The sequence below is a fragment of the Lissotriton vulgaris genome, chromosome 1_1 (genome assembly GCF_964263255.1).
Source record: "Lissotriton vulgaris chromosome 1_1, aLisVul1.2, whole genome shotgun sequence".
Classification (NCBI taxonomy): domain Eukaryota; kingdom Metazoa; phylum Chordata; class Amphibia; order Caudata; family Salamandridae; genus Lissotriton; species Lissotriton vulgaris.
Window position 1 is genome coordinate 46,493,829 of NC_141685.1, and position 144,179 is coordinate 46,638,007.

Sequence of the window (144,179 nt, forward strand, 5' to 3'; positions counted from 1 at the left end):
TGCATGGCTAGAGAGCACAGTGCATGGCTAGAGAGCATAGCTAGAGTGCAGAGTGCATGGCTAGAGTGCAGAGTGCATGGCTTGAGTGCACTATGCACGGCTAGAGAGCATGGCTAGAGTGCACAGTGCATGGCTAGAGAGCATGGCTAGAGTGCACAGTGCATGGCTAGAGTGCACAGTGCATGGCTAGAGAGCATGGCTAGAGTGCAGAGTGCATGGCTAGAGTGCACAGTGCATGGCTTGAGTGAACTATGCACGGCTAGAGAGCATGGCTAGAGTGCACTGTGCACGGCTAGAGAGCATGGCTAAAGTGCACAGTGCATGGCTTGAGTGCACTATGCATGGCTAGAGAGCATGGCTAGAGTGCACAGTGCACGGCTAAAGAGCATGGCTAGAGTGCACAGTGCACGGCTAGAGAGCATGGCTAGAGTGCACAGTGCACGGCTAGAGAGCATGGCTAGAGTGCACAGTGCATGGCTAGAGTGCACAGTGCATGGCTAGAGTGCACAATGCATGGCTAGAGTGCACAGAGCATGGCGAGAGAGCATGGCTAGAGTGCAGAGTGCATGGCTAGAGTGCACAGTGCATGGCTTGAGTGCACTATGCAAGGCTAGAGAGCATGGCTAGAGTGCACAGTGCACGGCTAGAGAGCATGGCTAGAGTGCACCGTGCATGGCTAGAGTGGACAGTGCATGGCTAGAGTGCACAGTGCATGGCTAGAGCGCACTGTGCACGGCTAGAGAGCACAGTGCATGGCTAGAGAGCAGAGTGCATGGCTAGAGTGCACAGTGCATGGCTTGAGTACAAAGTGCATGGCTAGAGAGCACAGTGCATGGCTAGAGAGCATAGCTAGAGTGCAGAGTGTATGGCTAGAGTGCACAGTGCATGGCTTGAGTGCACTATGCACGGCTAGAGAGCATGGCTAGAGTGCACAGTGCACGGCTAGAGAGCATGGCTAGAGTGCACAGTGCATGGCTAGAGAGCATGGCTAGAGTGCAGAGTGCATGGCTAGAGTGCACAGTGCATGGCTTGAGTGCACTATGCACGGCTAGAGAGCATGGCTAGAGTACACGGCTAGAGAGCATGGCTAGAGTGCACAGTGCATGGCTTGAGTGCACTATGCATGGATAGAGAGCATGGCTAGAGTGCACAGTGCACGGCTAGAGAGCATGGCTAGAGTGCACAGTGCATGGCTAGAGTGCACAGTGCATGGCGAGAGTACACAATGCATGGCTAGAGTGCACAGAGCATGGCTAGAGAGCATGGCTAGAGTGCAGAGTGCATGGCTAGAGTGCACAGTGCATGGCTTGAGAGCACTATGCACGGCTAAAGAGCATGGCTAGAGTGCACAGTGCATGGCTAGAGTGCAAAGTGCATGGCTAGAGTGCACAGTGCATGGCTTGAGTGCACAGTGCATGGCTTGAGTGCAAAGTGCATGGCTAGAGTGCAGAGTGCATGGCTAGAGTGCACAGTCCATGCCTAGAGAGCACAGTGCATGGCTAGAGAGCACAGTGCATGGCTAGAGTGCACAGTGCAGCATGGCTAGAGTGCACAGTGCATGGCTAGAGTGCACAGTGCATGGCTAGAGAGCGCAGTGCACGGCTAGAGTGCGCAGTGCACGGCTAGAGTGCGCAGTGCATGGCTTGAGTGCGCAGTGCATGGCTAGAGTGCACAGTGCATGGCTGGAGTGCACATTGCAGCATGGCTAGAGTGCACAGTGCATGGCTAGAGAGCACAGTGCATGGCTAGAGTGCACAGTGCAGCATGGCTAGAGTGCACAGTGCATGGCTAGAGTGCACAGTGCATGGCTAGAGAGCGCAGTGCACGGCTAGAGTGCGCAGTGCACGGCTAGAGTGCGCAGTGCATGGCTAGAGTGCGCAGTGCATGGCTAGAGTGCACAGTGCATGGCTAGAGTGCACAGTGCATGGCTTGAGTACAAAATGCATGGCTAGAGAGCACAGTGCATGGCTAGAGAGCATGGCTAGAGTGCACAGTGCATGGCTAGAGAGCGCAGTGCACGGCTAGAGTGCGCAGTGCACGGCTAGAGTGCGCAGTTCATGGCTAGAGTGCACAGTGCATGGCTAGAGTGCACAGTGCATGGCTTGAGTACAAAGTGCATGGCTAGAGAGCACAGTGCATGGCTAGAGAGCATGGCTAGAGTGCACAGTGCACGGCTAGAGTGCGCAGTGCATGGCTAGAGTGCACAGTGCATGGCTAGAGTGCACAGTGCATGGCTTGAGTACAAAGTGCATGGCTAGAGAGCACAGTGCATGGCTAGAGAGCATGGCTAGAGAGCACAGTGCATGGCTAGAGAGCATGGCTAGAGTGCATTGTCATGGCTAGAGTGCACAGTGCATGGCTAGAGTGCACAGTGCATGGCTTGAGTACAAAGTGCATGGCTAGAGAGCACAGTGCATGGCTAGAGTGCACAGTGCATGGCTAGAGTGCAAAGTGCATGGCTAGAGTACAAAGTGCATGGCTAGAGTACAAAGTGCATGGCTAGAGAGCACAGTGCATGGCTAGAGAGCACAGTGCATGGCTAGAGTGCGCAGTGCACGGCTAGAGTGCGCAGTGCATGGCTAGAGTGCACAGTGCACGGCTAGAGTGCGCAGTGCACGGCTAGAGTGCACAGTGCATGGCTAGAGTGCAAAGTGCACGTCTAGAGTGCGCAGTGCACGGCTAGAGTGCACAGTGCATGGCTAGAGTGCACAGTGCATGGCTTGAGTACAAAGTGCATGGCTAGAGAGCACAGTGCATGGCTAGAGAGCATAGCTAGAGTGCAGAGTGCATGGCTAGATTGCACAGTGCATGGCTTGAGTGCACTATGCACGGCTAGAGAGCATGGCTAGAGTACACGGCTAGAGAGCATGGCTAGAGTGCACAGTGCATGGCTTGAGTGCGCTATGCATAGATAGAGAGCATGGCTAGAGTGCACAGTGCACGGGTAGAGAGCATGGCTAGAGTGCACAGTGCACGGCTAGAGAGCATGGCTAGAGTGCACAGTGCATGGCTAGAGTGCACAGTGCATGGCTAGAGTGCACAATGCATGGCTAGAGTGCACAGAGCATGGCTAGAGAGCATGGCTAGAGTGCACAGTGCATGGCTTGAGTGCACTATGCACGGCTAGAGAGCATGGCTAGAGTGCACAGTGCATGGCTAGAGTGCAAAGTGCATGGCTAGAGTGCACAGTGCATGGCTTGAGTGCACAGTGCATGGCTTGAGTGCAAAGTGCATGGCTAGAGTGCAGAGTGCATGGCTAGAGTGCACAGTCCATGGCTAGAGTGCACAGTGCATGGCTTGAGTGCAAAGTGCATGGCTGGAGTGCAAAGTGCATGGCTAGAGTGCACAGTGTTAGACGGACCGGGAGGGTCGGCCGAGATTACGGGGAGAGGTCTCCAGGGAGAGCCGTCTCCAACGACTGTACAGACAAGTAACTTCCCCCCCACAGACGGACACCACACAAGACTGAAGGTTAACGAGACTTTATATGCAATTCTTAGGTTACGATGGTGTGATACAAGGAGGTCTGGACTCAGGGGTCCCCTCGAGTTTAGTCTTTGGTTGAGGAAAGGGGTAGCGGGACAGTCTTTAGTTACCAATGAGTACAAAATAGCTCTCAATCCTCGAGCTCGGCGTTCTAGATGATCGGGCCGTGGAGGAGCCAAGCAGGTCCCGAGATGGACGGGTGAAAGATGACGGTCCGCGGCGGAGCCTGCAGGTCCCGGTGAAGATGACGGTTACAACGGTCCGCGGCCACGCCAGCAGATCCGGACGACGATGAAGGATGAAGGTTACGACGGCTGTGGCAGCGCCAACAGGCAGGACGATGGTGCACAGGACAGAGCTACGGCAGCGCCAGTAGTCCGTCCAGGATGAGTTCCTCTTTACGTCTCTCGACTCCAAGATACAACTGCCTTCCTGCTCTGGAGCTGTTAGACGGACCGGGAGGGTCGGCCGAGATTACGGGGAGAGGTCTCCAGGGAGAGCCGTCTCCAACGACTGTACAGACGAATAACTTCCCCCCCACAGACGGACACCACACAAGACTGAAGGTTAACGAGACTTTATATGCAATTCTTAGGTTACGATGATATGGTACAAGGAGGTCTGGACTCAGGGGTCCCCTCGAGCTTAGTCTTTGATTGAGGAAAGGGGTAGCGGGACAGTCTTTAGTTACCAACGAGTTCAAAATAGCTCTCAATCCTCGAGCTCGGCGTTCTTGATGATCGGGCCGTGGAGGAGCCAAGCAGGTCCCGAGATGGTCGGATAAAAGATGACGGTCCGCGGCGGAGCCTGCAGGTCCCGGTGAAGATGACGGTTACAACGGTCCGCGGCCACGCCAGCAGATCCGGACGACGATGAAGGATGAAGGTTACGACGGCTGTGGCAGCGCCAACAGGCAGGACGATGGTGCACAGGACAGAGCTACGGCAGCGCCAGTAGTCCGTCCAGGATGAGTTCCTCTTTACGTCTCTCGACTCCAAGATACAACTGCCTTCCTGCTCTGGAGCTGCCCCAGTTATAGGGCTGGCGTGCTTTGATGTCCGGACCCTCGCACTTGGAGGTCGGGGGGTCCGGGATGAGGGATTCCAGACACCCAGCAGGGGGGTGGAGCCAGCGCCCGGGGAGGCGATGGGCGAGCGGTACTTGGCGGGGGAGAGCCATCGACACCTCTTTCTCCCATTGACTTGCCAAGTAGCCCGCTCACCTCCTGGGTGGATGGTGGTGCCGGGATGTCTGAGGCCGGGCCAGGCCCAGGGTCGGGGTCGATCGGGGGCCAGGCGGCCTCGTGGTGAAGTGTCCAAGATGGCGGCTCAGGTTGGCCGCGTGGGCCGGCAGTGGATCGGGCCCACGAGGTTAGCTTGCTTCGCAGGCAGGGGCCCTGAGAGGGCGGCAGGTGTACAATGATGATGCGTGGTACTGTCGTGACGGCCCTCGGGCCTGGTTGGGCTGGGGGAGAGCGGCCCTTCATGTGGCCTGTCCAACATGCGTCCCCCCCAGCTGAAGGCGGGGAGAGTTACCCATCCTCTTGGGGACTCTCGTCGTCGAGGCGGAAAAACCGGGACAGGCCGTCTGCGTTGGCGTGGTCTGGCCCTGGCCGGTGTTCGACTGTGAAGTCCATACCTTGCAAGGAGATGGACCAGCGCAGCAACTTTGGGTTTTCCCCCCGCATATGCATCAGCCACTGCAGGGGTCGGTGGTCGGTCTGCACCCGGAAGTGGGTGCCAAAAAGGTAGGGCCGGAGCTTCTTGAGGGCCCATACCACTGCGAATGCTTCTCTCTCTATGGTGCTCCAGCGTTGCTCCCGGGGTAGGAGCCTCCGGCTGATGAAGGCCACTGGTTGATCAAGGCCTTCGGTGTTCACTTGGGACAGGACCGCCCCAATGCCCTGGTCGGAGGCGTCCGTCTGGACGAGGAACTCCCGGCTGTAGTCTGGGGCCTGGAGCACAGGAGCGGAACACATGGCGGCCTTCAATTGCTCGAATGCCGTTTGACACTCTGGGGTCCAGTTCACTTTCTTTGGTTGATTCTTTGACGTGAGTTCCGTGAGAGGCCCCACTATGGTTCCATAGTCTTTTACAAACCTTCGGTAATAGCCCGTGAGGCCCAGGAAGGCTCGTACCTCGGTTTGGGTGATAGGGGGCTGCCAGTCCTGGATGGCAGCAATTTTTAGCTGTAGAGGGGCCACTAGGCCGCTTCCCACCTGGTGTCCGAGGTAGGTCACAGACCCTTGTCCAATTTGACACTTGCTGGCCTTGATCGTGAGGCCAGCTCGTTGGAGGGCTTGCAGCACTGCTCGGAGGTGGTGGAGGTGTTCGGTCCAGTGGTGGCTGTACACAGCGATGTCGTCTAGGTAGGCGGCGCTGAACCCTTCGAGCCCCGCCAGGACCTTATTGACGAGCCGTTGGAAAGTCGCTGGTGCATTTTTCATGCCGAAAGGCATGACCGTAAAATGATAGTGGCCATCGGGGGTGGAGAAGGCAGAACGTTCCTGTGCTCGGGGTGTGAGGCCGATCTGCCAATAACCTGCTGTCAGGTCGAAGATGCTGAGGTAGCGGGCAGCTCCCATTCGGTCGACCAGTTCATCCGCCCGGGGGATGGGATGTGCGTCTGTCCGGGTGACTTCATTCAGGCCCCGGTAGTCGACACAGAACCAGAGTTCTGGGGTGGTTCCGGGGGCGGCTGCTTTGGGGACCAGCACGACCGGGCTGGCCCATGGACTGTCTGAGGGCTCGATGACCCCGAGCGTGAGCATCTTGGCCACTTCCGCCTGGATGCAGGCCCGTACCCGATCAGGTACGCGGTAGGCCCGGTGGCGGATAGGAAGGCTATCTCCGGTGTCCACATCGTGCACACACCAGGAAGTGACACCTGGGGTGAGGGAGAACAGGCTGGCGAACTGTGACAGGAGGGCTTGGCACTCTTGGCGTTGTTCTCTGGTGAGGGTCTCCGAGAGGCGGACCCCATCTACGGAGCCGTCTTGCTCCTGGGTCCGCAGGAGGTCAGGGAGAGGCTCGGAGTCGTCTTCAACCCCATTGTCTGTGGCCATCAGTAGGCTGAGTTCGGTTCGTGCAAAGTGAGGTTTCAGCCTGTTGGTGTGGAGGACCCGGAGTGGGTTCCGGGAGGACTCCATATCGATCAGATAGGTGGCAGGACCCTTGCGCTCGATCACCTTGAAGGGCCCCGTCCATTTGTCTTGGAGAGCGCATGGTTCTGTGGGGGACATTACCCATACTTGTTGCCCCGGCTCGAATTCAATGGATGAGGCGTTCTGGTCATACCATTTTTTCATATCCTCTTGACTGGCCTCTAGGTTGGCTTTTGCTAGGTCTCTGAACCGCTGGGACTGGTTGCGGAGGGTGAGGAGGTACCGGAAGACGTCTGGGGGGTTCTTGGCCGGAGGCATCTCCCAGCCTTCTTTGATCAGGCTGAGCGGCCCCCGCACTGGGTGCCCATATAGCAGTTCAAATGGGCTGAAGCCTAATGATTTTTGTGGGACCTCCCGGTAGGCGAAGAGGAGGCACGGCAGCAGTACATCCCACTGGCGACGGAGGGGTTCTTCCAATCCCCCGATCATCCCTTTTAGTGTGCGGTTGAACCGCTCAACCAGTCCGTTCCCTTGGGGGTGATAGGGGGTCGTGAATCGGTAGGTGACCCCACACTGTTGCCAGAGGGATTTCATGTATTTAGAAATAAAGTTCGTGCCTCTGTCGCTGACGACCTCTCGGGGGAACCCCACACGGGAGAAGATCCCCATCAGGGCCCGGCCGACCACTGGGGCTGTCACGGTCCGGAGAGGTATAGCCTCAGGGTAGCGGGTGGCGTGGTCCACTAGCACCAGAATAAAGCGATGGCCTTGTTTTGTACGCGGGTCCAGGGGTCCCACAATGTCTATTCCGACCCTCTCAAATGGGGTCGTGACTACTGGAAAAGGTTGCAAGGGGGCCTTTAGTTTGCGGCCGCTCTTCCCACTGGCTTGGCACGTGGGGCAAGATCGGCAATGTTGGTGCACATCGTTTCTCATTTTGGGCCAGAAGAAGTGGGTCACTAGGCGACTGTAGGTTTTGTCTTGCCCCAGGTGCCCTGCCAGGGGGACATCGTGGGCCAGCTTTAACAGGAAGTCTCTAAAACGGAGGGGCACCACTAGTACTCTGTTGGCCCCCAGCTCGGCGATTCTTTGCTCGCTGTACAGCAGATCATTGTCCCAGTAGACCCAATGAGTTCCGGAAGTATCCCCTGCGCTTTGGGCGAGCGCTTGTTGGCGGAGTCCCTCTAGGGAGGGACAGGTCTTCTGTTCCTGGCGAAATTGTTCTTGTGTGGGCCCCCCTTCTTGGGCCCACTGGTCAAGGCTAGCGAGGTCGGAAGGTTGAGCAGGTTCGAGGGGGGTGTCATGGTCGGTGGTCTCGGCTGGGGCGACCGAAGGCGGTGGCGCCGGCCATTCTGGTTCTTCTGGGTGAGGGTTGGCACGGGCGGCCATGGACCGGGTGGTGACGCACGCCCAGTCCGGGACGCCTAGCATCCCCAAGTGTTCTTTTCGCTCCACGGCTGCCCACGGGGAGCTCTCCAGGTCATTTCCGAGTAGGCAGTCCACGGGGGAGTCGTCTCGGACCGTCACCTTCAACATGCCGGCGACCCCTCCCCACTCAAAGGGGACGCAGGCCATCCGACACAGACTTTCCGAGTTGTCGGCTGATCGCACAGGGCAGAGGATGTTCGGTAGATATTGTTCTGGGGTCACCAGGTGACAGCGGACGGCTGTCACGCTGGCCCCGGTGTCCCGAAGGGCTTCGGCCCGTCGTCCATTGATGCTCACCCATTGGCTGTACTTCTGGGTGTTAGCGGGTAGGGGGACCCGCGGGACCATGTCTCTTCCCCCTAAGCACGCGAGAGTCATGGCGGCTGGCTCCCACTCTTGATACTCTTGCTGGTCTGTTTCTTGTTCCTCGGGGATCTGTTCTTCCCCTAGTGCTGCGGCGGCCACTTGGCGGGGTTTTGGACTCTGATACTGCGGGCAGCTTGGGTCATTTGCATAGTGGCCGACTCGCTGGCATCGGTGACATGTGACATTGGCTCTGTACCCCGGTCGCGCCGGGGTGCTGCCCCGGTTGGCCGGGGGGGTGGTGCTGGTAGCGGGGGCGGCCGGAGTGTTGTCTCTTCCTCGTCCTTGGCCCCCTCCTCCTCCTCTCGGTCGGTGGTGTCCATTGTTGTTCCTGTTTTGCTCGTAGGACCCATTCCGGCCCACTCTGGTTATCTCCCACCGGTCAGCTTCGGCTGCGAGCTGCCGGGGATCGGTCAACTTGCTGTCGAGGAGGTGTTGGCGTAGTTCAATGAAGCAATTGTTGGACAGATGCTCCCATACCATCAGATTGAACAGCTGCTCGTATGTCGTGACGTTGTTTCCTTTGATCCAGCCTTCGAAAGCTCGGCTAAAGTACGTTACATAGTCCACCCAAGTTGTACCCGGGATGCGTGTGCAGTCTCGGAACCTCTGACGGTACATCTCGGGCGTGAGACCATAGCGGGTGAGGAGGGCCGCTTTCATATGGTCGTAGGAGGTCATCTGGTGGTCTGGGAGCTGTAACAGGGTATCGCGGCCTTCATTGAGGAATCTGCCCCATAGGCCGGCACCCCAGTCATTTCTATCGATCCGGTGCGCAGTCATAGCGATTTCATAGGCCTTAAACCATTGTTGGATGTCGTCCTCTCGGAAATATTCTCGGACCACATCCTTGGGGATGTGTACTTTTTTCTCCGTGGTCCCTGGGGTGTGTGGTCTCTCGGGCACCCCTAACTCTTTATTCTGTTTGCGCAGGTTGATCTCGGCTATGTTCCGTTCGTGCTCGTACGCCAGTTTCTTTTCCTCGAGCTCCCTTTGTCTCTGTTTCTCTTCTCTTTCTTCTCGGAGACGTAGGTGCTCTAAGTTGATTTTTTGTTCGGCCAACTTGAGTTCTATTTCCATCTTGAGTCGGGCCATTTCTAGCTCGTGTAATCGGATTTTTTCTCTTTCTTGGATCTCGTCTTGCGAGAGACCGGTTCTTTGCCCTTCAGGGGCCGTGTTGGTTTTTTTCGCGGTGCTTTGCTCAGGGGCTTCGGTATCCCCGGTCTCTGCCCAAGATTCTAGGGCATGCTTAAAATCGTCCTTGGTGCTTAGTCCGGTGGTAGCGATACCTAGTTCGATGCAGAACTGCTTTAGTTCACGGTGGCTGTACTCCTCTAGTTTTTCCATTTGGAACTTCTCGGTTGATCCGCTTTCTTTAGTTGTCATTGTGGTTCGTTGTGGGGTGAGCTACTCTCTGTACGTTATGCGGTGATTCGAATCGCGCCGCTGGCCACCAATGTTAGACGGACCGGGAGGGTCGGCCGAGATTACGGGGAGAGGTCTCCAGGGAGAGCCGTCTCCAACGACTGTACAGACGAATAACTTCCCCCCCACAGACGGACACCACACAAGACTGAAGGTTAACGAGACTTTATATGCAATTCTTAGGTTACGATGATATGGTACAAGGAGGTCTGGACTCAGGGGTCCCCTCGAGCTTAGTCTTTGATTGAGGAAAGGGGTAGCGGGACAGTCTTTAGTTACCAACGAGTTCAAAATAGCTCTCAATCCTCGAGCTCGGCGTTCTTGATGATCGGGCCGTGGAGGAGCCAAGCAGGTCCCGAGATGGTCGGATGAAAGATGACGGTCCGCGGCGGAGCCTGCAGGTCCCGGTGAAGATGACGGTTACAACGGTCCGCGGCCACGCCAGCAGATCCGGACGACGATGAAGGATGAAGGTTACGACGGCTGTGGCAGCGCCAACAGGCAGGACGATGGTGCACAGGACAGAGCTACGGCAGCGCCAGTAGTCCGTCCAGGATGAGTTCCTCTTTACGTCTCTCGACTCCAAGATACAACTGCCTTCCTGCTCTGGAGCTGCCCCAGTTATAGGGCTGGCGTGCTTTGATGTCCGGACCCTCGCACTTGGAGGTCGGGGGGTCCGGGATGAGGGATTCCAGACACCCAGCAGGGGGGTGGAGCCAGCGCCCGGGGAGGCGATGGGCGAGCGGTACTTGGCGGGGGAGAGCCATCGACACCTCTTTCTCCCATTGACTTGCCAAGTAGCCCGCTCACCTCCTGGGTGGATGGTGGTGCCGGGATGTCTGAGGCCGGGCCAGGCCCAGGGTCGGGGTCGATCGGGGGCCAGGCGGCCTCGTGGTGAAGTGTCCAAGATGGCGGCTCAGGTTGGCCGCGTGGGCCGGCAGTGGATCGGGCCCACGAGGTTAGCTTGCTTCGCAGGCAGGGGCCCTGAGAGGGCGGCAGGTGTACAATGATGATGCGTGGTACTGTCGTGACGGCCCTCGGGCCTGGTTGGGCTGGGGGAGAGCGGCCCTTCATGTGGCCTGTCCAACAGGAGCTGCCCCAGTTATAGGGCTGGCGTGCTTTGATGTCCGGACCCTCGCACTTGGAGGTCGGGAGGTCCGGGATGAGGGAGTCCAGACACCCAGCAGGGGGGTGGAGCCAGCGCCCGGGGAGGCGATGGGCGAGCGGCACTTGGCGGGGGAGAGCCATCGGCACCTCTTTCTCCCATTGACTTGCCAAGTAGCCCGCTCACCTCCTGGGTGGAGGGTGGTGCCGGAATGTCTGAGGCCGGCTAGGCCCAGGGTTGAGGTCGATCGGGGGCCAGGCGGCCTCGTGGTGAAGTGTCCAAGATGGCGGCCCAGGCTGGGCGCGGGGGCCGGCAGTGGATCGGGCCCACGAGGTTAACATGCTCGAGGGCAGGGGTCCCTGAGGGGACGGAGGACGTGCAATGGTGGTGTGTGGTACTTGCGTGCCCGTGCTCGGGCCTGGTTGGGCCGGGGGAGAGCGGCCCTTCATGTGGCCTGTCCAACATGCGTCCCCCCCAGCTGAAGGCGGGGAGAGTTACCCATCCTCTTGGGGACTCTCTTCGTCGAGGCGGAAAAACCGGGACAGGCCATCCGCGTTGGCGTGATCGGGCCCAGGCCGGTGTTCTACTGTGAAGTCCATACCTTGCAAGGAGATGGACCAGCGTAACAACTTTGGGTTTTCCCCCCGCATATGCATCAGCCACTGCAGGGGTCGGTGGTCGGTCTGTACCCGAAAGTGGGTGCCAAAAAGGTAGGGCCGGAGCTTCTTGAGGGCCCATACCACAGCGAATGCTTCCCTCTCTATGGTGCTCCAGCGTTGCTCCCGGGGTAGGAGTCTCCGGCTGATGAAGGCCACCGGTTGATCAAGGCCTTCGGTGTTCACTTGGGACAGGACCGCCCCAATGCCCTGGTCGGAGGCGTCCGTCTGGATGACGAACTCCCGGCTGTAGTCTGGGGCCTGGAGCACAGGAGCGGAACACATGGCGGCCTTCAATTGTTCGAATGCCGTTTGACACTCTGGGGTCCAGTTCACTTTCTTGGGCTGATTTTTTGACGTGAGTTCTGTGAGAGGCCCCACTATGGTACCATAGTCTTTCACGAACCTTCGGTAATAGCCCGTGAGGCCCAGGAAGGCTCGTACCTCGGTTTGGGTGATAGGGGGCTGCCAGTCCTGGATGGCGGCAATTTTCAGCTGTAGAGGGGCCACTAGGCCGCTTCCCACCTGGTGTCCGAGGTAGGTCACAGACCCCTGTCCAATTTGACACTTGCTGGCCTTGATCCTGAGGCCAGCTCGCTGAAGGGCTTGTAGCACTGCTCGGAGGTGGTGGAGGTGTTCGGTCCAATGGTGGCTGTATACAGCGATGTCGTCTAGGTAGGCGGCGCTGAACCCTTCGAGCCCCGCCAGGACCTGATTGACGAGCCGTTGGAAAGTCGCTGGGGCATTCTTCATGCCGAAGGGCATGACCGTAAAATGGTAGTGGCCATCGGGGGTGGAGAAGGCAGAACGTTCTTGTGCTCGGGGTGTGAGGCCGATCTGCCAATAACCTGCTGTCAGGTCGAAGATGCTGAGGTAGCGGGCAGCTCCCATTCGGTCGACCAGTTCATCTGCCCGGGGGATGGGATGTGCGTCTGTTCTGGTGACTTCATTCAGGCCCCGGTAGTCGACGCAGAACCGGAGTTCCGGTGTGGTTCCGGGGGCGGCTGCTTTGGGGACCAGTACGACCGGGCTGGCCCATGGACTGTCTGAGGGCTCGATGACCCCGAGCGTGAGCATCTTGGCCACTTCCGCCTGGATGCAGGCCCGTACCCGATCAGGTACGCGGTAGGCCCGGTGGCGGATAGGAGGGCTGTCTCCGGTGTCCACATCGTGCACACACCAGGAAGTGACACCTGGGGTGAGGGAGAACAGGCTGGCGAACTGTGACAGGAGGGCTTGGCACTCTTGGCGTTGTTCTCTGGTGAGGGTCTCCGAGAGTCGGACCCCATCTACGGAGCCGTCTTGCTCCTGGGTCCGCAGGAGGTCAGGGAGAGGCTCGGAGTCGTCTTCAACCCCATTGTCTGTGGCCATCAGTAGGCTGAGTTCGGTTCGTGCAAAGTGGGGTTTCAGCCTGTTGGTGTGGAGGACTCGGAGTGGGTTCCGGGAGGACTCCATATCGATCAGATAGGTGGCAGGACCCTTGCGCTCGATTACCTTGAAGGGCCCCGTCCATTTGTCTTGGAGAGCGCATGGCTCTGTGGGGGACATTACCCATACCTGTTGCCCAGGTTCGAATTCAATGGATGATGCATTCTGGTCATACCATTTTTTCATATCCTCTTGACTGGCCTCCAGGTTGGCTTTTGCTAGGTCTCTGAACCGCCGGGACTGGTTGCGGAGGGTGAGGAGGTACCGGAAGACATCTGGAGGGTTCTTGGCCGGAGGCATCTCCCAGCCTTCTTTGATCAGGCTGAGCGGCCCCCGCACTGGGTGCCCGTATAGCAGTTCAAATGGGCTGAAGCCTAGGGATTTTTGTGGGACCTCTCGGTAGGCGAAGAGGAGGCACGGCAGCAGCACATCCCACTGGCGACGGAGGGGCTCTTCCAATCCCCCGATCATCCCTTTTAGCGTGCGGTTGAACCGCTCAACCAGTCCGTTCCCTTGGGGGTGATAGGGGGTCGTGAATCGGTAGGTGACCCCACACTGTTGCCAGAGGGATTTCATGTATTTAGATATAAAGTTTGTGCCTCTGTCGCTGACGACTTCTCGAGGGAACCCCACACGGGAGAAGATCCCCATCAGGGCCCGGCAGACCACTGGGGCTGTCACGGTCCGGAGAGGAACAGCCTCAGGGTAGCGGGTGGCGTGGTCCACTAGCACCAGAATAAAGCGATGGCCTTGTCTTGTACGCGGGTCCAGGGGTCCCACAATGTCTATTCCGACCCTCTCAAATGGGGTCGTGACTACTGGAAAAGGTTGCAAGGGGGCCTTTAGTTTGCGGCCGCTCTTCCCACTGGCTTGGCACGTGGGGCAAGATCGGCAATGCTGGTGCACATCGTTTCTCATTTTGGGCCAGAAGAAGTGGGTCACTAGGCGACTGTAGGTTTTATCTTGTCCCAGGTGCCCTGCCAGGGGGACATCGTGGGCCAGGTTTAACAGGAAGTCTCTAAAACGGAGGGGCACCACTAGTACTCTGTTGGCCCCCAGCTCGGCGATTCTTTGCTCGCTGTACAGCAGATCATTGTCCCAGTAGACCCAATGAGTTCCGGAAGTATCCCCTGCGCTTTGGGCGAGCGCTTGTTGGCGGAGTCCCTCTAGGGAGGGACAGGTCTTCTGTTCCTGGCGAAATTGTTCTTGTGTGGGCCCCCCCTCTTGGGCCCACTGGTCAAGGTTAGCGAGGTCGGAAGGTTGAGCAGGTTTGAGGGGGGTGTCATGGTCGGTGGTCTCGGCTGGGGCGACCGGAGGCGGTGGCGCCGGCCATTCTGGTTCTTCCGGGTGATGGTTGGTACGGGCGGCCATGGACCGGGTGGTGACGCACGCCCAGTCCGGGACGCCTAACATCCCCAAGTGTTCTTTTCGCTCCACGGCTGCCCACGGGGAGCTCTCCAGGTCATTTCCGAGGAGGCAGTCCACGGAGGAGTCGTCTCGGACCGTCACCTTCAACATGCCGGAGACCCCTCCCCACTCAAAGGGGACGCAGGCCATCCGACACAGACTTTCCGAGTTGTCGGCTGATCGCACAGGGCAGAGAATGTTCGGTAGATATTGTTCTGGGGTCACCAGGTGACAGCGGACGGCTGTCACACTGGCCCCGGTGTCACGAAGGGCTTCGGCCCGGCGTCCATTGATGCTCACCCATTGGCTGTACTTCTGGGTGTTAGCGGGTAGGGGGACCCGCGGGACCATGTCTCTTCCCCCTAAGCACGCGAGAGTCATGGCGGCTGGCTCCCACTCTTGATACTCTTGCTCGCCTGTTTCTTGTTCCTCGGAGATCTGTTCTTCCCCTAGTGCCGCGGCGGCCACTTGGCGGGGTTTTGGACTCTGATACTGCGGGCAGCTTGGGTCATTTGCATAGTGGCCGACTCGTTGGCATCGGTGACACGTGACATTTGCTCTGTATCCCGGTCGCGCCGGGGTGCTGCCCCGGTTGGCCGGGGGGGTGGTGCTGGTAGCGGGGGCGGCCGGAGTGTTGTCTCTTCCTCGTCCTTGGCCCCCTCCTCCTCTGGGTCGGTAGTGACCATTGTTGTTCCTGTTCTGCTCGTAGGACCCATTCCGGCCCACTCTGGTGATCTCCCACCGGTCAGCTTCGGCTGCGAGCTGCCGGGGATCGGTTAACTTGCTGTCGAGGAGGTGTTGGCGTAGTTCAATGAAGCAATTGTTGGACAGATGCTCCCATACTGTTGGACAGGCCACATGAAGGGCCACTCTCCCCCAGCCCAACCAGGCCCGAGTGCCGTCACGAAAGTACCACGCATCATCATTGTACGCCTGCCGCCCTCTCAGGGCCCCTGCCTGCGAAGCAAGCTAACCTCGTGGGCCCGATCTACTGCCGGCCCACGCGGCCAACCTGAGCCGCCATCTTGGACACTTCACCACGAGGCCGCCTGGCCCCCGATCGACCCCGACCCTGGGCCTGGCCCGGCCTCAGACATCCCGGCACCACCATCCACCCAGGAGGTGAGCGGGCTACTTGGCAAGTCAATGGGAGAAAGAGGTGTCGATGGCTCTCCCCCGCCAAGTGCCGCTCGCCCATCGCCTCCCCGGGCGCTGGCTCCACCCCCCTGCTGGGTGTCTGGACTCCCTCATCCCGGACCCCCCGACCTCCAAGTGCGAGGGTCCGGACATCAAAGCACGCCAGCCCTATAACTGGGGCAGCTCCAGAGCAGGAAGGCAGTTGTATCTTGGAGTCGAGAGACGTAAAGAGGAACTCATCCTGGACGGACTACTGGCGCTGCCGTAGCTCTGTCCTGTGCACCATCGTCCTGCCTGTTGGCGCCGCCACAGCCGTCGTAACCTTCATCCTTCATCGTCGTCCGGATCTGCTGGCGTGGCCGCGGACCGTTGTAACCGTCATCTTCACCGGGACCTGCAGGCTCCGCCGCGGACCGTCATCTTTCATCCGACCATCTCGGGACCTGCTTGGCTCCTCCACGGCCCGATCATCAAGAACGCCGAGCTCGAGGATTGAGAGCTATTTTGAACTCATTGGTAACTAAAGACTGTCCCGCTACCCCTTTCCTCAACCAAAGACTAAGCTCGAGGGGACCCCTGAGTCCAGACCTCCTTGTATCATATCATCGTAACCTAAGAATTGCATATAAAGTCTCGTTAACCTTCAGTCTTGTGTGGTGTCCGTCTGTGGGGGGGAAGTTATTCGTCTGTACAGTCGTTGGAGACGGCTCTCCCTGGAGACCTCTCCCCGTAATCTCGGCCGACCCTCCCGGTCCGTCTAACATTGGTGGCCAGCGGCGCGATTCGAATCACCGCATAACGTACAGAGAATAGCTCACCCCACAACGAACCACAATGACAACTAAAGAAAGCGGATCAACCGAGAAGTTCCAAATGGAAAAACTAGAGGAGTACAGCCACCGTGAACTAAAGCAGTTCTGCATCGAACTAGGTATCGCTACCACCGGACTAAGCACCAAGGACGATTTTAAGCATGCCCTAGAATCTTGGGCAGAGACCGGGGATACCGAAGCCCCTGAGCAAAGCACCGCGAAAAAAACCAACACGGCCCCTGAAGGGCAAAGAACCGGTCTCTCGCAAGACGAGATCCAAGAAAGAGAAAAAACCCGACTACACGAGCTAGAAATGGCCCGACTCAAGATGGAAATAGAACTCAAGTTGGCCGAACAAAAAATCAACTTAGAGCACCTACGTCTCCGAGAAGAAAGAGAGGAGAAACAGAGACAAAGGGAGCTCGAGGAAAAGAAACTGGCGTACGAGCACGAACGGAACATAGCCGAGATCAACCTGCGCAAACAGAATAAAGAGTTAGGGGTGCCCGAGAGACCACACACCCCAGGGACCACGGAGAAAAAAGTACACATCCCCAAGGATGTGGTCCGAGAATATTTCCGAGAGGACGACATCCAACAATGGTTTAAGGCCTATGAAATCGCTATGACTGCGCACCGGATCGATAGAAACGACTGGGGTGCCGGCCTATGGGGCAGATTCCTCAATGAAGGCCGCGATACCCTGTTACAGCTCCCAGACCACCAGATGACCTCCTACGACCATATGAAAGCGGCCCTCCTCACCCGCTATGGTCTCACGCCCGAGATGTACCGTCAGAGGTTCCGAGACTGCACACGCATCCCGGGTACAACTTGGGTGGACTATGTAACGTACTTTAGCCGAGCTTTCGAAGGCTGGATCAAAGGAAACAACGTCACGACATACGAGCAGCTGTTCAATCTGATGGTATGGGAGCATCTGTCCAACAATTGCTTCATTGAACTACGCCAACACCTCCTCGACAGCAAGTTGACCGATCCCCGGCAGCTCGCAGCCGAAGCTGACCGGTGGGAGATAACCAGAGTGGGCCGGAATGGGTCCTACGAGCGGAACAGGAACAACAATGGTCACCACCGACCGAGAGGAGGAGGAGGGGGCCAAGGACGAGGAAGAGACAACACTCCGGCCGCCCCCGCTACCAGCACCACCCCCCCGGCCAACCGGGGCAGCACCCCGGCGCGACCGGGGTACAGAGCCAATGTCACATGTCACCGATGCCAACGAGTCGGCCACTATGCGAATGACCCAAGCTGCCCGCAGTATCAGAGTCCAAAACCACGCCAAGTGGCCGCCGCGGCACTAGGGGAAGAACAGATCCCCGAGGAACAAGAAACGGACCAGCAAGAGTATCAAGAGTGGGAGCCAGCCGCCATGACTCTCGCGTGCTTAGGGGGAAGAGACATGGTCCCGCGGGTCCCCCTACCCGCTAACACCCAGAAGTACAGCCAATGGGTGAGCATCAATGGACGACGGGCCGAAGCCCTTCGGGACACCGGGGCCAGTGTGACAGCCGTCCGCTGTCACCTGGTGACCCCAGAACAATATCTACCGAACATCCTCTGCCCTGTGCGATCAGCCGACAACTCGGAAAGTCTGTGTCGGATGGCCTGCGTCCCCTTTGAGTGGGGAGGGGTCTCCGGCATGTTGAAGGTGACGGTCCGAGACGACTCCCCCGTGGACTGCCTACTCGGAAATGACCTGGAGAGCTCCCCGTGGGCAGCCGTGGAGCGAAAAGAACACTTGGGGATGTTAGGCGTCCCGGACTGGGCGTGCGTCACCACCCGGTCCATGGCCGCCCGTGCCAACCCTCACCCAGAAGAACCAGAATGGCCGGCGCCGCCGCCTCCGGTCGCCCCAGCCGAGACCACTGACCATGACACCCCCCTCGAACCTGCTCAACCTTCCGACCTCGCTAACCTTGACCAGTGGGCCCAAGAGGGGGGGCCCACACTGTAGGAGAGTAGGGTCTGCAATCCTATGATCACCCAGATTTTTTTGCTTTTGTTTCACTGGTTTACGACTTTCTCTGGCTGTGGGCCTGCCAATCAGACCCACAGCCTGGCTGTTCTCTTTCTAAATTACTTCATGTACCCTAGGTGCATCTACCAATTGGTACTGGGCCACCTTATCAGACCCTGTAACTCAGGGCATAGGTGTACCCAGGGCTACCAGGGGCTGCAGCATGTATTATGCCACCCCTGGCTGGCCTCCTAAATTTGACACAACTGGCTGCATGACAGCTGGGGCAAAGTCGCGTAATCACCCTTTGCTGTAGGTGTAGTATACCTATACCTAACCCTAAAATGGACACACAGATTCCTATCAGTCACTCCTATGGCAGGCCTTGACAATCCTGAAGGCAGAGTGCTTGGAATCGTGTGAGATGGTGCTCTGGCATGAGCTGAGCCTGTCTGCAGCTTGCGGAATCAAGTCCTAATAGCTGTTCCATGATATCGCATACCATATACTCTTAAGTGCATTATAATCCTCGCGGTTAAATGCTATCTTTGGTATTGCTTTATCAAAACATGTCGAGTAAGGTGTCATACGAATTGGAATACTAACCCCTCGCCAATTCTGGCGACGGGGTTAGCATTCCACCCTTCTAGAGGGACACGACATGTATGTAACTGTGAACCCCGGTTAAAGTTAACTGAAGCCTCAGCTCCACAAAATGGATGCTGCCACCACAGACACGAGTCTGACCCCCTGCAGCTGGGAGTCCTTCCAGCGAGGGGAGCCTGGACAAAGGGTTTCCTGTCAGGGGCGGTGCTAGCACCGTCCCAGACATGGTTTTGTGTATCCTGGGTAGGCAGGGCTTTTCAGGAAGGTGACTGCTGAGTGGCACCCCGGTGCTCACTACGCATAGGCCAGTCAGAACCAGTTCCAGGGGCACACCAGCCCCTGGCCTGGGGAAGTCCGGCAGGGGAGAGGGGTGTAACCACCCCCCTCCTGGTCCCACCCATAGGCAGGACCTAGTCACCGGGTCAGCCCCCTTTTTTAGTATAAAGATGGGAGCGGGCCCCCTGTTAAAATTAGATCATCTTTGGAATCAAGATACCACTTTCTTCGAAAGGACTTCACGATTTCTTCTTCAAGATTCTCCCTTGTGGCTAAGGAGTAGTCACCCTGCATCCGCAGGCACCATCCTAAAGAACACTGCGGTCTGCTGCAAGTCCTTCATCACGAATCCGACGACCCAGCTCGACGAGACCCGGCTTCCCTGGCACCTCTGACCTCTACTCACCTCTACAGCCAAGCTGAGAACCGTGAGTGCGACGAGACCTCAAGGGACCGACGATCGCCAAGACTGCACGACATCTTTACTGCAAGCCCACCGTGTCCTCCACTGGTGAGTGCTTTGGGGTCCGAGAAGCCCCAACCCTGCGCAGCTCCAGCACCCAAGATCAGCCTCCCTGCATCTCCACGATCGGCGTGGGGCCCTTCTGCTGTTTGCTGTGCACCGCGTTGTTTGGCTACTAGCCGGCTGGCTTGTGGCCTTCTGAACGACGCCCGACGACAACTCTTCTGCTGGTCTGGTTGCTCCAGGCTGGCCCTTGCTTCCTTCTTCAAGAGAGGCACCCCGGACCCTCCTGGTCCACTCCAGACGCCATTTTAGGTCCACCGCGTGGGCTTGAATTTGCCAAGGCTTTGTTGCCCAATCCTGGGTCCAGCGACGCCGACAGCTTCCATCTTCGTGGGACAGCTCGATCCTCCATCCTGGTCGCCGACAACGCCTCCTGGTCCGCGAGATCTTCGAGCTACAGCGTCACCCACTCACCTTGTCGAGGTGGCTACCATCCGGTGCCCTCCTGGTGCCCACTGACTACTGGCTAGTAGTCTCGAACTTGGTCCCCTCTGCTTTCAGGTGTCATCTATCTTCAAGATCCAGGCTTGGATCCGACTGAACTTTCTTCACTGGTCACCGGCCAGCATCTTTTCTTCCGGCTCCTGGTCCGTCTACGAGGATTCCCGACGTCTTTTCAGACCTATGCAGCTGCAGCCCCTGGGCTAGGTAACTTCGGCATTTCGGTGCCCCAGCATAGCCTCACTATCCAAGGGTCAGAATCTACTTTCGTTTTCTCCCTACCAGGTCGGGTTCGCCCGAGAACACTAACTTTCTAATTCCTAGCTACCATAGACTTTTGTCCCGCATCTCGCGTGAGAGTGCACACACTGCACCCGAGTCCCCTAGGCCTCCTAGAAGTAATCTAACGATTCCCTAGTCAAGTCCTAGCGATTCCAAAAGCTATTAGTACTGTACTTACCTGCTAGGAATTTCGCATTCCACTTTCAGAGTATATGGTTTTCCGTGCCCCTCGGGCATTTGTATATACTGTGCTAACTTAAGTATTTTTGTAAGAGTTTTGGTTTGTGCTTAGTACCCTGTCCTCATAAAGAGTACAGGGCTGTTGTGATCTTTAAATAAATAACTGTTTATTTTCATAACACTTGTGTGGTGTCCTTTCACTGGGTATTCAAGGGGTATATGTGTGGTAAACAGCTGGCTTAACACGCCCTCTCGAGTCTTTAGCCTTAGACTGCTCGTATCCATGCTACTAGGATAGCTGGTCTATAAGGTTGACTTACAACCAATCATCAATAAGGGTTGCTGGACTGATACATAGTGTTCACTAGAATAGTGAGCACTGCATATCAGGCCACCTTCTCACATTGGTGAGCAGCGGTTGGGATTTGAGCTTGCTGTTGTTTTACCACACGTATCCTAAGAATATCTTGTTGAAAGATCACATAAGTACTGTTAGGTACACATAACTAAAGCTTAGAATACTCTGAGTTCTACTGAACCAGCTGTTGTAGCTCCTCAAGGCTTAGCACACCTTGGCTGCAACTCTTAGCAAGGGATCAGTAGGTAAACACATAGTGTAGGTAGGTGCATCACTTACACCACACTAGAAACAGTATGTCGGACAAAGGAGGAAACACTGAGGTTCCCCTTGTGTCAGTTGACCCTCCACAGGTCATCTCTTCAAGATATACTGCGCTTAGCTTCCATGAGTTACGACAAGTGTGTACCTCTAGGAAGATTAAGCAGGGGTCTAACCCCACAACTGCCTTTCTGATTGGTCTCTTAGAGACTCATGATGCAAGGAGGGCTGGTAACCCAGACCCTTCTAATTCAGATGGCAACATGCCCTCCTTACAGGGTCCCTTTGATGCCCAGGACCATCCTCTTCAGGAAGCAGATGATGCTGATGATGAGGATGATGATTTGGTATCAGGGGATGAGGCAGAAAAGGAACAGGTAGAAGTCAACAGACTAACCAGGTCCAACTTAAGCAGACATGAGATGGGCACTAGGGGACCCTTGGGGCCACTCTCAGGTCAGCTTAACATTGGGAATGGACGAGATAGATCTCTATCAAGAGGCTCTATCAGATCCCTTCATACCAATGGCTCTCAACGTTCCTCTCAAAGGGGAATGACATCTCCCCAGAGGAGAATGTATGAAGCTAAGGAAAAGGCAGCCAATCTGAGGATTGAAAGGGAAGAACTTGCCCTGGCCAAAGAAAGGCTTGCCTTTGCTAGAGAGCAACAATTGAGTGGGGCAGTCCCCACTGGTGGCAGCATTGTACCTAGCAATAGGGAAAGGAGTTTTGATACAAAACACCTTGGTAAGATAGTGCCCCCCTTTAAACAAGGGGATGACATCCACAAATGGATTACTGCTTTGGAGAGGGCCTGCACTGTGCAAGGTGTTCCCCCAAGTCAGTGGGCAGCTATCTTGTGGCTCTCCTTTGAGGGTAAAGGAAGAGACAAGCTCCTCACCACAAGGGTAGAGGATGCTAATGATTACCAAGTCTTGAAAAATGCACTGGTTGATGGGTTTGGCCTAACCACTGAGCAGTACAGGGTGCTGTTCAGGGATACCCAGAAAACTCAGTCTCAAGATTGGGCTGACTTTGTAGATTGTGCCACTAAGGCTTTTGAGGGCTGGTTGCTGGGCAGTAAGGTTACTGATTATAAAGGATTGTACAATTTGATGATGAGAGAGCAAATTTTAAACAATTGTCAGAACCAGTTGTTGCATCAGCATCTTGTTGACTCAGATCTGACCTCTCCCCAAGAATTGGGAAAGAAGGCAGACAGATGGGTTAGAACAAGAGTTAAACAGAACCAGGGCCAGAATCAAGGTGGTCAGAAGAAAGCAGACCAGAAGGGTAAAGATTCTAAGGGGGAACAAAATGACCAGAAGTCTTCGACAGGTCCCCAACAACCCAAAGAGGGTGGGGGTCAGGCTCCCCAAAAGAAGAAAGAAGGCCAATCTAAAAGGTGGTGCCAATACTGCAAAAGTAAAACTCACTGGTTTAGTGAGTGCACCAAGAAAGGAGGAGGGCAGACTCCTGCCACTGCAGCCCCTAAGGCACCTGTGCCCCCTAGTACAGCCAGCAGTGGTAGTGCACCTCCCAAGGGTTTAGTAGGGTTAACCCTGGGTTCTGAGGGGTGTGACAACTTAGTTGGTACACTCACTCAGGCTGTCCTTGTTTGTACAGGGGATGTGGATATGTCCCCTGACATAAGTCCCAATACTTTGGGCAAATACAGACAGACACCTTTTATTAATGGAAAAATGGCTCAGGCCTATAGGGACACTTGTGCCAGTGTCACAATGGTGACACCTAGCTTTGTGGACCCTGGACAGATCATGCCAGGTACAGAATTCCTGGTGACCAATGCAAGCAATGTCACTACCAATCATAGTATGGCAATTGTAGCTTTCTCCTGGGGAGGGGTAACTGGCCAAAAGAAGGTTGTAGTTAGTTCAGACCTCCCAGTGGATTGTTTGTTGGGCAATGATTTGGAGTCATCACAATGGTCAGAAGTGGAGCAGAGGACTCATCTGGAAATGTTAGGTTTGCCAGCACATGTGTTTGCTGTGACTAGGTCACAGGCCAGAAGATGCCCCACTGAACAGGTGCTGGATCCTGGAACAATGGACCAGACACCTCCCAAGAAAAAGAGCAGTAGGGTTAAGGCTGTGCCTTCCCCCTTGCCCCAGGTTGTGGATCAAGTCTCAGAGGAGGCTGACCTGCAGGAATTGAGGGAAACTGAGCCTAGAGAGTTTGAACTTGATCAAGTTGAATTCTTGGGTTCAGGGGGACCCTCAAGGGAAGACCTGGGGAAGGACCAGTTAGACTGCCCTTCTCTTGAACCCCTCAGACAGCAGGCTGCTGCTGAGGCTGCTGGGAACGCCACAGGTACCCACAAGGTATACTGGGAAGATGGACTCCTGTACACTGAGTCAAGAGACCCCAAGCCTGGCATGACCAGGAGGCTGGTTGTACCCTTGTCTCAGAGAGGTTTCCTCCTTACCTTGGCCCATGAGATTCCCTTAGCAGGTCACTTAGGCCAGACAAAGACTTGGGACAGACTTGTCTCACACTTTCACTGGCCTCACATGAATGAGGATACCAAGGAGTTTTGTCGCTCCTGTGTCACTTGCCAAGCCAGTGGTAAGTCAGGTGGCACAACAAAGGCCCCCCTCATACCAATGCCTGTGGTGGGGGTGCCCTTTGAAAGAGTGGGGATTGACATTGTTGGTCCAATGGAACCCCAGACAGCATCAGGGCACAAGTTTATACTGGTGGTAGTGGATCATGCCACCAGGTATCCTGAAGCTATTCCACTTAGGACCACCACAGCCCCTGTGGTGGCAAGGGCCCTAGTTGGAGTATTCTCCAGAGTGGGCTTCCCTAAGGAGGTTGTCTCTGACAGAGGTGCAAACTTCATGTCAAGCTATTTAACTGCTATGTGGAAGGAGTGTGGTGTCAATTACAAATTCACTACACCCTATCACCCACAATGCAATGGGCTTGTTGAAAGGTTCAACAGGACCCTAAAAGGGATGATTCATGGACTACCTGAAACACTCAGGCGTAGATGGGATGTCCTGATGCCCTGCCTTCTGTTTGCTTACAGAGAGGTCCCACAAAAGGGGGTTGGCTACAGCCCTTTTGAACTTTTGTATGGGCATCCTGTGAGAGGCCCCTTGTGTTTGGTGAAGGAAGGATGGGAGAGACCTCTCAAAAAGCCTGCAACCAACATAATGGACTATGTACTTGGTCTCCGCTCCAGGATGGCTGAGTATATGGAGAAGGCATCAGAAAACCTTAAGGCCAGTCAAGAACTTCAAAAAGCTTGGCATGACCAAAAGGCTGTCCTGACTGTTTATCAGCCTGGACAGAAGGTGTGGGTGTTGGAGCCAGTGGCCCCAGCAGCACTCAAAGACAAATGGTCTGGGCCCCACACAATTCTTGAGCAAAAGGGAGAGGTCACCTACCTGGTGGACCTTGGAACTCCCAGGAGTCCCCACAGGGTACTCCATGTCAACAGGCTCAAAGCATATGTCGACAGGAAGGACATGAGCTTGCTCATGGCCATAGATGAGGGACAGGAGGAAGAGAGTGACCCTCTCCCAGACCTGCTCACTCAGAATCCTGATGATGGGTCAGTAGATGGTGTTGTCTTTTGTGGCAGCCTCTCTGAACATCAGCAGAAAGACTGTAAACAGGTTCTTCAGTCTTTCAGACATATGTTCTCTCTGACACCCAGTCAGACCAATTGGTGCACCCATGAGGTTGACACTGGTGACAGCCTGCCAGTCAAGAGTAAAATCTACAGGCAGCCTGATCATGTTAGAGACTGCATAAAAACTGAAGTGCAGAAGATGTTGGAATTGGGAGTCATTGAACCCTCAGATAGCCCTTGGGCTAGTCCAGTAGTTCTAGTGCCAAAGCCTCACACCCAAGATGGTAAGAGAGAGATGAGGTTCTGCGTAGACTACAGGGGTCTCAATGCAGTCACTAAGACTGATGCCCATCCAATACCAAGGGCAGATGAACTTATAGATAGATTGGCTTCTGCCAACTACTTAAGTACATTTGACTTAACAGCTGGGTATTGGCAAATCAGGTTAGCTGAGGATGCCAAGCCCAAAACAGCATTTTCAACCCCTGGTGGGCATTATCAATTTGTGGTAATGCCCTTTGGTCTGAAAAATGCACCTGCCACCTTCCAAAGGTTGGTGAATCAAGTCCTTACTGGGCTGGATGACTTCTGTGCAGCATATCTAGATGATATTGCTGTCTTTAGCTCCACCTGGGAGGATCACCTGGTCCACCTGAGGAAAGTGTTAGAGGCTCTGCAAGCAGCAGGCCTCACTATCAAGGCCACCAAGTGCCAGATAGGGCAGACACAGGTTGTATACCTGGGCCACCTTGTAGGTGGAGGCCAGGTTCAGCCACTGGAGAGCAAAATACAGTCAATCAGGGACTGGGCTCCTCCAACCACCCAGACTCAGGTTCGAGCTTTCTTGGGCCTGACTGGATACTACAGAAAGTTTGTCAGGAACTATGGTTCCATTGTGACACCATTAAATGAACTGACAAGTAAGAAAATGCCAAAAAAGGTTCAGTGGACAGCAGGCTGTCAAAAAGCATTCGATGACCTAAAGCAGGCCATGTGCACAGCACCTATCCTTAAGAGTCCAGACTACTCCAAACCATTCATTGTCCAAACAGATGCTTCTGAGTTGGGTGTGGGAGCTGTTCTTTCTCAACTGAATTTTGATGGTCAGGATCAGCCCATTGCTTTTATAAGCAGAAGGCTGACCCCCAGAGAGAAGAATTGGTCAGCTATTGAGAGGGAGGCCTTTGCTGTGGTTTGGGCCCTGAAGAAGCTGAGGCCATACTTGTTTGGCACTCACTTCAAGATTCAGACCGACCATAAGCCCCTCTTGTGGCTAAATCAGATGAAGGGTGAAAACCCCAAACTGCTTAGGTGGTCCATTTCCCTACAGGGGATGGACTTTACAGTGGAACATAGACCTGGTACTGATCATGGCAATGCCGATGGGCTCTCCAGATATTTCCACTTAGAACAAGAAGACTCACCTGGTCAAGGTTAGCTTATTGTCCCAAAGTTTGGGGGGGGGTCATGTAGGAGAGTAGGGTCTGCAATCCTATGATCACCCAGATTTTTTTGCTTTTGTTTCACTGGTTTACGACTTTCTCTGGCTGTGGGCCTGCCAATCAGACCCACAGCCTGGCTGTTCTCTTTCTAAATTACTTCATGTACCCTAGGTGCATCTACCAATTGGTACTGGGCCACCTTATCAGACCCTGTAACTCAGGGCATAGGTGTACCCAGGGCTACCAGGGGCTGCAGCATGTATTATGCCACCCCTGGCTGGCCTCCTAAATTTGACACAACTGGCTGCATGACAGCTGGGGCAAAGTCGCGTAATCACCCTTTGCTGTAGGTGTAGTATACCTATACCTAACCCTAAAATGGACACACAGATTCCTATCAGTCACTCCTATGGCAGGCCTTGACAATCCTGAAGGCAGAGTGCTTGGAATCGTGTGAGATGGTGCTCTGGCATGAGCTGAGCCTGTCTGCAGCTTGCGGAATCAAGTCCTAATAGCTGTTCCATGATATCGCATACCATATACACTTAAGTGCATTATAATCCTCGCGGTTAAATGCTATCTTTGGTATTGCTTTATCAAAACATGTCGAGTAAGGTGTCATACGAATTGGAATACTAACCCCTCGCCAATTCTGGCGACGGGGTTAGCATTCCACCCTTCTAGAGGGACACGACATGTATGTAACTGTGAACCCCGGTTAAAGTTAACTGAAGCCTCAGCTCCACAAAATGGATGCTGCCACCACAGACACGAGTCTGACCCCCTGCAGCTGGGAGTCCTTCCAGCGAGGGGAGCCTGGACAAAGGGTTTCCTGTCAGGGGCGGTGCTAGCACCGTCCCAGACATGGTTTTGTGTATCCTGGGTAGGCAGGGCTTTTCAGGAAGGTGACTGCTGAGTGGCACCCCGGTGCTCACTACGCATAGGCCAGTCAGAACCAGTTCCAGGGGCACACCAGCCCCTGGCCTGGGGAAGTCCGGCAGGGGAGAGGGGTGTAACCACCCCCCTCCTGGTCCCACCCATAGGCAGGACCTAGTCACCGGGTCAGCCCCCTTTTTTAGTATAAAGATGGGAGCGGGCCCCCTGTTAAAATTAGATCATCTTTGGAATCAAGATACCACTTTCTTCGAAAGGACTTCACGATTTCTTCTTCAAGATTCTCCCTTGTGGCTAAGGAGTAGTCACCCTGCATCCGCAGGCACCATCCTAAAGAACACTGCGGTCTGCTGCAAGTCCTTCATCACGAATCCGACGACCCAGCTCGACGAGACCCGGCTTCCCTGGCACCTCTGACCTCTACTCACCTCTACAGCCAAGCTGAGAACCGTGAGTGCGACGAGACCTCAAGGGACCGACGATCGCCAAGACTGCACGACATCTTTACTGCAAGCCCACCGTGTCCTCCACTGGTGAGTGCTTTGGGGTCCGAGAAGCCCCAACCCTGCGCAGCTCCAGCACCCAAGATCAGCCTCCCTGCATCTCCACGATCGGCGTGGGGCCCTTCTGCTGTTTGCTGTGCACCGCGTTGTTTGGCTACTAGCCGGCTGGCTTGTGGCCTTCTGAACGACGCCCGACGACAACTCTTCTGCTGGTCTGGTTGCTCCAGGCTGGCCCTTGCTTCCTTCTTCAAGAGAGGCACCCCGGACCCTCCTGGTCCACTCCAGACGCCATTTTAGGTCCACCGCGTGGGCTTGAATTTGCCAAGGCTTTGTTGCCCAATCCTGGGTCCAGCGACGCCGACAGCTTCCATCTTCGTGGGACAGCTCGATCCTCCATCCTGGTCGCCGACAACGCCTCCTGGTCCGCGAGATCTTCGAGCTACAGCGTCACCCACTCACCTTGTCGAGGTGGCTACCATCCGGTGCCCTCCTGGTGCCCACTGACTACTGGCTAGTAGTCTCGAACTTGGTCCCCTCTGCTTTCAGGTGTCATCTATCTTCAAGATCCAGGCTTGGATCCGACTGAACTTTCTTCACTGGTCACCGGCCAGCATCTTTTCTTCCGGCTCCTGGTCCGTCTACGAGGATTCCCGACGTCTTTTCAGACCTATGCAGCTGCAGCCCCTGGGCTAGGTAACTTCGGCATTTCGGTGCCCCAGCATAGCCTCACTATCCAAGGGTCAGAATCTACTTTCGTTTTCTCCCTACCAGGTCGGGTTCGCCCGAGAACACTAACTTTCTAATTCCTAGCTACCATAGACTTTTGTCCCGCATCTCGCGTGAGAGTGCACACACTGCACCCGAGTCCCCTAGGCCTCCTAGAAGTAATCTAACGATTCCCTAGTCAAGTCCTAGCGATTCCAAAAGCTATTAGTACTGTACTTACCTGCTAGGAATTTCGCATTCCACTTTCAGAGTATATGGTTTTCCGTGCCCCTCGGGCATTTGTATATACTGTGCTAACTTAAGTATTTTTGTAAGAGTTTTGGTTTGTGCTTAGTACCCTGTCCTCATAAAGAGTACAGGGCTGTTGTGATCTTTAAATAAATAACTGTTTATTTTCATAACACTTGTGTGGTGTCCTTTCACTGGGTATTCAAGGGGTATATGTGTGGTAAACAGCTGGCTTAACACGCCCTCTCGAGTCTTTAGCCTTAGACTGCTCGTATCCATGCTACTAGGATAGCTGGTCTATAAGGTTGACTTACAACCAATCATCAATAAGGGTTGCTGGACTGATACATAGTGTTCACTAGAATAGTGAGCACTGCATATCAGGCCACCTTCTCACACACACAAGAACAATTTCGCCAGGAACAGAAGACCTGTCCCTCCCTAGAGGGACTCCGCCAACAAGCGCTCGCCCAAAGCGCAGGGGATACTTCCGGAACTCATTGGGTCTACTGGGACAATGATCTGCTGTACAGCGATGTTAGACGGACCGGGAGGGTCGGCCGAGATTACGGGGAGAGGTCTCCAGGGAGAGCCGTCTCCAACGACTGTACAGACGAATAACTTCCCCCCCACAGACGGACACCACACAAGACTGAAGGTTAACGAGACTTTATAGGCAATTCTTAGGTTACTATGATATGATACAAGGAGGTCTGGACTCAGGGGTCCCCTCGAGCTTAGTCTTTGGTTGAGGAAAGGGGTAGCGGGACAGTCTTTAGTTACCAATGAGTTCAAAATAGCTCTCAATCCTCGAGCTCGGCGTTCTTGATGATCGGGCCGTGGAGGAGCCAAGCAGGTCCCGAGATGGTCGGATGAAAGATGACGGTCCGCGGCGGAGCCTGCAGGTCCCGGTGAAGATGACGGTTACAACGGTCCGCGGCCACGCCAGCAGATCCGGACGACGATGAAGGATGAAGGTTACGACGGCTGTGGCAGCGCCAACAGGCAGGACGATGGTGCACAGGACAGAGCTACGGCAGCGCCAGTAGTCCGTCCAGGATGAGTTCCTCTTTACGTCTCTCGACTCCAAGATACAACTGTCTTCCTGCTCTGGAGCTGCCCCAGTTATAGGGCTGGCGTGCTTTGATGTCCGGACCCTCGCACTTGGAGGTCGGGAGGTCCGGGATGAGGGAGTCCAGACACCCAGCAGGGGGGTGGAGCCAGCGCCCGGGGAGGCGATGGGCGAGCGGCACTTGGCGGGGGAGAGCCATCGACACCTCTTTCTCCCATTGACTTGCCAAGTAGCCCGCTCACCTCCTGGGTGGATGGTGGTGCCGGGATGTCTGAGGCCGGGCCAGGCCCAGGGTCGGGATCGATCGGGGGCCGGGCGGCCTCGTGGTGAAGTGTCCAAGATGGCGGCTCAGGTTGGCCGCGTGGGCCGGCAGTGGATCGGGCCCACGAGGTTAGCTTGCTTCGCAGGCAGGGGCCCTGAGAGGGCGGCAGGCGGACAATGATGATGCGTGGTACTTTCGTGACGGCACTCGGGCCTGGTTGGGCTGGGGGAGAGCGGCCCTTCAGGTGGCCTGTCCAACATGCGTCCCCCCCAGCTGAAGGCGGGGAGAGTTACCCATCTTCTTGGGGACTCTCTTCGTCGAGGCGGAAAAACCGGGACAGGCCGTCTGCGTTGGCGTGGTCTGGCCCCGGCCGGTGTTCGACTGTGAAGTCCATACCTTGCAAGGAGATGGACCAGCGTAGCAACTTTGGGTTTTCCCCCCGCATATGCATCAGCCATTGCAGGGGTCGGTGGTCGGTCTGCACCCGGAAGTGGGTGCCAAAAAGGTAGGGCCGGAGCTTCTTGAGGGCCCATACCACTGCGAACGCCTCTCTCTCTATGGTGCTCCAGCGTTGCTCCCGGGGTAGGAGCCTCCGGCTGATGAAGGCCACTGGTTGATCAAGGCCTTCGGTGTTCACTTGGGACAGGACCGCCCCAATGCCCTGGTCGGAGGCGTCCGTCTGGACGATGAACTCCCGGCTGTAGTCTGGGGCCTGGAGCACAGGAGCGGAACACATGGCGGCCTTCAATTGTTCGAATGCCGTTTGACACTCTGGGGTCCAGTTCACTTTCTTGGGTTGTTGGACAGGCCACATGACGGGCCGCTCTCCCCCGGCTCGACCAGGCCCGAGCCAGTCACGCAAGCACCACACACCACCATTGCACGTCCTACGTCCCCTCAGGGACACCTGCCCTCGAGCATGATAACCTCGTGGGTCCGATCCACTGCCGACCCATGCGCCCAGCCGGGGCCGCCATCTTGGACACTTCGCCACGAGGCAGCCTGGCCCCCGATCGACCTCAACCCTGGGCCTAGCCCGGCCTCAGACATTCCGGCACCACCCTCCACCCAGGAGGTGAGCGAGCTACTTGGCCAGTCAATGGGAGGAAGAGGTGTCGATGGTTCTCCCCCGGCCAGTGCCGCTCGCCCATCGCCTCCCCGGGCGCTGGCTCCACCCCCCTGCTGGGTGTCTGGACTCCCTCATCCCGGACCTCCCGACCTCCAAGTGCGAGGGTCCGGACATCAAAGCACGCCAGCCCTATAACTGGGGCAGCTCCAGAGCAGGAAGGCAGTTGTATCTTGGAGTCGAGAGACGAAAGAAGAACTCATCCTGGACGGACTACTGGCGCTGCCGTAGCTCTGTCCTGTGCACCATCATCCTGCCTGTTGGCGCTGCCACAGCCGTCGTAACCTTCATCCTTCATCGTCGTCCGGATCTGCTGGCGAGGCCGCGGACCGTTGTAACCGTCATCTGCATCGGGACCTGCTTGGCTTCTCCACGGCCCGTCGACCATCCTTCATCCATCTCGGGACCTGCTTGGCTCCTCCACGGCCCGATCAGCAAACCCGCCGAGCTCGAGGATTGAGAGCTATTGAACTCATTGGTAACTAAGACTGTCCCGCTACCCTTTTCCTCAACCAGAGATCAGAACCGAGGGGACCCCTGAGTCCAGACCTCCTTGTATCATATTGACGTAACCTAAGAATTGCATATAAAGTCTCGTTAACCTTCAATCTTGTGTGGTGTCCGTCTGTGGGGGGGAAGTTACTTATCTGTACAGTCGTTGGAGACGGCTCTCCCTGGAGACCTCTCCCCGTAACCTCGGCCGACCCTCCCGGTCCGTCTAACATTGGTGGCCAGCGGCGCGATCCGAATCACCGCATAACGTACAGAGAGTAGCTCACCCCACAACGAACAACAATGTCGACTAAAGAGAGCGGAGCAACTGAGAAGTTCCAAATGGAAAAACTAGAGGAATACAGCCATCGTGAACTAAAGCAGTTCTGCATCGAACTAGGTATCGCTACCACCGGACTAAGCACCAAGGACGATTTTAAGCATGCCCTAGAATCTTGGGCAGAAACCGGGGATGTCGAAACCCCTGAGCAAAGCACCGCGAAAAAGACCAACACGGCCCCTGAAGAGCAAAGAACGGGTCTCTCGCAAGACGAGATCCAAGAAAGAGAAAAAGCCCGACTACACGAACTCGAAATGGCCCGACTCAAGATGGACGTAGAACTCAAATTGGCCGAGCAAAAAATAAACTTAGAGCACCTTCGCCTCCGAGAAGAAAGAGAAGAGAAACAGAGGCAAAGGGAGCTCGAGGAAAAAAGACTAACGTACGAGCACGAGCGGAACCTAGCCGAGATCAACCTGCGCAAACAGAATAAAGAATTAGGGGTGCCCGACAGACCGTCCACCCCAGGGACCACGGACAAAAAAGTGCACATCCCCAAGGATGTGGTCCGAGAATATTTTCGAGAAGACGACATCCAGCAATGGTTTAAGGCATATGAAATCGCGATGACTGCGCACCGGATCGATAGAGCCGACTGGGGAGCCGGCCTATGGGGCAAATTCCTCAATGAGGGCCGCGATACTCTGTTACAGCTCCCAGACCACCAGATGACCTCCTACGACCATATGAAAGCGGCCCTCCTCACTCGCTATGGCCTCACGCCCGAGATGTACCGTCAGAGGTTCCGAGACTGCACACGCATTCCAGGTACAACTTGGGTGGACTATGTAACGTACTTTAGCCGAGCCTTCGAAGGCTGGATCAGAGGGAACAACGTCACGACCTACGAGCAGTTGTTCAATCTGATGGTATGGGAGCATCTGTCCAACAATTGCTTCATTGAACTACGCCAACACCTCCTCGACAGCAAGCTAACCGATCCCCGGCAGCTCGCAGCTGAAGCTGACCGGTGGGAGATCACCCGAGTGGGCCGGAATGGGTCCTACGAGCAGAACAGGAACAACAATGGTCACTACCGACCCAGAGGAGGAGGAGGGGGCCAAGGACGAGGAAGAGACAATACTCCGGCCGCCCCCGCTACCAGCACCACCCCCCCGGCCAACCGGGGCAGCACCCCGGCGCGACCGGGATACAGAGCCAATGTTACATGTCACCGATGCCAACGAGTCGGCCACTATGCAAACGACCCAAGCTGCCCGCAGTATCAGAGTCCAAGACCCCGCCAGGTGGCCGCCGCGGCACTAGGGGAAGAACAGATCTCCGAGGAACAAGAAACAGGCGAGCAAGAGTATCAAGAGTGGGAGCCAGCCGCCATGACTCTCGCGTGCTTAGGGGGAAGAGACATGGTCCCGCGGGTCCCCCTACCCGCTAACACCCAGAAGTACAGCCAATGGGTGAGCATCAATGGACAGCGGGCCGAAGCCCTTCGAGACACCGGGGCTAGTGTGACAGCCGTCCGGTGCCACCTGGTGACCCCAGAACAATATCTACCGAACATTCTCTGCCCTGTGCGATCAGCCGACAACTCGGAGAGTCTGTGTCGGATGGCCTGCGTCCCCTTTGAGTGGGGAGGGGTCTCCGGCATGTTGAAAGTAACGGTCCGAGACGACGCCCCCGTGGACTGCCTCCTCGGAAATGACCTGGAAAGCTCCCCGTGGGCAGCCGTGGAGCGAAAAGAACACTTGGGGATGTTGGGCGTCCCAGACTGGGCGTGTGTCACCACCCGGTCCATGGCCGCCCGTGCCAACCATCACCCGGAAGAACCAGAATGGCCGGCGCCTCCGCCTCCGGTCGCCCCCGCCGAGACCCCCGACCAGGACATCCCCCTCGAACCTGCTCAACCTTCCGACCTTGCTAATCTTGACCAGTGGGCTCAAGAAGGGGGACCCACACAAGAACAATTTCGTCAGGAGCAGAAGACCTGTCCCTCCCTTGAGGGACTCCGACAACAAGCGCTCGCCCAAAGCGCAGGGGATACCTCCGGAACTCATTGGGTCTACTGGGACAATGACCTATTGTACAGCGAGCAACGAATCGCCGAGCTGGGGGCCAACCGAGTACTAGTGGTGCCCCTCCGCTTCAGAGACTTCCTGCTAAATCTGGCCCACGATGTCCCCCTGGCAGGGCACCTGGGACAAGATAAAACCTACAGCCGCCTAGTGACCCACTTCTTCTGGCCAAAAATGAGAAACGATGTGCACCAGCATTGCCGATCTTGCCCCACGTGCCAAGCTAGTGGGAAGAGCGGCCGCAAGTTAAAGGCCCCCCTGCAACCCTTTCCCGTAGTCACGACCCCATTTGAGAGGGTCGGAATAGACATTGTGGGACCCCTAGACCCGCGTACAAGACAAGGCCATCGTTTCATCCTAGTACTAGTGGACCACGCCACCCGCTACCCTGAGGCTATTCCTCTCCGGACCGTGACAGCCCCAGTGGTCGGCAGGGCCCTGATGGGGATCTTCTCCCGTGTGGGGTTCCCCCGAGAAGTCGTCAGTGACAGAGGCACGAACTTTATTTCCAAATATATGAAGTCCCTCTGGCAACAGTGTGGGGTCACCTACCGCTTCACGACCCCCTATCACCCCCAAGGAAACGGACTTGTTGAGCGGTTCAATCGCACACTAAAAGGGATGATCGGGGGATTGGAAGAACCCCTCCGTCGCCAGTGGGACGTGCTGCTGCCGTGCCTCCTCTTCGCCTACCGGGAGGTCCCACAGAAGTCCCTAGGCTTCAGCCCATTCGAGCTGCTCTATGGGCACCCAGTACGGGGACCACTCAGCCTGATCAAAGAAGGCTGGGAGATGCCTCCGGCCAAGAGTCCTCCAGATGTCTTCCGGTACCTCCTCACCCTCCGCAACCAGTCTCAGCGGTTCAGAGACCTAGCAAAAGCCAACCTAGAGGCCAGTCAAGAGGACATGAAGAAATGGTATGACCAGAACGCCTCATCTATTGAATTCGAGCCGGGGCAACAGGTCTGGGTAATGTCCCCCACAGAACCGTGCGCTCTCCAAGACAAATGGACAGGACCCTTCAAGGTAATCGAGCGCAAGGGTCCTGCCACCTATCTGATCGATATGGAGTCCGCCCGGAATCCGCTCCGAGTCCTCCACACCAACAGACTGAAACCCCACTTTGCACGAACAGAACTCAGCCTCTTGATGGCCACAGACAACGGGGTTGAGGACGACTCCGAGCCTCTCCCTGACCTCTTGCGGACCCAGGAGCAAGACGGCTCCGTGGATGGGGTCCGACTCTCGGAGACCCTCACCCAGGAACAACGCCAAGAGTGCCAAGCCCTCCTATCACGATTTGCCAGCCTGTTCTCCCTCACCCCAGGTGTCACTTCCTGGTGTGTGCACGATGTGGACACCGGAGACAGCCCTCCTATCCGCCACCGGGCCTACCGCGTACCTGATCGGGTACGGGCCTGCATCCAGGCGGAAGTAGCCAAGATGCTCACGCTCGGGGTCATCGAGCCCTCCGACAGTCCATGGGCCAGCCCGGTCGTACTGGTCCCCAAAGCAGCCGCCCCCGGAACCACACCCGAACTCCGGTTCTGTGTCGACTACCGGGGCCTGAATGAAGTCACCAGAACGGACGCACACCCCATCCCCCGGGCAGATGAACTGGTCGACCGAATGGGCGCTGCCCGCTACCTCAGCATCTTCGACCTAACGGCGGGCTATTGGCAGATCGGCCTCACACCCCGAGCACAAGAACGTTCTGCCTTCTCCACCCCCGATGGCCACTATCATTTCACGGTCATGCCCTTCGGCATGAAAAATGCCCCAGCGACTTTCCAACGGCTCGTCAATCAGGTCCTGGCGGGGCTCGAAGAGTTCAGCGCCGCCTACCTGGACGACATCGCTGTGTACAGCCACCATTGGACCGAGCACCTCCACCACCTCCAAGCAGTGTTGCAAGCCCTTCAGCGAGCTGGCCTCACGATCAAGGCCAGCAAATGTCAAATTGGACAAGGGTCGGTGACCTACCTCGGACACCAGGTGGGAAGCGGTCTAGTGGCCCCTCTACAACTGAAAATTGCCGCCATCCAGAACTGGCAACCCCCTATCACTCAAACTGAAATACGAGCCTTCCTGGGCCTCACGGGCTACTACCGAAGGTTCGTGAAAGACTATGGTACCATCGTGGGGCCTCTCACCGAACTCACGTCAAAAAATCAGCCCAAGAAGGTGAACTGGACCCCAGAGTGTCAAGCGGCATTCGAACAGCTAAAGGCCGCCATGTGTTCCGCTCCTGTGCTCCAGGCCCCAGACTACAGCCGAGAGTTCGTCGTCCAGACGGACGCCTCCGACCAGGGCATTGGGGCGGTCCTGTCCCAGGTGAACACCGAAGGCCTTGATCAACCGGTGGCCTTCATCAGCCGGAGACTCCTGCCACGGGAACAACGCTGGAGCACCATAGAGAGGGAAGCCTTCGCTGTGGTATGGGCCCTCAAGAAGCTCCGACCCTACCCTTTTGGCACCCACTTTCGGGTGCAGACTGACCACCGACCCCTGCAGTGGTTGATGCATATGCGGGGGGAAAACCCAAAGCTGCTACGCTGGTCCATCTCCTTGCAAGGTATGGACTTTACCGTTGAACACCGGCCTGGGTCCGACCACGCCAACGCGGATGGCCTGTCCCGGTTTTTCCGCCTCGACGAAGAGAGTCCCCAAGAGGATGGGTAACTCTCCCCGCCTTCAGCTGGGGGGGACGCATGTTGGACAGGCCACATGACGGGCCGCTCTCCCCCGGCTCGACCAGGCCCGAGCCAGTCACGCAAGCACCACACACCACCATTGCACGTCCTACGTCCCCTCAGGGACACCTGCCCTCGAGCATGATAACCTCGTGGGTCCGATCCACTGCCGACCCATGCGCCCAGCCGGGGCCGCCATCTTGGACACTTCGCCACGAGGCAGCCTGGCCCCCGATCGACCTCAACCCTGGGCCTAGCCCGGCCTCAGACATTCCGGCACCACCCTCCACCCAGGAGGTGAGCGAGCTACTTGGCCAGTCAATGGGAGGAAGAGGTGTCGATGGTTCTCCCCCGGCCAGTGCCGCTCGCCCATCGCCTCCCCGGGCGCTGGCTCCACCCCCCTGCTGGGTGTCTGGACTCCCTCATCCCGGACCTCCCGACCTCCAAGTGCGAGGGTCCGGACATCAAAGCACGCCAGCCCTATAACTGGGGCAGCTCCAGAGCAGGAAGGCAGTTGTATCTTGGAGTCGAGAGACGAAAGAAGAACTCATCCTGGACGGACTACTGGCGCTGCCGTAGCTCTGTCCTGTGCACCATCATCCTGCCTGTTGGCGCTGCCACAGCCGTCGTAACCTTCATCCTTCATCGTCGTCCGGATCTGCTGGCGAGGCCGCGGACCGTTGTAACCGTCATCTGCATCGGGACCTGCTTGGCTTCTCCACGGCCCGTCGACCATCCTTCATCCATCTCGGGACCTGCTTGGCTCCTCCACGGCCCGATCAGCAAACCCGCCGAGCTCGAGGATTGAGAGCTATTGAACTCATTGGTAACTAAGACTGTCCCGCTACCCTTTTCCTCAACCAGAGATCAGAACCGAGGGGACCCCTGAGTCCAGACCTCCTTGTATCATATTGACGTAACCTAAGAATTGCATATAAAGTCTCGTTAACCTTCAATCTTGTGTGGTGTCCGTCTGTGGGGGGGAAGTTACTTATCTGTACAGTCGTTGGAGACGGCTCTCCCTGGAGACCTCTCCCCGTAACCTCGGCCGACCCTCCCGGTCCGTCTAACATGGGTTGATTCTTTGACGTGAGTTCTGTGAGAGGCCCCACTATGGTTCCGTAGTCTTTTACGAACCTTCGGTAATAGCCCGTGAGGCCCAGGAAGGCTCGTACCTCGGTTTGGGTGATAGGGGGCTGCCAGTCCTGGATGGCGGCAATTTTCAGCTGTAGAGGGGCCACTAGGCCGCTTCCCACCTGGTGTCCGAGGTAGGTCACAGACCCTTGTCCAATTTGACACTTGCTGGCCTTGATCGTGAGGCCAGCTCGTTGAAGGGCTTGCAGCACTGCTCGGAGGTGGTGGAGGTGTTCGGCCCAGTGGTGGCTGTACACAGCGATGTCGTCTAGGTAGGCGGCGCTGAACCCTTCGAGCCCCGCCAGGACCTTATTGACGAGCCGTTGGAAAGTTGCTGGTGCATTCTTCATGCCGAAAGGCATGACCGTAAAATGGTAGTGGCCATCGGGGGTGGAGAAGGCAGACCGTTCCTGCGCTCGGGGTGTGAGGCCGATCTGCCAATAACCTGCTGTCAGGTCGAAGATGCTGAGGTAGCGGGCAGCTCCCATTCGGTCGACCAGTTCATCTGCCCGGGGGATGGGATGTGCGTCTGTCCGGGTGACTTCATTCAGGCCCCGGTAGTCGACACAGAACCGGAGTTCTGGGGTGGTTCCGGGGGCGGCTGCTTTGGGGACCAGCACGACCGGGCTGGCCCATGGACTGTCTGAGGGCTCGATGACCCCGAGTGTGAGCATCTTGGCCACTTCCGCCTGGATGCAGGCCCGTACCCGATCAGGCACGCGGTAGGCCCGGTGGCGGATAGGAAGGCTATCTCCGGTGTCTACATCGTGCACACACCAGGAAGTGACACCTGGGGTGAGGGAGAACAGGCTGGCGAACTGTGACAGGAGGGCTTGGCACTCTTGGCGTTGTTCTCTGGTGAGGGTCTCCGAGAGGCGGACCCCATCTACAGAGCCGTCTTGCTCCTGGGTCCGCAGGAGGTCAGGGAGAGGCTCGGAGTCGTCTTCAACCCCATTGTCTGTGGCCATCAACAGGCTGAGTTCGGTGCGTGCAAAGTGAGGTTTCAGCCTGTTGGTGTGGAGGACTCGGAGTGGGTTCCGGGAGGACTCCATATCGATCAGATAGGTGGCAGGACCCTTGCGCTCGATTACCTTGAAGGGCCCCGTCCATTTGTCTTGGAGAGCGCATGGTTCTGTGGGGGACATTACCCATACCTGTTGCCCCGGCTCGAATTCAATGGATGAGGCGTTCTGGTCATACCATTTTGTCATATCCTCTTGACTGGCCTCTAGGTTGGCTTTTGCTAGGTCTCTGAACCGCTGGGACTGGTTGCGGAGGGTGAGGAGGTACCGGAAGACGTCTGGAGGGTTCTTGGCCGGAGGCATCTCCCAGCCTTCTTTGATCAGGCTGAGCGGCCCCCGCACTGGGTGCCCGTATAGCAGTTCAAATGGGCTGAAGCCTAATGATTTTTGTGGGACCTCCCGGTAGGCGAAGAGGAGGCACGGCAGCAGTACATCCCACTGGCGACGGAGGGGTTCTTCCAATCCCCCGATCATCCCTTTTAGTGTGCGGTTGAACCGCTCAACCAGTCCGTTCCCTTGGGGGTGATAGGGGGTCGTGAATCGGTAGGTGACCCCACACTGTTGCCAGAGGGATTTCATGTATTTAGAAATAAAGTTCGTGCCTCTGTCGCTGACGACCTCTCGGGGGAACCCCACACGGGAGAAGATCCCCATCAGGGCCCGGCCGACCACTGGGGCTGTCACGGTCCGGAGAGGTATAGCCTCAGGGTAGCGGGTGGCGTGGTCCACTAGCACCAGAATAAAACGATGGCCTTGTTTTGTACGCGGGTCCAGGGGTCCCACAATGTCTATTCCGACCCTCTCAAATGGGGTCGTGACTACTGGAAAAGGTTGCAAGGGGGCCTTTAGTTTGCGGCCGCTCTTCCCACTGGCTTGGCACGTGGGGCAAGATCGGCAATGCTGGTGCACATCGTTTCTCATTTTGGGCCAGAAGAAGTGGGTCACTAAGCGACTGTAGGTTTTGTCTTGTCCCAGGTGCCCTGCCAGGGGGACATCGTGGGCCAGGTTTAACAGGAAGTCTCTAAAACGGAGGGGCACCACTAGTACTCTGTTGGCCCCCAGCTCGGCGATTCTTTGCTCGCTGTACAGCAGATCATTGTCCCAGTAGACCCAATGAGTTCCGGAAGTATCCCCTGCGCTTTGGGCGAGCGCTTGTTGGCGGAGTCCCTCTAGGGAGGGACAGGTCTTCTGTTCCTGGCGAAATTGTTCTTGTGTGGGCCCCCCTTCTTGGGCCCACTGGTCAAGGCTAGCGAGGTCGGAAGGTTGAGCAGGTTCGAGGGGGGTGTCATGGTCGGTGGTCTCGGCTGGGGCGACCGAAGGCGGTGGCGCCGGCCATTCTGGTTCTTCTGGGTGAGGGTTGGCACGGGCGGCCATGGACCGGGTGGTGACGCACGCCCAGTCCGGGACGCCTAGCATCCCCAAGTGTTCTTTTCGCTCCACGGCTGCCCACGGGGAGCTCTCCAGGTCATTTCCGAGTAGGCAGTCCACGGGGGAGTCGTCTCGGACCGTCACCTTCAACATGCCGGAGACCCCTCCCCACTCAAAGGGGACGCAGGCCATCCGACACAGACTTTCCGAGTTGTCGGCTGATCGCACAGGGCAGAGGATGTTCGGTAGATATTGTTCTGGGGTCACCAGGTGACAGCGGACGGCTGTCACGCTGGCCCCGGTGTCCCGAAGGGCTTCGGCCCGTCGTCCATTGATGCTCACCCATTGGCTGTACTTCTGGGTGTTAGCGGGTAGGGGGACCCGCGGGACCATGTCTCTTCCCCCTAAGCACGCGAGAGTCATGGCGGCTGGCTCCCACTCTTGATACTCTTGCTGGTCTGTTTCTTGTTCCTCGGGGATCTGTTCTTCCCCTAGTGCCGCGGCGGCCACTTGGCGGGGTTTTGGACTCTGATACTGCGGGCAGCTTGGGTCATTTGCATAGTGGCCGACTCGCTGGCATCGGTGACATGTGACATTGGCTCTGTACCCCGGTCGCGCCGGGGTGCTGCCCCGGTTGGCCGGGGGGGTGGTGCTGGTAGCGGGGGCGGCCGGAGTGTTGTCTCTTCCTCGTCCTTGGCCCCCTCCTCCTCCTCTCGGTCGGTAGTGTCCATTGTTGTTCCTGTTCTGCTCGTAGGACCCATTCCGGCCCACTCTGGTTATTTCCCACCGGTCAGCTTCGGCTGCGAGCTGCCGGGGATCGGTCAACTTGCTGTCGAGGAGGTGTTGGCGTAGTTCAATGAAGCAATTGTTGGACAGATGCTCCCATACCATCAGATTGAACAGCTGCTCGTATGTCGTGACGTTGTTTCCTTTGATCCAGCCTTCGAAAGCTCGGCTAAAGTACGTTACATAGTCCACCCAAGTTGTACCCGGGATGCGTGTGCAGTCTCGGAACCTCTGACGGTACATCTCGGGCGTGAGACCATAGCGGGTGAGGAGGGCCGCTTTCATATGGTCGTAGGAGGTCATCTGGTGGTCTGGGAGCTGTAACAGGGTATCGCGGCCTTCATTGAGGAATCTGCCCCATAGGCCGGCACCCCAGTCGTTTCTATCGATCCGGTGCGCAGTCATAGCGATTTCATAGGCCTTAAACCATTGTTGGATGTCGTCCTCTCGGAAATATTCTCGGACCACATCCTTGGGGATGTGTACTTTTTTCTCCGTGGTCCCTGGGGTGTGTGGTCTCTCGGGCACCCCTAACTCTTTATTCTGTTTGCGCAGGTTGATCTCGGCTATGTTCCGTTCGTGCTCGTACGCCAGTTTCTTTTCCTCGAGCTCCCTTTGTCTCTGTTTCTCTTCTCTTTCTTCTCGGAGACGTAGGTGCTCTAAGTTGATTTTTTGTTCGGCCAACTTGAGTTCTATTTCCATCTTGAGTCGGGCCATTTCTAGCTCGTGTAGTCGGATTTTTTCTCTTTCTTGGATCTCGTCTTGCGAGAGACCGGTTCTTTGCCCTTCAGGGGCCGTGTTGGTTTTTTTCGCGGTGCTTTGCTCAGGGGCTTCGGTATCCCCGGTTTCTGCCCAAGATTCTAGGGCATGCTTAAAATCGTCCTTGGTGCTTAGTCCGGTGGTAGCGATACCTAGTTCGATGCAGAACTGCTTTAGTTCACGGTGGCTGTACTCCTCTAGTTTTTCCATTTGGAACTTCTCGGTTGATCCGCTTTCTTTAGTTGTCATTGTGGTTCGTTGTGGGGTGAGCTATTCTCTGTACGTTATGCGGTGATTCGAATCGCGCCGCTGGCCACCAATGTTAGACGGACCGGGAGGGTCGGCCGAGATTACGGGGAGAGGTCTCCAGGGAGAGCCGTCTCCAACGACTGTACAGACGAATAACTTCCCCCCCACAGACGGACACCACACAAGACTGAAGGTTAACGAGACTTTATAGGCAATTCTTAGGTTACTATGATATGATACAAGGAGGTCTGGACTCAGGGGTCCCCTCGAGCTTAGTCTTTGGTTGAGGAAAGGGGTAGCGGGACAGTCTTTAGTTACCAATGAGTTCAAAATAGCTCTCAATCCTCGAGCTCGGCGTTCTTGATGATCGGGCCGTGGAGGAGCCAAGCAGGTCCCGAGATGGTCGGATGAAAGATGACGGTCCGCGGCGGAGCCTGCAGGTCCCGGTGAAGATGACGGTTACAACGGTCCGCGGCCACGCCAGCAGATCCGGACGACGATGAAGGATGAAGGTTACGACGGCTGTGGCAGCGCCAACAGGCAGGACGATGGTGCACAGGACAGAGCTACGGCAGCGCCAGTAGTCCGTCCAGGATGAGTTCCTCTTTACGTCTCTCGACTCCAAGATACAACTGCCTTCCTGCTCTGGAGCTGCCCCAGTTATAGGGCTGGCGTGCTTTGATGTCCGGACCCTCGCACTTGGAGGTCGGGAGGTCCGGGATGAGGGAGTCCAGACACCCAGCAGGGGGGTGGAGCCAGCGCCCGGGGAGGCGATGGGCGAGCGGCACTTGGCGGGGGAGAGCCATCGACACCTCTTTCTCCCATTGACTTGCCAAGTAGCCCGCTCACCTCCTGGGTGGATGGTGGTGCCGGGATGTCTGAGGCCGGGCCAGGCCCAGGGTCGGGATCGATCGGGGGCCGGGCGGCCTCGTGGTGAAGTGTCCAAGATGGCGGCTCAGGTTGGCCGCGTGGGCCGGCAGTGGATCGGGCCCACGAGGTTAGCTTGCTTCGCAGGCAGGGGCCCTGAGAGGGCGGCAGGCGGACAATGATGATGCGTGGTACTTTCGTGACGGCACTCGGGCCTGGTTGGGCTGGGGGAGAGCGGCCCTTCAGGTGGCCTGTCCAACAAGCGAGCAAAGAATCGCCGAGCTGGGGGCCAACAGAGTACTAGTGGTGCCCCTCCGTTTTAGAGACTTCCTGTTAAACCTGGCCCACGATGTCCCCCTGGCAGGGCACCTGGGACAAGATAAAACCTACAGTCGCCTAGTGACCCACTTCTTCTGGCCCAAAATGAGAAACGATGTGCACCAGCATTGCCGATCTTGCCCCACGTGCCAAGCCAGTGGGAAGAGCGGCCGCAAACTAAAGGCCCCCTTGCAACCTTTTCCAGTAGTCACGACCCCATTTGAGAGGGTCGGAATAGACATTGTGGGACCCCTGGACCCGCGTACAAAACAAGGCCATCGCTTTATTCTGGTGCTAGTGGACCACGCCACCCGCTACCCTGAGGCTATACCTCTCCGGACCGTGACAGCCCCAGTGGTCGGCCGGGCCCTGATGGGGATCTTCTCCCGTGTGGGGTTCCCCCGAGAAGTCGTCAGCGACAGAGGCACGAACTTTATTTCTAAATACATGAAATCACTCTGGCAACAGTGTGGGGTCACCTACCGATTCACGACCCCCTATCACCCCCAAGGGAACGGACTGGTTGAGCGGTTCAACCGCACACTAAAAGGAATGATCGGGGGATTGGAAGAGCCCCTCCGTCGCCAGTGGGATGTACTGCTGCCGTGCCTCCTCTTCGCCTACCGGGAGGTCCCACAAAAATCACTAGGCTTCAGCCCATTTGAACTGCTATACGGGCACCCAGTGCGGGGGCCGCTCAGCCTGATCAAAGAAGGCTGGGAGATGCCTCCGGCCAAGAACCCTCCAGACGTCTTCCGGTACCTCCTCACCCTCCGCAACCAGTCCCAGCGGTTCAGAGACCTAGCAAAAGCCAACCTAGAGGCCAGTCAAGAGGATATGAAAAAATGGTATGACCAGAACGCCTCATCCATTGAATTCGAGCCGGGGCAACAGGTATGGGTAATGTCCCCCACAGAACCATGCGCTCTCCAAGACAAATGGACGGGGCCCTTCAAGGTAATCGAGCGCAAGGGTCCTGCCACCTATCTGATCGATATGGAGTCCTCCCGGAACCCACTCCGAGTCCTCCACACCAACAGGCTGAAACCTCACTTTGCACGAACCGAACTCAGCCTACTGATGGCCACAGACAATGGGGTTGAAGACGACTCCGAGCCTCTCCCTGACCTCCTGCGGACCCAGGAGCAAGACGGCTCCGTAGATGGGGTCCGCCTCTCGGAGACCCTCACCAGAGAACAACGCCAAGAGTGCCAAGCCCTCCTGTCACAGTTCGCCAGCCTGTTCTCCCTCACCCCAGGTGTCACTTCCTGGTGTGTGCACGATGTGGACACCGGAGATAGCCTTCCCATCCGCCACCGGGCCTACCGCGTACCTGATCGGGTACGGGCCTGCATCCAGGCGGAAGTGGCCAAGATGCTCACGCTCGGGGTCATCGAGCCCTCAGACAGTCCATGGGCCAGCCCGGTCGTGCTGGTCCCCAAAGCAGCCGCCCCCGGAACCACCCCAGAACTCCGGTTCTGTGTCGACTACCGGGGCCTGAATGAAGTCACCCGGACAGACGCACATCCCATCCCCCGGGCAGATGAACTGGTCGACCGAATGGGAGCTGCCCGCTACCTCAGCATCTTCGACCTGACAGCAGGTTATTGGCAGATCGGCCTCACACCCCGAGCACAGGAACGTTCTGCCTTCTCCACCCCCGATGGCCACTATCATTTTACGGTCATGCCGTTCGGCATGAAAAATGCACCAGCGACTTTCCAACGGCTCATCAATAAGGTCCTGGCGGGGCTCGAAGGGTTCAGCGCCGCCTACCTAGACGACATCGCTGTGTACAGCCACCACTGGACCGAACACCTCCACCACCTCCGAGCAGTGCTGCAAGCCCTTCAACGAGCTGGCCTCACGATCAAGGCCAGCAAGTGTCAAATTGGACAAGGGTCGGTGACCTACCTCGGACACCAGGTGGGAAGCGGCCTAGTGGCCCCTCTACAGCTAAAAATTGCCGCCATCCAGGACTGGCAGCCCCCTATCACCCAAACCGAGGTACGAGCCTTCCTGGGCCTCACGGGCTATTACCGAAGGTTCGTAAAAGACTATGGAACCATAGTGGGGCCTCTCACGGAACTCACGTCAAAGAATCAACCAAAGAAAGTGAACTGGACCCCAGAGTGTCAAACGGCATTCGAACAATTGAAGGCCGCCATGTGTTCCGCTCCTGTGCTCCAGGCCCCAGACTACAGCCGGGAGTTCATCGTCCAGACGGACGCCTCCGACCAGGGCATTGGGGCGGTCCTGTCCCAAGTGAACACCGAAGGCCTTGATCAACCGGTGGCCTTCATCAGCCGGAGGCTCCTACCACGGGAGCAACGCTGGAGCACCATAGAGAGAGAAGCATTCGCAGTGGTATGGGCCCTCAAGAAGCTCCGGCCCTACCTTTTTGGCACCCACTTCCGGGTGCAGACCGACCACCGACCCCTGCAGTGGCTGATGCATATGCGGGGGGAAAACCCAAAGTTGCTACGCTGGTCCATCTCCTTGCAAGGTATGGACTTCACAGTCGAACACCGGCCGGGGCCAGACCACGCCAACGCAGACGGCCTGTCCCGGTTTTTCCGCCTCGACGAAGAGAGTCCCCAAGAGGATGGGTAACTCTCCCCGCCTTCAGCTGGGGGGGACGCATGTTGGACAGGCCACATGAAGGGCCACTCTCCCCCAGCCCAACCAGGCCCGAGTGCCGTCACGAAAGTACCACGCATCATCATTGTACGCCTGCCGCCCTCTCAGGGCCCCTGCCTGCGAAGCAAGCTAACCTCGTGGGCCCGATCTACTGCCGGCCCACGCGGCCAACCTGAGCCGCCATCTTGGACACTTCACCACGAGGCCGCCTGGCCCCCGATCGACCCCGACCCTGGGCCTGGCCCGGCCTCAGACATCCCGGCACCACCATCCACCCAGGAGGTGAGCGGGCTACTTGGCAAGTCAATGGGAGAAAGAGGTGTCGATGGCTCTCCCCCGCCAAGTGCCGCTCGCCCATCGCCTCCCCGGGCGCTGGCTCCACCCCCCTGCTGGGTGTCTGGACTCCCTCATCCCGGACCCCCCGACCTCCAAGTGCGAGGGTCCGGACATCAAAGCACGCCAGCCCTATAACTGGGGCAGCTCCAGAGCAGGAAGGCAGTTGTATCTTGGAGTCGAGAGACGTAAAGAGGAACTCATCCTGGACGGACTACTGGCGCTGCCGTAGCTCTGTCCTGTGCACCATCGTCCTGCCTGTTGGCGCCGCCACAGCCGTCATAACCTTCATCCTTCATCGTCGTCCGGATCTGCTGGCGTGGCCGCGGACCGTTGTAACCGTCATCTTCACCGGGACCTGCAGGCTCCGCCGCGGACCGTCATCTTTCATCCGACCATCTCGGGACCTGCTTGGCTCCTCCACGGCCCGATCATCAAGAACGCCGAGCTCGAGGATTGAGAGCTATTTTGAACTCATTGGTAACTAAAGACTGTCCCGCTACCCCTTTCCTCAACCAAAGACTAAGCTCGAGGGGACCCCTGAGTCCAGACCTCCTTGTATCATATCATCGTAACCTAAGAATTGCATATAAAGTCTCGTTAACCTTCAGTCTTGTGTGGTGTCCGTCTGTGGGGGGGAAGTTATTCGTCTGTACAGTCGTTGGAGACGGCTCTCCCTGGAGACCTCTCCCCGTAATCTCGGCCGACCCTCCCGGTCCGTCTAACACATACCATCAGATTGAACAGCTGCTCGTAGGTCGTGACGTTGTTTCCTCTGATCCAGCCTTCGAAAGCTCGGCTAAAGTACGTTACATAGTCCACCCAAGTTGTACCCGGGATGCGTGTGCAGTCTCGGAACCTCTGACGGTACATCTCGGGCGTGAGGCCATAGCGGGTGAGGAGGGCCGCTTTCATATGGTCGTAGGAGGTCATCTGGTGGTCTGGGAGCTGTAATAGGGTATCGCGGCCTTCATTGAGGAATCTGCCCCATAGGCCGGCACCCCAGTCGTTTCTATCGATCCGGTGCGCAGTCATAGCGATTTCATAGGCCTTAAACCATTGCTGGATGTCGTCCTCTCGGAAATATTCTCGGACCACATCCTTGGGGATGTGTACTTTTTTCTCCGTGGTCCCTGGGGTGTGTGGTCTCTCGGGCACCCCTAACTCTTTATTCTGCTTGCGCAGGTTGATCTCGGCTAGGTTCCGTTCGTGCTCGTACGCCAGTTTCTTTTCCTCGAGCTCCCTTTGTCTCTGTTTCTCCTCTCTTTCTTCTCGGAGACGTAGGTGCTCTAAGTTGATTTTTTGTTCGGCCAATTTGAGTTCTACGTCCATCTTGAGTCGGGCCATTTCTAGCTCGTGTAGTCTGGTTTTTTCTCTTTCTTGGATCTCGTCTTGCGAGAGACCGGTTCTTTGCCCTTCAGGGGCCGTGTTGGTTTTTTTCGCGGTGCTTTGCTCAGGGGCTTCGGTATCCCCGGTCTCTGCCCAAGATTCTAGGGCATGCTTAAAATCGTCCTTGGTGCTTAGTCCGGTGGTAGCGATACCTAGTTCGATGCAGAACTGCTTTAGTTCACGATGGCTGTACTCCTCTAGTTTTTCCATTTGGAATTTCTCAGTTGATCCGCTTTCTTTAGTTGTCATTGTGGTTCGTTGTGGGGTGAGCTACTCTCTGTACGTTATGCGGTGATTCGGATCGCGCCGCTGGCCACCAATGTTAGACGGACCGGGAGGGTCGGCCGAGATTACGGGGAGAGGTCTCCAGGGAGAGCCGTCTCCAACGACTGTACAGACAAGTAACTTCCCCCCCACAGACGGACACCACACAAGACTGAAGGTTAACGAGACTTTATATGCAATTCTTAGGTTACGATGGTGTGATACAAGGAGGTCTGGACTCAGGGGTCCCCTCGAGTTTAGTCTTTGGTTGAGGAAAGGGGTAGCGGGACAGTCTTTAGTTACCAATGAGTACAAAATAGCTCTCAATCCTCGAGCTCGGCGTTCTAGATGATCGGGCCGTGGAGGAGCCAAGCAGGTCCCGAGATGGACGGGTGAAAGATGACGGTCCGCGGCGGAGCCTGCAGGTCCCGGTGAAGATGACGGTTACAACGGTCCGCGGCCACGCCAGCAGATCCGGACGACGATGAAGGATGAAGGTTACGACGGCTGTGGCAGCGCCAACAGGCAGGACGATGGTGCACAGGACAGAGCTACGGCAGCGCCAGTAGTCCGTCCAGGATGAGTTCCTCTTTACGTCTCTCGACTCCAAGATACAACTGCCTTCCTGCTCTGGAGCTGCCCCAGTTATAGGGCTGGCGTGCTTTGATGTCCGGACCCTCGCACTTGGAGGTCGGGAGGTCCGGGATGAGGGAGTCCAGACACCCAGCAGGGGGGTGGAGCCAGCGCCCGGGGAGGCGATGGGCGAGCGGCACTTGGCGGGGGAGAGCCATCGGCACCTCTTTCTCCCATTGACTTGCCAAGTAGCCCGCTCACCTCCTGGGTGGAGGGTGGTGCCGGAATGTCTGAGGCCGGCTAGGCCCAGGGTTGAGGTCGATCGGGGGCCAGGCGGCCTCGTGGTGAAGTGTCCAAGATGGCGGCCCAGGCTGGGCGCGGGGGCCGGCAGTGGATCGGGCCCACGAGGTTAACATGCTCGAGGGCAGGGGTCCCTGAGGGGACGGAGGACGTGCAATGGTGGTGTGTGGTACTTGCGTGCCCGTGCTCGGGCCTGGTTGGGCCGGGGGAGAGCGGCCCTTCATGTGGCCTGTCCAACACACAGCAAACAGTTGTATAATGGCAAAGGCAGGAGGTGAAAAACATGGCCAAGCTAAGGGGAATGAGTAAGATGGGACATGGGCAGGCAGGCAAAGAAAGCAAGGAGAAGGTGTAGGGGGAGAGCATGGCAGAGTGCACAGTGCATGGCTAGAGTGCACAGTGCATGGCTAGAGTGCACAGTGCATGGCTTGAGTACAAAGTGCATGGCTAGAGAGCACAGTGCATGGCTAGAGAGCATAGCTAGAGTGCAGAGTGCATGGCTAGATTGCACAGTGCATGGCTTGAGTGCACTATGCACGGCTAGAGAGCATGGCTAGAGTACACGGCTAGAGAGCATGGCTAGAGTGCACAGTGCATGGCTTGAGTGCGCTATGCATAGATAGAGAGCATGGCTAGAGTGCACAGTGCACGGGTAGAGAGCATGGCTAGAGTGCACAGTGCACGGCTAGAGAGCATGGCTAGAGTGCACAGTGCATGGCTAGAGTGCACAGTGCATGGCTAGAGTGCACAATGCATGGCTAGAGTGCACAGAGCATGGCTAGAGAGCATGGCTAGAGTGCACAGTGCATGGCTTGAGTGCACTATGCACGGCTAGAGAGCATGGCTAGAGTGCACAGTGCATGGCTAGAGTGCAAAGTGCATGGCTAGAGTGCACAGTGCATGGCTTGAGTGCACAGTGCATGGCTTGAGTGCAAAGTGCATGGCTAGAGTGCAGAGTGCATGGCTAGAGTGCACAGTCCATGGCTAGAGTGCACAGTGCATGGCTTGAGTGCAAAGTGCATGGCTGGAGTGCAAAGTGCATGGCTAGAGTGCACAGCAAACAGTTGTATAATGGCAAAGGCAGGAGGTGAAAAACATGGCCAAGCTAAGGGGAATGAGTAAGATGGGACATGGGCAGGCAGGCAAAGAAAGCAAGGAGAAGGTGTAGGGGGAGAGCATGGCAGAGTGCACAGTGCATGGCTAGAGTGCACAGTGCATGGCTAGAGAGCATAGCTAGAGTGCGCAGTGCATGGCTAGAGTGCACAGTGCATGGCTAGAGCGCACAGTGCATGGCTAGAGCGCACAGTGCATGGCTGGAGAGCATGGCGCATGGCTAGAGTGCACAGTGCATGGCTAGAGTGCACAGTGCATGGCTAGAGAGCATGGCTAGGGTGCACAGTGCATGGCTAGAGAGCATAGCTAGAGTGCAGAGTGCATGGCTAGAGTGCACAGTGCATGGCTTGAGTGCAAAGTGCATGACTTGAGTGCACAGTGCTTGGCTAGAGTGCACAGTGCATGGCTAGAGTGCAAAGTGCATGGCTAGAGTGCACAGTGCATGGCTAGAGAGCACAGTGCATGGCTAGAGTGCACAGTGCAGCATGGCTAGAGTGCACAGTGCATGGCTAGAGAGCACAGTGCATGGCTAGAGTGCACAGTGCAGCATGGCTAGAGTGCACAGTGCATGGCTAGAGTGCACAGTGCATGGCTAGAGAGCGCAGTGCACGGCTAGAGTGCGCAGTGCACGGCTAGAGTGCGCAGTGCATGGCTAGAGTGCGCAGTGCATGGCTAGAGTGCACAGTGCATGGCTGGAGTGCACATTGCAGCATGGCTAGAGTGCACAGTGCATGGCTAGAGAGCACAGTGCATGGCTAGAGTGCACAGTGCAGCATGGCTAGAGTGCACAGTGCATGGCTAGAGTGCACAGTGCATGGCTAGAGAGCGCAGTGCACGGCTAGAGTGCGCAGTGCACGGCTAGAGTGCGCAGTGCATGGCTAGAGTGCGCAGTGCATGGCTAGAGTGCACAGTGCATGGCTAGAGTGCACAGTGCATGGCTTGAGTACAAAATGCATGGCTAGAGAGCACAGTGCATGGCTAGAGAGCATGGCTAGAGTGCACAGTGCATGGCTAGAGAGCGCAGTGCACGGCTAGAGTGCGCAGTGCACGGCTAGAGTGCGCAGTTCATGGCTAGAGTGCACAGTGCATGGCTAGAGTGCACAGTGCATGGCTTGAGTACAAAGTGCATGGCTCGAGAGCACAGTGCATGGCTAGAGAGCATGGCTAGAGTGCACAGTGCACGGCTAGAGTGCGCAGTGCATGGCTAGAGTGCGCAGTGCATGGCTAGAGTGCACAGTGCATTGCTTGAGTACAAAGTGCATGGCTAGAGAGCACAGTGCATGGCTAGAGAGCATGGCTAGAGAGCACAGTGCATGGCTAGAGAGCATGGCTAGAGTGCATTGTCATGGCTAGAGTGCACAGTGCATGGCTAGAGTGCACAGTGCATGGCTAGAGTGCACAGTGCATGGCTTGAGTACAAAGTGCATGGCTAGAGAGCACAGTGCATGGCTGGAGAGCATGGCTAGAGTGCACAGTGCATGGCTAGAGTGCAAAGTGCATGGCTAGAGTACAAAGTGCATGGCTAGAGAGCACAGTGCATGGCTAGAGAGCACAGTGCATGGCTAGAGTGTGCAGTGCACGGCTAGAGTGCGCAGTGCATGGCTAGAGTGCACAGTGCACGGCTAGAGTGCGCAGTGCACGGCTAGAGTGCACAGTGCATGGCTAGAGTGCACAGTGCACGTCTAGAGTGCGCAGTGCACGGCTAGAGTGCACAGTGCATGGCTAGAGTGCACAGTGCATGGCTAGAGAGCACAGTGCATGGCTAGAGTGCACAGTGCATGTCTAGAGTGCACAGTGCATGACTTGAGTACAAAGTTCATGGCTAGAGAGCACTATGCATGGCTAGAGAGCATGGCTAGAGTGCACAGTGCACGGCTAGAGAGCATGGCTAGAGTGCACAGTGCATGGCTAGAGTGCACAGCGCATGGCTAGAGAGCATGGCTAGAGTGCAGAGTGCATGGCTAGAGTGCAGAGTGCATGGCTAGAGTGCACAGTGCATGGCTAGAGTGCACAGTGCATGGCTTGAGTACAAAGTGCATGGCTAGAGAGCACAGTGCATGGCTAGAGTGCACAGTGCATGGCTAGAGTGCAAAGTGCATGGCTAGAGTGCACAGTGCATGGCTAGAGTGCGCAGTGCACGGCTAGAGTGCACAGTGCATGGCTAGAGTGCACAGTGCATGGCTAGAGGGCGCAGTGCACGGCTAGAGTGCACAGTGCATGGCTAGAGTGCACAGTGCACGGCTAGAGTGCGCAGTGCACGGCTAGAGTGCACAGTGCATGGCTAGAGTGCACGGCTAGAGTGCGCAGTGCACGGCTAGAGTGCACAGTGCACGGCTAGAGTGCACAGTGCATGGCTAGAGAGCACAGTGCATGGCTAGAGTGCACAGTGCATGGCTAAAGTGCACAGTGCATGGCTTGAGTACAAAGTTCATTGCTAGAGAGCACAGTGCATGGCTAGAGAGCATGGCTAGAGTGCAGAGTCATGGCTAGAGTGCACAGTGCATGGCTAGAGTGCACTATGCATGGCTAGAGAGCATGGCTAGAGTGCACAGTGCACGGCTAGAGAGCACAGTGCATGGCTAGAGAGCATGGCTAGTGTTAGACGGACCTGGAGGGTCGGCCGAGGACAAGGGGAGAGGTCTCCGGGGAGAGCCGTCTCCAGCGATCGTACAGACGAGTAACTCCCCCCCCCCCCCCCACAGAGGTACACCACACAAGGATAAGGTTTAACGTTCTTTATAGGCAATCTTTAAGTACGGTAGAATGGTACAAGGAGGTCTGGACTCCGGGGTCCCCTCGAGTCTAGTCTCTTGGATGGGAAAGAGGGTAGCAGGACAGTCTTGTTACCAATCTGGTAGAGGCGATGATATGCAGGGTAGCTCACAATCCTCGAGCTCGGCGTTCTAGGAGGACGGGCCGCGGCAGCGCCAGCAGGCTCCGAAGAAGGTGGTAGGTACAACGGTCCGCGGCAGCGCCAGCAGGTCCCACGAGGATGAAGGTTGCAGAAAGCCGAGTTTCTTAAGGGCCCACACTACCGCAAAGGCTTCCCGTTCGATGGTGCTCCAGCGCTGTTCTCGGGCCAGTAGGCGTCTGCTGATGAAGGCCACTGGTTGGTCGACTCCCTTGGTGTTCAGTTGGGAGAGGACGGCCCCAATGCCATGGTCCGAGGCATCCGTCTGAACGGTGAACTCGCGGCTGTAGTCGGGGGCCTGGAGCACAGGGGCGGTGCACATGGCGGCCTTCAGCTTCTCGAAGGCAGCTTGACATTCGGGAGTCCAGTTGACTGTCTTTGGGCAGTTCTTGGATGTGAGTTCTGTGAGGGGCCCCACAATGCTGCCATAATCCTTCACGAACCTTCGGTAATATCCCGTGAGCCCCAGGAAGGCTCGTACCTCGGTTTGGGTGACGGGGGGCTGCCAGGACTGGATGGCAGCGATCTTGAGCTGGAGGGGGGCCACCAGACCGCTTCCCACTTGGTGTCCGAGGTAGGTCACGGACCCCTGGCCAATTTGGCACTTGCTGGCCTTGATTGTGAGGCCGGCCTGTTGGAGGGCCTGCAGGACCTCTTGGAGGTGGCGGAGGTGATCGGACCAGTGGCGGCTGTACACCGCGATATCGTCCAGGTAGGCGGCGCTGAACTCTTCGAGGCCCGCCAACAACTGGTTCACCAGCCGTTGGAAGGTGGCTGGAGCGTTTTTCATGCCGAATGGCATCACCGTGAAATGGTAGTGTCCATCCGGGGTGGAGAAAGCGGATCGCTCCTGGGCCCTGGGGGTGAGGCCGATCTGCCAGTAGCCCGCTGTCAGATCGAAGATACTCAGGTAGCGGGCCTCCCCCATGCAGTCGATCAGTTCATCTGCTCGGGGGATAGGATGGGCGTCGGTTCTGGTGACAGCATTCAGACCCCGATAGTCGACGCAGAACCGGAGCTCAGGAGTGGAGCCCGGGGCGGCAGCGTTGGGGACCAGCACGACCAGGCTGGCCCAGGGGCTGTCCGAGGGCTCGATGACCCCGAGCGTGAGCATTCTTGACACTTCCTCTTGGATGCAGGCCCGTACCCGATCTGGCACGCGGTACGCCCGATGTCTGATAGGGGGACTGTCCCCAGTGTCCACGTCGTGCAAGCACCAGGGGGTGACCCCTGGGGTGAGGGAAAACAGGGTCGCAAATTGCAGCAGGAGGCCCCGGCAATCCTGACGTTGTTCCGGGGTGAGGGCATCTGAGAGTCGGACCCCGTCCACTGAACCATCTTTCTCACGGGTCCTTAGGAGGTCAGGGAGCAGCTCGGAGTCTTCTTCCGCCCCACTGTCTGTAGCCATTAGTAGGCTGAGCTCCGAGCGTACAAAGTGGGGTTTGAGTCTGTTGGCGTGGAGGACCCGGAGGGGGTTCCGGGGAGATTCCATATCGATGAGATAGGTGACGGGGCTCTTGCACTCGATGACCTTGAAGGGCCCCGTCCACTTGTCCTGCAAGGCACACGGTTCGGTGGGGGACATCACCCATACCTGCTGGCCCGGTTCGAATTCGATGGAGGAGGCATTTTGATCGTACCATTTCTTCATGTCCTCCTGACTGGCCTCAAGATTCGCTTTTGCTATTTCTCTGAATCGCCTGGTCTGATTGCGTAGGGCCAGGAGGTACTTGAAGACGTCTGGAGGGGTCTTCAGGGGGGCCATCTCCCAACCTTCTTTGACTAGGCTGAGGGGCCCTCGAACAGGGTGTCCGTACAAGAGTTCGAAAGGGCTAAAGCCGAGGGACTTCTGGGGGACTTCTTGATAGGTGAAGAGGAGGCACGGGAGTAGCACATCCCAGTGGCGACGGAGAGGCTCTTCCAACCCCCCGATCATCCCCTTGAGGGTGCGGTTGAACCGCTCGACTAGACCGTTGCCTTGAGGGTGATAGGGGGTCGTGAATCGGTAGGTGACCCCGCACTGTTGCCAGAGGGATTTCATATATTTTGAAATAAAGCTGACGACTTCTCGGGGGAAGCCCACCCGGGAGAAGATCCCCATTAAGGCCCGGCCGACCACTGGGGCTGTTACAGTTCGCAGGGGAACCGCCTCGGGGTAGCGGGTTGCGTGGTCCACCAGTACCAGGATGAACCGATGTCCTTGTGCTGTTCGGGGGTCCAGGGGCCCCACAATGTCTACCCCCACCCTTTCGAACGGGGTGGTAACCACCGGGAAGGGTTGTAGGGGTGCTTTAAGTTTGCGGCCGCTCTTCCCGCTGGCCTGGCACGTGGGGCAGGACCGGCAGTGGTTGAGGACGTCATTTCTCATCTTTGGCCAAAAAAAGTGGGTCACCAGGCGACTGTAGGTTTTGTCCTGTCCCAAGTGTCCAGCCAGAGGGACATCGTGGGCCAGATTCAACAGGAAGTCTCTAAAACGGAGAGGCACCACCAACACTCGACTGGCCCCCAACTCCGCGATTCTCTGCTCACTATACAACAGGTCGTTGTCCCAATAGAGTCAATGGGCTCCGACGGTATCTCCCGCGCTCTGGGCGAGAGCTTGTTGTCGTAGTCCCTCGAGGGAGGGACATGTTTCTGCTCTTGACTAAAACTGACCGAACAAAAACTGAACCTAGAACATCTGCGGCTCCGAGAAGAGCGGGAAGAAAAACAGAGACAAAGAGAACTTGAAGAAAAGAGACTAGCATACGAACACAAGCGCAAACTGGCAGAGTTAGATCTACGGAAGCAAAACAAAGACCTGGGGGTGCCCGAGCAACCGCGCACCCCAGGAGCGACAGAACCAAAGGTCCACATCCCCAAGGATGTCGTCCGAGAGTACTTCCGAAACGACGACATCCAACAGTGGTTCAAGGCCTACGAGATCGCCATGACCTCCCACCGGATCGATCGAAGTGACTGGGGAGCCGGTCTATGGGGGAGGTTCGTCAATGAAGGCCGCGATGCCCTGCTACAGCTCCCGGACCATCAGATGACGTCCTATGATCACATGAAGGCCGCCCTCCTCACTCGGTATGGGCTTACACCCGAAATGTACCGCCAGAGGTTCCGAGACTGCACCCGAATCCCGGGTACAACGTGGGTGGAATATGTGAACTATTTCAGCCGAGCCTTTGAGGGTTGGATCAAGGGGAGCCACGTAACGACATACGAGCAACTTTTTAATCTCATTGTGTGGGGGCACCTCTCCAACAACTGCTTCGTCGAGCTTAGGCAGCACCTCCTCGACAGTAAATTGACTGATCCACGGCAGCTCGCCACCGAAGCTGACCGATGGGAGAGCACCCGAGTAGGCCGAAGTGGGCCGCACGAACAAAACAAGAACAACCAAGGACAGCACCGTCCCCGAGGAGGAGGAGGAGGCAAGGGAAGGGGAAGAGACACCGTCCCAGCCGCTCCCGCTACCAGCACCCCGCCCCCGGCCGGCCGGGGCAACCCGCCGATGCGCCCGGGGTTCAGAGCCAATGTCACCTGTCACCGATGCCAGCGAGTCGGCCACTACGCCAATGATCCGAATTGCCCAAAGAACCCGACCCCGGGGGTCCGCCAGGTAGCGGCCGTCGCCCTGGGGGAGGAGCCACTCTCCGAGGAACAAGAAGAATACGAACAAGCACAACAAGAGTGGGAACCGGCCGCCATGGTTTTAGCGTGTCTAGGGGGAAGAGACATGATCCCGCGGGCTCCCCTGCCCGCCAACACCAGAAAATACAGTCAGTGGGTGAACATTAATGGGCGCAGGGCTGAAGCCCTCCGTGACACAGGGGCCAGTGTGACGGCCGTCTGCTGTCACCTGGTGACCCCCGAACAGATCCTGTCGAACATTCTCTGCCCCGTTGTTGGACAGGCCACATGAAGGGCCACTCTCCCCCGGCCCAACCAGGCCTGAGTACCGTCACGCAAGTACCACACATCACCATTGCACGTCTTCCGCCCTCTCAGGGCCCCTGCCCGCGAGCACGTTAACCTCGTGGGTCCGATCCACTGCCGGCCCACGCGGCCAGCCTGGGCCGCCATCTTGGACACTTCACCACGAGGCCGCCTGGCCCCCGATCGACCTCAACCCTGGGCCTGGCCCGGCCTCAGACATTCCGGCACCACCCTCCACCCAGGAGGTGAGCGGGCTACTTGGCAAGTCAATGGGAGAAAGAGGTGCCGATGGCTCTCCCCCGCCAAGTGCCGCTCGCCCATCGCCTCCCCGGGCGCTGGCTCCACCCCCCTGCTGGGTGTCTGGACTCCCTCATCCCGGACCTCCCGACCTCCAAGTGCGAGGGTCCGGACATCAAAGCACGCCAGCCCTATAACTGGGGCAGCTCCAGAGCAGGAAGGCAGTTGTATCTTGGAGTCGAGAGACGTAAAGAGGAACTCATCCTGGACGGACTACTGGCGCTGCCGTAGCTCTGTCCTGTGCACCATCGTCCTGCCTGTTGGCGCTGCCACAGCCGTCGTAACCTTCATCCTTCATCGTCGTCGGGATCTGCTGGCGTGGCCGCGGACCGTTGTAACCGTCATCCTTCACCGGGACCTGCAGGCTCCGCCGCGGACCGTCGTCTTTCCTTCGTCCATCTCGGGACCTGCCTGGCTCCGCCGCGGCCCGATCATCTAGAACGCTGAGCTCGAGGATTGAGAGCTATTTTTCACTCATTGGTAACTAAGACTGTCCCGCTACCCCTTTCCTCAGTCAGAGACTAGAATCGAGGGGACCCCTGAGTCCAGACCTCCTTGTATCATACCATCGTAACCTAAGAATTGCATATAAAGTCTCGTTAACCTTCAGTCTTGTGTGGTGTCCGTCTGTGGGGGGGAAGTTACTTGTCTGTACAGTCGTTGGAGACGGCTCTCCCCGGAGACCTCTCCCCGTAATCTCGGCCGACCCTCCCGGTCCGTCTAACACCCGTCCGCTCCGCCGACAATTCGGAGAGTCTGTGTCGGATGGCCTGCGTCCCCTTCGAATGGGGAGGAGTCTCCGGCATGTTGAAGGTGGCGGTCCGAGATGATGCCCCCGTGGATTGTCTCCTAGGGAATGACCTCGTGAGCTCCCCCTGGGCCGCCGTGGTGACGTAAATAATTAATTTACTCTCTTAATTTCTATGCAGGTAAGTACTTAATCATAAATAACTCAAATCGGAAAGAAAGAACCAGAGTCCGTGGTGTTAGAGTTCTTAGGGGTTTTATTCCTCAAAAAGGAATGGTCATGACCAAGATATTCCCTAGGGGGAATAGGAATTTCTTCCTCCAGTATCCCTTTCCTAGTTCCTATCTGCTTTAACTTGTTGAAAAACGGCATCTTGTTTACCTATTACTGAATACTCAATCCTTACTACTTAATACTGGTTACAGCTAGTTTATACGAGAAACACAATAATGCACATTAAACGGTCACATTCATACCACGACATTAATCACATAAAAAGACATTTGAAACATAGATCACTACCCCCTATACTGGATGTACTGCTCAACAGTACAGATACACTGGTGTAACAGTGCAGAAATTCAGAATACTAGATATACTGCTAAACAGTACAGATACACTGCCTAAAAACAGTGCAGACCGGACTTGTGTACCCAAACCCGTCTAGATACGTCCCAGCAATGGTACTCACCGGGAAGCACGGAACAGAAGGCCTCGGAAAACTCGACTGGACTTGACTCGATACTTCGGAAAACTTCGGAAAACCTCGGAAAACCTCGGAAACCTGGTGGGCCTCTTGACACCTCGGACCTTGCTTCTTTCGGCTAGGCTCTGGTCGGGATCCTCTGCACTCCTCACCGCCTCGTCTGGGCACTGATCGCAGTCTTCGTCACCTCCGTGGGTCAGAGGGAGATGCAGGAAATCCTGCCGGTACGCGTAGATTCCATCTAACTGATGGCAGGGGACAGAGCTTGCAATGCGCCAACCGGCGCGTGAGGTGGGGGAGGGGTCCCTGTTCGGGCGCCAAAATGACGTAAATAATTAATTTACTCTCTTAATTTCTATGCAGGTAAGTACTTAATCATAAATAACTCAAATCGGAAAGAAAGAACCAGAGTCCGTGGTGTTAGAGTTCTTAGGGGTTTTATTCCTCAAAAAGGAATGGTCATGACCAAGATATCTGATTCTGACCACCACAGGGGTGTCAGAAGGGATAGAGCGCTACATTTTATTAACAGTACATAGCTTATATACTTAATTCATGTCATAAGCAACAGTGCAGGAGGCGTAACAGCTGAGAGAAGACAAGATAACGTATACACGTGGTACTAGTACGTAATCAAGAGGCGTGAACTGGAGGTGTGTGCTAGAAACGTCACAGATAGGTGTCACAAAGGGGTGGCACTAACAGAAATGTTGCAATGTCAGCAGAAATTGGAAGCTTGGATGCGCGCGCAGCTGCATGACGTGTGAATGACGTGAAGCTGGAGGGTGCAGGGGACTTGACATTCAAACTGACGGAAAGAGACAGAAGTCTGGCATGTCAGATCAACTTGTACTTTTATCATATCTGATATCTGATGTTGTAGGAACTAAGCTATCTGGGCGGAAAGGTCTCTAGGGCAGAAGTTATTCTATACTGACTGAGAGTGCGTGTATAAGCGCCTGAGTGTCTGCAGGAGAAGCGTGGGGGCATGGGCCTTCCATGGGAGCATGGTAACAGAGGCTATGAATTACTTGAATTATTTGCACAGAGACAGGCCGGCCCTTTGGCTCTGCAGCTGGGAGGATGTTTACTTAAACTAGTAGGCAGGAATGCATTTTCGAGGAGCAGATCAGATAATTCGAAGGTTGAAGTCAGTCTTGGCAGAAAACAGGCTGGGCTGAGCGCGAGGGGCCGCGCTGGAAGTAAGTCAGAGTTCACGGGTACAGAGGCAGCCTGGGCTGAGGCCCTCGGAGTCAGAAGCCGGAAAAGAGGCTCGGTGGCAGAGATTCAGGGCCTACTTAGCTAGAGCTGAAAAACGTAGAAGTACACCACAAAAAGACGTTGGCATGGCATACTTAGGAACGGACCATTCAACCCATTCAGGGTGGGTCTGAAAGAGGACATATTAACGTTGGACGCAAATGTATTTGCGTCTTCATAGCTGGTACAGGAGGGAAGTTACATGTACTTTAAGCTTGATACATGGAGTCGGTGGGGTACACGATAGGGAACATAACATGACCAAAATTTATATTTCCTCAGTGGAACAAAGAGAGCACCTGGGGATGTTGGGCCTCCCGGACCAAAATTTATATTTCCTCATTCCCTCCTTGTTCCCTACGGACCCTTCATGAAATCTCGATCCTCATGAATCTATCAGTTTGTTCTTGCAACATCATTTGCTCATCTTTCTTTCTTTGGCGGTTTGAGAGGAAACTGGAGTGTTCAATGCAGGATGTGGCACATAGTCCACAGATCGCTGGCCCACACTGTAGGCACAGGCAGCAACTGAATACTATGACTAGGCCAATGCCTAGGAAGGATAGGATCTTCCATCCCCAAGCAGTTAACGTTGTCCAGAACCAACCGGACCAAGTCCAGGTGCCTGGATTCTGATGTATCAGATTTGCAATTTTATGGAGACGGGTAATAGCTTTGTATACAGATGGTGCGTTTTCTGGGATGAAAACACAGCAACTTGACCCGATGACCTTACAAGCTCCACCTCGATCTGCCAAGATGACGTCAATCACGAGACGATTTTGAAGGACAACAATCCGCATAGCAGACTGTTCCTCTGTTATGTTACCTAAAGCGGAAGCGGTTTCATGTACTACTGCTTCAAGTGTTCTAGTTAATCTATGTATTGTTTTACTATTTTGAACGGGGCCTACAAAGAAAAAGAATCCTTTATTAAAATCTGTGTATTGCTCCCATGCCGTTTCAGTATAATCAACAAGCGGGAGGTCTCTTCGGACTCTATTGTTTACTAGGTTTGGATTACGATGGTAATCAGGGGGAGCTAAGAAAACAGGGGGCAGAAGGAAAGCAAGATAACAGGTACCATCCCAATCTGATGGTAGACTTATGTATGCGGTATGGCCACAAACAAAATATGTATGTCGTCTAGCTCGAAATGAGGACCTACCCTCATCAGTGAATTCGACTACAGTAGTACATTTACTATGACCTAAGTGTACTGAACCCTTCTTTCTAACACAGAGGTGACCGGTGACTGGCAATACTGACATGGCAGGAAGGGCGGGTGCAGCTTCGGATTCAACAACAAGAATCATAAGGTTTTCTGTGTAATTTCCTAACCCATATACTTCATTTTCTAGATCAGTTCCTACAGAAACAGATTGACCTTTACTATCAGGGTAACAGGCGTAGAATAGGACTGAATTCAGGTTTCCCCATATCCATTTCCCTTCAGGGGTAACGGCGATATCTGAATCTATAGAGTTTATTAATCTACTCCATGCACCGCAGGAGCCATTGTGCGAGAATGGATATGGAAAAAGAGGTAAGGCTCCCTGGTATTTCTGATGAGGAGGGAGTCGGCCACATACCCAGCAATTGGTAGCATTGCTGGTCTGGTGAGAGTGGTGCAACATACTAATGAATGTATTGTTGCGCAGCGCAAGCCTGTAAGAAAGCTCGTGTGGAGGCAACTTACTAAAAGAATGTTCAGCAGATACATTGTAAACAGATTGTTCACGCCTGAAAATAGGCCAGTAGATAGGTAGCAAAATGCTAGCAATAATAATTAAAACACTCAGAATAAACATGATTATTAGTGTCACTATACAGTGACTACGAAGCGATTTACAATATGCACTTTTTTTGAATCGTCTCTCTCTCTCTCTATCTCGATCTAGGGGATACATGTCAGAAACTATTTAACCGATTCACCTAGGGGAGGACTTAAACAATTAAACTGTCTGACTTGCTAGATCGGAGTTTCGACCTGTACTCCTCTTGGGGAGTTTTTTCTCGTTTGGCAACTGAAAAGTCTTTTGGCTCAACACAGTCTTTGGTGGGGGTGGACGAGTCTCGGTCTGGCTTTAGTTCATGAAATCGCTTCACATGACTCGTATGAACCCACCCCTTTCTCCCTTCAATCTTTACTGCAGTCCTTGTGGTGAGAAGAACGGTCTTCGGAGATTTCCAGCGGGGCTCCAGCGGACTCTTCCTGTCGAAATTGCGTACCAGGACTAGGTCACCAGGACGGACATCGTGCGGCTTTACATCGGTGTTGTCAGGGAAGGCTGCGGCAACCTGTGAACGACATGATTGGAGTGCAGACATCAAGGAGGCAAGGTAATCTGTCAACATGTTACAATCAACATCAGTGATCTTCTTCGGAATGGGCGTCCCCCACATATTCGGTGGTCTGCCAAAAACCACTTCGTACGGGGATAGCCCTGATCTTGAATGGGCAACCATTCTCATATAGAACAGTGCCACGGGCAGGGCGACTATCCAGTTGACCCCTTTCTCCTGACATATCTTTGCAAGGCGTATTTTTAGTGTCCGATTATGCCTTTCTACCAGGCCTGCGGCTTCGGGATGTCGGACACAATGGAATTTCCACTGGTATCCTAGCAGTAAAGAAACTTGCTTCATCAACTCGGACGAGAATGGCTGTCCGTTATCTGAGTATACGACACGGGGCAAACCGTATCGTGGGAAGAATTCACGAACCAGCTGCTTGGCAGTGGTCGGAGCAGTGTAATCTGGGACTGGGTATGCTTCGGTCCAACGGGACAGAGCACAAACAACTACAAGGACATATTTAAAACCTCGACAACTGTTCATCTGGATATAATCCATCTGGAGGACTTCAAAAGGGTGGTCGGGAGGATGAAATCCACCTTGCTCTACAGGGACGCTTTTTCCTGGATTGAACTGACAACAGATCATGCAAGTACGCACTTTCTGTTTCGCTGCTGCTCGTAAGTGTTTATTGTTCCAAAGATTTTGTAAACTATCTAACATCGCTTTCTCTCCTAGATGTGCTGGACTATGTGCTGTATTTATCATGACTTGAACCATAGAGTCGGGGAGAAACCATGTAGATTTTCCCTTTGTCATCCAACCTTGATCTGTCTGGATCCCTCCTAGTTCAATCCATTTCTTTATTTCATCTGGGGTAGCATGTGCCTGAATATCGATAACATCTAGTGTGGGATCCCTGACTGCCATACACTTAGTCGGTACTATTGTCTTTGTCATATCAGTTGTCTGAGTGTGAGTCAGTGCTGTATGTTTTGCTGTCTGGTCTGCCAGGTCGTTACCCTGGGAAACAGAATCTGTAACTTTAGTATGTGCTTTACACTTCATAACAGATATGCCTGAAGGCAGATGTATTGCATCTAACAGTGCTTGAATGAGGGGACCGTGTTGGATCTTGGCACCATGAGAGGTCAAGAAACCTCTTTCTTGCCATAACATGCCGAAGTCGTGTACGACTCCGAACGCAGAACGGGAATCAGTGTATATGTTGACATTTCTGTTCTTGGCTAGTATACAGGCTCGGGTCAGAGCAATAAGCTCTGCCGCTTGAGCGGACAGTGTGTCAATACGGTGTGTTTCTTTAACTTCAGTTTCAGTGGTCACAGCATACGCGGCCACTAATTCTCCTGTATTTGTTCTCATGCATGAACCGTCCACATAAAGTGTCAGGTCTGGATTTGTCAGTGGGACATCTGTTAAATCTCGTCTAGGCTTGGTTACTGCATTAATGATCTCTATACAGTCATGCGGGGCTAGATCTGTCACAACTGAGGGTAACAGTGTTGCGGGGTTCAAAATGCTGCAGCGCCTGATTTCTATGTGTGGCTGGAATAGCGTTAATTCGTAACCTGTCAGTCGTGCTATAGTCAAGTGCTGAGTCTGGGTTCTGTTTAACAGAACCTCTACAGAGTGTGGAACTTGTACTGTTAATTGATGGCCTAAAACAATTGAATCGCTCTGTCTGATGGCTAATGCTGTTGCTGCTACTGACTTCAAGCACGCAGGGAGTGCCTGGGCTACTGAATCCAATGTACTTGAAAAATAAGCGCAAGGCTTATGTGAGCCTGCTTGATCTTGAGTGAGGACAGACAATGCTGTACCATCACGTTCTGTAACAAAAAGTGTAAACGGTTTGCTGTAACATGGTGTCGCTAAAACTGGTGCTTGGCATAAAGCTTTCTTTAATTCTTCAAAAGCTTGTGTGTGTTCCTGAGTCCAAGGGAGGACAGTCGAAGTCGCTGCCTCCTGTGTTGTTAACTGGATGAGAGGTTTGGCTAGAAATGCATATTGAGGGATCCATTGTCTGCAGTACGAGGTGAGGCCTATGAAGGCCCGCACTTCCTTTTGTGTCTGGGGTTGTGGCATATGTACAATTAACTGAATGCGATCGGGAGTGAGCTGTCTCCCCACTTTGGACAGCAAGTGACCCAAGTACACAACTTGCTGGACACAGAATTGTAGCTTCGAAGGGGACACCTTGTGTCCCTTGTCAGCCAGAAAATGTAAAACTGTCAGTGATGCTTGTTCGCATTCGGGCTCACTTCGTGCGGTGATCAGTAGATCATCGACGTATTGCAGTAAAGCGGTGTTAACTGGCATTTGAATACAATCTAGTTGTCTTTTCAGTGCTTGACTATAGATGCTGGGGCTTTCTGTGAATCCTTGAGGTGCGCGGGAAAATTTGAAACTTCGTCCATTTAAACTGAATCCGAATAGATATTGGCTATCGGGGTCAATAGGTACACTAAAGAAGGCGTTCTTGAGATCAATTACAGTAAAGAACGTTGCTTCAGAATCAATAGCAGTCAATAAGGAAGAGATGTCGGGGACCACAGGGTATTGTGGTACAATACATTTATTCAATTCTCTTAAATCAATCACCAGCCGATATACTGGCGGTGCATTGGGGTCGGTACGTTTAAGAATCGGAATGATGGGTGAATTACAGACATTGGAGTCGGTCTCTACGACCACTCCTTGGGCAATGAGCTCTTCAATGATTTTCAGTAAAGCCACTACAGCATCGGGTGGTAACTTGTATTGTCTGATTCTGGGTAAAACAACACCTGTCTTGAGTGTAACACGGTATGGAGTGATATGCATGCAACCTACATCAGTTGGGCCTTTTGCCCACAAGTAATCTGGCACATTTTTCAATCTGACATCAAATTCTCTCAAAACATAGTGACCCTTGAAATCCCGTAGAAAGAGTCTAACTCCCTCCGGGGAACAGCATATTATAGCTCCTAGAGCTTTCAGAGTTTTAATTCCTAACAGATTTTCTGGGCATGATTTCGTGAGTAACAGGTCTGTAATACGTGATAATGGACCCACAGCCAGGGGAACGGGTTGCGATACTTCATTTACAATAGGCTGTCCTGAAAAACCAAGGGAAACATTCTGTGAGCCTGAGAGGGGTGCCCCTGGGACTTCATCATGGCTGATTGTGGTGCGACTTGCCCCTGTGTCAATTAAAAACTTTCTATCTTTTCCCAATACGTGACTGTGTACATAAGGACCTTCTTGATCTACAGGAATTTCAATAAGAGGCAGGCCACCTTCCCTCTCTAGGCTGTTTCATGTATATCGGGGGTAATCTGGATATGCAGATTGGGCATACTGGTACATCTGTTGAGAAACTTGCTGAGTCGCGGCAATGGGCTGTGGCTGTGGTACTGCTACTGTCTGTGCTGTGTGGGATGGAGCATGCATAGACTGTGGGTTCTGCATTGGCTGTTCGCTCTGCGAGGTCTGTTGATGCCCATGATCATGTCTAGGCGGATGCGGTCTTTCTTTAGTTTTACCTGTTGCTATGTTATGTTTCAGGACTGGGCATTCATGTACGTAGTGACCTGGCTGCTTGCAGTAATTACATGTCCCTTTAACGGGAGCTGTAGGGTGACTTGTCTGGGTCCCACCTTTTCTCTGACCGTCGGCTGGGACCGTCTGTGCTATTAACATTTTCATCTTCGTGTCTTTCATGCGTTTCTGTTCCTGATCTTGTTCTTCTCTAATTCTGTTCTGGTGATATTGTAACATTTGTAACATCTGGGATGGCGTATTTGCCTGCCAAGTACTTTCAACTTTGTACACTCGGTTTTTAACTAATGGTAGGGAGTTCTCGACTAATTTTGATACAAAAAGATGCGGATATGACTCGCTACTTGGTTTGAGGCCACTATTAATAATGAAACATTTCTCGAATCTTGAATAAAAGTCACTAGTATCTTCATCTTGTTTCTGTTTACAGGACGAGATGGCGTCCCAATCTTCCTTTCTAGTTGTCAATAATCTTGGCAGGACCTGTACTATTAAACCGGGTAATGCTTTAGTCTTCTCCCCAAGGCCTACCCCTGGGACCCGTTTGCTTTCTTCGTCTTCTATTTCTGCCCATGCAATCTTTGTGTCCCCCACCTCCCATTCCTTTTCTTTTAATTTCTCGTAAATGCCCGTGGGCAACAGCACCTTCAACATTTTCATGATATCATCATACGTGTAATCCCCCATTAGTAACATGTCTTTAAGCTCTCTGTGAAAACCTGCAGGGTCTTTATCATGACACGGAACTAGTTTCTTCATTTCTATCAGTTCTAACTTAGTCAGTGGCGTGTGTACATATACACGTTTCAAGAGGTGATCCGCACCCAGAACTGGGTGTACTTCTCGTAAGGGGTTCTGACTTTCAATGCCACTACCACATTGCAAGTGGTACGTTTTCCTTTCTGGAGGCGGGGCGGGAACATATTCAGAGCTTATGAAGGTGTTATATTTATGTCGTTGTTCTAGAATTATTTGTATTAACTTGGTACTGAAACCTCTCCATCTGTCCATAAGTAGTGCTTCTAATGTTTCGTGTAAGGGACCTGGATCGGAATGATGGTTTCTGTACTTGATGAGGAGGTGCTGAATCATGTATACACCTGCTAATTTCTGCTCCTCTGGGGAGAGGTTCAAGAATGTCTGCGCTAATGTATCATCATTATATATATCTGGATTTTCGGCCCATAACACGGCCGACCGGGCTAGTTCCTGTTCATCCATAGAGTTGAGTACATGGTACCCCATTCGGTCTCGAAGCCTTTTATCAGTTTCCTGGAACTGATGTTCAGAAGAATTCGGATTTGTTAAAGCAGAGAGAAAAACTCTCTTGTTTTCCGGACGGATGCCCTTCCTAAGGTAAGTTCCCTTACCTACATACGCTATAGTATCCGTAGTCCTTTCTGGTTCTTCAAGTTCTTCTTCCTCCTCGGAGGAAGCTTGTTCTTTCCCTTTTTGGTGTACTGCTATTACTGCCTTTCTAATTTTCTTGTACATACTGGCTATGCAAGTCCCCTTGTCATGTTTTCCTTCAGCTATATTTTGACCCCACTTGTTCAGTGCATCCATTTCACTCTGATCTGTTCCAGGTCTATCTCGTTCTCTGATTAGACAATTTATGAAAAACCGTAGTATCTGTGCTTGAATGTCAACCTTCTGTTTCTCCATGGCATCCTTGATACTGTCAGGGTCTTTCCCTGTCTGAACAAACTCATATATTCTATCTAGACGGTCCTTCATTCCTACGTAGCATAGCAAGATATCAGTAGCAGATCTTAACCGTAATGATGCCAATATCATTAGATCGTCTTTACCGGGTACTGGATCATATCTACAAACGGAAATGTTTTCTCTGAATGCGTCAAGACGAGGAGACTTGAACGTGAGAGGACTCTGCGTATCCCTGATATTGAATCTGCGTGTTAATGGCGGGGTCCGAAGACCCGCGGTCGCACCTCCTGAAGCGGATGCTTGGGCATTATCTCCCTGTGGAGTCTGTATCTGGACTTGAATTTGTCGTTTAGTAGGATCAGGTAAACCTTGTTTCGGTGGGTCTATTTTAGGTGTGGGAAGTGGTGGAGCTGGCGGAGCGGGGGAGGTCTGTCGCGGTACCGGCGGAACATGATCTGGGGGCGGAGTGCCACCCCCGTCCCTGTCAGTAGGCAGGGCACGAACAGGCAGATTGGCGTAAGCTGGTGCTACATCCTCTAAATACGAATTTAGGAATATGTCTTTAGTAGTCTTATGCATTACTTTAGTTGGCACTAATGGTGGAGGTAGGTTTTTCGGTATTTCTGATAGGGCCTCAGGTGTACCTTCGGCCGCGAGATACATACCGTTTACAAGATTGTTTCGGGCACGGTCTATTTGTTCTGTTTTTACTCGGATCCCTTCAGTAACTAATTCATTTTCTTGGGCTTTTTCTGATTCTTTAAGTCTGTCTTCTCTACGGAGTGCTTTCTCAGCACGCTTATGTGATTCCTTACACCAAAATTCTATGGCGTCTTTCTGAGATTGTCTAGCTTTCTTTTTCCATAATGCTTCTTCTACCTTCATGATGCACTCGGCATCCCATGTTCCGGTAGTGGGCCATCTGTGTCTTTCGTCTAGATGCTTGGTATAGTCGGCCCATAAGTCTAGATACAATATGGCATCTATGCCATGTTTATGATACATAAAGTTACCTGGAGTGTCCCTAGGGGGAATAGGAATTTCTTCCTCCAGTATCCCTTTCCTAGTTCCTATCTGCTTTAACTTGTTGAAAAACGGCATCTTGTTTACCTATTACTGAATACTCAATCCTTACTACTTAATACTGGTTACAGCTAGTTTATACGAGAAACACAATAATGCACATTAAACGGTCACATTCATACCACGACATTAATCACATAAAAAGACATTTGAAACATAGATCACTACCCCCTATACTGGATGTACTGCTCAACAGTACAGATACACTGGTGTAACAGTGCAGAAATTCAGAATACTAGATATACTGCTAAACAGTACAGATACACTGCCTAAAAACAGTGCAGACCGGACTTGTGTACCCAAACCCGTCTAGATACGTCCCAGCAATGGTACTCACCGGGAAGCACGGAACAGAAGGCCTCGGAAAACTCGACTGGACTCGACTCGATACTTCGGAAAACTTCGGAAAACCTCGGAAAACCTCGGAAACCTGGTGGGCCTCTTGACACCTCGGACCTTGCTTCTTTCGGCTAGGCTCTGGTCGGGATCCTCTGCACTCCTCACCGCCTCGTCTGGGCACTGATCGCAGTCTTCGTCACCTCCGTGGGTCAGAGGGAGATGCAGGAAATCCTGCCGGTACGCGTAGATTCCATCTAACTGATGGCAGGGGACAGAGCTTGCAATGCGCCAACCGGCGCGTGAGGTGGGGGAGGGGTCCCTGTTCGGGCGCCAAAATGACGTAAATAATTAATTTACTCTCTTAATTTCTATGCAGGTAAGTACTTAATCATAAATAACTCAAATCGGAAAGAAAGAACCAGAGTCCGTGGTGTTAGAGTTCTTAGGGGTTTTATTCCTCAAAAAGGAATGGTCATGACCAAGATATCTGATTCTGACCACCACAGGGGTGTCAGAAGGGATAGAGCGCTACATTTTATTAACAGTACATAGCTTATATACTTAATTCATGTCATAAGCAACAGTGCAGGAGGCGTAACAGCTGAGAGAAGACAAGATAACGTATACACGTGGTACTAGTACGTAATCAAGAGGCGTGAACTGGAGGTGTGTGCTAGAAACGTCACAGATAGGTGTCACAAAGGGGTGGCACTAACAGAAATGTTGCAATGTCAGCAGAAATTGGAAGCTTGGATGCGCGCGCAGCTGCATGACGTGTGAATGACGTGAAGCTGGAGGGTGCAGGGGAATTGACATTCAAACTGACGGAAAGAGACAGAAGTCTGGCATGTCAGATCAACTTGTACTTTTATCATATCTGATATCTGATGTTGTAGGAACTAAGCTATCTGGGCGGAAAGGTCTCTAGGGCAGAAGTTATTCTATACTGACTGAGAGTGCGTGTATAAGCGCCTGAGTGTCTGCAGGAGAAGCGTGGGGGCATGGGCCTTCCATGGGAGCATGGTAACAGAGGCTATGAATTACTTGAATTATTTGCACAGAGACAGGCCGGCCCTTTGGCTCTGCAGCTGGGAGGATGTTTACTTAAACTAGTAGGCAGGAATGCATTTTCGAGGAGCAGATCAGATAATTCGAAGGTTGAAGTCAGTCTTGGCAGAAAACAGGCTGGGCTGAGCGCGAGGGGCCGCGCTGGAAGTAAGTCAGAGTTCACGGGTACAGAGGCAGCCTGGGCTGAGGCCCTCGGAGTCAGAAGCCGGAAAAGAGGCTCGGTGGCAGAGATTCAGGGCCTACTTAGCTAGAGCTGAAAAACGTAGAAGTACACCACAAAAAGACGTTGGCATGGCATACTTAGGAACGGACCATTCAACCCATTCAGGGTGGGTCTGAAAGAGGACATATTAACGTTGGACGCAAATGTATTTGCGTCTTCATAGCTGGTACAGGAGGGAAGTTACATGTACTTTAAGCTTGATACATGGAGTCGGTGGGGTACACGATAGGGAACATAACATGACCAAAATTTATATTTCCTCAGTGGAACAAAGAGAGCACCTGGGGATGTTGGGCCTCCCGGACTGGGCGTGCGTAACCACCCGGTCCATGGCCGCCCGTGCCATCCCCCAACCTGAAGAACCAGAATGGCCAGCACCTCCTCCCCCGATCGCTCCAGTGGGGGACAACGACCATACCGACCCCCCAGAGCAAACCACAGAAGGGCTCGCCCCGCTCCAGGACCTTCCCGACCTGGCTCAGTGGCGTCAAGAGGGAGGGCCCACCCAGGAACAGTTCCGTCAAGAGCAGAAGACATGTCCCTCCCTCGAGGGACTACGACAACAAGCCCTCGCCCAGAGCGCGGGAGATACCGCCGGAGCCCATTGGATCTATTGGGACAACGACCTGTTGTATAGTGAGCAGAGAATCGCGGAGTTAGGGGCCAGTCGAGTGTTGGTGGTGCCCCTCCGTTTTAGAGACTTTCTGTTGAATTTGGCCCACGATGTCCCTCTGGCTGGACACTTGGGACAGGACAAAACCTACAGTCACCTGGTGACCCACTTCTTTTGGCCAAAGATGAGAAATGACGTCCTCAACCACTGCCGGTCCTGCCCCACGTGCCAGGCCAGCGGGAAGAGCGGCCGCAAACTCAAAGCACCCCTGCAACCCTTCCCGGTGGTTACCACCCCGTTCGAAAGGGTGGGAATAGACATTGTGGGGCCCCTGGACCCCCGAACAGCACAAGGACATCGGTTCATCCTGGTACTGGTGGACCACGCAACCCGCTACCCCGAGGCTGTACCCCTGCGAACTGTAACAGCCCCAGTGGTCGGCCGGGCCTTAATGGGGATCTTCTCCCGGGTGGGTTTCCCCAGAGAGGTCGTCAGCGACCGAGGCACGAACTTTATTTCAAAATATATGAAATCCCTCTGGCAACAGTGCGGGGTCACCTACCAATTCACGACCCCCTATCACCCGCAAGGCAACGGACTAGTCGAGCGGTTCAACCGCACCCTCAAGGGGATGATCGGGGGGTTGGAAGAGCCTATCCGTCGCCAGTGGGATGTGCTACTCCCGTGCCTCCTCTTCGCCTATCGAGAAGTCCCCTAGAAGTCCCTCGGCTTCAGCCCATTCGAACTCTTGTACGGACACCCTGTTCGAGGGTCCCTCAGCCTAGTCAAAGAAGGTTGGGAGATGGCCCCCCTGAAGACCCCTCCGGACGTCTTCAAGTACCTCCTAGCCCTACGCAATCAGACCAGACGATTCAGGGAAATAGCAAAAGCGAATCTTGAGGCCAGTCAGGAGGACATGAAGAAATGGTACGATCAAAATGCCTCCTCCATCGAATTTGAACCTGGCCAACAAGTATGGGTGATGTCCCCCACCGAACCGTGTGCCTTGCAGGAAAAGTGGACGGGGCCCTTCAAGGTAATCGAGCGCAAGAGCCCCGTCACCTATCTCATCGATATGGAATCTCCCCGGAACCCCCTCCGGGTCCTCCACGCCAACAGACTCAAACCCCACTTTGTGCGCTCGGAGCTCAGCCTACTGATGGCTACAGACAGTGGAGCGGAAGAAGACTCCGAGCCGCTCCCTGACCTCCTAAGGACCCGTGAGAAAGATGGTTCAGTCCGACTCTCCGATGCCCTCACCCCGGAACAGCGTCAGGATTGCCGGGGCCTCCTGCTGCAATTTGCGACCCTGTTTTCCCTCACCCCAGGGGTCACCCCCTGGTGCCTGCACGACGTGGACACTGGGGACAGTCCCCCTGTCAGACATCGGGCGTACCGCGTACCAGATCGGGTACGTGCCTGCATCCAAGAGGAAGTGTCAAGAATGCTCACGCTCGGGGTCATCGAGCCCTCGGACAGCCCCTGGGCCAGCCCGGTCGTGCTGGTCCCCAAAGCTGCAGCCCCGGGCTCCACTCCTGAGCTCCGGTTCTGCGTCGACTATCGGGGTCTGAATGCTGTCACCAGAACCGACGCCCATCCGATCCCCCGAGCAGATGAACTGATCGACCGCATGGGGGCTGCCCGCTACGTGAGTATCTTCGATCTGACAGCGGGCTACTGGCAGATCGGCCTCACCCCCCGGGCCCAGGAGCGATCCGCTTTCTCTACCCCGGATGGGCACTACCATTTCACGGTGATGCCATTCGGCATGAAAAACTCTCCAGCTACCTTCCAACGGCTAGTGAACCAAGTGTTGGCGGGCCTCGAAGAGTTCAGCGCCGCCTACCTGGACGACATCGCGGTGTACAGCCGCCACTGGTCAGACCACCTCCGCCACCTCCGAGAGGTCCTGCAGGCCCTCCAACAGGCCGGCCTCACAATCAAGGCCAGCAAGTGCCAAATTGGCCAAGGGTCCGTGTTGGACAGGCCACATGAAGGGCTCGCTCCCTCCCCGCATGACCAGGCCCGAGGCCGGCCCCTCAAGTGTTACACGCAACCACTACCCGTTTTCCGTCCCCTCTGGGACCCCTGCCCCTGGACATCTCGACCTCATGGGCCCGATCCCCTACCGGCCCTCGCGCCCAACCTGGGCGCCATCTTGGACACAGCACCACGAGGCCGCGTGGCCTCCGATCGACCCCAACCCTGGGCCTGGCCAGGCCCCGACAGCCCGGCACCACCATCCACCCAGGGGGTGAGCGGACTACTTGGCAGGTCAATGGGAGGAAGAGGTGTCGATGGCTCTCCCCCGCCAGGTGCCGATCGCCCCCAGCTCCCCCAGGCGCTGGCTCCACCCCCCTGCTGGGTGTCTGGACTCCCTCATCCCGGACCTCCCGACCTCCAAGTGCGAGGGTCCGGACATCAAAGGGCGCCAGACCTATAACTGGGGCAGCTCCAGAGCAGGAAGGCAGTTGTATCCTGGAGTCGAGAGACGCAGAGAAGAACTCATCCTTGACGGACTACTGGCGCTGCCGTAGCCCTGCCTTGCGAACTATCGTCCTACCTGCTGGCGCTGCCACAACCTTCTGAAACCTTCATCGTCGTCGGGACCTGCTGGCGTGGCCGCGGACCGTTTGTAATCACCACCTTCATCGGGACCTGCTGGCTTCGCCGCGGACCGTCGCTACCTTCAACCATCTCGGGACCTGCTGGCTCCGCCGCGGCCCGATCATCTAGAACGCCGAGCTCGAGGATTGAGAGCTATTTCATCTATTCAATTGGTAACAAGACTGTCCCGCTACCCCTTTCCCAATCCAGAGACCAGAACAGAGGGGACCCCTGAGTCCAGACCTCCTTGTACCATTTTACCGTACTTAAAGAATTGCTTATAAAGTATCGTTGAACCTTATCCTTGTGTGGTGTACGTCTGTGGGGGGGGAAGTTACTTGTCTGTACGATCGCTGGAGACGGCTCTCCCCGGAGACCTCTCCCCCTATCCTCGGCCGACCCTCCCGGTCCGTCTAACATTGGTGGCCAGCGGCGCGATCCGAATCACCGCATAATCGTACAGAGAGTAGCTCACCCCACGACGAAATCACAATGACAACCAAAGAAAGCGGATCCACCGAGAAATTCCAGATGGAGAAATTGGAAGAATACAGCCATCGTGAGTTGAAACAATTCTGCCTTGAACTAGGTATCGCTACCACCGGTCTAAGTACTAAAGACGATTTCAAGCACGCCCTTGAGTCATGGGCAGAAACCGGGGCCGTCAGACCCCCGGACCAAAATGTCGCCGCAGCAGAAAAAGACACCACGGCTCCCGAGGAGCGAAGAACGGGTCTCTCGCAAGACGAGATCCAAGAACGAGAAAGAACCCGACTACATGAACTAGAAATGGCCCGGCTCAAAATGGATGGTGAACTTAAGTTAGCCGAACAGAAACTGAACTTAGAACATCTGCGGCTCCGAGAAGAACGGGAAGAGAAACAGAGACAAAGAGAGCTCGAGGAAAAGAGACTGGCATATGAACATGAGCGCAAATTAGCCGAGATAGACTTACGCAAGCAGAACAAGGAATTAGGGGTGCCCGAGCAACCTCGCACCCCAGGGGTGTTAGACGGACCGGGAGGGGGCCGGGGGAGAGTGGCCCTTCATGTGGCCTGTCCAACATGCGTCCCCCCCAGCTGAAGGCGGGGAGAGTTACCCATCCTCTTGGGGACTCTCCTCGTCGAGGCGGAAAAACCGGGACAGGCCATCCGCGTTGGCGTGATCTGGCCCAGGCCGGTGTTCGACTGTGAAGTCCATACCTTGCAAGGAGATGGACCAGCGTAGCAACTTTGGGTTTTCCCCCCGCATATGCATCAGCCATTGCAGGGGTCGGTGGTCGGTCTGCACCCGAAAGTGGGTGCCAAAAAGGTAGGGCCGGAGCTTCTTGAGGGCCCATACCACAGCGAAGGCTTCCCTCTCTATGGTGCTCCAGCGTTGCTCCCGTGGTAGGAGCCTCCGGCTGATGAAGGCCACCGGTTGATCAAGGCCTTCTGTGTTTACTTGAGACAGGACCGCCCCAATGCCTTGGTCGGAGGCGTCCGTCTGAACGACGAATTCCCGGCTGTAGTCTGGGGCCTGGAGCACAGGGGCGGAACACATGGCGGCTTTCAATTGTTCGAATGCAGTTTGACACTCTGGGGTCCAGTTGACTTTCTTGGGCTGATTCTTGGACGTTAGTTCTGTGAGGGGCCCCACTATGGTACCATAGTCTTTCACAAACCGTCGGTAATAGCCCGTGAGGCCCAGGAAGGCTCGTACCTCGGTTTGGGTGATGGGGGGCTGCCAGTCCTGGATGGCGGCAATTTTCAGCTGTAGAGGGGCCACTAGGCCGCTTCCCACCTGGTGTCCGAGGTAGGTTACAGACCCTTGCCCAATTTGACACTTGCTGGCCTTGATCGTGAGGCCAGCTCGCTGAAGGGCTTGCAGCACTGCCCGGAGGTGGTGGAGGTGCTCGGTCCAATGGTGGCTGTAGACAGCGATGTCGTCTAGGTAGGCGGCGCTGAACCCTTCGAGCCCCGCCAGGACCTGGTTGACGAGCCGTTGGAATGTCGCTGGGGCATTCTTCATGCCGAAGGGCATGACCGTAAAATGGTAATGGCCATCGGGGGTGGAGAAGGCAGAACGTTCTTGTGCTCGGGTGTGAGGCCGATCTGCCAATAGCCTGCTGTCCGGTCGAAGATGCTGAGGTAGCGGGCAGCTCCCATTCGGTCGACCAGTTCATCTGCCCGGGGGATGGGATGTGCGTCTGTTCTGGTGACTGCATTCAGGCCCCGGTAGTCGACGCAGAACCGGAGTTCTGGTGTGGTGCCGGGGGCAGCTGCTTTGGGGACCAGTACGACCGGGCTGGCCCATGGACTGTCTGAGGGCTCGATGACCCCGAGCGTGAGCATCTTGGCCACTTCTGCCTGGATGCAGGCCCGTACCCGATCTGGTACGCGGTAGGCCCGGTGGCGGATAGGGGGGCTGTCCCCGGTGTCCACATCGTGCACACACCAGGAAGTGACACCTGGGGTGAGGGAGAACAGACTGGCGAACTGTGACAGGAGGGCTTGGCACTCTTGGCGTTGTTCTCGGGTGAGGGTCTCCGAGAGTCGGACCCCATCCACGGAGCCGTCCTGCTCCTGAGTCCGCAGGAGGTCAGGGAGAGGCTCGGAGTCTTCTTCAACCCCATTGTCTGTGGCCATCAGGAGGCTGAGCTCTGTTCGTACAAAGTGGGGTTTCAGTCTGTTGGCGTGGAGGACCCGGAGTGGGTTCCGGGAGGATTCCATGTCGATGAGATAGGTGGCAGGACCCTTGCGCTCGATTACTTTGAAGGGCCCCGTCCATTTGTCTTGGAGAGCGCATGGCTCCGTGGGGGACATTACCCATACCTGTTGGCCAGGTTCGAATTCAATGGATGAGGCATTCTGGTCATACCATTTTTTCATGTCCTCTTGACTGGCCTCTAGGTTGGCTTTCGCTAGTTCTCTGAACCGCCGGGACTGGTTGCGGAGGGTGAGCAGGTACCGGAAGACATCTGGAGGATTCTTTAACGGAGGCATCTCCCAGCCCTCTTTGATTAGGCTGAGCGGCCCCCGCACTGGGTGTCCGTATAGCAGTTCAAATGGGCTGAAGCCTAGGGATTTCTGTGGGACCTCTCGGTAGGCGAAGAGGAGGCACGGCAGCAGCACATCCCACTGGCGACGGAGGGGCTCTTCCAACCCCCCGATCATCCCCTTTAGCGTGCGGTTGAACCGCTCAACAAGTCCGTTCCCTTGGGGGTGATAGGGGGTCGTGAATCGGTAGGTGACCCCGCACTGTTGCCAGAGGGATTTCATGTATTTAGAGATAAAGTTCGTGCCTCTGTCGCTGACGACTTCTCGGGGGAACCCCACACGGGAGAAGATCCCCATCAGAGCCCGGCCGACTACTGGGGCTGTCACAGTCCGGAGAGGAACAGCCTCAGGGTAGCGGGTGGCGTGGTCCACTAGCACCAAGATGAAACGATGGCCTTGTTTTGTGCGCGGGTCCAGGGGCCCCACAATGTCTATTCCGACCCTCTCAAATGGGGTAGTGACTACCGGAAAAGGTTGCAAGGGGGCCTTTAGTTTGCGGCCGCTCTTTCCACTGGCTTGGCACGTGGGGCAAGATCGGCAATGCTGGTGCACATCGTTCCTCATTTTGGGCCAGAAGAAGTGGGTCACTAGGCGACTGTAGGTTTTATCTTGTCCCAGGTGCCCTGCCAGGGGGACATCGTGGGCCAGGTTTAGCAGAAAGTCTCTGAAGCGTAGGGGCACTACTAGTACTCGGTTGGCCCCCAGCTCGGCGATTCTTTGCTCGCTGTACAACAGATCATTGTCCCAGTAGACCCAATGAGTTCCGGAGGTATCCCCTGTGCTTTGGGCGAGCGCTTGCTGGCGGAGTCCCTCGAGGGAGGGACAGGTCTTCTGTTCTTGGCGAAATTGTTCTTGCGTGGGCCCCCCCTCTTGGGCCCACTGGTCGAGGTAGCGAGGTCGGAAGGTTGAGCTGGTTCGAGGGGGGTGTCATGGTCGGTGGTCTCGGCTGGGGCGACCGGAGGCGGTGGCGCCGGCCATTCTGGTTCTTCCGGGTGATGGTTGGCACGGGCGGCCATGGACCGGGTGGTGACGCACGCCCAGTCCGGGACGCCTAACATCCCCAGGTGTTCTCTTCGCTCCACGGCTGCCCACGGGGAGCTCTCAAGGTCATTTCCGAGGAGGCAGTCCATGGGGGCATCGTCTCGGACCGTTACCTTCAACATGCCGGAGACCCCTCCCCATTCGAAGGGGACGCAGGCCATCCGACACAGACTTTCCGAGTTATCGGCTGATCGCACAGGGCAGAGAATGTTCGGTAGATACTGTTCTGGGGTCACCAGGTGACAGCGGACGGCTGTTACACTGGCCCCGGTGTCCCGAAGGGCTTCGGCCCGTCGTCCATTGATGCTCACCCATTGGCTGTACTTCTGGGTGTTAGCGGGTAGGGGGACCCGCGGGACCATGTCTTTTCCCCCTAAGCACGCGAGAGTCATGGCGGCTGGCTCCCACTCTTGATGCTCTTGTTCGTAGGTCTCCTGTTCCTCGGAGATCTGTTCTTCCCCTAGGGCCGCGGCGGCCACTTGGCGGGGTTTCGGACTCTGGTACTGTGGGCAGCTTGGGTCGTTTGCATAATGGCCGACTCGTTGGCATCAGTGACACGTGACATTGGCTCTGTACCCTGGTCGCGCCGGGGTGCTGCCCCGGTTGGCCGGGGGGGTGGTGCTGGCAGCGGGGGCGACCGGAGCGTTGTCTCTTCCTCGTCCTTGGCCCCCTCCTCCTCCTCTTGGTCGGTGGTGACCATTGTTGTTCCGGTTCTGCTCGTAGGACCCATTCCGGCCCACTCTGGTGATCTCCCACCGGTCAGCTTCGGCTGCGAGCTGCCGGGGATCTGTTAACTTGCTGTCGAGGAGGTGCTGGCGTAGTTCAATGAAGCAATTGTTCGATAGGTGCTCCCATACCATCAGATTGAACAGTTGTTCGTAGGTCGTGACGTTGCTTCCTCTGATCCAGCCTTCGAAAGCTCGGCTAAAGTACGTTACATAGTCCACCCAAGTTGTACCCGGGATGCGGGTGCAGTCTCGGAACCTCTGACGGTACATCTCGGGCGTGAGGCCATAGCGGGTGAGGAGTGCCGCTTTCATATGGTCATAGGAGGTCATCTGGTGGTCCGGGAGCTGTAGCAGGGTATCGCGGCCCTCATTGAGGAATCTACCCCATAGACCGGCTCCCCAATCGCTTCTATCGATCCGGTGTGCAGTCATAGCGATTTCATAGGCCTTAAACCATTGCTGGATGTCGTCCTCTCGGAAATATTCTCGGACAACATCCTTGGGGATGTGTACCTTTTTCTCCGTGGTCCCCGAGGTGTGGGGTCGCTCAGGCACCCCTAACTCTTTATTCTGCTTGCGCAGGTTGATCTCGGCTAGGTTTCGTTCGTGCTCATACGCCAGTTTCTTTTCCTCGAGCTCCCTTTGTCTCTGTTTCTCCTCTCTTTCTTCTCGGAGACGCAGGTGCTCTAAGTTGATTTTTTGTTCGGCCAACTTGAGTTCTACGTCCATCTTGAGTCGGGCCATTTCTAGCTCGTGTAGTCGGTTTCTTTCCCTTTCCTGGATCTCGTCTTGCGAGAGACCCGTTCTTTGCCCTTCAGGGGCCGTGGTGGTTTTTTCCGCGGTGCTTTGATCAGGGGCTCCGGCAGCCCCGGTCTCTGCCCAAGATTCTAGGGCCTGCTTAAAATCGTCCTTGGTGCTTAGTCCGGTGGTAGCGATACCCAGTTCGATGCAGAATTGTTTTAGTTCACGATGGCTGTACTCCTCCAGTTTTTCCATTTGGAACTTCTCGGTTGATCCGCTTTCTTTAGTTGTCATTGTGATTCGTTGTGGGGTGAGCTACTCTCTGTACGTTATGCGGTGATTCGGATCGCGCCGCTGGCCACCAATGTTAGACGGACCGGGAGGGTCGGCCGAGATTACGGGGAGAGGTCTCCGGGGAGAGCCGTCTCCAACGACTGTACAGACAAGTAACTTCCCCCCCACAGACGGACACCACACAAGACTGAAGGTTAACGAGACTTTATATGCAATTCTTAGGTTACGATGGTATGATACAAGGAGGTCTGGACTCAGGGGTCCCCTCGATTCTAGTCTCTGACTGAGGAAAGGGGTAGCGGGACAGTCTTAGTTACCAATGAGTGAAAAATAGCTCTCAATCCTCGAGCTCGGCGTTCTAGATGATCGGGCCGCGGCGGAGCCAGGCAGGTCCCGAGATGGACGAAGGAAAGACGACGGTCCGCGGCGGAGCCTGCAGGTCCCGGTGAAGGATGACGGTTACAACGGTCCGCGGCCACGCCAGCAGATCCCGACGACGATGAAGGATGAAGGTTACGACGGCTGTGGCAGCGCCAACAGGCAGGACGATGGTGCACAGGACAGAGCTACGGCAGCGCCAGTAGTCCGTCCAGGATGAGTTCCTCTTTACGTCTCTCGACTCCAAGATACAACTGCCTTCCTGCTCTGGAGCTGCCCCAGTTATAGGGCTGGCGTGCTTTGATGTCCGGACCCTCGCACTTGGAGGTCGGGAGGTCCGGGATGAGGGAGTCCAGACACCCAGCAGGGGGGTGGAGCCAGCGCCCGGGGAGGCGATGGGCGAGCGGCACTTGGCGGGGGAGAGCCATCGGCACCTCTTTCTCCCATTGACTTGCCAAGTAGCCCGCTCACCTCCTGGGTGGAGGGTGGTGCCGGAATGTCTGAGGCCGGGCCAGGCCCAGGGTTGAGGTCGATCGGGGGCCAGGCGGCCTCGTGGTGAAGTGTCCAAGATGGCGGCCCAGGCTGGCCGCGTGGGCCGGCAGTGGATCGGACCCACGAGGTTAACGTGCTCGCGGGCAGGGGCCCTGAGAGGGCGGAAGACGTGCAATGGTGATGTGTGGTACTTGCGTGACGGTACTCAGGCCTGGTTGGGCCGGGGGAGAGTGGCCCTTCATGTGGCCTGTCCAACAAGGGGCAACAGAGAAAAAGGTACACATCCCCAAGGATGTCGTTCAAGAATATTTCCGAGAGGACGACATCCAGCAATGGTTCAAGGCCTACGAGATCGCTATGACCTCCCACCGGATCGATCGAAGCGACTGGGGAGCCGGTCTATGGGGGAGGTTCCTCAATGAGGGCCGCGATGCCCTGCTACAGCTCCCAGACCATCTGATGACCTCCTATGACCACATGAATGCTGCCCTCCTCACCCGCTATGGGCTCACACCCGAAATGTACCGCCAGAGGTTCCGAGACTGCACCCGAATCCCGGGTACGACTTGGGTGGAATACGTGAACTATTTCAGCCGGGCCTTCGAGGGTTGGATCAAAGGAAGCAACGTCACAACTTACGAACAACTCTTCAATCTCATGGTATGGGAGCATCTATCAAACAACTGCTTCATCGAGCTCAGGCAGCACCTCCTCGACAGCAAATTGACTGATCCACGGCAGCTCGCCGCCGAGGCTGACCGGTGGGAAATCACCCGAGTGGACCGAAATGGGTCCTATGAACAGAACCGGAACCACCACGGTCAGCACCGTCCCCGAGGAGGAGGAGGGGGCCAGGGACGAGGAAGAGACAACGCCCCGGCCGCTCCCGCTACCAGCACCCCACCCCCGGCCAACCGGGGCAACACCCCGGCGCGGCCGGGATACAGAGCCAATGTCACGTGTCACCGATGCCAGCGAGTCGGCCACCATGCAAACGACCCAAATTGTCCACAGAGCCAGACTCCGAGACCCCGCCAGATGGCTGCCGCCGCCCTGGGGGAAGAACAAATCTCCGAGGAACAGGAAGAATATGAGCAAGAACACCAAGAATGGGAGCCCGCCGCCATGGCTCTAGCATGCTTAGGGGGAAGAGACATGGTCCTGCGGGTCCCCCTACCCGCCAACACCCGGAAGTACAGTCAATGGGTGAGCATTAATGGACGCCGGGCCGAAGCCCTACGTGACACCGGGGCCAGTGTAACAGCCGTCCGCTGTCACCTGGTGACCCCAGAACAGATCCTGCCGAACATTCTCTGCCCTGTCCGTTCAGCCGACAATTCGGAGAGTCTATGTCAGATGGCTTGCGTCCCCTTCGAGTGGGGAGGAGTCTCCGGCATGTTGAAAGTGACGGTCCAAGATGACGCCCCCGTAGACGGTCTCCTGGGGAATGACCTTGAAAGCTCCCCGTGGGCCGCCGTAGAAAGGAGAGAGCACCTGGGGATGTTGGGCATCCCGGACTGGGCGTGCGTCACCACCCGGTCCATGGCCGCCCGTGCCATCCCCCAACCCGAAGAACCTGAATGGCCGGCACCTCCTCCCCCGGTCGCTCCAGTAGAAGACGCCGACCGTGCCGTCCCCCCAGAACAAACTCCCGAGGGGCCCGTTCAGCCTCAGGACCTTTCCGGCCTGGATCAGTGGCATCAAGAGGGGGGGCCCACCCAGGAACAGTTTTGCCAAGAACAGAAGACCTGTCCCTCCCTCGAGGGACTCCGCCAACAAGCCCTCGCTCAGAGCGCAGGGGATACTTCCGGAACACATTGGGTCTATTGGGACAATGACCTGTTGTACAGCGAACAGAGAATCGCGGAGTTAGGGGCCAGTCGAGTGCTAGTGGTGCCCCTCCGCTTTAGAGACTTCTTGCTAAACCTGGCCCACGATGTCCCCCTGGCTGGCCACCTGGGTCAGGATAAAACCTACAGTCGCCTGGTGACCCACTTTTTCTGGCCTAAGATGAGGAACGATGTACTCCAGCACTGCCGATCTTGCCCCACGTGCCAAGCCAGTGGGAAGAGCGGCCACAAGCTGAAAGCCCCCCTGCAACCATTTCCAGTGGTCACCACCCCGTTCGAGAGGGTGGGTGTTGGACAGGCCACATGAAGGGCCGCTCCCCCTCTGCCCGACCAGGCCCGAGCCCGGTCCCTCAAGTGCCACACACCACCACTTCACGTTTTCCGTCCCCTCCGGGACCCCTGCCTCTGAACATATCGACCTCGTGGGCCCGATCCACTACTGGCCCGCGCGCCCAACCTGGGCGCCATCTTGGACACTACACCACGAGGCCGCGTGGCCTCCGATCGACCCTAACCCTGGGCCTGGCCAGGCCTCTGACATCCCGGCACCAGCATCCACCCAGGAGGTGAGCGGACTACTTGGCAGGTCAATGGGAGAAAGAGGTGTCGATGGCTCTCCCCCGCCAGGTACCGCTCGCCCACAACCTCCCCGGGCGCTGGCTCCACCCCCTTGCTGGGTGTCTGGACTCCCTCATCCCGGACCCCCCGACCTCCAAGTGCGAGGGTCCGGACATCAAAGGGCACCAGCCCTATAACTGGGGCAGCTCCAGAGCAGGAAGGCAGTTGTATCCTGGAGTCGAGAGACGCAGAGAAGAACTCACCCTTGACGGACTACTGGCGCTGCCGTAGCTCTGCCTTGCGAACTATCGTCCTGCCTGCTGGCGCTGCCGCAACCTTCGTAAACCTTCATCGTCGTCGGGACCTGCTGGCGTGGCCGCGGACCGTTTGTAACTACCATCTTCATCGGGACCTGCTGGCTCCGCCGCGGACCGTCGCTTCCGTCATCCATCTCGGGACCTGCTGGCTCCGCCGCGGCCCGACCATCTAGAACGCCGAGCTCGAGGATTGAGAGCTATTTCATCTATTGGTAACAAGACTGTCCCGCTACCCTTTTCCCAATCCAGAGTGTGGTAAAATCAATTACCTATGCATAATTTATAATCAATAATCAATAAGAATAACTCAGAGAAATAAGAGGCAAAATCCGGGATATTGAGGTTAACTCAAAAGGGTTTTATTCCTGTAAAAGGAATTGGGTTATTGGCTCGAGCCAAGGTGGCATACCATTCCGTCACCACACAGGTTCGGGAAGGGGCAGACAGACAACATATTGTTTACAGAAGTACATATATATAGTCAATGCATTACAATGTATGAGCATGCAGTAGGCGTAACAGCTGGAAATAGCGAGATAAAACATGAATACGTCATAGAAAAGGCGTTACAATGGGCGTGCATGAAGGAGTGTACTAGAAACGTCACTTATCATGAGGTCACAAGTAGGTGGATTCATAGGAGAATCCTGCAATGTCAGCAGAAATATATGGCAGAGATGCGCGCGCAGCAGCTTGACGTGGGTCTGACGTATAACTGGAGGGTGAAGGGGACTTGACATTTAGCACTACAAGTGTAGACATAAGTCTGGGATGTCAGATCAACCTAATCCCAAATCGTATCTAATATCAGATGTTTAAGGAACTGTAGTATCTGGAAGGGAAAAGGTCTCTCGGGCGGAGACTACACTATACTGGTTGTGAGTGCGTGTACATGTGTCTACATGTCGGCATGCAGGGTGAGGGGGCATGGGCCTACCATGGCAACGGAGTCTATGAATTACTTGCACGGAGACAGAAAGACCGGGCCCACTGCTCCTGCAGCTGGGGAGGATGTTTACTTGAGCTACGAGACAGGAATGTATTTTCGAGGAGTGGAGCAGATAATTCGAAGGTTGAATACAGTCTTGGCAGGCAGCGGCTAGGCTATGCGCCGGAGCCGCGCAAGGAGTAAGGCGGGGGTCACTGGTACAGAGGTAGCCTGGGCTGAGGCCCTCAGAGTCGGGAAGCAAGAAAAAGCTTGATGGCAGAATCAGGGCCTTCTTCGCCAGAGCTGAAAAACGTGTAAAGTGCACCACAAAAAGACGGTGGTACAGCATATATAGGAACCGAATATTCAATCCGTTCATGGCGGATCTGATAGAGGACATGTTAAAGATGGACGCAAATGTATTTGCGTCTTCATAGCTGGCACAGGAGGGAAATTACATGCACTGCAAGCTAGTACATGGAGACGGTGGGGTACTCGCTGGGGAACACTACTTGATCAAAAATTATATTTCCTCATTCCCTCCTTGTTCCCCACGGACCCTTCATGATACATCGATTCTCATCAATTGATCAACCTGTTCACTTAACATCATTTGCTCTTCTTTCTTTTCGCGTTTTGAATGGGAACTTGGATGCGGAACGCATGAAGTGGCACACAGGCCGCAAATCGCCGGTCCACATTGGAGACACAGGCAACAACTGAGTACTACGAGAAAACCAATACCTAGGAGGGATAGGATCTTCCACCCCCAGGCTGATAACGTTGTCCAGAACCAACCGGACCAAGTCCAGGTGCCTGGAGTCTGATGAATTAAACTTGCAATTTTAAGGAGACGTGTAATAGCTTTATACACGGTTGGCGCGTTATTTGGAATGAAAACACAGCAGCTTGACCCGATGACCTTACAAGCTCCACCCCTATCTGCCAAGATGACGTCAATAACAAGACGATTTTGAAGAACAACAACCCGCATGGCGGACTGCTCCTCCGTTAAGTTACCTAGGGCTGAAGTGGTCTCAAGTACCACTGCTTCGAGGGTTCTGGTTAATCTACGGATTAGTTTACTATTAGAAACAGTACCTAAGTAGGGGAAGAAACCTTTATTAAAATCTGTATATTGTTCCCATGTGGTTTCAGTATAATCGACAAGCGGGAGATCTCTTTGGTATCTATGCTTTACCAGATTGGTGTTTCTATGATAGTCAGGAGGGGCTAGAAAAACAGGCGGCAGAAGGAATGCAATATAACAGGTACCATCCCAATCTAGAGGCAAACGGACATATGCAGTATGACCACAAACGAAATAGGAATGACGTAAAGCCCTAAACGTGGATCTACCATGATCACTGAAATCGACCACAGTAGTACATTTACTATGACCTAAGTGTACGGAACCATTCTTGCGAACACAGAGTTCACCAGTAACTGGCAATACTGCCATAGCAGGTAGAACAGGAGCAGCTTCGGATTCGACAGATAAAATCATGAATGTAACTGTGTAATTACCTAATCCATATACTTCGTTTTCTAGATCAGTTCCAGTCTCTACGGGAAGTCCCTCCTTGTCAGGGTAGCATACTTTAAGCAAGACTAGGTTCAGGTCTCCCCAAACCCAGTTACCTTCGTAAATAGCAGCATCAGAAACTAGGGAATTGAGCATTTTAAACCATGCACCACATGTGCCATTGTGAGTGAACGGGTACGGAAACAGGGGCAGAACACCCTTGTTTTCTTGGTAAGGAGGGAGTCGACCACATATCCAACAATTTGTAGCATTGGTAGTCTGATGGGAGTGATGTAACATACTAATGAAAGTGTTATTGCGCAGCGCAAGTCTGTAGGACAATTCATGAGGCGGTAATTCACTAAAAGAATGTTCAGTAGTAACATTATAAGCAGATTGTGCACGCTTGAATATAGGATAATATATGTGTAACAAAACACTAGCAGTAATAACCAGCAAACTTAAAAAAAACATAATAAGTAGTGTCACTATACAGCGACTGCGAAGTGATTTACAGTATGCATTTTTCTTATGTTGTCTTTGTCTATCTCTCTCTCTATCTCGATCTAGGGGATACATGTCAGAAACTAATTTAACCGATTCACCTAGGGGAGGACTTAAACAATTAAACTGTCTGACTTGCTAGATCGTAATTTCAGTCTGTATTTTTCTGAAGCAGTTTTCTCAACCAAAGGGAGTTTTGTGTCAGTTTGTGGAGGAGGGCAGGGCTTAGAGTCCAAGTCCGAAGGAAGTCCGTAAAACTTTTTAATATGGCTGGAATGCAGCCATCCCTTCCTGCCCTCTATTTTAACAGCTGTCCTCGTCGTGAGCAGAACCAATTTCGGAGTTTGCCAGCGGGGCTCCAATGGGCTCTTCCGATCAAAGTTGCGAATGAAGACGTAATCCCCCGGAACCACCTCGTGGGGCTTCACCTCGGTGTTGTCGGGAAAGGCTGCAGCTACCTGTGAACGACAAGATTGTAGTGCAGACATCAAGGAGGCAAGGTAATCTGTCAGCATAAGACAATCAACATCAGTTATTTTACGTGGAATAGGCGTCCCCCACATATTCGGTGGTCTACCAAAGACCACTTCGTACGGGGATAGCCCAGATCGGGAATGGACCACCATCCTCATATAGAAGAGGGCGACCGGCAAGGCAACTATCCAGTCTATACCTTTTTCTCTACAGATCTTGGAAAGTCGGATTTTCAATGTCTGATTATGGCGCTCCACGAGACCTGCTGCCTCGGGATGCCGAACACAATGAAACTTCCACTGATATCCTAACAGAAGTGTAATGTTTTCCACAAGCGCGGATGAGAACGGCTGGCCATTATCTGAGTACACGATGCGGGGCAAACCATACCGTGGGAAGTATTCACGAACCAGTTGCTTGGCAGTGGTCGGAGCAGTGTAATCGGGAACTGGGTATGCCTCTATCCATCGGGAAAGAGCACACACGACTACGAGGACATACTTGAATCCTCAACAGCGTTCCATCTGGATATAATCCATCTGGAGTACTTCAAAAGGGTGTTCGGGAGGCTGAAATCCACCTTGCTCTACGGGGATGCTTTTACCTGGATTGAACTGACCACAAATCATGCAAGTACGCACTTTCTGTTTGGCTGCTGCCCGTAAGTTTTTATTGGACCATATGTGTTGAATACTGTCTAGCATTGCTTTTTCTCCAAGGTGTGCGGGACTATGTATCGTGTTAATGATGACTTGTACCATAGAGTCGGGGAGAAACCATGTAGATTTTCCCTTCGTCATCCATCCCTGGTCTGTTTGGATCCCTCCTAGTTTAGTCCATTCCTTAATTTCATCTGGTGTTGCATGTGACTGTATGTCGATTACATCATGTGCGGGATCCCTAACTGTCATGCAGTGTGATGGTACAACTATTTGTGTCTGGTCAGTTACATGAGTTCGGTTCTGAGCAGTTTGCTTTGCTGTTCGGTCTGCCAGGTCGTTACCCTGGGAGATGATATCAGTAACCTTTGTATGTGCCTTACATTTCATGATAGATATTGCAGTGGGTAGATGTATCGCATCTAACAGAGCTTGAATGAGGGGACCGTGTTGAATATTGGCACCGTGAGAAGTTAAGTAACCTCTCTCTCGCCAGAGGACTCCAAAGTTGTGAACGACTCCGAATGCATAACGTGAATCAGTATATATGTTGACTCTCTTATTTCTGGCTTGAATACATGCTTGTGTCAGAGCAATAAGCTCTGCTGCTTGAGCTGACAAAGTGTCAATACAATTGGTTTCAATGACTTCTGTGTCTGTCGTGACAGCGTACGCTGCCACTAATTCACCTGTCCTTGTTCTCATACATGAACCATCCACATACAGTGTCAGGTCTGGATCTGGTAACGGAACATCTGTCAAGTCTTGCCTGGGTTTTGTTGTGATAGTAATAACTTCAATGCAATCATGTGCCAACGGATCTACTCCATCTATTGGCAATAACGTGGCAGGATTTAATGTGCTGCAGCGTCTGATTTCGATGTGTGGTTGAAACAATGTCAGTTCGTAACCTGTCAATCTTGCTATGGTCAGGTGTTGGGTCTGAGTTCGATTCAAAAGGACTTCTACAGAATGTGGAACCTGTACTGTTAATGGATGTCCTAACACAATAGAATCACTCTGTCTGATTGCTAAAGCTGTTGCTGCAACTGATTTCAAACATGCTGGAAGGGCCTGGGCTACTGGGTCTAATGTGCTAGAAAAGTAAGCACAAGGCTTGTGTGAACCTGCTTGTTCCTGAGTGAGGACTGACAAGGCAGTGCCTTCACGTTCTGTAACAAAAAGTGTAAAAGGCTTACTGTAACATGGTGTTGCTAAAACAGGTGCTTGACATAAGGCTTTCTTTAAGTCTTCAAACGCTTGTGTATGTTCCTGAGTCCAAGGGATGACAGACTAAGTCGCTGCCTCCTGTGTCGTTAACTGGATGAGTGGTTTCGCTAAAAATGCATATTGGGGAATCCATTGTCTGCAGTATGAAGTGAGGCCTATAAAGGCCCGTACTTCCTTTTGTGTTCTGGGTGGTGCCATATGTACAATTAACTGAATGCGATCAGGTGTGAGCTGTCTCCCCACTTTGGACAGCAAGTGACCCAGGTACACAACTTGCTGTACACAGAATTGTAGCTTCGAAGGAGACACCTTGTGTCCCTTGTCGGCCAGGAAGTTCAAAACAGTCAGAGATGCATTCTCACATTCGGGTTCGCTTCGAGCGGTGATCAGCAGATCATCGACATACTGAAGCAGAGCAGTGTGAATTGGCATGTGGATGCTGTCAAGTTGTTTTTTCAATGCTTGACTATAGATGCTGGGGCTTTCTGTGAATCCTTGAGGTGCACGGGCAAATTTGAAAGATCGGCCATTTAAACTGAATCCGAACAAATATTGGCTTTCCGGGTCAATAGGGACACTGAAGAAAGCGTTCTTGAGGTCAATTACAGTGAAGAACGTTGCTTCGGAATCAATAGCTGTCAATAACGAAGAGATATCTGGGACCACGGGGTACTGTGGTATAATGCATTTATTCAATTCGCGCAGATCAATAACCAATCGATAAACAGGTGGAGCATTTGGGTCAGTACGTTTAAGAACAGGAATGATAGGAGAATTACACACATTAGAGTCAGTTTCCACAACCACTCCTTGTGCGATGAGCTCGTCAATTATTCTCAGTAAAGCCACTACAGCATCTGGGGGTAACTTGTATTGTCGAATTCGTGGTAATACCACTCCTTCCTTGAGTGTGACTCGATATGGGGTAATGTGCATGCAACCTACATCAGTGGGGCCCTGCGCCCACAAGTGTGCAGGGACGTTCTGTAACCGGGGATCCATATCTCTCAATACATAATGGCCTTTGAAATCTCGCAAGAATAATCGTACTCCCTCGGGAGAACAACATATGATGGCCCCTAAAGCTTTCAGTGTTTTTATGCCTAACAGGTTTTCTGGACATGATTTCGTGAGCAATAAATCTGTAGTCCGTGTCAAAGGACCTACTGCAAGAGGGAGGGGTTGTGACACTTTGTTAATAATGGGTTTTCCTGAAAATCCAAGGGACACATTCTGTGAGCCTGAGAGGGGTGCCCCTGGTACTTCGTTGTGGCTTATCGTGGTTCTGCTTGCCCCTGTATCAATGAGAAACTTTCTGTCTTTCCCTAATACTTGACTATGTACATAGGGACCATTTTGATCTACAGGAACTTCAATAAGAGGCAAGCGGAATTCCCTCTCCAGGCTGTTTCATGTGTATCGCTGATAATCAGGGTAATCGTTCTGCGCATACTGATACATTTGCTGTGTTGTGGTTTGTGTTGCAGTAATGGGCTGTTGCTGAGGTATCGCTACTGTCTGTGAAGAGGCTGGCATGGGTGCAATATGTTGTATATTCTGGGGTACTTGTTGTGAAGTCTGATCCTGTCTAGGAGGACGCGGTCTCTCTTTAGTCTTACCCGTGGCGATATTGTGTTTCAGAACTGCACAATCGTTTATATAATGACCTGGCTGTTTGCAATAATTACATACACCCTTTATAGGAACTGTCGAATTACCGGGATGGGTCGCACCCTTTTTCTGACCATCGGCGGGAACTGACTGAGCAACTAACATTTTCATTTTTGTATCTTTCATACGTCTTTGTTCGTGTTCTTGTTCCTCTCTAAGTCTATTCTGGTGGTACTGTAACATTTGTAACATTTGTGAAGGGGTGTTAGCTTGCCAAGTGCTTTCTACTTTCAGTACTCTATTCTTAACCTGGGGTAAGGAATTCTCGACTAATTTCGTTACAAAAAGATGTGGATATGACTCGCTACTTGCTTTCAGACCGCTGTTTATACCAAAACATTTCTCAAATCGTGTATAAAAATCACTAGTGTCTTCATCAGGTTTCTGTTTGCATGCTGAAATTGCACCCCAATCTTCCTTTTTCGTACTCAATAAACGTGGCAACACTTGTACTAATAAACCTGGTAACGCTTTAACTTTGTCTCCAAGCCCTAGGCCTGGCACTCGGGTATTTTCTTCATTTTCTAATGCAGCCCAATCAATCTTTGCCTCTCCCACCTCCCACTCTTTTTCTTTGAGTTTCTCGTATATGCCTGGAGGTAGCAGTACTTTCAGTATTTTCATAAGGTCGGGATAAGTGTAATCGCCCATCAATAACATGTCTTTTATTTCGCGGTGAAAACCTGCGGGATCTTTGTCGTGACTGGGTACTAGTTTCTTCATTTCTAACAATTCAATTTTAGTTATGGGTGTATACACGAACACACGTCTAAGCGTGCTGTCTGCATTCTGTACGGGGTGCACTTCTCGCAACGGATTCTGTCTATCCATATAATACATGGTCTTTCGTTCCATAACGGGTGCTGAGTTGATCTGCGGACATAAGAATGCACTATACTTGTGGCGGTGTTCTAGAATTACTTTAATTAGGTCAGTACTTAGACCTTTCCATCTGTTCGTGACCAGTTCTATTAATATATCAGGCAGAGGCCCTGGATCAGAATGTTGGCTTTTATACAATAAGAGCAGATATTGTATCATGTACATACCAGCTAAACGCTGTTCACTCGGAGTCAAGTTCAAGAACGTATGTGCTAACGCATCATCACCATATTTCTCAGAGCTGTCAGCCCATTGCACGGCTGACCTGGCTAATTCTTGTTCATCCATAGAATCGAGTACATGGTACCCCATTCGCTCTTGAAGTATCCTGTCAGTGGCTTGGAATAAGTGTTCGGGGGTTCTAGGATTACACATGGCTTCCTGATATAGTCTTTTACTTTCCGGGCGCACTGGGCGCATCGGATTATTATATGGTCTTCCTTTACCTACATAAGCTACCATTTCTCTGACTGGCAACTGTGTGTGTTCTGGTGTTTCGGCTTCCTCCTCTGCCTCCTCTTCCGAGGATTCATGTTTGTCTGAATCTATTTCCGGTACGGGCTGTCTTTTCTGATGCATCTTATTTATTGCAGTTCTGATTCTTCGGTACATATTATCTATACAGGCCTCTTTGTCATGCTGTCCATCTGCTATATGCTGACCCCATTTGTGGAGTGCCTTTACATCTTCCGGGTTCATATCGGGCCTGTCCACTTCTCTAATAAAGCAGTTTATAAGAAACCGCAATAACTTGCTTTTAGTATCCACTTTCTGATAGGCCATGGCCTCCTTAATACTTTCAGGCCCTACTCCTGTCTGAACAAACTTATATATTCGATCTAAGTGTTCTGTCATTCCAGGTAGTGTCATTAGGAAGTTCGCGACTCGCCGTAAACGTACTGATGCGAGTAACATTCTCTCGTCACTCTTTTTGCCAGGTACAGGATCATATCTACAATCTGCAAGACGATCTCCATAAATCGTAATATCTGTTCTAGGTGTACGCTGTTGCGCTATTTCTCTAAAGCTCAGGCGATGGGTGGGTGGCGGAGTCTGGAAACCTATCTCTCCTCCGGACGCGCCTCCTGAGGCATCGGCTCCGAAGGGGTTGGTCGGGTTCGTGTCAAGGGGAGCAGGAGGAGGAGGTGGAGGGAAAGCTGGAAGACCAGGAGGAATCGGGGGAGGAGTAGCTTGTCGGGGAGGAAGAGCAAAAGGGTTCTGACCGTTAGGCGCAGGCACTGGTGGCAATACGGTATTAACATATGTGGGAGCTACATCGTCTAAATAGGAAGAAAGGAAAACGTCCTTTGCTGTCCTCTGGTGTGTTTTAGTCGGGAGCAATGGGGGTGGTAGGTCCTTCGGTACTTCTGGAGAGGCCTTAGGCAAGCCTTTTGACAAGATGGGGAACATGCCATTCATAAGTGTGTTTCGCTGTCTGTCTACTTGTTCTAATTTCACTCTGATACCTTCCTCAACTAATGCGTTTTCTCGGGCCTTGTCAGGCTCCTCCTTACTCTTTTCTTCTAGTCTGTGAGCTTTTTCTGTGCGCCTATGCGACTCTTTACGCCATAACTCGATGGCATCTTTCTGTGACTGTCTGGCTTTCTTTTTCCATAAAGCTTCTTCTACTCTCATGATGCAATCTGCATCCCATGTTCCTGCAGCGGGCCATCTCTGATTCTCCGACAGTTCTTTAGTGTAGTCTGCCCATAAGTCGAGAAATAAAACAGCATCTAGGCCGTGTTTGTGGTACATGAAGTACCCTGGAGTGTCCCTAGGTGGAATGGGAACAGCTTCTTCTAGAACCCCTTTTCGGGTTTTTATTTGTCTTAGTTTGTAGAACAACGGCATTCTGAAATCTGGCTACTTGGTTCTTACTCAGATATGAACATGAACACACTATACATAAGACACGTTTAAGCACAATAATGAAGATCGAACATTCACTCACACCACGACATTTGAATGACACATTAAAACATTTCAAGAACGAACCACATTAATTGATTACAATGACAAACCTACCAACCACGTGTAACAGGATGTACCGCTAAACGGTACAGATACACCTTTTACAGATGCAAACTAGATATACTGCTATACAGTACAGATACACTGCTAAACAGTGCAGAACAGGCTCGTGTACCCGAACCCGTCTTGACCGGCACAAACTAATGCGCACGTCAGGATGCGTCCCTAGCAACGGTACTCACCAGGAAGCACGGAAACAGAAGGCCTCGGAAACCCTGGACTGGACTCGGCTCGGACTGGATTCGGACTCGACTCGTGACGCAGATACTTCGGAACTTCGGAACCTGGTCTTCGGATCTTGCTCTCTCAGCTAGGCTCAGGTCGGGATCCTCCGCACTCCTCACCGCCTCGTCTGGGTGTCGATCGCAGCCTCAGTCACCTCCGTTGGCCTGAGGGAGATACAGGAAATCCTGCGGGTACGCGTAGTTGTCCGTCCGGCTGTGGCAGGGGGCTAGGCCTGCAACGCACCTCCGGCGCGTGGGGTGGGGGAGGGGTCCCTGTTCGGGCGCCAAAACTGTGGTAAAATCAATTACCTATGCATAATTTATAATCAATAATCAATAAGAATAACTCAGAGAAATAAGAGGCAAAATCCGGGATATTGAGGTTAACTCAAAAGGGTTTTATTCCTGTAAAAGGAATTGGGTTATTGGCTCGAGCCAAGGTGGCATACCATTCCGTCACCACACAGGTTCGGGAAGGGGCAGACAGACAACATATTGTTTACAGAAGTACATATATATAGTCAATGCATTACAATGTATGAGCATGCAGTAGGCGTAACAGCTGGAAATAGCGAGATAAAACATGAATACGTCATAGAAAAGGCGTTACAATGGGCGTGCATGAAGGAGTGTACTAGAAACGTCACTTATCATGAGGTCACAAGTAGGTGGATCCATAGGAGAATCCTGCAATGTCAGCAGAAATATATGGCAGAGATGCGCGCGCAGCAGCTTGACGTGGGTCTGACGTATAACTGGAGGGTGAAGGGGACTTGACATTTAGCACTACAAGTGTAGACATAAGTCTGGGATGTCAGATCAACCTAATCCCAAATCGTATCTAATATCAGATGTTTAAGGAACTGTAGTATCTGGAAGGGAAAAGGTCTCTCGGGCGGAGACTACACTATACTGGTTGTGAGTGCGTGTACATGTGTCTACATGTCGGCATGCAGGGTGAGGGGGCATGGGCCTACCATGGCAACGGAGTCTATGAATTACTTGCACGGAGACAGAAAGACCGGGCCCACTGCTCCTGCAGCTGGGGAGGATGTTTACTTGAGCTACGAGACAGGAATGTATTTTCGAGGAGTGGAGCAGATAATTCGAAGGTTGAATACAGTCTTGGCAGGCAGCGGCTAGGCTATGCGCCGGAGCCGCGCAAGGAGTAAGGCGGGGGTCACTGGTACAGAGGTAGCCTGGGCTGAGGCCCTCAGAGTCGGGAAGCAAGAAAAAGCTTGATGGCAGAATCAGGGCCTTCTTCGCCAGAGCTGAAAAACGTGTAAAGTGCACCACAAAAAGACGGTGGTACAGCATATATAGGAACCGAATATTCAATCCGTTCATGGCGGATCTGATAGAGGACATGTTAAAGATGGACGCAAATGTATTTGCGTCTTCATAGCTGGCACAGGAGGGAAATTACATGCACTGCAAGCTAGTACATGGAGACGGTGGGGTATTCGCTGGGGAACACTACTTGATCAAAAATTATATTTCCTCAAGAGACCAGAATCGAGGGGACCCCTGAGTCCAGACCTCCTTGTATCATTTTACCGTACTTGAAGAATTGCTTATTAAGTATCGTTGAACCTTATCCTGGTGTGGTGTACGTCTGTGGGGGGGAAGTTACTTGTCTGTACGATCGCTGGAGACGGCTCTCCCCGGAGACCTCTCCCCTTATCCTCGGCCGACCCTCCCGGTCCGTCTAACATTGGTGGCCAGCGGAGCAATCCGAATCACCGCATAATCGTACAGAAAGTAGCTCACCCCACGACGAAATCACGATGACAACCAAAGAAAGCGGATCCACCGAGAAATTTCAGATGGAGAAATTGGAAGAATACAGCCATCGTGAATTAAAACAATTCTGCATCGAACTAGGTATCGCTACCACCGGTCTAAGTACCAAAGACGATTTCAAGCATGCCCTAGAGTCCTGGGCAGAAACCGGGGCCGTCGGAACCACCGACCAAAATATCGCAGCAGTAGAAAAAAACACCACGGCCCCCGAGGAGCGAAGAACGGGTCTCTCGCAAGACGAGATCCAGGAACGAGAAAGAACACGACTACATGAACTAGAAATGGCCCGGCTCAAAATGGATGGTGAACTTAAGTTGGCCGAACAAAAACTGAGCTTAGAGCATCTGCGTCTCCGAGAAGAAAGAGAGGAAAAACAGAGACAAAGGGAGCTCGAGGAAAAAAGACTGGCATATGAACACGAGCGCAAATTAGCTGAGATAGACTTACGCAAGCAGAACAAAGAATTAGGGGTGCCCGAGCAACCCCGCACCCCAGGGACAACAGATAAGAAGGTACACATCCCCAAGGATGTCGTTCGAGAATACTTCCGAGAGGACGACATCCAACAATGGTTCAAGGCCTACGAAATCGCTATGACCGCCCACCGGATCGATCGAAGCGACTGGGGAGCCGGTCTATGGGGAAGATTCCTCAATGAGGGCCGCGATGCCCTGCTACAGCTCCCGGACCATCTGATGACCTCCTATGACCACATGAAAGCTGCCCTCCTCACCCGCTATGGGCTCACACCCGAGATGTACCGTCAGAGGTTCCGAGACTGCACCCGCATCCCGGGTACAACTTGGGTGGACTACGTGAACTATTTTAGCCGAGCCTTCGAGGGCTGGATCAAAGGAAGCAATGTCACAACTTACGAACAACTCTTCAATCTCATGGTGTGGGAGCATCTATCAAACAATTGCTTCATTGAGCTCCGGCAGCACCTCCTCGACAGCAAATTGACTGATCCACGGCAGCTCGCAGCCGAGGCTGACCGGTGGGAAATCACCAGAGTGGGCCGAAATGGATCCTATGAACAGAACCGGAACAACAACGGTCAGCACCGTCCCCGAGGAGGAGGAGGGGGCCAAGGACGAGGAAGAGACAACGCTCCGGCCGCCCCCGCTACCAGCACCACCCCCCCGGCCAACCGGGGCAGCATCCCGGCGCGACCGGGATACAGAGCCAATGTCACGTGTCACCGATGCCAACGAGTCGGCCACTATGCAAACGACCCAAATTGCCCACAGTACCAGAGCCCAAGACCCCGCCAGGTGGCTGCTGCTGCCCTGGGGGAAGAACAGATCTCCGAGGAGCAGGAAGAATATGAGCAAGAGCATCAAGAATGGGAGCCAGCCGCCATGGCTCTAGCATGCTTAGGGGGGAAAGACATGGTCCCGCGGGTCCCCCTACCCGCTAACACCCGGAAGTACAGCCAATGGGTGAGCATCAATGGACGCCAGGCCGAAGCCCTCCGTGACACCGGGGCCAGTGTAACAGCCGTCCGCTGTCACCTGGTGACCCCAGAACAGTTCCTACCAAACATTCTCTGCCCTGTCCGTTCAGCCGATAACTCGGAGAGTCTGTGTCGGATGGCCTGCGTCCCTTTCGAATGGGGAGGGGTCTCCGGCATGTTGAAGGTGACGGTCCGAGATGATGCCCCCGTAGACTGCCTCCTGGGAAATGACCTTGAAAGCTCTCCGTGGGCAGCCGTAGAACGAAGAGAACACCTGGGGATGTTAGGCATCCCGGACTGGGCGTGCGTCACCACCCGGTCCATGGCCGCCCGTGCCAATCCCCGACCAGAGGAACCCGAATGGCCGGCGCCTCCTCCCCCGGTCGCTCCAGTCGAAGACACCGACCGTGCCGTCCCCCCAGAACCAGCTCAACCTCCGGACCTCGCTGGCCTCGACCAGTGGCATCAAGAGGGGGGGCCCACACAGGAGCAGTTTCGCCAAGAGCAGAAGACCTGTCCCTCCCTCGAGGGACTCCGCCAACAAGCCCTCGCCCAGAGCGCAGGGGATACCTCCGGAACACATTGGATCTATTGGGACAATGATCTGCTATACAGTGAACAGAGGATCGCGGAGTTGGGGGCCAGCCGAGTGCTAGTGGTGCCCCTCCGTTTTAGAGACTTCTTGCTAAATCTGGCCCACGATGTCCCTCTGGCTGGACACCTGGGTCAGGATAAAACTTACAGCCGCCTAGTGACCCACTTCTTCTGGCCTAAAATGAGGAATGATGTACTCCAGCATTGCCGATCTTGCCCCACGTGCCAAGCCAGTGGAAAGAGCGGCCGCAAACTAAAAGCCCCCCTGCAACCATTTCCAGTGGTCACCACCCCGTTCGAGAGGGTCGGGATAGACATTGTGGGGCCCCTGGACCCCCGTACAAAACAAGGACATCGGTTCATCCTGGTACTGGTGGACCACGCCACCCGCTACCCCGAGGCTGTTCCCCTGCGAACTGTGACAGCCCCGGTAGTCGGCCGGGCCCTGATGGGGATCTTCTCCCGTGTGGGCTTCCCCCGAGAAGTCGTCAGTGACAGAGGCACGAACTTTATTTCCAAATATATGAAGTCCCTCTGGCAACAGTGTGGGGTCACCTACCGATTCACGACCCCCTATCACCCTCAAGGAAACGGACTCGTTGAGCGGTTCAACCGCACGCTCAAAGTGATGATAGAGGGGTTGGAAGAGCCCCTCCGTCGCCAGTGGGATGTGCTGCTGCCGTGCCTCCTCTTCGCATATCGAGAGGTCCCCCAGAAGTCCCTCGGCTTCAGCCCGTTTGAATTATTGTATGGACACCCCGTACGGGGGCCGCTCAGTCTAGTCAAGGAAGGCTGGGAAATGCCCCCTCTAAAGAACCCTCCAGATGTCTTCAAATACCTCCTAACCCTCCGCAACCAGACCCGACGGTTCAGAGAGCTGGCAAAAGCAAACTTGGAGGCCAGTCAAGAGGACATGAAAAAGTGGTATGACCAAAATGCCTCCTCCATCGAATTTGAACCCGGACAACAAGTATGGGTCATGTCCCCCACCGAACCCTGCGCCCTGCAAGACAAGTGGACGGGGCCCTTCAAAGTAGTCGAGCGCAAGGGTCCTGTCACCTATCTCATCGACATGGAATCTTCACGGAACCCCCTCCGGGTCCTCCACGCTAATAGGCTGAAACCCCATTTCGTGCGTTCAGAACTCAGCCTCCTGATGGCCACAGACAATGGAGCCGAAGAAGACTCCGAACCCCTCCCTGACCTCCTAAGGACTCGGGAGAAAGACGGCTCCGTGGATGGGGTCCGACTCTCGGAGGCCCTCACCCTGGAACAACGCCAAGAATGTCGAGACCTTCTGTTGCAGTTCGCCAGCCTGTTTTCCCTCACCCCAGGTGTCACTTCCTGGTGTGTGCACGACGTGGACACGGGGGACAGCCCCCCTATCCGCCACCGGGCCTACCGCGTACCAGATCGGGTACGGGCCTGCATCCAGGAAGAAGTAACCAAAATGCTCACGCTCGGGGTCATTGAGCCCTCAGACAGCCCCTGGGCCAGCCCAGTAGTACTGGTCCCCAAAGCAGCCACTCCCGGCACCACACCGGAACTCCGGTTCTGCGTCGACTACCGGGGCTTGAATGCGGTCACCAGAACGGACGCACACCCCATCCCCCGGGCAGACGAGCTAATCGACCGCATGGGAGCTGCCCGCTACCTCAGCATTTTCGACCTGACGGCGGGCTACTGGCAGATCGGCCTCACACCCCGGGCCCAAGAACGATCTGCATTTTCCACTCCTGACGGCCATTATCATTTCAAGGTCATGCCCTTCGGCATGAAGAATGCTCGAGCAACATTTCTGCGGCTCGTCAATCAGGTCTTGGCCGGGCTCGAAGGATTCAGCGCCGCCTACCTAGACGACATCGCTGTATACAGCCACCATTGGTCCGACCACCTCCACCACCTCCGAGCGGTGCTACAGGCCCTTCAGCGAGCTGGCCTCATGATCAAGGCCAGCAAATGCCAAATTGGTCAGGGGTCCGTAACCTACCTCGGACACCAGGTGGGAAGCGGCCTGGTGGCCCCTCTGCAGCTCAAGATTGCCGCCATCCAGTCCTGGCAGCCCCCCATCACCCAGACCGAGGTACGCGCCTTTCTGGGGCTCACGGGCTATTACCGACGGTTCGTGAAGGACTATGGTACCATAGTGGGGCCCCTCACAGAACTCACGTCCAAAAATCAACCAAAGAAGGTCAACTGGACCCCAGATTGTCAAACAGCCTTCGAACAACTGAAGGCCGCCATGTGCTCCGCCCCTGTGCTCCAGGCCCCCGACTACAGCCGGGAATTCGTCGTCCAGACGGATGCCTCCGACCACGGCATTGGGGCGGTCCTGTCTCAATTGAACCCCGAAGGCCTTGATCAGCCAGTGGCCTTCATCAGCAGGCGACTCCTACCTCGAGAACAACGCTGGAGCACCATCGAGAGGGAGGCCTTCGCCGTGGTATGGGCCCTCAAAAAGCTCCGGCCCTATCTCTTTGGCACACACTTCCGGGTGCAGACCGACCATCGACCCCTGCAGTGGCTGATGCAGATGCGGGGGGAGAACCCAAAACTACTACGTTGGTCCATCTCCCTACAAGGGATGGACTTCACTGTGGAACACCGGCCTGGGCCAGATCACGCCAACGCAGATGGCCTGTCACGCTTTTTCCGCCTCGACGAGGAGAGTCGCCAAGAGGATGGGTGACTCTCCCCGCCTTCAGCTGGGGGGGACGCATGTTGGACAGGCCACATGAAGGGCCGCTCCCCCTCTGCCCGACCAGGCCCGAGCCCGGTCCCTCAAGTGCCACACACCACCACTTCACGTTTTCCGTCCCCTCCGGGACCCCTGCCTCTGAACATATCGACCTCGTGGGCCCGATCCACTACTGGCCCGCGCGCCCAACCTGGGCGCCATCTTGGACACTACACCACGAGGCCGCGTGGCCTCCGATCGACCCTAACCCTGGGCCTGGCCAGGCCTCAGACATCCCGGCACCACCATCCACCCAGGAGGTGAGCGGACTACTTGGCAGGTCAATGGGAGAAAGAGGTGTCGATGGCTCTCCCCCGCCAGGTACCGCTCGCCCACAACCTCCCCGGGCGCTGGCTCCACCCCCCTGCTGGGTGTCTGGACTCCCTCATCCCGGACCCCCCGACCTCCAAGTGCGAGGGTCCGGACATCAAAGGGCACCAGCCCTATAACTGGGGCAGCTCCAGAGCAGGAAGGCAGTTGTATCCTGGAGTCGAGAGACGCAGAGAAGAACTCACCCTTGACGGACTACTGGCGCTGCCGTAGCTCTGCCTTGCGAACTATCGTCCTGCCTGCTGGCGCTGCCGCAACCTTCGTAAACCTTCATCGTCGTCGGGACCTGCTGGCGTGGCCGCGGACCGTTTGTAACTACCATCTTCATCGGGACCTGCTGGCTCCGCCGCGGACCGTCGCTTCCGTCATCCATCTCGGGACCTGCTGGCTCCGCCGCGGCCCGACCATCTAGAACGCCGAGCTCGAGGATTGAGAGCTATTTCATCTATTGGTAACAAGACTGTCCCGCTACCCTTTTCCCAATCCAGAGACCAGAATCGAGGGGACCCCTGAGTCCAGACCTCCTTGTATCATTTTCCCGTACTTGAAGAATTGCTTATAAAGTATCGTTGAACCTTATCCTGGTGTGGTGTACGTCTGTGGGGGGGAAGTTACTTGTCTGTACGATCGCTGGAGACGGCTCTCCCCGGAGACCTCTCCCCTTATCCTCGGCCGACCCTCCCGGTCCGTCTAACAGTGGGGATAGACATTGTGGGGCCCCTCGACCCCCGTACAGCACAAGGACATCGGTTCATCCTGGTACTGGTGGACCACGCCACCCGCTACCCTGAGGCTGTTCCCCTGCGAACTGTGACAGCCCCGGTAGTCGGCCGGGCCCTGATGGGGATCTTCTCCCGTGTGGGCTTCCCCCGAGAAGTCGTCAGTGACCGGGGCACAAACTTTATTTCAAAATACATGAAGTCCCTCTGGCAACAGTGTGGGGTCACCTACCGATTCACGACCCCCTATCACCCTCAAGGAAACGGACTCGTTGAGCGGTTCAACCGCACGCTCAAAGGGATGATTGGGGGGTTGGAAGAGCCCCTCCGTCGCCAGTGGGATGTGCTACTACCGTGCCTTCTCTTTGCCTACCGAGAAGTCCCCCAGAAGTCCCTCGGCTTCAGCCCGTTTGAACTCTTGTATGGACACCCAGTACGAGGGCCACTCAGCCTAGTCAAAGAAGGCTGGGAAATGCCCCCTCTAAAGAACCCTCCAGATGTTTTCAAGTACCTCCTAACCCTCCGCAACCAGACCCGACGATTCAGAGAGATGGCAAAAGCAAACTTGGAGGCCAGTCAGGAGGACATGAAAAGGTGGTACGACCAAAATGCCTCCTCCATCGAATTTGAACCCGGCCAACAAGTATGGGTAATGTCCCCCACCGAACCATGCGCCCTGCAAGACAAATGGACGAGCCCTTCAAAGTAATCGAGCGCAAGGGCCCTGTCACCTATCTCATCGATATGGAATCTTCACGGAACCCTCTCCGGGTTCTCCACGCTAATAGGCTGAAACCCCATTTTGTGCGTTCAGAACTCAGCCTCCTGATGGCGACAGACAATGGAGCCGAGGAGGACTCCGAACCCCTCCCTGACCTCCTACGGACTCGGGAGAAGGACGGCTCCGTGGACGGGGTCCGACTCTCGGAGGCCCTCACCCTGGAACAGCGCCAAGGATGCCGAGACCTCCTGCTGCAGTTCGCCAGCCTGTTCTCCCTCACCCCAGGGGTCACCCCCTGGTGCGTACACGACGTGGACACTGGCGACAGTCCCCCTATCCGCCACCGGGCCTACCGCGTACCAGATCGGGTACGGGCCTGCATCCAAGAGGAGGTGGCCAGGATGCTCACGCTCGGGGTCATCGAGCCCTCCGACAGCCCCTGGGCCAGCCCAGTCGTACTGGTCCCCAAAGCGGCCGCCCCCGGCGCCACACCGGAACTCCGGTTCTGCGTCGACTACCGGGGCTTGAATGCGGTCACCAGAACAGACGCACATCCCATCCCCCGGGCAGATGAACTAATCGACCGCATGGGAGCTGCCCGCTACCTCAGTATCTTCGACCTGACGGCGGGCTACTGGCAGATCGGCCTCACACCCCGGGCCCAAGAACGATCTGCATTTTCTACTCCTGATGGCCACTATCACTTTAAGGTCATGCCATTCGGCATGAAGAATGCCCCAGCAACGTTTCAACGGCTAGTCAATCAGGTCCTGGCGGGGCTTGAAGACTTCAGCGCCGCCTACCTGGACGATATCGCTGTATACAGCCACCACTGGTCCGACCACCTCCACCACCTCCGAGAGGTGCTAGAGGCCCTTCAACGAGCTGGCCTCACGATCAAGGCCAGCAAGTGCCAAATTGGCCAGGGGTCCGTGACCTATCTCGGACACCAGGTGGGAAGCGGCCTGGTGGCCCCTCTGCAACTCAAGATCGCTGCCATCCAGTCTTGGCAGCCCCCCATCACCCAGACCGAGGTACGCGCCTTTTTGGGACTCACAGGCTACTACCGGCGGTTCGTGAGAGACTATGGCAGTATTGTGGGGCCCCTCACGGAACTCACATCCAAAAACCAACCAAAGAAGGTCAACTGGACCCCAGACTGTCAAGCGGCCTTCGAGAAGCTGAAGGCCGCCATGTGCTCCGCTCCTGTGCTCCAGGCCCCCGACTACAGTCGGGAATTTATCGTCCAGACAGATGCCTCCGACCATGGCATTGGGGCAGTCCTGTCCCAGTTGAACCCCGAAGGACTGGACCAGCCAGTGGCTTTCATCAGCAGGCGACTCCTGGCCCGGGAACAACGCTGGAGCACCATCGAGAGGGAGGCCTTCGCCGTGGTATGGGCCCTCAAAAAGCTCCGGCCCTATCTCTTCGGCACCCACTTCCGGGTACAGACCGATCATCGGCCCCTGCAGTGGCTAATGCAGATGCGGGGGGAAAACCCGAAACTACTACGTTGGTCCATCTCCCTGCAGGGGATGGACTTCACTGTGGAACATCGACCTGGGCAAGACCACGCCAACGCAGATGGCCTGTCACGCTTTTTCCGCCTCGACGAGGAGAGTCCCCAAGAGGATGGGTGACTCTCCCCGCCTTCAGCTGGGGGGGACGCATGTTGGACAGGCCACATGAAGGGCTCGCTCCCTCCCCGCACGACCAGGCCCGAGGCCGGCCCCTCAAGTGTTACACGCAACCACTACCCGTTTTCCGTCCCCTCTGGGACCCCTGCCCCTGGACATCTCGACCTCATGGGCCCGATCCCCTACCGGCCCTCGCGCCCAACCTGGGCGCCATCTTGGACACAGCACCACGAGGCCGCGTGGCCTCCGATCGACCCCAACCCTGGGCCTGGCCAGGCCCCGACAGCCCGGCACCACCATCCACCCAGGGGGTGAGCGGACTACTTGGCAGGTCAATGGGAGGAAGAGGTGTCGATGGCTCTCCCCCGCCAGGTGCCGATCGCCCCCAGCTCCCCCAGGCGCTGGCTCCACCCCCCTGCTGGGTGTCTGGACTCCCTCATCCCGGACCTCCCGACCTCCAAGTGCGAGGGTCCGGACATCAAAGGGCGCCAGACCTATAACTGGGGCAGCTCCAGAGCAGGAAGGCAGTTGTATCCTGGAGTCGAGAGACGCAGAGAAGAACTCATCCTTGACGGACTACTGGCGCTGCCGTAGCCCTGCCTTGCGAACTATCGTCCTACCTGCTGGCGCTGCCGCAACCTTCTGAAACCTTCATCGTCGTCGGGACCTGCTGGCGTGGCCGCGGACCATTTGTAATCACCACCTTCATCGGGACCTGCTGGCTTCGCCGCGGACCGTCGCTACCTTCAACCATCTCGGGACCTGCTGGCTCCGCCGCGGCCCGATCATCTAGAACGCCGAGCTCGAGGATTGAGAGCTATTTCATCTATTCAATTGGTAACACGACTGTCCCGCTACCCCTTTCCCAATCCAGAGACCAGAACCGAGGGGACCCCTGAGTCCAGACCTCCTTGTACCATTTTACCGTACTTAAAGAATTGCTTATAAAGTATCGTTGAACCTTATCCTTGTGTGGTGTACGTCTGTGGGGGGGAAGTTACTTGTCTGTACGATCGCTGGAGACGGCTCTCCCCGGAGACCTCTCCCCCTATCCTCGGCCGACCCTCCCGGTCCGTCTAACAGTCCGTGACCTACCTCAGACACCAAGTGGGAAGCGGTCTGGTGGCCCCCCTCCAGCTCAAGATCGCTGCCATCCAGTCCTGGCAGCCCCCGTCACCCAAACCGAGGTACGAGCCTTCCTGGGGCTCACTGGATATTACCGAAGGTTTGTGAAGGATTATGGCAGCATTGTGGGGCCCCTCACAGAACTCACATCCAAGAACTGCCCAAAGACAGTCAACTGGACTCCCGAATGTCAAGCGGCCTTCGAGAAGCTGAAGGCCGCCATGTGCACCGCCCCTGTGCTCCAGGCACCCGACTACAGCCGCGAGTTCATCGTTCAGACTGATGCTTCGGACCATGGCATTGGGGCCGTCCTCTCCCAACTGAACGCCGAGGGAGTTGACCAACCAGTGGCCTTCATCAGCAGACGCCTGCTGGCCCGAGAGCAGCGCTGGAGCACCATCGAGCGGGAAGCCTTTGCAGTAGTGTGGGCCCTCAAGAAACTCCGGCCCTACCTCTTCGGTACCCACTTTCGGGTGCAAACAGATCATCGCCCCTTGCAATGGTTGATGCAGATGCGGGGGAGAATCCCAAACTATTGCGATGGTCCATCTCCCTGCAGGGGATGGACTTTACTGTGGAGCATCGCCCTGGCCAAGACCACGCCAACGCGGATGGCCTGTCCCGCTTTTTCCGCCTCGACGAGGAGAGTCCCCAAGAGGATGGGTGACTCTCCCCGCCTTCAGCTGGGGGGGACGCATGTTGGACAGGCCCCATGAAGAGCTCGCGCCCTCCCCGCATGACCGGGCCCGGATACCGGCTCCCCCAATGCTACCCACAGAAGCAACCCGCAACCCGTCTCCTGCGGGACGCCTGTCCCCGGATATCTATGTATCACTGGCCCGGGGCACCGTCAGCACCATTGCCCGGACCAGCCGCCATCTTGGCCACTGCACCACGAGGCCGCGTGGCCTCAGCTCGACCCTAACCCTGGGCCTGGCCAGGCCCCGCCATCCCGGCACCACCATCCACCCAGGAGGTGAACGGACCACTTGGCGGGTCAATGGGAGGAAGAAGTGTCGATGGCTCTCCCCCGCCAGGTGCCGATCGCGCCCAGCCTCCCCGGGCGCTGGCTCCACCCCCCTGCTGGGTGTCTGGACTCCCTCATCCCGGACCTCCCGACCTCCAAGTGCGAGGGCCCGGACATCAAAGGGCGCCAGACCTATAACTGAGGCAGCCCCAGAGCAGGAAGGCAGTTGTATCCTGGAGTCGAGAGACACCGTGAAGAACTCATCCTTGACGGACTGCTGGCGCTGCCGCAGCCCTGCCTTGTGAACTGTTGTCCTGCCTGCTGGCGCTGCCGCGGCCTTCTGCAACCTTCATCCTCGTGGGACCTGCTGGCGCTGCCGCGGACCGTTGTACTTACCACCTTCATCGGAGCCTGCTGGCGCTGCCGCGGCCCGTCCTCCTAGAACGCCGAGCTCGAGGATTGTGAGCTACCCCTCATATCAGCGCCCCTACCGGATTGGTAATAAGACTGTCCCGCTACCCCCTTCCCCATCCAAGAGACTAGACTCGAGGGGACCCCTGAGTCCTGACCTCCTTGTACCATTCTACCGTACCTAAAGATTGCCTATAAAGAACGTTAAACCTTATCTTTGTGTGGTGTATATCTATGGGGGGGGGGGGTTACTCGTCTGTACGATCGCTGGAGACGGCTCTCCCCGGAGACCTCTCCCCTTGTCCTCGGCCGACCCTCCCGGTCCGTCTAACAGCCAGTGATACCTAGATATCCGGGGACAGGCGTCCCGCAGGAGACGGGTTGTGGAGTGCTTCTGTGGGTAGCACTGGGAGAGCCGGTATCCGGGCCCGGTCATGCGGGGAGGGCGCGAGTTCTTCATGGGGCCTGTCCAACAGCTAGAGTGCAGAGTGCATGGCTAGAGTGCACAGTGCATGGCTTGAGTGCACTATGCACGGCTGGAGAGCATGGCTAGAGTGCACAGTGCACGGCTAGAGAGCATGGCTAGAGTGCACCGTGCATGGCTAGAGTGCACAGTGCATGGCTAGAGTGCACAGTGCATGGCTAGAGCGCACAGTGCATGGCTAGAGAGCACAGTGCATGGCTAGAGAGCAGAGTGCAAGGCTAGAGTGCACAGTGCATGGCTAGAGTGCACAGTGCATGGCTTGAGTACAAAGTGCATGGCTAGAGAGCACAGTGCATGGCTAGAGAGCATAGCTAGAGTGCAGAGTGCATGGCTAGAGTGCAGAGTGCATGGCTTGAGTGCACTATGCACGGCTAGAGAGCATGGCTAGAGTGCAGAGTGCATGGCTAGAGTGCACAGTGCATGGCTAGAGAACATGGCTAGAGTGCACAGTGCACGGCTAGAGAGCATGGCTAGAGTGCACAGTGCACGGCTAGAGAGCATGGCTAGAGTGCACAGTGCACGGCTAGAGAGCATGGCTAGAGTGCACAGTGCATGGCTAGAGTGCACAGTGCATGGCTGGAGTGCAGAGTGCATGGCTGGAGTGCACAGTGCATGGCTAGAGTGCACAGTGCATGGCTGGAGTGCAGAGTGCATGGCTAGAGTGCACAGTGCATGGCTAGAGTGCACAGCAAACAGTTGTATAATGGCAAAGGCAGGAGGTGAAAAACATGGCCAAGCTAAGGGGAATGAGTAAGATGGGACATGGGCAGGCAGGCAAAGAAAGCAAGGAGAAGGTGTAGGGGGAGGGAAAGAAGGCTAATTAAGTTGGACAAATTAATGGTGAACTTAATAAATGAAATCTTTGGCCTGAGGTACCCAAAATGCATAAGGAAAAACATGGCTGGACAAAGGAAGAGCACATGGGGTACACGGAGGGTTAGTTGGGGATTGACAGGTAAGGGAGAGAAGTGATGAAGCAAGGACAGCCGTAGAATTTAGCATGTGCATATGTGGCACTTGGCAGGAGGCGAGACAAAGGACATAATCAAGAAATAGACGACTCTGTAAAATAAAATCTTTGATTAGGATCAAATAACTTGAGATGAGTTAATGGGTCAAGCCTTACAGTTAGGTCGAGAAGACTATTCAAGTAAGTCCCCTAGACCTAAAGGTCTCCTGTCATTTTTCGAGGCCTTGAAGACATAGCCTGACACTTTACCTGCGTCTTTGAAGCACAGCAAATGAGACCCGATCAACACAGAAATGCTTGGATTTGCATGACCCAGCAAAAATCAGCCCCGACCAACAGTTTGGGAAACAATGGGTTAGGGGGTTATAGACAGCAGCCCATGCATCGCAACAACTTAAATTCATGCCTCATTGTGCAAGACATAACATTCAAAGTCCCGATTACTGGAGAAAAATAAGAAAAGACTTCTAAAGGTGTGCCCCAAACAAATATTCTCTCATGGAACACAGTTGCTTTAAAAAGTCAAGAACACTCGCCTCATAGTCTGCAAACGCCACGTGCAAAAAGAGCCTTAGTACCCAAATTGCAGTCCTCACAAAGCACATATCGTAAGTACGTCCTCTTTCATTTGTTAGATGCAGGCACATAGAGATGTCGCAGGGCTGATAAGAGTTATCATTTCGGTCCTACTCAGGTCTCTTCAGAGATATAAGATCCATGTAAGTGGTGGGTATGTACATGAGGAATACGTCAGACAACCACGAACACAGCTCCTAACCTCTACAACGGACAGCCCACTTCTGGTGTCTAGTCCCATATCGCGACACGGCGGAGTAATGTCGGAGATGAAATTACTCCAAGAATGAAAGAAAAAGATTATTGATAGCATATAAACACATCAGTAGCTAGCTATTCATGCCCACTAAATCTAAATCTCTGGCTCATAATATTCCCTGTCAGTTCTGCGAAACTTGGAAAGCTCCAGGAATTCCAAAAGAGCATTCTAGTAAATAGAGAGCCACTCAATACCAACGGTATACACAGAAGACGCGCATGTTGGTTTCCAAGTTGGCAAAGTCGAACAAACATACCACACATAAATCAGATTATGTTGGAAGTAACCTGCAATATAGTAGCATGCAGCACCCTGCCATAGAGTAGGATTTCTCATAGTGTTTTATTTCCTGGCACATTAACGGAGATTGTCTTTTAACTGGCAGAAGAACAAAACTGACCATACATTTCCTGGCACCGTCTTTAAAATGACGTACACATTAGGAATGGCATTTCGTTCTGCTGAAATAATAACACAAGTTATCTTGCACTCTGCTATGTTGTTGCATGGATTTTTGTTTGCAATAAATTCCATGTTTCATTCAAACATGCCTTATACAGGGCACATACATGATTTGCTGCTGTAGAGAAATAATGCCCCTGTGTACTGTGGCAGACTCAGAAACATTGAAAAACTTCATGATTTCTCTTTCAGCACTTCCTAGTAAAACCTTTCACTTTTTGACTCCTACATTTAGCAGAAACATAACTTAGTACCATTAAAATAGTTGTGATGTGGACATTCATGTGTGGTTAGGACTGGCCCGACCAGAGTGCTTGCTGACTCGGAGGAGTATAGAGTTGGCCACCTTGCCTGGTCCGGTGTGGAACCAAGTCAGCGATGCTTTGCTGCAGGCTCATTTGCCCTGATAGCTGGTCAACAGTTTGAGGAGGTGAAGAGCTGGCTAAGTGTGCCATGAGGCTGGCAGTTCAGTACATCCCTGAGAAGTGAGCTTTGAGTCGATGTAGTGTTCCTCTTATACCACGTGCAATTCACCCTCTCCAAAGCCACAAGAATTCCTGGGTGTGAAGGGCGGCTGATTCTGATTGGGTGCTTGATAGTTTTCCAGAAACTCGTGTTCTTGATTGTTCATGTTTTTCAGTAGTTAATTAAACACGCCCAGGCGTTTTATCTTTTCAGTTGACACAAGCTGCAATAAAAGATTAATTGTTGTTGCAAAAAAATATGAACGGCCGACGAGCCTGTCTGTCAAAGAATGGAAGGGCTGGGGAACTGTCAGTCATCTCACTGCTAAGCAGAGCCATGTCCTGCTTCATCCTCCGTCAGGCCTCTGATTTTAACCAACATTGCTTAGAACACTGGGACTTTAGAGCCCATCCTTTTAATGAGAAAAACAAAACTACAAGTCCCATAAGCAATAGTGGTGTAAGGTGTCACGCATGACCTGGGGTAACATCGATTCAGCACATCCAGTTCCTTTTTTTCAGTATTTGACACCACATTGAATTTATAACCTTTGTTTTTTATGGTCATGTGTCACCAGAATACTAAAAAGGTCTTTTATTTTCAGGATCAATTAAGTAATGGTCACCAGCTTGGAAGCTCGGTTCATTCTTCAGTATTTGTCATTGATCTCCATGTGTGGCTGGTTTGGGTCTGCCCCCTGCATCTTTCCCGATAACTCGCACAGGTACGGAGCTTTTAGAAGCAACATGATAGCCCCATACTCGTCTGTAAGAAGTGCGCTCTTTTGGACATAGTAAGCCCCCACTTTTTTGCCTGGAAAATATTGTGGTTTCGACTGGAAGTGCACAGAGTCCCTGCCAACCAGGTCCCCTGTGCCAGATCTCCTTCCCTAAACTGTTCCCGTCATTTCCACATTGGCACCGTTTTAGCTCACATATAAGTTCCTAGTAAAAGGTACCCTTGGTACCCAGGGCCTTGTTGTTAAAGAGGGTCCCTAGGGGCTGCAGCACAAATTATGCCACCCTAAGGGGCCCCTCACCAAGCACATGCACACTGCCACAGTGGCCTGAGTGTCTTGGTGCAGACAAAACTGAAGAGCAGACAAGGCGCACATCCCTCTGTGCCATTCCCATGAACACTGCTAGAGGGGTGTCTTACCCATATCTCAGGCAGTGAGTTAAAGTTCACAGATTTATATAGTGCGGCTCATCACCCGTGAGGGTTTCCAGACGCTGTCTATGGTCACGGGGTGATACAGTGATTTTCCCAGAATCACAGGATGTTGTGCTGAAGCAGAGACTCGAACCCGGATCTCCAATTCCCGAGTCAGCAGCTCTCGCTGCTGCACCGCATCCCCTCCCCTCTGTGATGGCATATCTGCATGAAAGGCCCCTGATGCCCGTGCTATATCTTAGTCGATTCCTAGATATTGCAAGTGACCAGGGAAGTCATAGTGAGAACATAGGCTGGACACTCGTCATTATGAGTTTGCAGCTCCATGATGGCATCACTGAAATATGTGATGTTTGGCACCAAGCATCTCAACATAATAAACTTGCACTGATTCCAGTGTAGATTTTACTATAAATTGCACACAGAGGGCCCCTTAGAGGGGTCCCCTGAAACCTACCAATCCTTAGTGTGATCATTGACTGGCCTGAGCCAGCCTACTACCACCAGAGTGTGTTCTGACCTCAGGGGAGAGTGCCTGTGCACTCTGAGGCTGAGTTCAATGCCTTTCCTGGGTGGAGGTGTTCACGTCTCCCACTGGACAGGAAGAGCCATCCGTGGTAGGGAGCTTCAAAGGTCTTGCCTCCTTTGTAATGCAACCCCAGCCTCTCCTGTTCGAAGGAGCGGGCCTCCGTCGCGTCCTCACCCCCTTTTTGGTGGCAGGACAGGCCGGAAAGCTTAGATAGAATAGGAGATGTGCCCCCCTCTGTCAACTCCAGCCCTCGGGTGCTGGAGGCTAGGTCAAGTACACTTTTCAGGGCCCACCATCTTGAAGATGGTGGGACTTATCCACTTAGGGCTACAACTGTGTCCTCCTCTCACAGAAGGTGGGCATGTTAGAGGGCGTAGACACCCCAGGCAAAGGGCCCATTGGACACTACCTGTCACTCTCTTGTAACGCCCTTATATCTAGTTTTCAGGCAGCATCCCCTGTCCATGAACTTCAGTTCCTGACGACCTAAGAAGAGCTGAGCACTACCGATGTGCAACAGCAGAGAAGATTGCAGAGAACTACTGTACACAGGTGTTCCAGGACCTTTTGTCTAAAGTAAAACCTGGATCCCCTATGGACTGCTGCCCACCACACGTCCTAAAAGAAGCCTTCACCGGCCTCCCGGGTCTAGCCCGCACTCTTCTGAATGAGTCCCTAGTCCAGGGTTGTGTCCCTAAGGCCTTTAAAGAGGCAATTGTGGTTCACCTTCTGAAGAAATCAGGGGCAGACCCCCAGATCCTGTTGAGTTACCGCCCATTCTCCTTGCTGCCGTACTTGGCAAAGGTACTGGAGGCTCATGTGGTAATGTAATATAATGTAATGCACACTTGTATAGCTCAGCTGTCACCCAAAGGGTATCCTGGAGCCTAAAGATTACCAACCAGCAGGGACAGAGCAGAATTGTCCAAGATCACTTTTCTGGGGAAAAGTCTAATTTTCAGTGCCTTCCTGAGCCGAGACAGGGCATTCAGTTGCCTAAGTTCCAGGGGAAGATCATTCCACAGCCTGGCTGCTGTAAAGCTGAAAGATCTTCCACCCATTCAAACCTTTTTTGCTCGGGGGACATAGACCAGATTCGCAGCGGAAGAGTGCAGGGATCTGGCGGGGGCATACCATACAAATTTTCTTTGTACGATTTTAGGCTCAGTTTTGTGTACAACCCTGTGGATAATACAGAGTGCCTTAAAGTGTACTCTCTGTACAACAGGCAGCCAGTGGAGATCTTTTAAGGCCAAAGAGGCCGAGGCTCCACGTGGCCGGGTCAATGCCAATTTAGCCGCCATAGTCTGTATTCTTTGTAAGTTATTTAACAAGGAGCCTGGAGCACCCAGTAGGAGTGCATTACAATAGTCTATTCTGCTCAGGACAATACTCCGTACCACTAAAGGTCAAGCAGAAGTCGGTGGTGAAGTGCCTGTCCAATATTATTGAACATTCAAACTATCTCGACTCACACCAAGCTGGGTTTCGGCCTGCCCACCTAACGGAGACCGTAATTCTGGCGTTATTGGACTCCCTGCGAGAGAGGGCTGACAGGGGTACTCCTCAGGCCCTGGTGCTGTTGGATCTCTCGGCCGCCTTTGACACGGTCGACCATGGTATCTTGGTGGATCGTGTCAAATAGGCTGGCATTCAGGGCTCATCCCTTAGCTGGATTAGCTCCTTTCTAGAGGATCGATCCCAAGCAGTCTAGAGCGAGAGTCCACCATGAGCTGACCTCGTCTGGACTTCTCGACGCTACCTGCAGCCTCTGCAAGGAGACCCCCTCAACCGTGACCTGCTCTGGTATGCCTTTTCTGACACCAAAGGGCACCCTTGCAACCATCTGTCCTGGGCTTTGGTGTAGAGGACAAATGGTGTTACTACATCCCAGAGAATCAAAATTTACCATGACAGCTTTTGGTTTCCTTCGACCGGCCTCCTGGCCTGAGCCTGCAGACCTTTTCCAACTTGGCCTGTCTTTGATGCTGTGTTGGCATCTTGAACCCTGTGTCCCCGTACCGCTGGTGGTGTGGTGTTGTCCTGGTGCTGCCTTGGGCCATGTCCAGTGTTGGCCTCAACCCCCAGAGACTAGTTCCCCCAAGCCGCTGTTACTTACCTGTAAGCAGCCTCTGTCCGATTGCCCCAGTCCCCCTTAATTTGTATTGGGTTTCCAACCTTGAATTTGCACTTGCACCTCGGCGCCCCATTGCCGCTGGTGGTGCACTGTTGGTTCTGAACTGAACCTTGTCCAATACTAACCTTAACTTCCGAAGAATGGTCTTTTAAGTAGATGTTCCCTGTACGTATGTTGAATGTTTTCTTCACCCCGTAGGTTAACATTGCAAAGTCTGGAAATTGCACTAATTGTCCACTTTTTATATTTAAGAGAATTTCTATTGCAAAACGTATTTATTCAAGATAAAATTCTGGTGTTCCGCAAAATAAATGCAACCAAGTGTCATTTTATAAATTGGTGTCAAATTTATTCATGAGTGTGTGTTATTTATTGCCCCTTTGTGTACAACACTGTGTGTCATTTATTGCCACTGTGTGTACAACAAATGCTTAACACTACCCTCGGATACGTCTAACTGCTCCCCCACACTACCACAAAAGAGCATTAGTATTATCTACTTTAGCCTCCGTAAAACCTCTGGGGATCCACTGGACTCTCTGCACACTATACCTCTTTTTGGCATAGTGTAGTGAGAGCCGACTCCCCACGCTCAAGAACTCACACACACTCAGACAAAGACAGACAGACACACACACTCTCTCTCTCACACACATTTTCACACATACCCTCCTTACCTCACACAAGAAACATATGTTTAGCTTCTACATGACACCTTCAACTAGGACCATTAGTAAATAGGTTCATGCAGAATGCAGAAGATCCTACTAGTAAGGATATCTGTGAGGTCATCCCCATGACAGGAAAGAAGACATGGAAATGAATGAATAAAATGCTTTAGGAAGCTGAGCATTCTTAAACTAAGAAATGAATGAAAGATAAACCAGGAACAGAGAGAAACAGAAAAAGAAATAAGAAAGAGAAGAAAGAGTAAAATAAAGATAATAAAAACAAGGGAAATAGAAAGTACGAAAGAAAGAAATGAGGCTCCCATATATTATATTCAGTGGTGCTTGTAATATGGCGGCCAGGATATCCGTCACGTTTGTGTCTGAGTAACCAAGGCCAGCGAACTCTAAAGCAGGCTCTTGACACTTTGCAATGTTGCTGCTTTTAACTGTGCACACTTACTTCCTCAGAAGTCACAGGCAGGAGACACCTGGTCGCCTGTAACATACTTTTTATAATTACAAGGGTGTGACAACACCACATAACACTGCATAAACAACAAGTGCAGATTAAACCACAGGGTTCAAATAAACCCCCACACACACCGTAAGATTAAACCACACAAGCCTCAGTAACAGGTAGATAATACAAAGACTGATGGACATAATGAAGCAGACCTAGAGATACAAGCATAGCACAGAAAAGAAAAAGGTCTTGGTTTAGAGTTTTATGAGCAGGGTACTCCTGCACAAGCGTGGTGGAGTATCCTGTCCAACAAACGGATGGTCTGCCTGATCTAGTGCAAGTCAGGTGGATTGTCATGTGTCCAGCCTTTCTTGGGTGGCGTCGGAATAGAACGGATGGTCTGCCTGACCTAGTGCAAGTCAGCTGGATTGGCATGTGTCCAGCCTTTCTTGGGTGGCGTCGGAATAGAACGGATGGTCTGCCTGACCTAGTGCAAGTCAGGTGGATTGGCATGTGTCCAGCCTTTCTTGGGTGGCGTCGGAATAGAACGGATGGTCGGCCTGATCTAGTGCAAGTCCGGTGGATTGTCATGTGTCCAGCCTTTCTTGGGTGGCGTCGGAATAGAACGGATGGTCGGCCTGACCTAGTGCAAGTCAGGTGGATTGTCATGTGTCCAGCCTTTCTTGGGTGGCGTCGGAATAGAACGGATGGTCTGCCTGACCTAGTGCAAGTCAGGTGGATTGGCATGTGTCCAGCCTTTCTTGGGTGGCGTCGGAATAGATCGGATGGTCTGCCTGACCTAGTGCAAGTCAGGTGGATTGGCATGTGTCCAGCCTTTCTTGGGTGGCGTTCTGCCTGATCTAGTGCAAGTCATGTGGATTGTCATGTGTCCAGCCTTTCTTGGGTGGCGTCGGAATAGAACGGATGGTCTGCCTGACCTAGTGCAAGTCAGGTGGATTGGCATGTGTCCAGCCTTTCTTGGGTGGCGTCGGAATAGAACGGATGGTCTGCCTGACCTAGTACAAGTCAGGTGGATTGGCATGTGTCCAGCCTTTCTTGGGTGGCGTCGGAATAGAACGGATGGTCTGCCTGATCTAGTGCAAGTCAGGTGGATTGGCATGCGTCCAGCCTTTCTTGGGTGGCGTCGGAATGGAACGGATGGTCTGCCTGATCTAGTGCAAGTCAGGTGGATTGTCATGTGTCCAGCCTTTCTTGGGTGGCGTCGGAATAGAACGGATGGTCTGCCTGATCTAGTGCAAGTCAGGTGGATTGGCATGTGTCCAGCCTTTCTTGGGTGGCGTCGGAATAGAACGGATGGTCTGCCTGATCTAGTGCAAGTCAGGTGGATTGTCATGTGTCCAGCCTTTCTTGGGTGGCGTCGGAATAGAACGGATGGTCTGCCTGACCTAGTGCAAGTCAGGTGGATTGGCATGTGTCCAGCCTTTCTTGGGTGGCGTCGGAATAGAACGGATTGTCTGCCTGATCTAGTGCAAGTCAGGTGGATTGGCATGCGTCCAGCATTTCTTGGGTGGCGTCGGAATAGAACGGATGGTCTGCCTGATCTAGTGCAAGTCAGGTGGATTGTCATGTGTCCAGCCTTTCTTGGGTGGCGTCGGAATAGAACGGATGGTCGGCCTGATCTAGTGCAAGTCCGGTGGATTGTCATGTGTCCAGCCTTTCTTGGGTGGCGTCGGAATAGAACGGATGGTCGGCCTGATCTAGTGCAAGTCAGGTGGATTGGCATGTGTCCAGCCTTTCTTGGGTGGCGTCGGAATAGAACGGATGGTCTGCCTAACCTAGTGCAAGTCAGGTGGATTGGCATGTGTCCAGCCTTTCTTGGGTGGCGTCGGAATAGAACGGATGGTCTGCCTGACCTAGTGCAAGTCAGGTGGATTGGCATGTGTCCAGCCTTTCTTGGGTGGCGTCGGAATAAATACATCGGACGGCCATTCCTTTTCAGATCACGCAGTCTGAAGCATTTTTCTTTTATTCAGGACCACCAGGGAATACTTGGCAGTCGTGATGAGAATTTCTTTTTAAATGAACCCCACTTCCTGGGGGAAAATTAATCAGGGAGAAAGTTCCAAGGGTGTGAGGGTGATAAGTTATTGGTTTTTAAAAACAAACTCCAGCTTTGGAAGCTTGTTTTTGAAAAACACAAAAGTTGGTGAATAGTCGCCTGAAACATGGCAGCCGCTCACCACCCCTGCGGTGCCTTCAGAGGAGCCACCATGGCTGCTGCTCCTCTGAAGGGCCAGAGAGCGCCACAGGGCCAGCAGAGATCTCTAACAAGTCGGGTGACCCTTTGGACTTTATATCAAACCCATAGCCTTGACAAATGACAAATAGAGTAGTGGAGAAAATAGAGAGTTAATTAGAATGCTGCCTATATGTGATTTCTTGTATGTGAATAAGTAAATGACAATGCGCTGCTGTGTTCCTTACCTTAACGATGCCTTTTTAAAAACAAATCTGCTATATAAGTCGCATTGGTTTATCTCAGCAATGTCAGCTTAACAAGTTACTGGTTATGTTAAATCATGTCATACTGGAAAAAGATAAAATGCAAAAAAAGAATTGTTGTCTTGAAAACATAAAAGGACCAAACTTCAGCTTGACAAAGCAAGCACGTTTCAGTCCCGCCTATATGTGCAATCCAGTTCCGGGGCCACGGGATAGGTGGGGGCTACTGGATTGAGGTCCCTTTCCTTTGATATTACAAGACATGTCCTAGTAAGGCTGTACAAACTGACCAAGTAAACCCTTATCTGAAAGAAACAGGTTAGTGTTAGATTCCTTTCCTTAGAATATCCCCAGGCGTAAGGCTGGATCTGGAAAGTTTTCCTCAGCAGTACCCCTGCACATCGCTAAGCGTCGTCTGCGGCTCCGCGTCCGTCGTCGGCGTCATGATCGCCAGGATGACGTCGTTGGAGTACTTAGACTCCGCTCTCGCGCGCTGATATCAGTTCTTCCTTTTTCCACGCCAGCATGCGCAGATCCGGGAAGAGCAGTACTCTAGTCATTTTTTTACTAACTTTTTGATCTGTTTTGATCGCTTTTTTGAGTCGACTTCGACTCGCAGTGCCAATAGGGATGCCTGGGTTTAAGCCTCGTGATACCTGTCACCGCCTGATATCGGTGACCAACCCACACCGTTGGTGCCATTACTGCCTTGGGCCCGACCACGATGACAAGTCGTGCCCCGACTGCTAGGCCTTGACCTCGAAGGCTAAACGGGAGCGGTCCTGTAAGCTGCTCGAGCTCCTGTAGTCGGCTCCATGCCGCTGTAGGTCCCAGTCGAGGAGGAAGTCGAGGGACTGGTCGCGAGCCGCAGTTATCGCCCCTCGTCGAGTTACCACTACTCGTCGGGCTCCGGTAAGTCGAGGCATTCGAAAAAGAAGTCGAAGAGACGTCATCGCTCTTCCAACTCCCCCCGGTGCTCGCGTGACCGGGTCTGGGGTTCGGGCGACACCCCCCGCGTGGCTCCACCAGAGCCGTAGGCGCCACGTCCAGCTTCATACCCGCGGTCCCTGGGCTGCATGCGACGTCGAAGGAGATACATGATTTCATCGTGGCCATGAGGACACACTTCCCTCCGTCGGAACAGGGCAGCTAAGGCCTTGGCTCATGAGCTCCCTGTCGTGGCCGTGAGGACTAACCTCCTCACTTAGGTGCTCAAACCGCAGGCAAGCTCCTTGGAGCTACTGCTGCGGTTTAACAAAGCCATCACCGATGTTCTGATGGGCACCTGGTCCAAGCCCTCTACAGGCTTCCCGGTGGATTGGAACGTGGCCTGACGTCACCGCCCGGCTCCGGGCGACCCCTTCTTTCTGTCCTCCGGATCGGGAATCCAAAAGGTACGATCAGTTTGGAAAGAAATGATTCTCCTCTCTGAGTTTGGGGCTGCAGTCTGTCAACACCGCCTGCCTTTTGGGGCGTTACACCCACTCTCTGTGGGATACGGTTGCGGACGTGCTGCCACAGTGTCCGGAGGAGGCCCGGACACGGCTCGCCCAAGCCCTGGCGGGTGGGCGGGATGCGGCACGGTACTCCATCAGGTGTGGACTTGACACCACGGACTCGCTGGGCAGGGCGATTTCCATGACGGTGGCGATTCGTCGCCACGCCTGGCTGGGGTCTGCCAATTTCTCGAGAGAGGTCCAGGCCACGCTCATGGACATGCCCTTCGATGGCCGTCGCCTGTTTGGCGACAAAGCGGATAGTGCGCTAGAGCGTTTCAAGGACTCCAGGGCTACGGCCAAGTCCTTGGGCCTAGGCCAGCGCCAGCACACTTCCGCTTTTCGTAACTTTTGTGGCCAAGGAAGGGGGGCAATACACATCCAGCCAGCCACAGGCCGCAGAACCAACCTCAACGCTTTCGTGGACGTGGTAACCGCTGTGGCGGTGCAGGGGGACAATGGCAGGGTCAGTCCACATCCACTCTCGCAGCATCTGCCTCAAAGCCTTCCTAGTCCGGCATTTCAGGCCCATTCGACGCAAGTGAGGGGGCAGGGTTCGCCATCACCACCTCCACTGGTGTGCCATCACGTCGGACAGGTGGGTGCTGCAAATCGTCCAAAGGGGCTACTCTCTCTCCTTCGAGGCGACCCCTCCAGCCATGCCACCGCAGTACCACTGCATGTCGGGGGATCACTTGCAACTTCTGCAAGAGGAAGTTATGGCCCATTTGGCAAGGGGGCTGTAAAGCTCATTCCTGGGCCAGAAGTAGGGTGCGGTTGTTATTCCCACTACTTTCTGGTTCCCAAGAAGGACAAAGGAGGCCTACGCCCTATCTTGGACCTCCGGAACGTCAACAGCTTCCTCCGGAAGGAGAAGTTCAAGATGCTGACATTGGCTCAGGTCTTAGCTGCCCTAGACCCTGGAGACTGGATGGTGGCGTTGGAGTTGCAGGACGCGTATTTCCACATCCCCGTCCTGCCGGCCCACCGGCGCTACCTGCAGTTCACGGTAGGCCACGAGCACTTTTAGTTTACCGTGCTTCCCTTCGGCCTTACCAGCGCCCCTCGGGTGTTCACAAAAGTGATGGCGGTGGTCGCAGCTCATCTGCGCAGATCAGGGGTTTCAGTCTTCCCTATCTCGACGACTGGTTGTTGAAGGGGGCTCGCCATAGACAGTCGTCTCCCACCTTCAGACTACGGCCGACCTCCTGCACCTGCTGGGGTTCTCCATCAACATACCGAAGTCACACCTGTGCCCCTCTCAGAAGCTCCTCTGCATCGGCGCAGTTTCGGGTTTATCCCCCTGAACAGCGGGTTCGGGATATTCAGGCTCTGATTCCAATCTTTCAGCCTTTATCCCGGGTCTCGGTCAGGTTGACGCTGCGGCTCCTGGGGCTGATAGCCTCCTGCATCCTACTGGTCCATCACGCCAGGTGGCGGATGCGGGCTCTGCAGTGGGACCTGAAGTTTCAGTGGGCACAGCATCAGGGCAACCTGTCTGACCACGTCCTGATCTCAGAGGGCGCTGCGAGACAGTTGCAGTTTTGGCTCACGGACTGCGATTGGGTCAGCGGCAGATCCCTCTCCCTTCTTCAACCGGAGCACGTAGTGGTGACGGATGCATCCCTCATGGGATGGGCGGGCCACATGGGAGAGGAGGAGTGAAGTACTGGGTTTTTAAGAACCCAGCGGTGCCAGGGAGAACACCCAAAGACTTCGAGTCCTTCCTGTTTCAGACTACAGAAACACAGAGTCTTCTTGGTGAAGTCAAAGATCGTATTTATTGGCTGCAGCCAGTAACAGGTGTCCTAGAAGTACAACAGCATGTATGTTCTCAGGAGACTGCTCAAAATTACAAAGCCAGACTTCTCCTTATATACAAAATAATATGCTTCAGGCAAACATTCCTTATTTTACGGTAAACCATTCACATATTTTCGCTACAAAGAAAAAGCAAAGTCATGATAACAAGCCCACATTTCAGTTTGTCCAGTCCATAATCAATTACCCGGCAAGGCCCAGAACTTTCATCAGATATTGACGGACCCCTAATAAAAACGGGCAACTCCTGGGGCGGAGCTAGCCGGCGTCTATGGCGGACGCGTAAGAGCAGAGCTCCGCGTCGGCGCCAACGAATATCCGACAAAGATCCTTGCTCAGCAGAGAAATCCCGGCGAAAACGGCAGGAATTGTCGACCCTGCCCCTACCGCACCTCCACCCGAAGTTTGGGAGCGATTCACGCTCGGACACACTACTTTTCGTCGGCTAAGAGGTGGCGAGAGACTAGGCCAGGATCCCCGACCTCCCCTGAGAGCCGGGGCCGGGTTGCGTGACCCGACGTGCGGCCACGCGGACCAGACGACCTGGACCCCTCCGGGTCCCAGCGAAGGCGGACCCTCAGACTCCACACCGCCTCATCGACATGCAGGAAACCCAGCTGGTGAGGGCTCCCGGGGGCGAGAGACCTGGAAAAACACCGGACAGACCGCGGTGAAGGTGACGCACCACGTGGCACCGGTCGGGGCCTGACGGGGCGCCATCACCCAGGCCCCTTCGACGACCGAGCCCCTCAAGCCCCGAGAAGGCGAGCGGATCAGGTTTGAACGCGAGGGGTTGCCTGCGGATCGAGGACCCCTCTTCGTCTGTACCACACCTCACGGAGACATCAGATAATACTGCCGGGACCGGAGGGCGGCCGCCCGGCTAGATACCCGCTCAGTCGGCACCCCGGGCGTAGCCCGCCACGCTTCCCTGGCCACAGCGGCACACCCACGGCCCGGCTGCAACGACCCACACTCAACGGGAGCAGCGTACAGAACACTTGCGGCACTCTCCTCCGTAGTGCGGCCTTTAGGCCGTCTGGGAAGCGCAACAATGGTAAAGGGGGACAGGACCCAGTCGAAACTGTCGTTCGACCAGCGCAGACAGAAGGAACCGGGCCCTCCGGCCTCCCAGTCACCGGGAGCGACCAACGACCCGGGTTCCTCGCTCTGCGCGGAAATAAAGGGCATGCTCACGACTATGGAGAAGGGCCTGCAGGAAGGTATGTCGGCCATCGGCAACAAGATCGACGCACTGGCGTATCGAATGGACCGCATGACGGAGAGGGTGGATAAACACGCGGAGCGACTCGACATGGCCGAACGCAGACTGACGGAGGCTGAAGAGGCGCAGACGGAGTGGGATACTGACCGAAAGCAATTTGGCCGCCTGCTGCAGGTGATACAGGAGAAGTCGGAGGACTTGGAGGCGCGTTCACGGCGATCCAACATACGTATAACAGGAGTGGCCGAGACAACCCAAACGGGTAAGATGGAACTTTTCGTTGAAAAACTACTTAAGACACTCTTGGGAGACGACACCTTTTCCCCAATGTTCATTGTTGAGCGCGCCCATCGCACCCTTGGACCTAGGCCGCCTCCGGGCGCAAACCCCAGGCCGATAATAGCGAAATTGCTGAACTATAGGGACAGGGACGCGGCGCTCCGTGTGGCCCGCGAGAAGGGGTCACTGCAATACGAGGGGATGAACATATCTTTATACCCTGATTTCACCACCAAAGTACAGGAAGAACGACGGCGCTTTGTCCCGTACAAGCAACAATTGAGGGACCTTGGTTTGGACTACGCTATGTTATACCCGGCGCGGCTGCGCATCAACCGACAGGGTCACTCACACTTCTTCACGGATCCCAAAGAACTGCAAAAATCCTTGAAGGTGTGGATGAGGGAGAACAGAGGAAGCTCGGAAACGCGTGCAGCGGAACAATCTGGTGCTGAGGACCTGGAGGAACAGGACTGAGGAGCAAGAGCGCTCTCAGGGGCACACCGGCAAGTCGCAGCTTTGGGGGCACCCATGGCACCACTCCGCTTTGACACAATGCGCTCTCCCCGCTCAGCTCAAGCTGTGGAACATTTGGACCTACTGATCGCCCTAGAGTGGGTGAGACCCGAATGAGCGGGCTGGGTGCCCCAGGGTTCTCACATTTGCGGTACAGTGCAACCCCAGTTGGGCTCATCTGCCCTGGAGCCGGACACGAGACAGGTCAGATGCGGTTGGAGGGGCGGGGGGTGGGGGCTCGGACAGTGAGCCGTAACTCATTAAGTACCCCTTGCTTGCTGGGCTTCACCTCTAAGGCGCTGGTGTGGGGGCCATGTATAAACATTGTACGGAGGTCCAGGTGGGACAGTGGACAACGGACAGATCGAGTAGGCTACCTCTGCCCTAGCGCTGCCAGCAGTAACGGCTCAGATTGAGCCTGTTTGGGGTGTTGTTGAATGGGATTGCTAGAGGGTGGGGGGGGGGGACACAGGGGAATCGGTCACACCAGGTTGGGGTCGGTTGGCTGTGGGAGGCGGGAGGGGGTTTTTGTTCTGGAGTTCGGGGTGTTCGGGGGGGGGGGGTCAAAACTGTATTCTGCAATGTTCCATGCCCTGGAGGGGACTGGTGGTGGGGGCACATGTCGAAGGGCGGGATATGTACTGCTGGTGCTCATTAGATGCTGCTAGTTCTCCAATGGCTGATACGTTACTCGGAGACCCACTGAATAACACTGAAACCCTAACTGCGCTGACATGGAATGTAAGGGGTTTGAACGACTACCGGAAACTCCGCAAGGTGCTGCACTACCTCCAAAGACACCATATAGACCTGGCTCTGCTACAGGAGACGCACCTACCCAACAACAGTAGAATGCTCACACATAGAGGCCTTCAGGGTAACTCCACTTACGCGGGCTTCACCTCACACACTAGGGGAGTTCTCACGTGGGTAAATCCTAAATCCAAACTTTCACTCACACTACTGAGAGCGGACACGGAGGGCCGATTCGTCCTAAGCAAATGCACGGGTAAGGGACATAACCTCCTGGTCATGAATGTGTATGGCCCGAACTATGACTCCCCAGATTTTTATGCAGCAGTAGCAGGACACTGCGCCGACTGGCCCACAGATAAACTGCTTTGGGGGGGGACTTTAATTTCACCTTTAGCCCTGAACTTGATAGATCGGGGGGGGCCCCCCAGACGCCCGGCAGCAGCTGCGCAACAAATGCAAGCCGAAATGGTGCGACTGGGGCTGGTGGATGTCTGGAGGGAGAGACACAGCACGAGGGGGGGTTACACACACTACTCAGCGTATCACAACCTCCACACTAGGATTGACTACTGGCTGTCCCCTCTTACCCTACTGACGATGGTGAGGGACTGCAAAGTGCTCCCGCGGACGCTATCGGACCACTCCCCCATATTGCTGGTTCTGAACACACCACAACCCAGAATCCCCCCGTTCACGTGGCGCTTCCCACCGTATTCCCTGTTAGATGAGTCATTCCGGGCAGAACTAGGGGAGGACATAGACACGTTCTTTTCTAATAACGTAGGCACAGTGGATAGCTTCGGAACGGTTTGGGAAACATTTAAAGTCTATGTTAGAGGTGTCGTCATGGCCAAGCATTCTAGTGTCCTCAAAGCTATCAGGAGCAGACTGTCACTTCTAGAGGGGCGGATTGCGGAATGCGAATGCCAACGGTTGGCGGACCCGTCCCCGGAGGGGGATGAGACGCTGCGGGGGCTCCTGACAGAGTTCCACGAGGAGGCAGACAGAGAAGTCAGGCACCTAGGGAAATACGCAACGGCCCGCGCATACGGTGAGGGAGACCGGCCAGGTTCACTGCTGGCCAGGATTATGAAGGGCGCCAGGCGACGACAGGGTGTCACAGAATTGCGCTCTGCGGATGGGAGGACACTAACAACGGAGGAAGATATACTGGCGGAATTTAAGGGGTTCTACCAAGAACTGTACTCCAGTAAGATCTCTGGTGTGGAGAGCCACATTGACAATTACTTAGACTACATCAAAATGCTGTTCTTAGAGAATTGGCAGAGGGAATTTCTGATGTCCCCCATACTCCGAGAGGAGATTGCGGACGCCCTAGACAGCATGAGGTCTGGCAGCGCGCCCGGAATCGACGGACTAACCGTCGCCTTTTATAAGGCGTACAAGGACAAGCTGCTGCCCTATCTCTCCACCCTCTTTGATGAGATCTGCGAGTATGGTGCGATGCCGCCTTCTATGAGAGAAGCACTCATAGTGACGATTTTGAAACCAGGCAAGCCGCCTGACCTCCCGGGGTCATACCGCCCCTTGTCCCTTATTAACGTAGACGCGAAACTTTACGCTAAGGTACTGGCAAACAGACTGGCACTCGTCGCCCCGGAATTAGTAGCCCCAGAACAGGCAGGTTTCATTCCGGCCAGAAACCTCACGTACAACATCAGAACGGTTATGGGAGCCATTCAACACACCAAACATGACACCAAGGCAGTTGCTGTCTTCTTAGATATGGAGAAGGCGTTTGACTCCGTGGAGTGGACGTTCATGCGCAAAGTCCTCAGGAAACTGGGGCTGGGAGACCTTTTCCTCCAACTCCTCGGCGCACTTTATCACCGGCCCACCGCTAGAGTTAGGCTGGGTGACGCAGTCTCAGAGGCGTTCACTGTGAGCCGGGGCACGAGACAGGGTTGCCCCCTCTCGCCGCTACTGTACGCGCTGGTCGCAGAACCGCTGGCTTGCGCGATGCGGGAATACCACTCCTACGAAGCCATCAACTACCCTACATACAAGATCGGTATCTCCACATATGCGGACGACACTTTGTTGTACGTCAGGGACCCGGTGAACAACCTTTCATCGGTTTTGCGGGAGGTGGTTCGGTTTGGGGCCCTTTCGGGACTGAAAGTGAACTGGCCAAAGTCAGTGGCATTCCCCCTGACCCCTGTTACCGAACCCTTTGAGATGGAATATCCACTACAGTGGTCCACGGACCCGATCAGATACCTGGGTATAAAGATACACACGGATCCAGACATAGTGTTGCGGGAAAACTACGGGGTTGCATATAGTAAACTTGTAGATGATGTTGAGCTCTGGATCAAGCTCCCGCTATCTTTAATGGGCCGCATTGCCTTGATGAAAATGGTGGTCCTCCCGAGATTTTTGTTCCTCTTTAATAACCTCCCGATTGTCCTCTCTAGGGCTTTCTTCACGACCTTAAACAAACTCCTTATCAGGCTTGCCTGGGCCGGGAAACAACCTAGAATCCAATGGAAGATGCTTCAGCTCCCATACGAGCAAGGGGGGCTGGCTGCCCCAGACTTAGAACGGTACTATAGGATTGCGCAAGCCTCCCACCTCCATACCTGGATACACAGCGACCCGGATATCCTGCATGTGATTCTGGAGCGCCTTTTCGCAGCCCCTACTTCGCTCCCGGCGACTATCTGTAGCCCTGGAGACCGCAGAGTGGGAGTCCTGGATTCCATCCGGTCTACTAACCACGCTTGGAACTCCATAGTACAGAGGCAAGATAAGGTATTACTGTACGCCCCTAATATGCCGATACATTGGGCACTTTGGCTTCCTACTTTGACGGAACCGGGTGTACACAAAGCACTTGCCGATCTGGGTGCGCACACGCTGGGGGATCTTTTCCAACACGGTAGGGTTAAGATGTGGGACCAGCTGGTGCGGGGGCGTGACCGCCCCTCCCTGCTCCACCGCTTCCAGTATCACAGGGTGCGCAGCGCCCTACTGGACCATCTAGGCCCTGATATGGAGGAACCCCCTGTGATACCAGAGCTAGAGTATGTCATTCACACAGAATCCCCGAAGAAGCTTACTTCTAAGCTTTACAGTATGGGACATGCGCACACGGCTTTGCAGTACACAAGGGCGCGACTGGCCTGGCAGACTGATTTCGACATGCATATTGACGATGGAATGTGGACGTCCTGCTGCGCGGCCACCAGGCGGATCTCGTTGAACGGGAGACACCGCCTACTTCACTTCAAATTCCTGCAACGGGTGTATTACACACCAGAAAGATTGCATCGCTATGGTCTCCGCGACTCACCCCGTTGCGAGCGATGCCGCGCCCCAGTAGCGGACTTCATACACGTGGCTTGGTTATGCCCGGGGGTCCGTAAATTCTGGACAAACATATTTGCGGAGATAAGCAGAATAACGGAACAGGAGTTGGACATAGACCCCGCACTCGCTCTGCTGGGCTATACGAGGAATGTGCCGGCGCCGGTGCGTAAACTGGTCAGCATGGGCATGCTACTTGCCAAACGGGTCGTTGCCTCATGTTGGATGAAGGGCCCGCTCCCGACTTTGAAGCGGTGGGCCAGCGACATGCTGTACTGTAACACGCAGGCGGAGGTATATAGCGAATTGCTCCCTCCCCGGAGTCGCCCCAAAAAATCTGGGTGCTCTATCGCACCTATCTTGATTCCAGGGTGGACGAGGATGACCCGGCCTCGGGAGGAGGTGAGGGACAGGAGAGCGCAGCGAATTTAGATCCCCCCTGATTCCAGCGCCCGCACCGCTAGGTAGACAGCGCTACCACGCTCTGTAGACGTTCAGCCATCCCCCAGCTTTACAGGATCATACACGCACCTGAGCACACAGCAGGACATACACGACACCACACTTCATGCCACTCCAACAGATTACATCTTACACCACGGGGAACACGCAGAACAGGGACCAGTTAAGGGGGGGTGGGGTTTTGGGTTAGGGGAGTTGGTTGGGAGAAAAAATAAAACTCTTACAGATATGTTCAAATATGCACAGTGCACGTTACATTACTGATGGTATTACCATATTGGAACCTTCACCGACCGGCCTGCACACTGGACGGTACCAATGCGGGAGCTTCTTCTTGAAATCCTCATTGTAAACACTACTGTCTCATTGCTAAGAAGTCCAGGCCTACCGCCGGCCCGTGATGGGATGTAGGTGAATGGCCCTGTGTGCACTGTAATGTGCTGTTGTTTGATAAATAAAATTAAAAAAAAAAAACGGGCAACTCCTCCTCGTAAAACAGGTCATAAAGAAGAAACAGAGACAGGGGTGTGTGAGATTAGGCATGGCTTGTGTGAGGTGATCGGTTTATGACATGTTGTGCCTTGATTCTGATCTCGCTCGGCCACTGGGAAAGGAACAGCCAGAACAGGTTTGGCTTCAGGCAGTGGAGTTAGCTTGCCCAGGTCACAGCGGAGTCAGCAAAGGTGTACGTGTCCTTCAGGTTGGTTTCGGCCTTAGTCATTGCCTTATGTGAGGGCAATCACAAAATGGCTGCCCATCACAAAATGGAACCAGAGGGTTCCGGATGAAAAATCAGATTTTAGGGTGATTCCGTCACTCGAACATGACGGAAATGCTTGTGCATAGTATTCGAACCATTACCGGTCTGCTGATACCAAAATCGTCGTGATACGACGATGTATATGACACGGGTCCAGAATTTTCTGTACCACAGACCCTCCTTTTGCCCTTACATAGGCAATAACCTATACTCACGCTAATCTGTATCCAGGTCTATATTCATAAAGTCATTGAGATGTTGCTGTAGCATCATCCTATTACTTAGTTCGTTTCTCGATACAGGTTTCCTTACACACGATGTAGCACAGAGGCCACATATTGCAGGAGCACATTGTATACATAGACAGAACAGGAAAAGAATGGCTACGATCACCCCAATGACTATCAGAATCTTCCATCCCCAGGCAGATATTAGTTCCCAGAACAACCCCATCAAAGACCAGTCTCCTTTATCCACGTGAATGGATTCAGAGATCTTATGCAGTTTGGAAATGGCCTGGTATACTGTCGGAACGTTGTCTGGGATGAAAATGCAGCAACTCGATTGGATCACTTTACATACCCCACCTCGGTCTGCAAGTATGACGTCTAATGCAACCCTGTTCTGAAGAGTCATAAGGCGATCCGACTGGAGCTCAGCAGTCAAATTACTAAGGGCACCGGCTGTTTCGATGACAGTGGATTCAACCACCCTTGTCAATTGCCTTATGTTCCTGCTGTTCACCATAGGCCCCCAAAACGGCAGAAAACCTTTTACAAAATCACCAAATTCTTGTCCGGCAGTGACATCTTTACTGATGACACCTCTAACTATCCTTGTCCTATGGTAATCCGCCGTGGCCGTGTAGGTGGGGGGCAACAAGAACAAGACAAAGCATGTGCCTGAGAAGTCAGGGGGCAACCATGTATAGGCTCTATCATGGCAGATGAAATAAGTACCCTTAGCTGCTAAGAACGAAGGGGAATTTCGAGATGCAAAAACATATGTTTCAGTGCAGATGCTCTTCCCCAACTGAGCTCGCGGATTTTTGCCATTACCTTGCAGACATAGGTGACCCTGATGGGGTACAATCCAAATCGAGGAGGATCTCTTTGCTTGCTGGTTCTCACTCAAAGCAACTCCATATTTTGTTATGTTCCATCTAACATAAGCTTGCAACTCATCCCTAGGAATCGTTCTGTATGTGAGTCAATTGTTCTGCTCATATTTGCTATTCCTACTACCAATGCTTTGTTGCTTGAGTTCCTTACTGTTGAACGTGGGGGGTATAGTTCGATGGCAAATATGAACATTGTCTTAAACGCCCACAAAGAAACATTGTAGCTAAATGGTAAGACCAGGTTTGGGATACCCTTATCTGTTGTATGCGGCATAAGACCACACACCCAGCAGTTAGTTGTGTTTACTACTAATTGGTGTTGGGGTAACAGTTGAACGAAAGAGTTATTTAAAAACTCTAATCTCCTAGAGGACTCATGTTCAGGCAGAGGGTGAAAAGAGTGCGAGGAAACAGTAGGAGGAGGCATGGGCTGTGTAGTGGGTGCAAATGTCACTTGAAAAGTGAATAGAGCATATCCTATTAAAAACATCATTACACCAAGCAACATGAAAGTACAAAATATCAAAGATCTTTTCTCCGTCATATATATACATAATTCGTCTTGAAAGTTCGTTTGTTTGGCAGGTCTTTCCATCTTAAAAAACTCCATCCTCTCAAATTTGCTGCCTGCGGTGGTAGGATGTTCAATGCTAAAGAGTGCTTCTGTCAGTCCAGGGCAACTCCCTTAGACCGACCAGAACTGTCGACCTAACGTCTTCAGCTGCACTCCAAAGACTTGGGCAACCGCGACCCTAGCAGCAGAACCGGATGGCGGTTCGAAAAACAAAAATAAGCAAGTTTCTCAGACAAGAGAGCTGCACAATCAAAAATTAAAAAGAAATATTTTATTTGTCCATAGTCATAGTTCTTGGCCTCAAATTGTAACGGTTTCTTCCAGGTGCTGTTTGGTCTTGGAATAAAAGTTCAGGCTTTGTAGTGTTCAATCGAATTGACGGAGGCACAGCTTCTTGCAAAAATATTGTCGCTTTCCTGTTCAGTAATTGTTCCTTTTACTCGTGCATCGCTAAAAGGTAGAAAACGCAGCACAGTCTCAGTTTCAGTGTCAGCGATCCCCTCCTGGACCCTACGGTCGTACGGAAGAGGTAGTGGGACCCTTTTATAATGAATGCCGTGGATCCAGTGTTTTTTCCCTTCCACTCGAACAGCTGATCTTGTTGAGAGAAGGACTAGATGAGGGCCGGTCCACGCGGCTGGTCATTCTTTGTTCGCTGAAAATTTTCCCGAGCATCCAGGATCCAGGATCGATCGGATGCCCTGGAGCTTCTGAGGCCTGAGGTAGAGTGTCGTGGACCTGTTGGTGTAAAACACGCAATTAGCCGTCAATTCACACAGGTAATCAAGCAACACGGGGTGTTCAAGTTCGCTAAACTTTGTTGGTCTTGGCACGCCCCAAATATTCGCCGGGCGGCCAAACACAACCTCATACGGACTCAAACCCATTCGGGAATGTACAGTCATTCTTGTGGACAGGAGAGCTAGGGGCAAGGCATCTGGCCATTGTAAACCAGAGCTAGCTTGAATTTTGGCCAATTTCAATTTAAGGCTGACTGTATATCCATGGACTTTCACAGTAGCCTTGAGGAGCGCGTTTGAAGCAGAAGATTCGGCCTCCTAAACTGAAGCCAAAAATATCCCTGCTCTCCTCGGCAATCGGGATGCTGAAGAAAGCCTTCTTCAAATCAATCACTGAGAACCAAGTTGCGGAGGCTGGAATCATAGTCAATAGGGCAGTGATATCAGGGACAACTGGAAATTGTGGCATGACTATTTTATTGACCTCTCTAAGATCAATCACAAACCTGTAAACATGCAGAACAGGACTATTACAAACGTTGCCCCTTGTCTCTTCAATTACATCCTTTTCAATCAGATCGTAAATTATCGCTAACAGCGCCTTCTCACCTTCGCTAGAGATCTTATATTGGGGAATGCGCGGCATTCTAACATTGGCTTTCAATGTCACAACATATGGTGGTATTTCCAAGAGATCCACATCATTAGGACCAGTAGCCCAAAGAATATCCGGGAGAGAAGACAATTCTGTCGGAAGTTTTTCCTTTGACAAAAACATTGGAGAAACCACTTTCTTACCCAATGTGAGTTGTACTCCCGAAGGAGAACAGTACAAAGTCGCTTATAATCTTTTCAACAGATCCAATCCCAACAAGTTTTCACCATAACCTGTTGTAAGAATAAGGGGTGCTTCGAATTCACAAGGTCCAACAGAAAGAGACATGGGACAAGTAATCGGGTTCCTAACCGGGGCGCCAGAAAAACCTACTGAAACATTCATTTCGCCAGACAAAGGTGCACCAGGGAGTTTTGAGTGCATTATAGAACTCTTGGTAGCACCAGTATCCAACAGAAAAGGTTCCGACACACCTGATGTAATCACCTCAACATAAGGTCCACTCGGATCTACTGGAACTGAAACAACTCCCTCTCTTTGTCCAAGGCTGTCCTAGCAATCATTACTTCCCATATTCTCATCTTCTGCATAGTAGTCATCAGCATAGTACTGAGCTGTTCTACCAGATGCGTTATTCTGCTGGTCAAAACTATTCATTGAATTCTGAGGCGGGAAGGAACGTATGTTCTGGGGGAAATTTCCACGCCCCCTACCTCTAGGGGCTTGTTGAACACCTCGACCTCTCGCACCAGAAGTACCATTCGTGCGCTGTAACAAAACTGGACAACTACTCTTGAAATGACCCTCTTCTTCACAATACGCACACTGATTGGGTCCATACGGTAATCGTTGTTGAGGAAACTCGTTTCTCTGCGAGTTCCTCGAATACTGCTGAGGTTGCTGATAATCGCGCTGACTATTAGTACGGGGTGGATAAGCTTGCTGCAGGAGGACTTTAGTCTTCAATTCCTTATTTTTCTTATCCGCTTTCTCTAACTCATCTTTGCGCCTATTCTCATAGTACTGGACGTAGCTAAAATCTGCGCTGACGTGGAAACAGCCCAAGCACTATCAGAATCCCTAAACTTATTGCACAATTCAGGAAGCAAATTATGCACAAATTTGTCGACAAACAATCTCTGGCCACCCTCGGTAGCCATATCCTGATCTACAAAAGTCTCTTCAAACCGTGTAAAAAAATCGGACACAGTCTCATCTTTCTTCTGCTTACATGTAGACAACTTGTCCCAATTAACACGCAATTCGGGCATCAAAGTCTTCATATAAGTAATAATTCTACCAGGAAGTTCAGCAATCATATCATCAGGCTTAGCACCGCCTACTTGCCCGTTGTCGGCATTTCTAAGATTAACCCACATTTCACCTAATTCCTGCGCATGATCTGTGTGACGAATCTTACTCCAAATAGGTTGTGGAACAACATTTCCACACAACATGTCGATGTCCGCCAAATTCATAATACATGAACCCACAGTCTGAGTCAACTCTTTATAGTACCCTGCTGGATTTTTGCGCGGGTCAGGCAAAGACTGCTTAATGGTTAAGACTTCAGCGCGTTTCCAGGGGACTTGCACCCATACACGCTGGAAATGAGCCGGTACAGCTGGTGGATTATTACCTGCACCAGCGACAATCGCTTCTTTCCATACCGGAGGGACCACTCTCATTGGATATTGTCGTGCTTTTCTCTTATCTGATGAGTCAGACTCAAACAAACGCTCAGAAGGAGTGTCACCACGGAACGACAAAATAGTCGCAACTGCTCTTCCAACATCCTGGGGACCCACAATGGACCCTTTCGCAAACTCCGAACGCACACGATACAACTCATCGGGAGCTTTACCTACTTCTGCATCCCACTGTTCATGGAGAAATCCACACATCGTCTCAAAAACGTACTGTTGCTTCGGTTCTTCCCATTGAAGGAAGACATCCATAACACCCTCCAGATCATACTGAGAAGCATACGTAATCCACTTACGCGCCAAATGATCCAAAACTGTACGTTCATCTGTGTCGGGCAACTGACTACGCGACTGTTTATGCTCACTAACTGGAGACATACTCAAATGTCCCCATAAAGGAGAAAGAAGACAAGACAAGGCAGCAGTCATTTTCCGTCTTGCAGAAGGAGAAGGTGAAAGAATAAGAGAAGACGGAACAATAGTAGAGGAATCCAAGGTCGAAGCAGAAGGAGTAGTGTAAATAGGCGTAGGAGTAGCAGACGAAGTAGGAGGCAAAGTTGGCGGCCCTTGGGAAGGCTGCGCCAAAGGAACAGTAGCCAACGGAAGAGGAACTGGCTGTGGAGGAATCGCAGGTGGCACAACAACTGGATGTTGCGCAGCTAAAGGTGGCGGTGGTGCCGTAGCACTCTGTGCATAAGGGGGTGGCGAATTTAACAGATGTGACATTAAAGGAGCTTTCTCAAGATCGTTCCTCGTTTCCTGTTCTTTAGTTGGCAAAACTGGGTAGCACTTATCTATCGCTAATTTCCTAATCCTATGCATTTGTTCGCTCTATTGCTCTTCCTCATTATCCCTAAACGCAACAGCAGCTTGTACCATTGACATACCTCGTTTATTTTTTTCGCTAATTTAATTTCTTTCTGTTTGGCTTCTTTGCGCCATATGCGAAAAGAGTCAAACATTGCCGGCCGGGCTTTCTTCTTAAAAAGTTTAACCTCAAGATTATCCAAAATCTCTATGTCAAAACTACCGTATTGGGGCCATTTTAAATAACCATCTCTTCTGGTGTAGCGGGTCCATATTTCATTATATGCAATGGGGCCTACGCCGTGTTCCACATATAGTTCGTAGGTTGGAGTTCCAATCGGAGGAACCGGACACGAGTCCTCCAATCGGGAATCCCTATTACAACCAAGACAAAACAAATTTCCAAGTCTGCTAAGACCAGGCATCTTCGCTCTCTAGTCTAGCATCAAACTTCAAAGGGTTATCGAATACGATAGTCTCGTGAATACACGAGTCCTTTGGTTTTGGAACTTGCAATTTCCAAACAAAGCGATCCTCGAAGGGATACCAAACAAAACAAAGGACTGGGAGACGCTCCACTTATACTTAACTGAGGTATCGATGACGTCACCAGAAGACTCGTCTATCGTTTCGCTCTACCAATCATCAAGGGTCCAAAACAGGGCGATAGTCAGGGCAGCAGTCCTTCGTAGCCGTCGGGACGCGGGGAACCTCGCAGGAAAGACTTTCGGACCACGTCGACATGCAGGGGTCGATGAAGTGGTAGGCCGTCCTCCAGAATTTTCACACGAAGCTCCTCACGAACCTCTGGCTTGGACCGGTACCGCTGATACCGCCCTACATTGGGCGCCAACTGAAGTACCGGGTTTTTAAGAACCCAGCGGTGCCAGGGAGAACACCCATAGACTTCGAGTCCTTCCTGTTTCAGACTACAGAAACACAGAGTCTTCTTGGTGAAGTCAAAGATCGTATTTATTGGCTGCAGCCAGTAACAGGTATCCTAGAAGTACAACAGCATGTATGTTCTCAGGAGACTGCTCAAAATTACAAAGCCAGACTTCTCCTTATATACAAAATAATGTGCTTCAGGCAAACATTCCTTATTTTACGGTAAACCATTCACATATGTTCGCTACAAAGAAAAAGCAAAGTCATGATAACAAGCCCACATTTCAGTTTGTCCAGTCCATAATCAATTACCCGGCAAGGCCCAGAACTTTCATCAGATATTGACGGACCCCTAATAAAAACGGGCACCTCCTCCTCATAAAACAGGTCATAGAGAAGAAACAGGGACAAGTGTGTGTGAGATTAGGCATGGCTTGTGTGCGGTGATCGGTTTATGACATGTTTTGCCTTGATTCTGATCTCGCTCGGCCACTGGTAAAGGAACTGCCCGAACAGGTTTGGCTTCAGGCAGTGGAGTTAGCTTGCCCAGGTCACAGCGGAGTCAGCAAAGGTGTACGTGTCCTTCAGGTTGGTTTCGGCCTTAGTCATTGCCTTATGTGAGGGCAATCACAAAATGGCTGCCGATCACAAAATGGAACCCGAGGATTCCGGACGAAAAATCAGATTTTACGGTGATTCCGTCACTCGAACATGACGGAAATGCTTGTGCATAGTATTCGAACCATTACCGGTCTGCTGATACCAAAATCGTCGTGATACGACGATGTATATGACACAGGTCCGGAATTTTCAGTACCACAGGAGATCAGATGCCTCTGGTCTCCGGCGGAGTCCGGGCTTCATTCAACCTTCTGGAGCAGTGGGCGATCCGGCTTGCACTGAAGGCATTCCTTTCCTCTGTCCGGGGTAGTGTAGTGCAGGTGTTCACGGACAACACCACCGCCATGTGGTACTGCAACTAACAGGGCAGGGTGGGGTCGTGGACCCTTTGTCAGGAGGCTCTGCGCCTCTGGACATGGCTGGAACGCTAGGGCATCACCCTGGTGCTTTAACACCTGGCAGGTTCCCTTAACGCCAGGGCGGACAAACTCGGCCGTCGGTGCATGATGGATCCCGAATGTCGTCTGAACTCGGCGCAAGGTCTCTTTCGGCAGTGGGGAGAGCTTTGGTTAGATCTATTCGCCACCGAAGAGAAAGTGCAATATCATCCGTCCTGCGTGTTGGAATTTCCAAGACGGCACTCGCTCGGAGACGCTTTTCGTCGTGAGTGGCGCTGCGGTCTGTTGTACGCCTTACCGCCTATACCACTTCTGCCCAGAGTGCTGAAGAAGATCAGGCGAGACCGAGCCCAAGTCATCCTTATGGCTCCGGACTGGGCACGAAGATACTGGTATCCCGAGCTACTCAGCAGGTCAGTCGATCCCCCGATTCGTCTGCCTCTTCAGGAGGACCTTCTGTCGCAGCAGCAGGGGACTGCCCTCCACCCGTACCTGTCCAGTCTCCACCCACATGCGTGGAGATTGAGCGGCGACAGTTGAGGCCATTTGACTTGATTCCTAAAGTCTTTAATATGATTCTGGCATCAGGCGTCGCGCCACAAAATCAGTATACGCCTGCAGGTGGAACAATTTTGTGGCTTGGTGCACAGCAAAGGCTGTGGATCTACTTTCTGCCCCCTTTCATAGGTTCTCCTCTTCCTTCTTTCTCTTGCCCAACAGGGCTCTACTCTGGGCACTATCAAAGGCTATCTCTCGGCCTTTTCAGCCTTCTTGAGGCTTCCTGATCAGCCTTCTCTTTTCAAGTCCCCAGTTGTAGATAGGTTCTTGAAAGGCATTACTCACATGTTCCCTCCTGTTCCTTTCGTGATGCCTCAGTGGGACTTGACCCTTGTTCTAACCTATTTGATCTGCGCTCCTTTCGCGCCACTTCACAATTGCTCTCTTCATCTTCTGACTCTTAAGACTGCATTCCTGGTTGCCATCACCTCTGCCAGGAGAGTGAGTGAGCTCCAGGCTCTATCTTCTAAGCCTCCTTTCCTCTCTGTCCATCCGGACAAAGTTGTTTTGAGAACTCCTCCTTCTTTCCTGCCCAAGGTGGTTGCAACCTTTCATATCGGGCAGTCTATCAGCTTGCCCACTTTCTTTCCGCCTCCGCATCCCTCGAAAGAGGAAGAGAGGCTCCACCATCTGTACCCAAAACGTCCTCTCACGTTCTTTCTAGAACGCACACGCCAGTTCTGGGTGGACGACCAGCTCTTTGTTGGTTACGTGGGCTCTAAGAAGGGACGGGCGGTGCACAAGCGAACCATCTCAGGGTGAGTCGTGTTGTGCATCAAGGTCTGTTACTACTTGGCGAAAAAGGAGCCTCCTGTTGGGCTGAGGGCCCATTCCACTCGGGCCACGGCAGCTACTACTGCCTTGGTCGGGGAGTACCCTTACAGGACATGTCAGTCAGCTACTTGGTACTCACTGTACACGATTGCTAAGCACTACTGCCTGGACAGCCAAGTCCAGAGAGATGTTTTTTTCGGCCGTTCTGTTCTCCGGGACTTTCTGGTGTGATATTGGTTCGCAGACCCACCACCGGGGTTGGTATTGCTGGGGTATCTATTCTAAGGTAAGGAATCTAACACTAACCTGTTTCTTTCAGATGCACAAGTTACTTACCTTTGGTAACGATATATCTGTAAGAAACAGTAGTTAGTGTTAGATTCCTTACCGCCCCACCCATCCTCCCCGTTCTGCGAACAAATATCTAGGGTTAAGGACATCCCTTTCAGGGCCCTAGTTTTATGGCACCAGTGTCGGTTTCTATCATGGCTCTGCGTCCCTGGCGCGTAAAGCTATATGCAGTACTGACGTCAGCGCGCGAGGGCAGCGTCTAAGTACTCCGACGTCATCCCGGCGATCACGATGCCAACGCTGATTGCAGAGCCGCAGACGATGCCTAGCGACGCGCAGGGGTCCTGCTGACGAAAACTTTCCGGATCCAGCCTGACGCCTGGGGATATTCTAAGGTAAGGAATCTAACACTAACTACTGTTTCGTTACCGAAGGTAAGTAACTTGTGCTTTTGTACTTGACTCTCAAGTTAGCGAGGGCGAGCAGTCACATAATTCTCAGCTTTGAAATGACGGCTGCTTGAACTCAGAGCTCAACATTAGATCAACAGACTCGATTGAATAAATGACCTGCACGCTGCTTATATTGCCAAGACACAGGTACTTTTTAAAATTCTTTTCTTTGAACTAGTGCTCAATCAATAGTGTTGACACCGAAAATGCGGTGCACATTAGTGAGAGCGCTAAGACCAAAAAGGCAAAGTCTGCAAATATGGAGTGAGTAACATAGCTTGGCTTGTCCTGATACTCCCTGGCCAAATCCCACTACATAAAACTAGATCGCAAAGATGGTACATATTTAACTTTCACTACTTCATGGCGCGTCACATGGCCCGGTAGCTCTACCAGCCCTCCCATATCTTTTACCATTTACAAGGGCAGCCCCTGCTGAGATACACCCTGTGTCCACCCGTTGACACCAATCAAGATCTGCTTCCCAATCCTCCACCCTGAGGGGGAGAGCTGGCTCCCCAACCGCTGCAATATTGCGCTTGCCAACCGCTGAAGCCAGGGCCAGTCATATTCTGCTAAAACTATGCCATGTCACTTTACTTGTGATATTCAGAAGGTGCCATTTGACCCCCATGGGGATCACTAGTCCTTTGACCTGGGACATTATTCTCATGATCTCTACCCAGTAGCATTGAATTACCGGACAGCTCCACACCACATTAAAAAAGCCCCCTCCTCACATTCCCCCTACACAGAGAGGTGGCCGCCCACCCTATTCGGTGCAACAAAGCTCTGGAGTAGTAGGTCCTATGTAGAATCTGTAGTTAAATTAGACCAAAACGAGTTCTAATTGCCACCTCCCTGGCACCCTGAATGGCCTCAACCCAATCGCCATCGCCAAGTGTGCCTAGATCCCTCTGCCACACAGCTCTCCGCGTCCCCATGGGATCCAGAGAACTGTAGATCAACTTCCTATAGATGGTTGAGATTGCTTTTTCAGTCATGGGATTAGTTAGCAGCTGGTCCTCCAGTGGGCATGCTTCAGGCAACTGCCCCCCTTCCCGGATGTGACCTTGCAGAGCGTGATCCACCTGCAAATGTCAGAACCGTTTTTAGTCACCTAATTTATACTTTTGTTGTAGGATCGTGAAGGACACAAGCACCTGTCCCCTCCACACATCGCCCGGCCGTTCTAAGCTAATCAATCCCAATTTTGTGAAGCCCTGCAATCCTCCCACTGCACTTAAGAGATCACCATCATACAGTGGAGTAATTTCAGTCAGCTTACCTTCTCAGCCTAAATTCTTGGTAGCCTGTCTCCACACCCTTACCAATGTTCGGGTATGGGTAGGTAGGGTGCCCTCAAGCTTTCTTCGATAGAGCACCGGGGTGGGGTAACCTCTCTTGCCCATGGCCAATCTATCTACCCGGTAAGCAGGATCCTTACGGTCCGCAAATACCCAGTTGTTGACTGCCATCAGCTGCGTGTCCCAGTAATACTTGAGAATGCTCCGGACCGCCAGTCCACCTTAATGAACTCCCCTCTGCAGCTTACTCAGTGTGAAGTGCCACCATCCCACAACAGCAGCCAAAGTTCTCAGACTACCTTTTGAAAGAAAATCTCTGGTGGGATCTTAAAGGAAGTTTTTTGCACGATGTACTAGAGGCCCTGGAGGGTGATCCCTTAAAATAGGGCGACCCGAACCTGTAAGGAGAGTGGTAGTGCCCACTAGTGTGGGGCATCCATGCGAAGCCGATCTAATTTCGGGAGTACGTTCCTGCCTGTGGCTCTCTTGTAATAAACACGCCCAATATTTAAAGCCATGTAGTACCACCCGAACTGTGCACCTAGAGTGCAGCCGCAGGGTCCCTGCCACCAGCAGGAATATTAAGTACTTCTTCCAATTGATCTTATATCCTGAATAATCTCAAAATATATGAAAAATGTGTAGGATTAGTTCACTCAAGAAGGCTGATTACGTGTCCTGTAGCAAAACGTCAGTGTAGAGGGAGATTCTCTCCCCCCACTCCTGATCAACTGGAGTACCCCATATGAGAGGTCCTGGCGAACCCACGCACGTGTAAAGAATATAGGAGATAAGGGACATCCATGTCGGACGGCAAAGACTCAGGAGACTGTGTTATTGACGCGCATGCACGCTAGAGGGGCCACATACGAGAGCTTGACAGCAGCACCACTGGTTCAGCAAAGGAATTCCCCGTTGCATTTGGTACTCCATTAAGGTGTCGGGAGATTTAAGCGCCTTCCCTGGTGTGGCATAAAGACCGATTGATCAGGATGATCCACAGTTGAAATTACTGTCCGCAGGCAGATCGCCAGGGCCTACGCAAGGACCTTAGTCTCAAAATTAGGCAGGGAGGTAGGTCTATAAGACCCACACTCAGTTGCTGGTTCGTCCATTTTTGGGATGACCGCCACCTCAGACGTTCTTTGGTCCTCCGGGAGACTCCTTATTTTCAGGCAGTCTGAAACCTCCTCTCTTAGCATTGGCAGGGTCAGGTCTTTCAGGAAGTCTCTCCCAGTATTTCCGTCCCCTTGTTGTCAGTGTCCTCAAGGATCCAGTTCCGTCCTTTGTCTTGTCTCTCTAACCATGTAAGCAACTCATTGGCTTTATCACCCACATCATAGAGACAATGCTGGGTAGCCAGCGCATGAGTGCCCGCTATTTTCATTACTGCTCTTAATGTGTGCTGCTTCAGTTGATGGTGTAATGGGAGAGAAACGGATTCCCCACTTGCCAGACGTGCCTCCAGGAAAGCATATTCCCTGTTCTGAGCCTCGCACTTCAATTGACGTTCCTTCGGCATTCCCCCAATCAAGGTTTGTGTCTGGCCTCGAATCACTGCCTTGAATTCATCCTATAGCACGAAATCTGATTCAACAGGCCACCCGTTCGCCTTAAAATAGAAGTCTGCTCCATCTCTCATACGAGCTTTGAACGCCTTGTCTTATAAATATCATGAATCAACCCTTGGGGGTAGCATGAAGTCCACAACCGGACCATCGAGTTGCACCTCCCCCAGCGACTGGTGGTATGTGTGTAGCGGCACTATAATCAACTTTATGGACAGTCTGGGTCCGGTTCTGATACCCCCTTCCCTCTAGGGGCATTTAGGAGTATATAGTATAGGTGCAGTTCTGTCACTCCAGTCACCCCAATGCGTTTATGCTCTGTCGTAAGCGTCTTACCCTTTCACAGGATGAGTCAGTCTTGTCTGGGTCTCTTTCCTGTTTCCCGGCACTTGAATGGCACGCCCAAACACTTGAGAGAGCAGTGACCCACCAGCAGGCTTTTGTGGAGTGCTTTTGTCCTGGAGGGAGTGCTGCATTCAGTAGGGCACCCACTCTGTTTTTCTTTGCAGTTGCCTGAAGATCAGCAGTCCCAAGGTAGCAGTCACACCAGGCCTGTCGGTAAGTGCAGCTCCTCTGGAGGCCCGACCGTCAGCAATTGAGCCCACACTGTGGCCGGGTGGACCACAGGCGTAAACTCAGATAGGGTGTCCGACACTGGAGTAAGTGTAGTCCCTCATGGGCCTCTGACACAGAGTAGTCTGGAATTCAGTCACTAAAAGCCCAACTCAAGCTTTCCAGGAAGCCAGTAGATTCAGACCCTGTTTTGTTAGGAATTTGGCAAATGCAACCTTGAACGGGCGGGTTGGCAGCACACAATCGTCCAACTGGGCCTCAACAATCACGTTGTCGTAGGGTACTATTTTCTGCCCTGAACTGTTGGGAGAGTCTTGGGGGTGGAGGTGGGGGGTATCCCTTAGACTAGCACTCTCACATTGCATTTATCCTACGCACACCAACGCCCTAAACACGCACTTGATGTTAGCTCAAAGTTTGGGCACATGTATAGAAATGGAGCATTACATGGGTGTGTCAGTAGGACGCCACTCCGCTGACCATGATGCAAAGATCACATCAGGCTATTGATCCTTACAACAGGGTGCATTGCCACCACCGCTCTAGCTGTTAATCCCATGACAGTCCTCTGACTTAAATAAGGGCACAATTGGTGTGACCCTCCAGGTCACAGGACCGGTTCAAGACCTCTCATAGTCCCTTGTTAGAAGTTGCACAGTGCTGGAGTGGCAGAAAAATCTCATGCATTTTTTTTTTACTTTGTAGTGGATTTACCCCAGTAACGTCCAGTTACAAGTTTGACGCCATGGACTGGGCAGTTGCCACGAGGAACAGATTCTTCTGCCTGTCAAACCACATGCCATTCACTATTTCATAGTGTTTTTCTGCTTTTATTTACCACTTGTTTTAAGCAGGTGGTAGATATATGCATGTGGTTGGTTGGGGGGGAGATAGGTGAAGCAGGGGAGGGAAGGGGAAAGCATTTTCTAACAGAGGGAGTAAGGTAAATTGTATTTGCATGATTAACAAAAATCTTACGATTACTGCATTCTTAAAGGAAACACACCAATTTAAATACAGACCAACAATTTTAAAATTTCCAAAAATCCAAATTAGTTTTCTTAAATAACATAAACACAATTTATAGACATTACATCAGACCGTCATCTTTCCAGGACTTAATATCAATTGTGTCAATTATTATTTCTGTAATTTATGTGTGATGTCATAAAAATAGTCCTAAATGTTGTCCTTAATTATCTTAGACTTCCAGATCTCCTGTGGGCTACTCACAAGTATCCAACTTCTTTTTAACAAGTATTAAAAATGTAGTAAAATTGGCGTTCAGTTTAATACCCGACGGTCTAAAAAAAAAAACTACCATGTCATGTCTGCAGGTACAAGCACCTCTGCAAATGAAGCAGTTTTTCAAATATCGTTTTCTTTCCGCCATCATTACTACACATATACAACAAAATGCAAAATACTTTCGTCCCATAGGTTGCATGGGCTGCACATAGTCGGCTTAGATGTTCTCAACCAGGGCACTAAATGTTTTAAGCCAGGTAAGTTGCCAAATCGTGCTTTCATAAAGGTGTTTTTGGTTTGTAGAGACCATGGTATTTCTAACTATGGTTGGACCTTAAGACTTGTATATTCCTGGACCAACATCCATGCGTGGGATCTCTTAATAAACAGTTCTTTGTCTTTTTAAAAGTGAATTTAAAAAAAAAAAAAATTATTTTTTAGGAATATCAACATGGCAGACACAATACACCGTGCAGAACCGCCGCGCGCGGTAGCAAGATAAATTACAATACAGACATTGAGTTGCAATTGGGTTACGTTTACAGCAATTCAGTAAAACCAGAAATGTCAAAGTCACAGAACCACAGTCCAGGGCTACAGCCTCCCAAGGGGAAGCACGCATAGAAGCACAATAACAGATGAAAGTCTAAAGCAACAGGGGTGCAGATGGGGAGGTGGGAGCATTCACTAACCAACACCGGCGGCCGCCGCCGACCCAGGGCCGGCGGGGAGCACGTTAGACGTAGCGCCGCTGGGGTGGGAGCGGAAAAGGAGATAGACGACCTGGGGGGCCCAAATGTCAACAGGGCGGGACCTGGCAGGCATTAAATCCCAAAACTCAGAGAGGAGTCTGGCATCGAGAGACATCCTCCAACCAACTCTCGACCCTAGGAGCAGGCCGCCGACCCCAACACATGGCCACCCTACGTCTGGCGAGAACCAAAAGCATCGAAATCAGGCAGAGGGAAGCATCAGGGCAAAACTTAACAAAGCCAAGAAGGCACAGGGGAGGGTCTGGGCGCACTGCAGTACCGGTGATGTCAGAGACGGTGGAGCACACCGCCTGCCAGAACTCAAGAGACCTTGGGGCAGAGCCAAGCTAAATGGAGCAGCGCAACGCATACAAGTATCTCCAGGGTGAGCCCGAACCGGTGGAGCAGCACTGGGGTGCGGTACAGTCTCTGCAAGTACTTGAAGTGGATCAGGCGAAGCCGGTAATTAGGGGACAACTTTTTGGTTTGATTACAGCAATACAACCAGTCGGCCTCCGAAATGTCAATTCCAAAGTCTGCGCAATCCGATGAGATAGGGGCAGACAGAGCGTACAGTTTGGTGACTAACTTGTGCGGCGACGTGGAAGTATGAATGAAGTCCAGAGCCGGGAGAGTGGGCAGGGGCTGAGGCAATGTGGAGTGCATTTTGCGGCAAGTGGCACGTAACTGATAAAATAGTAGCGTGTCCTGCAACCCCAGAGACTCTGGAAGAGTGTAAAAGGAATTCTCCGGGTAAAGATCTACCACCGTTCCCAGGCCCAAGCGCGCCGTGTCGGGACATGCTGGAAGACTGGAGTGAAGGGAAATCTGGGTGATCCAAAAGTCAGGCGCATCCATCCCACCAGCAGACATAGGGAGGGTGAGGAGATCGTAGGCCACCCTGGGTTGTTCACCTGCCCAAATAAGCGAAATGACTAGAGAGCGAAGTTTGCGAAACAAATGAGAGGTGAGGGGGATAAGTATGTTCAAGAAGAGATAGAGTAATTTAGGCAGGACCACCATTTTTGGTATGGCGATACGGCCAGCCAAGGATAGCGGCAGTCGGCTCCACAAAGGGATTCTGGATTCAAGCCAATCAACAGCACGCCCTAAGTTTGACCTCCACAATTCATCCAAATCCCTAATTAACCAGATGCCCAAATAGTGTGTGGGGCCGGATGCCCACACAAATGGAAAGTCTGGTGTGAAGGGGACAGTAGCATCAGTCAGGGGAAATAGGACCGACTTACTCCAGTTCATCTTGATGCCCGAAAGCCCGCCAAAACGTATGATTTCCCGAACCAGGGGGCTAAGGTTTTCCTGGGGGTAGCTGACATATAAGGTGATGTCACCCGCATACATTTAGACCAGGAGAGAGCGGGAAGAGAAACCAATGTCCCTGTGTGTCTGGTGCTGCCGTAGCCTGGCAGCCAGGGGCTCCATGGCGATGGTAAAAAGCATGGGCGGTAACGGACACCCCAGGCGAGTGCCACGGGCAATGTTGATCGGGTCGGATACCTGACCATTAATGCGGAGTCGTGCGGAGGAACTGGTGTAAAGGAGTTTGATATTACGCAGAAAGTGAGCGCTGAAACCCATACGCGGTAGAATGCTGAACAGGAACGGCCACTCCAACCTATCGAATGCCTTGGTGGCGTCGAGCAGTGTGGCCACTGGCGGCAAGTTAGGGTTAATTTGATGCCGGACAGAGAAAATAGTGCGAAGATTATGTGAGGTTGCCCTGCCAGGTATGAAGCCAGATTGATCCGGGAGATTTGGCAAAGGTTTTATTATCTATGTTTATTAGGGAAAGAGGACCGGAGGAGTCATGACGGTCGGCAGGCTTGTAAATTTAAATGTAAAATGTAAATGTCAAGGTATTTGTAGAGCGCACTGTCACCAAGCGGTTTCCTGGCGCTATTACTCATACCGCTGTGGAACCCCTCCTGGCTTTCCCTGTGAAGTGTCCACTCCTGGGCACCCCCAGGGTGAAGCCAGGCATCCACAGCGCTGTTGGGGCCGGTGTGGAGGTTAAGCAAGCTATTGCCCAGAGTTGCAGCGTGGGACCCATGATTAGAATAGGCACCGAGGCGAGAAATCAGGTCAGAGGAATTATGAGCCCAAGACCCGCCGAGGCGGGAATTGAACCCTGGTCCCGGACCAGAACTCTGCATCAGGGTCTGCCGCTCTAACCATTGAGCCACACTCCTCCAGGCTTGTCAGGTTTAAGGAGCAAATTTATCAATGCTTCGCGCAGGGACTGCGGGAATAGCCCGGTATTGAAAGACTCATTATACATGGCCTCCAGATGCGGTTCCAGGATGTCAGCGAACGATTTGTATAACGAGGCGCAGGCCATCCAGGCCAGGGGCCTTGTCACTAGGTAAGCTGTTGATGGCTGCCAATATTTCTTCCCTGGAGAATGGCTCAACAAGAAATTTTTGATGGTAGTCTTCGAGCCAGACGAGGGCGAAGGACTCAAAATATTGGTCGAACTCCTCCTGTGGCAAGGGGGTACCGACACAATAGAGGTGAGAGTAAAAGTCGAGAAAACGGGATTTAAAATCTTCCGGAGAGATGGTCCTGTCCAGGCTCTATCACTGAGAGCAGTTATATAGGAGGCAGCGAGGGGTGGATGTAGGAGGCTAGCAAGGGTACACCCCGGTCGGTCTCCCTCCCCAAAGCGGCGCGCTCGACCCTCTCTACCAAGGAAGGACAGTTCACGGCTGG